Source organism: Manis javanica, chromosome 6, assembly GCF_040802235.1.
Source record: "Manis javanica isolate MJ-LG chromosome 6, MJ_LKY, whole genome shotgun sequence".
In the NCBI taxonomy this organism is placed as follows: Eukaryota; Metazoa; Chordata; class Mammalia; order Pholidota; family Manidae; genus Manis; species Manis javanica.
In genome coordinates, this window is record NC_133161.1 from 54,055,000 (window position 1) to 54,199,178 (window position 144,179).

At 36.2% G+C, this 144,179-nt stretch overlaps 1 protein-coding gene across 2 annotated transcripts; it reads right to left on the reverse strand.

The window, feature by feature from the left end:
- Positions 1-2,784: 2,784 nt before the first annotated feature.
- On the reverse strand, positions 2,785-95,953 carry ITGB8 (integrin subunit beta 8). 2 transcript variants are annotated; one of them, XM_017651114.3, is made up of 14 exons: positions 95,821-95,953; positions 60,120-60,205; positions 54,326-54,497; positions 45,472-45,718; positions 43,968-44,133; positions 43,215-43,373; positions 26,458-26,553; positions 24,335-24,424; positions 20,820-20,954; positions 17,590-17,992; positions 14,992-15,217; positions 13,569-13,675; positions 10,476-10,639; positions 2,786-10,379 (listed from the first exon to the last, which is right to left on the reverse strand). In XM_017651114.3, exons 1-14 carry the CDS (start codon positions 95,945-95,947, stop codon positions 10,257-10,259), a joined length of 2,301 nt encoding a protein of 766 aa, XP_017506603.3. In that variant the 5' UTR covers positions 95,948-95,953; the 3' UTR covers positions 2,786-10,256. The 2 variants fall into 2 exon arrangements, with proteins under 2 accessions (XP_073094821.1, XP_017506603.3); XM_073238720.1 differs by lacking the exon at positions 95,821-95,953 and having other exon boundaries at positions 2,785-10,379; positions 54,326-54,484.
- Between the last annotated feature and the right edge of the window lie 48,226 nt (positions 95,954-144,179).

Here is a 144,179-nt window from a genome sequence, read left to right on the forward strand (position 1 = left end):
AGAGATGCTGTGCCCATCTGTCCTTGGTGTGGCTGCCTTGTATTCCCTGAAGACAACCAACAGACCTGGACACTTGTGTCTCTGAACAGAGGGGCAGAGAGGTTGTATACTTGGTGGTGATGAGAGTGTGAATGTGAAGAGATTTAGTCTTCCACAGAGGGAACTCCACGGACCATATTAGGAATTTCCCTATTGATTAGGGCAGTACTAGAGATCCTCCACTGTTTCACGTACACAAACAATGCATTTAGCTTTGGGGAAGAACAGAGAAGGTTTCAGTGACAGAAAAAAATGAGAACTGGTTGTAGATAATAAAAATATTTAATATAGGCCTCTCATACACTGGAGATGTTAATTTTGTTATAAAACATAATTGAAGTCAACCTTATCTTTTTAAACAACTTGCAATTTTATTACTTTGACTTAACTGTAAAAAATGACAAGTTTTGTTCAGTGACATGTCTGAAGAGTCAGAGAAAAAACACTATTGATTGTCTCAACAATTATTTATTGAGTACCTGTACTGAGCATTGAGTATTAGGTACTAGCCAGTATGCATAACCTACAACTAGCTTATGGTCTTCTGATACTAGTTTTTAGTCTTTATGGAAATGCTCCTCAAACTTTGGCAGGCATCAGAATTGGAGAGCTTGTTAAACACTGGTCTCTTGGCCCTTTTCCTAGAGTTTCTGACTCATTTTCATAGGACACTGATGTGCTGCTAGTTTAGGGACTACTCCTTTGAGAACCATGGATGTATAGATTTCCTGAATTTAATAGGGAAAATATTTAAAAATTGTTGTTAATAGCAAATTAAGATTTTCTTAAGTGTATACAATCACCTCTCATTCCTTTAATGATGGCTGGAATGTATTGTAGTCATTAACAATGGAAAACAGCAGAATATGACAAAGCCCATTAAAGAAAGTGTTTTCTTCTCACCACTATAGTCGGAGAATTTTTTTTAGACCTTGCAGCAATGCACTGGAAGAAGTCTAAACAGCACCAGGCTCGAAGTGCTGAATATTGCACCAGTCCAAATAAGTGCTGAAGTATTGCCCAGTTGAAAGCCAAGATGCCATTTGTTTTTTTCGTGCAGCCTTCTACTGCTTCTGATTATTATCAAAATATGCATATATAAGTAACTAGATTAAAAGGAGGTACTGCTTATCTTGCAGTTAGGCTTATTTTGATAATATTGAAAGGATGATCATTTTATGGTTTACAGCTTTAGTTTTCCCTTCTTAAATATTTTGATGAAGTTAGAATTTAATCTAGAAGTTATGGATTGGCAAGAACCATGTTGTTTAGTAGACCAAGTTGGGAGTTTCATCCAATTTGGATAGCAGTACCTACTGACTTTCAGAGTTGTCATTATAATTCCTGTCGAATTATAGTTACCTTATCACCTGTACCTAGCCTGTCCCCAACTTCCCTCAAGTCATGCATGCAATAGCTCATTTCCTCCTTTTTGTCTAGATCTTTACTTCCTTATAAAAATCATCTAAGCTCTTGAGAGAAATCTTCTGCATTCGTGGATGTCTTGCTGCCCTTGTCTAGCCTGGATTAATACTTAGTCCATAGGCACACACCTGATCATCTGATCATCTACATTTGCCTTCTTACAGCACTAAACTATGTTTTCTACCTTTATCTTGCATCTACCTACCACTTCAGCATTTTATTAAAAATAAAAATAATAATAATAATAGGAGAAATGTGGGATCAACATATAAATCAAGTACAAAAATCAAACGAATATTCATATTTGACCTGATTGTTTATAGGTCATATTGCATGATCAAAACCGAAAGTTTCTGTGATGAATGCCCTTGTACTGTTCACCATGTAAGAATTTATTCACTATGTAAGAATTCGTTCACCATGTAAGAACTTGTTCGTTATGCTTCAGAAGATTGGAGACTGACGAGAATTAGGCTTGAGATGGATTAATGATTGTACATTGAGCGTTGACCCCCCTATACTGAATTTTATTGTTGTTAACAACCATTTGATCAATAAATATGAGAGATGCCCTCTCAAAAAAAAAAAAAAGTTCAATCTGAAATTCCTTACAAAAAGTTCCAGTAAAGCACATTTAAAAGAGCCCATGTAATCAATTGCTCTTCTTTCTGCACTTATGCAAATAATTAAGCCAAGTGTTAACTATTTTCTTGACCTGGTTGCTTCTAATAAAAATGAGGGTGATTTTAGAAAAAAAAAAAATCATCTAAGCTCATTTCACTGACTCCTCTTTGTCACATTTGAAATGCTCCCTTATCATACCTTACTTCAATCCAAGCCTTCCTAACATAAATATTTCTCTCTACATTGGCTTCTTCTCCCTTGCCTTTATAAATATATATCTCTTCCATGCAAATATAATTTATTTAACCAATCTCCTCTAGTTGAATTCTGAAGTTGTTACCAGTGTTTTATATATTGTATCATATCCTGCTCCTTCTTTGCTCAGTGAATCTAGGAGTTATGATTATGGCTCATGCAAAGATGGGATAATATCCATCTATTAAAACATTTATTTAAAGATTGACATGGAAAAATGTTTGAAATGTTTTTAAAGAAAAAAGTGGACTGTTTCTAACATATTTCTTTCTTGGTTATAAGCAAGTATAGGTTTTATATATATATATATATATATATGTATATATGTATATATGTATAGCAACTGTTGGTGGTTTGAGTGGAGTAGTATTTTTTTAAATGTTAATGTATACATATTTTTGGGTGTTTTACAATAAATATGCATTAACTGCCCAATAAAGGTTATAAAGTACATAGAAAAATAAGTTGAAAATATGCCTACATGTGAAACTGATTTCTATTAGGAAGTTGGATTTTGAGTTTTTTTCCTGCTTCTGTATAGTTCCAGCTATTTTACACTAGTACTAAATGGTATTTAAACTTAGTATAAATAGCATTTAACAGCATAAATTTTTAATAGTATTAAATAACATTTACATTTCATTTAAATTTGGGTGTAAATATTATTTTAAGAGGGCATAAAATTAATGTTTAATTAAAAAATTATATTTAGCTTATGCAACTATATGCCAAAATATGTATAATTCCAACAATACCACATTTCTGTGCAAAAACTTCAGGGCTTGCTTTTTCCTAGTAACTAAAGTTCAAACTTCTTAGCCTGGAAATCCAGTTGTCCATAACCTAGGACCTTTACTTTATTTCCTTTCATTATCCAATGGTGCATTTCAACAAGATTTCAATGTCCTTGGGTGGATCCCCACTCTTTCTGCTTCAACATTCCCCTAGCTGTTTCCCTGAGCTTGCCTTTCTGCATGTCCACACTCACCTTTCCTCCAAGGCCTAGGCCAAATGCTATCATTCATGGACTCTTATCTAACGACAGCATCTGAATACACTTAGCATTTTGTTTTTTAAGTCCTGTTCTCTTCTTCCTGGGTGGGTAGTATTTGTGTACATATATTAGCTTCCCAACTTTATTTTATTGTACATGTTTTCTGAAGCATGGGGAAATAGTTACACTAGTAAAATCTATCCTCAGAAAACATGTGATCAGTCATTTATGAGGAGAAAGAGATCCACCTTGGCCACTTAACTGGCTGCATGAGTTTATACAAGGTCCTTAACCTCTCTGTGCCTTTTTTTTCCCTATTTGAAAAACTTAGGCCAATTGTAGTTAGTATTGTTGAGAATTCAATGAGACAATTACATGAAGAATATATCATTAGTTCTAGAGTATAGAATGCAGTGATTTAGCTAAAATAATTGTTTTGCTACCAGCGATCAGTCTTGAGGTGAACAGTTGATGGCTGAAGAGGAAACACTGTCAATTTCAGAACAGGGCTTATTTCGCCAAGCTACTCCACTTGTCCCAAACGAGAGACAGAGGACATGAGATCTGGGAGTTGTATGTATTATTTCCTCTCCCGTCCCACTGGCCAACATTCAGTCCTATAACCACATTTAGCTGCAAAATAATCTGAATAGTAAAGTCTCAGCTGTGCGCACCAGCAAAACTCAGGGGGTGGATCCTATCGCTAGAGTGGGAAGGAAGGACTAGGGCCAAACAACACAGAAAAAGATCCTAAGCCTAAAAGACTGCAGCCCAAATCCAACTGGGATGAATTTTCAAAAATAAAGGCCTTGTGAGAACTCCTGATAGCTTCTATCTGATTTCTGCTGTGCAACACTTCTACCTATAGGTGTACTACACATATTTTTTCCTTCAAAATATTAAAATACCTTAAGGACAGGGAATTGGTCTACTTGTTAATATGTCCCCTCATCTTCTTTACTCTCTTTCCAAAGTTAAAGAAAGAAAAATCACAACTCAAGTGCATTCCATAAATTTCAGTTGTTTAAATATGTGCAGAGAAGTTTGAGAATATGTTACATTTGTATCTAATAAGTGTTGGTAGAAATTTTTGGCTGGTAGTAAAAGCCTGATTTATCTTTTAGATAGTTTTTCAACTCTTAATAATTAGGATCTTTCTTATGCTTCCACTGTTGGGCAGCTATCAAAAGAGAAATAGAGCAGTTATCATGTCTCCACATCTTTATCATTGGCTGTATGATTTTCTAGAAGTAGTAGCATTTTGGAATCCTGTAATGTCCTCTACCAATAACAATGTATGGGTATGGATGTTATTACATTTCCTCCTGTGACCATGTGCTATCATCTGGCAGCTCTTGGATCATATGTTATGTAGCACATAATGGTAAATAAAGAAGCATTCTGTGCATTCTTAGATCTTTACATTTTTATTTAAAACATAAAATTTCATACTGATTAACAACTACCTTTAAACAGAATGATGCATTAAGTAAATGCCTTGTCATAACTGTTATAAGCTCTGTTAGAAAAATAAACATCTCACAACAAACTACAGTGTCAGATCTTTAATAAATACATAAAACAGAAGTTAGTAGTCAATCAGAATTATATGAACAGGTTCATAGTATATTATGTGAAATTGCCACATTCCCCAATCTCCTGTCACTTAGGGAAATTTAACTTCATGTATAATTCAAAGCCAGAAATAATAAGAAACTTGTTTAATAAAAATTATTTCTTAGAGCTATTTTATATTCAAATATTTTAATTTAAAAATACACTCTGTATTAAATTTTTTTAAACAAAGTCAGGACTTGTTAAATGATACAAATAAGGTTATGTTACTGATAATTTAAAAACACTTCTAAAATTTTTTTTGCAGAGGTTTAAAAAACTTTAATGAGTAACTGGTAAATGGAAAATAGTTTTAAGGTTATGTTAAATATACACAAAATGAACTTCTATATTAATATGTGCAAATTTGTATTTTCTTATAATTTAGAATTAAAATATTTTATACTTCAATATTCTAAATAAAATCTATGTACCATACTTGTCATTGTGGGGATTTCTTATCAAAATCACATTTATCTATGGTACAGTGTAAAGTTAGTAAAGTTTCTTTATACAAATCACACATTTTCCATCTTTTATGACTGCAGTGTTTTTGTTTTTTGATATTGTCAGGTTAGAAAATTTCAACTAAAGTAGGTTGTAGAGGTTAGAAACCTGACTAATAGAGTTAGCTTACAAAGAGAAATTTTATGCAGGAAAGTATTCCAGGTAGATAAAAGAGTAGTGTTATTACTCTCAAGTATTTCATTAACAGCTGCCCAGATAGCTGAACAATTGTTTCATATATTTCAAATAATTTAAATATGCAGTTTTATGGCAGTCATTACATAGGACAAGTTTATCAGAGCCAAAGAAAAAAAATCAAATAAATGAACAGAAATATAAAGACAAACAAAGAAGTAGAAGGACTTGAAAGTTTTTTTCCAAAGCACGGATAGGATGTATCATAGTTTTCTCCTGTCATTGACATAAGACATACAAGATGCTGCAAAATCTAATTATAGTGGTTTCATGTAATATTTTCCAGTTAATTTTGTGTAAAAGTGAGATGATCATATGAAGTATTTTTTTAGAAAGGAATAGAAATAATAAAAATTTGTTAGCAAAACTGAGAGAAACCCACCCATTCCTGTCAGTTAAGTTAGATTTGCTGAAACATAGCCACTAGTATAATGTATACGCAAGAAGTTCAAAGAGGTTTTATAATCGAAAGGTCTACAGGATCTGAGCTCAGGCTCTATGTTGAGTTGTATGTGATTCAATTATACTGAAAATTATGTTGTCATAAATGGGTTTTCAAATACTTCCAAGAAAAGTAATGTCCCTATACCCATAAATATTTAAAGATGAATTAGTGTAATATTTATTCAAGTACAATTTTAAACCCTGGATCTATGATGCCAACAATTACAAGATACATCACAGTTTCAAAGATTTTAAATTGAAAAAGCAGATGTCTTAAAATCAGTGAAATATGAATATGTGTAATCAGTTACCCATAATAAATTTGCCATAGAGGAATTAGAAAAGGGCAATGATCTGAAAAAATGCTGGTGTATTTTTCTTTGAAAATATACCTCATTTTGCTTAGCATAAAATGGAGTTCTTAAAGTCTATATAAATAGGCTAGTTATGAATGTCAAAAGTAAATAATACAGAAAACAGTATATACATGACTGAACCCCCACATAGCTATATTTCACTTGGTACTTTTATTAAAATATATAGATCTAAAATCCTTTAGAACTGAATGAACAGTTGTGAAAATTTAAAATTCTTAGTTTTTAATGGCTCTGTCTTGGTTCAGGTACATAGATCCAAATAAGTTTTTAAAATCAGTAAGGACTACATTATGCCATTTTATGCAGTTATTTCTCACAATTACTTTTTGAGCTTGAGGTTTTATGGCAATATTTTAGGAAAAGTTAGTGGGAAAAATGAGTAAGGAAAGTAAAGAAAAGCTACTGAGTCTAATTTACTATACCAGGCACCTGGAGAAATATAATTCTATGGAGAAATATTTTCATAGTCAATTATAATCATATTTCAGTGTCTCATGGATGCCTGTTGTCATGCATAACAATATTTTCTATGAAGATTAGGTATATATTTTAAAAAATTTGTAATTTATTCTTTAGTTAAGTGTTGCATTTAATGCATCCACTAATTTGAATTTTGAGTGTTGAAAAATTTGCCTTCAGAGAAATCTATTCTGTTTAGAAAATATTAATCTTTATAAACCAAAGCAAAATTAAACATTTAAGACAGATTTTTAATGAGTCTTGCCGAGAATGTCTGTAACTTCATAAATATTAATAAATTTCCAAAAAAGATAACAAATGCTTAAATCCACGTACACTGCAGTGTAAAGATGTCCCCACAGAAATAAAATGTGTACAGTTGTAGTGTATGTATGACACACTTCTAACTCGTTACATACTGTAGCACACAGAAATGTGGTCGTACCAAAAGTGTTCAAGTTCTTAACTTTGTTAACCATTTAAAATTTCATTACTTGCTTACTACCATTGAATCTCAAAAGGCTCTTGTAGTCATATTAGTTGAAAATAGACTCTATTTACATAAATTAATCTAAGAATACCCTGTTTTCCCTTACCTTTTAATTCTATCTAGTCAGATATTATTTTCACATAAGCCATTTTACAGGAAAATATCAATTATTCAAGTAAAATATAAACTTTAAAATCTTAAAGAATTAGATCTTTAGTTTAAAAAAATGAAAGCATAAGCCATCACAAGCATAACTACAATCATCATTTAGTATTGAATTGCCTCTCAGGAAGGTTGTTCCTTCCTGTGTTAACAGCCTTGGTCCAATATAAATCAGTGCAAAACAGTGAAGTTTGAAAATATAAAACCTTGATTTTGAAGGGTTTCATTATATATGAACATCGTAATGTTCAGTTTTTAAATGGTCAGCATTTTAATGAATGGATTTTTTTGTGTTTTTTTCTCCTTTTGGGGGGCTGTCAGGTTTCCACTTGCTTTTAAAAAAGGCTGTTGTGTGTGACAGGCAGCTGCAAAATACAATGTTTACATTATTCTTAGTAATCAAAGGTATCTTATACAAGTAAGTCACAGTACTGAATTAGGTCAGTGTCCCCAGTCTCTCATTTGAGAAAGGAAATACAGTTCAACTTAGCGTCATAATTGCTTGGCTGTAAAGGACGGCTAATGGAGCTGCTGTGTTTGTTGTCTCCGGAACAACTTACTACAGTTGACCCTTGAACGACATGGGTTTGAACTGCAGGGGCCCACTTATACATAAGTTTTTTTCAATAAATATACTGGAAAATTTTTTGAGATTTGCAACAATTTGATAACACATTTTCTGTAGCTTATTTTATTCGAGAATACAATATATAACACATATAACATATAAAAGATGTGTTAATCAACTGTGTTGTCAGTAAGGTCAATAACAGGCCATTTGTAGTTTTGGGAGGGTCAAAAGTTATAATTTTGACTGCATAGGGGTTAGTGCCTCTAGCCTCTGTGTTGTTCAAAGATCAACTGTATATGTTCTTAAATCCTCTTTAGAGTAGAATATGGGGTAGTGGCTAGTATTCATTGAAATGCAGATACCTGGCATTTTTATTAAATCAAGTGCTGGAAGACAAAATCTGGAAGTTAATTTATAAGACATTTTAAATTAATTCCTCTGTTGTCATAGGCAAAACTATGTACTATATATAGGACCAGTGGTCTTGCAGCCAATAAAATCAGACTGAATAAGTCTGTAGGAATATGGTAATTGTGAAGAAGTTTCCACTGGAGGTGATGAAAGCTCATGGCCTCTGTATCAAGCTCTTGTGCCAAGCCCTGAACAACTCCAGGGGGTGCTATTCACAAAGGCTACATGTGAATGGATTTTCCTGCAGTTAGGCAGTGCTGTAGTTTCTTAGAAGCCAATCATGAACAGTGAGTTCAAATTACTGTTTTCTGCTTTGCTTTGAAATTCTCTTATGCCTGAATACTTGAGTTCAGTAAATCACATTTAAAAAAATACTTCCTAATTGAATATTTTAAAGATTTAAGAGGTAGCATGATATTGTGTGATGGACACTGGCCTGAGAAGAAGATACAAGTTCTTTTCAAATGCTGCCACTTAATCACTTGGGTGATTTTAAAGAAAGCATTTAAACTTTCTGAGCCTTGGTTCCCTGACTAACTAAAAATGTGAATTAGCTTATTTCCAAAATATTGTCTGTCCTCTTCTAATTGTATATTTTTAGAATTTTAGTGAGTGGGGTAGAGGTGATTCAGAGAAAGAATGTCCTTAGGCTGCATTGAAGGGCAAAAATAATATAGCTTAACATAGCTTTTAATTTGAACAGTGCTAACATCTACTTAGAGTAAATATCTGAGAAAACTGAAAAGTGTGACATTTTACTTAAGGCAGAGTTTCTAAATATCTTGTGAACTTCAACCTGATGGTTAGATGAAATAATGAAACAAATCCATCCAGTTTACCAGGCAAGAAGATATAAAACTCCAAAGAAGCCGTCCAGGTTTTGATTTTACTCTACAGTGTCCCTTATTAAGCATTCAGCTTTTGGACTAATTCTAATAAAGTGACATTGTATTATTAGGTTTTTATGGCAGTAGTAACTTAGCACTTATTTAATCCAGTCATCTGTGACATACATAAACTTATCCTGTAAGAAAGAAAACCAAAATATAAGGAAGGGCAAAGAGGAGAGAATGTTGGAATTAGTATCCATCTTGTAAAAAGAAGAAAACATAAAACACATGCATAAAAGTACAGTTTCAGAAGCAATATCCCTCAGTATTAAGATTTTGTCTGTTCACCTCTTGAATGAATGAAACACCAACCATTTATTTGTTTAGCTGTTCTTCCCTATTCATTGCCAGTTGTTGAAGTGTTTGGCAACATTAAACTGTCTTATTTTTTTCATCTGCATGTTCATAGGTGCAGGGCTTACTGTCCCCTTGTAGTGACACAATGCCAAAACGATGTCACAGCATTGTTTCTCTCTGGGAAGTATAGGAATGGCAGGTACCTGTAAAGTGTAATCAGTGCTCTTCAGATGATCTACATTCTATGCTGATCTAAATAAGTTATATATTACAGTAAAGTGCTACAATGACACTAGTCTCAAACAGTAGTAAGACACATTTTTCTCTGAAAATTTCAGCAGCAATATGAGTCACATTATGATGAGGATGCTTGTCAGTCTTTGAGGACAACCAGTAACTGGTGTGATTTAGAATAATTTGTCTCCTCCTGTGACTTCTAAAATTACAATTTTTAGGAGCAATTATTAAAAATCCAGTTTCCCATTCAGTACTTTTTATCTTTTTAGAAGTTGCACCTGAAAGTTTCATGAGCATTTAATTTGCTGATATCCATTTTTATTTCTTCAGGTTTCTCACGTCGATACGTTACTGCTCTTGTGCAAACACTTTGCAGAATCAACTTGTCCTTTATTGAAAAGAAATATTGTCATGAGTTAAGGGCCTAAATGTTGGAAGTAGACAATTAAGTACTGATAGTAATTCTTTTTTAGAATTCACTAACCTTTTTTGAGGCTGACACCCTGTAATCTGCAGAGGACTTAATTTTATTACTATTCCATTGTAGTATCACCTGTCTGATAATAAGGACTTTAAGCAACCCAATCAAGAATGTAACTATGAAGATGATGAAAAATATTCTCAAGTAGCTTGGGCTAGAGAAGCATTCTGTAATGAAGCAAACAAATAAATGGATTTAAAAACTGGAATGAGTAAGTCAAAGGATTCTAACAAGTAAACATCTCAATTAATAGAACTACAGATGCCATTACTGTTGATTCAAAAAGCAAACTAATTTTTATTACACATTTATTATTAAAATATTTTTAGCAGAAAGCTCTCTATTGGAGAATAGCCACAATTAAAGTAGTCAATAAGATCATTTCTTGGCAGCTTTAATTGTAGTAACTGGAGTACATCCAAATCCCTTAACCAAATAGAATTTTATCTATGACAGAGTAAGGGACAATTGTTGTGGTATGTACTGTTGATCACTAAGTGGAAAATGGGTTTAAAACATTATTTAACAACTCTGTGCATTAACGTATGTTTTTCTTTTTATGCTTGCTGTTCATTTGTTGCACACCAGTAATGGAAAATAAAGCAAACATCTGCAGAAGCTAAAATCAGTACTACTCTCATGGATGAATAAATATGTTCTTTTTTGAAATTGTTTCATTATATTTGAATAAGTTTCATTATTATTAAATGGCTTCTCCAGGGAATAGGAATGTCTAATTTGGGACAATATGCAAATATATTTCCTCATTTGTATTAATTTACTGTTTACTTGCTTGTTAAGCAAATCTCTCCTATTTTGCTTCTAAACATTCCATTGTGTATTTTTTCAAGAAGAAATAATTACTAGCTGGTAAAGGAAATGTATTAAGAGTATGGGCATACTAGGTCTCTGTTTTAGGATCAGACCTTTGGCAGAGATATTACCCTGATCAAAGAGGAGCATGGTTGCATAACATGGAAGTATTCCATAGAACTCACCAGCTTTCCAAGATTCACAAAATTACCTCCTGGCCTAAAGACGCATGTGCTTTCCTCCCCTTTTCCAGACTTTGGGGACTTCACCTAAATTGCTAAAGGTATCCCCGAGAGGTCTTTTAAGGAGGTGACCCACCACGGCTTAGAAGAGCTAGTAGTTCTAAGTCAGTTGTGTCTGAATTCCCAGGGATGACCAAGCATGCTCTTGTATAAGCGAAGAACTCAGTAACAAGGGAAAGGCTCCAAGTTGGAAGACTTACAGCCCAGTTTTCTTTTGGAAAATGATGAGGTTCCTTGAAAGAAAGGCCAAAGGGAGGCTAGAGGACTACTAATTGGAATAGAAACACCAAGTGCAAGTGCAAATTTCTCTTTGTTACAGGTCTCCCACACAGAATCCAAGATGCCGTATTCAAAGGCAGTGCCCTTGGAGTCTTCCACCGTGCCCTTCAGGTTGGTGACATGCATGCCTTTCATCCTGACAGACTGTTGTTTCCCTCGGCTAACTCAGAACTACTCAGTCAGCTAAGGCAGATCCTCTAAGGGGTCATGTGGCTTGATGCCACTTAGTGGCTTCTGGCCTCATAGGAGCTTAGCCAGAAAGACCAAGACACCACCCTTTAGGTGTGATTGAAGGGATAGATAATAGATGTGGTGAGCAAATGCCCTTTTCCTCTCCTTGCACAATAATTGTGAAGGAAAGGGGAGCCCCCTAGCTACATTTTACAGATATTTCATTTTGTAATGGATTAGGGTTGAGGATGTTTCCAAGGCTCAAATCTCCTGCATTTAAAAATGCCATTTTGGATAGACAAACATTTAGCCCTGGCAATGACTCCTTCCTTAGTTTAGGTCAAGTAAGGGCTTTTCCTAAGGAGCTTTAAGGGAATACTTTCTTGTAATCACATTTAGGTCAGAGTGGGTTTGTTTACTTAACATAATAAATGACATGTTGACAGTAAGGGCTCTATTTATTAGAAAAGGGACTTGCCTTTCTGGAGTGACTGCTGCAGACCCAGCTGGCAGCGCATGCACTCTTTTCAAAGCCAAATTCATTATTGGCTAAGATCAGTGTGGATATGAGGGAAGAAAGAAACAAAACAGTGGAGAGAGTTTATTCTCCTGTACAGTTTTGTTCTCCAAGAGCTGGAATTGTTCTTACAATTTGGAGGAGAGACTAGAAATAATAGTAGCAGTAGAATTGTTTTGAATGAAGACATAATTCCAAGCATAATTTCTAATTCATGCATACTTTAACACTTGTACCTGAGCAGGGTAGGGTCCTGGCTTTTGGTTTATAATGATCTTTTGTATAAAAGTTATCTTTAAACACAGCTTTCACATGTTTCTCCCATGCATGTGTCATCTTTTAATTTACATAATTTCTTTCATGTTGACTGGCTTATTTAATCTCACACAGCTCTTTGAGGTAAATATTATTTCCATTTACAGATGAGGAAACTGAGGCTTAGGGAAATTTTGTAAAAGGGCTGGCACTTTTTAGTTACTACTGTCAAGGTACATGCCTTAAGCCACAGTCTCCAGACTAAGAATTACACAGCTTTCCATTGTGCCATCTTTGTAATCATTTGTCCCTAAATTATGTTTATGTCAGAATTAAAAGTACGAGGAAGGAATGGCCCTTTTGAAGTAATGTATTTTGCAGAAGCAGATCATTGCTACTTACAAGTTTTTTGGCTTCACCTGAAACATGAAAGTAAATATTGGTTTGACATGAGGAAGATTATAAGTGGACGCAACTTTGGGCTATGAAGATCTGTTATGGCTGCATAGATCTTGTCTCTATGGGTAAAATGGACTCTATATAGGTAACTCCTATTCTTGACTCACTGAGACTTCTCTGAAATATCCATTTGGTGTAGTACTTCCATGGAGATATACAGCATAGGATTTTAGCTGGGTAGTTGAAATGGGGATCTAGCAGTTCAGCCAAACCATGGCCAGTATACTTAGCTGGTTGTATAGAGTACTGCCTCTGGAAGATTGAAAGCATTTCTGTAGGATGGCTGATTGTGGGCCTTTTTGGGAAATGTGATTCTCTACAGTTACTCCTTAGTGTTTTGATTATTAAGCTTTGGTTTACCTGATGTTTGGTCCAAATAATGCTGTTCCATGATAGCACATGAGGTTTTACACTGATCCAGTATAGCTTGAGACGTGTTGTGAGGGTGAAGGCATTGTATACAATTCCTGTAAAGGGAAACAGAAGTGAAAACATTTAATCTTTAAAAAGGCTGTAGCTCATAGTATTTTCTACAAGAAATAAAATAATAAAATAGAGTACTGTTTTAGGACAGCAGCCTTGTAAAACTGGGAAAGAAAGCTGACATTTATTTAAATCTGGGCTGAGTTTACTACCACAGCAAAGTTAAATTCTAACCATTTAAGATATTTCAATAATGTTTGAAATCAAAATGATGATTTTTTCTGTATTGAGAAGAAAATCTCTAGGAAATGAAGATATTCTCATTGTCTGCACCCCTCTTTCCCCCAACACACACATACTCCAACTAGCAAAAATGTTTTACAGGATGAATACTACATTGATAGGAAAGTCTAGCAATGAAATACACAATTCAAATTTTGGTTGGATTCATTAGAAATAAGTCAGTTATATGTTTGAGTACTACATTTCCAAGTAAGTTATATATATTACTATGTATAATTTCTAAAAATGTATGAGCTACCTGAGAAAGTGGATATCTTAAAAATTTTGAATATAACAAATTAGAAGGCACAGTAATGTTTAGAGTAGCTTTGAGCAGGACTCAAATTGTTATTGAAAAATAAATTATTGGCACAAAGCAATGCCACTTTCATTTGACATAATGCCTTTCATTTATCATCACTTATTTCTAGTGTGCTTCATAGCCACCATCATTCTTCATCTTTAACATATTAAAAATACAACTATAATAACAGCTAACATCTATTCTATGATTACTATTCACCAAGAACAAAGGTGTGGGTTTTTTTTAACATCGATCATCTAATTTAATTCTTTCACTGAACTATAGCAAGGTATTAGTTGTTATCCTCATTTTCAATATGAGGAAACTAAGGCACAGAGAATTTCAACAACTTGTTCTAAATCAAACAGTAATTAATAGAAAGCTGAGAAGCAGGCAGACCTCAGTCATCATGCTGTACATCTTAAACACAGGTTATATGTCAATTAAAGCTCAATAAACTTGGGGAAGAAGACCCTGGTGAACCCTTATGAACACTGAATATTATTCTTTAAAAAAAAACCTATTTAAGAAAAGCTAAGGCAGTGAATTGCCTAGGTAAATTCTGATGTTTCCAGCTGTGTAGAGGCCAAAGATTGGAATCCAAGTCTTCTAATTCCTAAATTCCCCCTTCAAGTCCTCTTTTAGCATGACAGTAACACTTTATCTGAAGACGATCCAACAACTTCTAAGATTAAGGAAGGCAAAATAAAAATGGATTAACATCGCTACAATGAAGGACCGCTTTATGTATGTTTGGAGTCAGAGAACACATACCAGTTTTCAGTGCAGGCTGTGTGACACGTGGGACAATGTTCACAGAAGCGGCCGATGCTCCTGGGATCTGTGCACTCACACCTGCCACATACACATGTGCCTCTTCCACTACACACTTGGCCCTTTGGATTGACACAGTGCTGGGCTGATGCTGATGGGCACTGGCACCGATCCCCTTCCCAGTCAGGGAAGCACTGGCACCTGCCTGCTTCGCACTCTCCATGCCCTGCAACAAAGACGCTCCAGGACTTAAGTTATGGGGACACCAACTCTGTGAAGAGTTTCCAAACATAAATTCCCCTCCCATATCCATGGAAACGCATTGACAACCAAGTGAATGGAAACAGCACCATTTTCTATTTGACATAAGCATGCCAGGATTTAGGAATGTCTATGTTCAAAGCTGTCCTCTTACAGATACTCTCCCGATGCTAATCTATTATGCCGACAATTGTAAAGTCTGCTCTGCTGCAATGGCTGCCCTGTGACTTAAAGGTCACTGCATATTCAGTTTTAAATTAAAAACACATGAACATAAAGAAGCTACAAAGGCTGAAGTAATGTTAATTGTTTGACTTGAAATCGAAAAAACAGGGGTACTTGATTAATAGCTTCCATAGTTTATTCTCTTAGTCTCTCACTATTGCTAATGGCCTGGGATAACTTTGAAGGTCCATGAGGCAAACTTTTCTAGTGCTTCAATTCTGAGAGTGCCATGTTTAAAGATAAGATCTCGAGGGAATTTGAACTAATCCTTTCACATCTTCAGGACGTTATTTAGCGGGTTACTGGGGCATGTCCTAAAGTATGCTGTGAGCTGTGGTAGAGGAAGAAAGCAAACTGGGGTGTGGGTGTTGGGGTTGGATGTTTGTGCAGACAAATAAGTTGAGGAAAAGCACTGATTATGTGTAGTAAAATGGGTTTTAGACTGCAGGAAGTATCCAAAGTATAATATGTTAATGTGAATTAAAAATCTTCAAGAAGCAGTACATTTTAGAGGATGATAAAGTATTTTTCAAGCTTTGGCTAAGGACGTTTGCTTCCCTCCCTTCATTCCTTCCCTCCCTTCATTCCTTCCCTCCTTCCCTTGCTTCCTGTCTTCTTCTCTCCCTCCTTTTATCGCTGGTGCCTCACAGGGTAGCTGTTCCATAGTCTACTGTTGGATCAGCTCAGTTTGCTAAGTATGGAACTACTGAGGTCCAGCCAAACAAATGCCTGCCAGACCCTGTTGCCCATATGTAGGCTGTGTACCTGATCCTAGCCAGCTGACCTGTGAACATGTGTCTTTATTCTCAAAGGAATCCAGTGAAGAAAGTCCATGTCAGCCTACAGTTTTTCACTTAAAACTTAGACACAAACAATTCAAAACATATTCTCAATTGCCTGTGGGTCAGTGGTAAAACAATAATATAGAAAGGCAAGTACTTTTTTTTTTATATTTTACTATAAACAGAGACTGGTATTCTCAGTGTATTTCAGACTTCTTTGGGAGATTGACAACTGTGGGAAATTATCTCAGAACTCTTCTCTTACCTGTCCCGAAAAAGGATTAGCTTTAAAAATTAGGAGACAATTGCTGGTTTCTCCTAAGGTCATCTATAATACATTCTACCCATGACACCAGGTACAGGTGAATAAAGGTTTGGAATGTAAAATATTATGTGTATATAATAGGATAAAAAAGGCAGTTTTCCATCACATGTTTATATGACACAGGGCCAAGTTTTAGTTTACATGAGAATAGAAAATTTATTTTATATAGATTTGTGATGTGAAATATTTCATTTCATCAATAGCTTAATTAATTTTTGCTTACGAAAATGCAAACATTAAAAAGGTGTTTTAACAATAAGTGTACTTGGCACACTGTCACAGAAAAATTAATATACTTAAAAACAATATTATGTATTAATTTTCAAATGTGTAGATTTTCTGAAATCTAGCCTCTAGGTGGCAGTAAACTGAATAAGTCAAAAAAGTATTTCTGATCTTTTTGTTTTAAATTATTTCATTTTAATATTTGGTCTGTGTGTGGCCTCTAGGCCTAATCTAGATTATTTAGGAAATCAGTATTTTCTTGAGGAATGCTGTCCTTTGACAATTCGTTTGCAGGCATTGTTCCAAAAATAAACTGGAGAGGCTTAAATTACTACAAATTTACAATACCATTTATAATAATGCATTAAGAATTTTCCAGGGAATGAAAAGTGTGTGTTTATAGCTCACTGTTCTCTGAGCAAGCTGAAGGGAGTGACCGCTTATGAGAATGAATCAGATCCTTTGGGAAGAGTACTCTAATTATAGAAAACTTGTCAGACATATCAGTAATTTCCTTTTCTGCTATTTATCTTTACAAGGTCAGGGCATAATTGAGAATAACAATTAATTTTTGGTTTTTATTTTTAAGTATCCTTGTACAAAATCATTTAAAATATAAATGTCAGAATTATATGCTATGCTCTAATTTCACAAATTTTGAAATTTGAATATTAGATTCAGATTTAAGATTGGTAATTATAATGTGATTTAAAGATACTTTAACATATATGCTAGTTTAACAGTGACTAGTAAAAACTGTGTGTATACGTTTATACTCACCAGCACACAGATTTCCATGGTGATATGGACAAGAAAAGTCATCCTTTTCACAGTATTTTCCATACACTTTTCCAAGCTTAATTTTGTGACATAAACATTTCCCACAAATACAGACTCCTCGACCACTGCAAACAGGCTGATCCTTATGTGACTTGCAGTTCTCAGAAGGAAACTGATCTTCATCAAAGTGGCATTTATTCTCATCACACTGGAAACAATTGGCATCTAGGAAAGTTTCATCTGCACACTTTCTGTTAGGTCCTCTGCTGCCATCACACTGACAGCTGCAGTTTTTGTATATGTGAATTTTAGTGGTTTCATTGAAACCAATCGGTTTGATTATTGCATAGCTTTTTCCTGTGATATCACATTTTTTCATTGTAACTGTTATATTGAAAAGAACCTAAATTTGGGGAGAAAGAAAATATGTGTCATGATTATCAATTAAAATATTTAATTTTTACTATAATATTATATCTATTAATAATATTTTGAATCAATAATGTAACATTTTATAGAAATAAATAATATTTATAAATTACACATGCACTCTTTCATATGTAGATGTAACATCCCTTTTAAATTTCATTTATTTCTTAATGAACTAGAGCATTAAAGGATTCAATGACTGCTACTTGTTCATGAATCGCCATTAAGTGGATATGGATTCAAGCCTATTCGAGCTGTCTACTCCACTTTTGATGATTAATTTATGTCTTCAATTGATTTCTTAGCAAACTTAAGAGAGAATAGACTATTTTCTGGGTTCAGTCCTTAAAATGTGAGTTATTAAATTTTTGGCAGTAGGGATAAATCAAATAAACTAAAGTAAAGGGTTTCTGCTCTACTGGTTTGAAATCCTAAGATGGAATGTTCAAAGGAACAATATTTTTTGTTCCTATTTTCTAGGGGCTCAAATGTAGGTTCAGAGTTAAATTTTAGTGTATACATGGTGTTAATGGAAGAAAACATGAGGTTTTCCCTGATGTTACTCAAGGGAAAAAGATTTAGGACTCTCAGGCCTCAAGATCTCAATACCGTGTTAGTCGATTTAGATTTTAGTCTGCAACTAAGAATCTGGGCTGGCAGGAACTGGTGTCCTTCATGAAACTAGAGAATTTCTCTTGCCAAATTTTTCCTTTTTGCCCAACATGATTGGTTAATATTTGTTAGCTGACCTTATGATCTCAGTACTTTGGCAAATAAGAAGACTATATGTTCTTTTTCCATGTTAGTCTGAGATCCATGATAGTTTAAAAATAATTTGTGCTTAGGCTTTTAGGTGGGATGGATCTATGTGTATATGAACAGATGTATATGATATATATGGATGTATTTATGTGTGTGTGTATATATATCCATCCCAACAAAAAGCCTAACACAAATACACACACATACACATATTCAGTGATCTAAAAAAATCTAAATTTAAGTTTATGTATTATATATATTCATTGGGAATTAGAATCAGTCTCATAATATTAAAATCAATACAATTAGTGTTGTAATGTTTTTTGTCTTTAATAATGTTAAGGATTAACAGATGTGTAGGGTAATGTGGTCACTGCCAGTATTAATAGTAGAGCATAACTTGTGGTTTATATAATTAATAGGTCATATGACTCTCCCCGAGAGTCAAACTGTTTATACTAGTTAGTTGAAAGTGAGGGGGGAGTAAGAGAATGTAGACCAAGAAAAAGAAAAAAAATGTAAGAAGTAAGGAAAACCATTTTTCCAAACCAATTTTGAAAGAAAGAACTATAGTTAACCCTTGAATGTGATTTTGAACTGTGCAGGTCCACTTATACAAATATTTTTTTTTCAATAAATATATTGGAACAATTTTTTTGAGATTTTCAGCAGGTAAACATTTTCTTCTCTCTAGCTTACTTTATTGTAAGAATACAGTATATAATACACATAACATACAAAATATGTGTTAATTAACTGTTGATGTTATTGGTAAGGTTCTTTTGTGGTCAACTAATGGGCTATTAGTAGTTAAGTAGTAGTTACATTTTTGAAGTCAAAAATTACATGATGATTTCCTACTGCGTGGAGTGGGAATATGTGTTTGCTCCCCTAACACCTGTGTTTTTTAAGTGACAACTGTATTTCTAAGAGGGTAATCCTTTCTCAGAAGGTAACGAAGCACTACCTTTTGCTAGCACCAAGTTTTCTCTGTATTTAATGGGAATCAACTATGTATTTTATAAACTGGTATGTGATGTCTTTTGAAAAAAATCCAAGAGAAGAGGCTATAGAATTAGAAACTAGTAATAACTAATTTCAAATATAGAGCTTGTTGAAGCAACTGTTCTACTTACAGATTCTAAACTTCCCAAGAGGGAAAAATGTATTATGACTAAAGAGAAAGGAAGATTCTTTTTTATTCAGTATTCGAAATCTTAAGATCTTTTATCTCTTTCAATAGCTCTTTTTCCTTTTCTCTTTCTCTATAGCATAACATTAATATAATTAATAACATCATAGAAATTTAGAGATGGAAGGAAGAAGGATTAGAAATCTTCTAGTCCAAGATATTCATTTAAAAATGAGGCAACTGATGCCTTAAGAGGTAAATGACTCACTGAAAATCACTTCATCTAATAAGAATTCCCTTTAAAAGCGTATTTCTAAGTGCTTACTCGCTACTGTGCCAATCCTATCTCCCCTGGTTCTATTTCCTGATGTTGCTATGATCTGGACCTCTCTTTTCCACATTTCATCCCTTTTTAGTTAAATGATAAGACTTTTTTTTTTAATGTTCTCAAAAAATTTTCCCAGATCATTATAAGTGTACTGGGACAATCGCAAAGTGAAAGATTTTGGAATTCTTAGTCTTTATCAACTGTTCCATCTATGGCTTATTACCTTCTATTTCATATTTCCTCTAAGAATTTTCAAATTTGAAAAAAAAATGTATTGTCATCATAAGTATAGACACTACTTGTTTGAGATGTGATTTCCTAATATATACTGTCTGTGGCATCTAATTTTAATATTATTATTATTACATTTTTAAGTATTTAATATATATTTATTTATTTTAACTTGAGAGTTTGAAAGAACAGTCAATGAAGTTAAAACAAGTAGGAACTCTGAGAAGGGACAATAAAAGTTACTTTGAAGTAAGTAAAGTTTTTTCACAATGGTGTGATTTTTCTGTGAGAAAGCATACCAAACAATTTGGTTTATTTTAAATGGGAAAAAAATGCACACCCACATACTTGGTCATTGCTTGTCACATTTCTGCATCCGTCTGTGCCTGGCTTTCTGGTCCCATCTGGACAAGTGGCAGTGATGTTAAAATAGACACCATTTACATGGTTTTCCACCTGAACTTTCACTTCTGAAATGAGTTTCTGCAGAGACATCATTTTTTAATTGTATACTAGTGGTTTCATGTAAGCAACTAAACATAGTCAAGCTTATTAAATCATTCTAGACTTAATTTTTAACTAAATCAAAGAGTCTGTCTCTATTAAAGGATTTATAAAAACAGTGTTTCCATATAATGGCCCAATTATATTTGAAATACTTAAGAAATACTGAATAATTAGACTATCTGCATTTTAATGGCTCTATTTTTTCCATATATGTCCATGACTATGCATTTTGATCACTTCAAAGATACTTCTCACTCAGACTGTTGCAAAATGAATCATTCTTTAATCCAATAATGTTTATATTTTGTGATAAAATTTAAAAAATACATTGAGAAAACATGTATCATAGAGAGTAAATGCTGACAGTTTAAGATCTGGAACATGTTTCTGATATTTACAACTGTTAAAAAAACATTTCCATTTTAAACACTAGTCTATCATGAAAGCTAAAATGGCTTATTGATACAGAATTGAAAGTTACATTTTTGGGAGGCAATTTCTATACTGTAGGCATTTAAGAATTACCTGTCAGTTTTGGTCCTGTACATTTCCAAAAATGGCCTAGGATTTTTGCCAAGTCTTGGAGCTTGCCCTTGTCAGTCAAATTTTTTCCAATCCTTAATACTGAAATAGGGCCCTTACTGGGTAGAATATCATTCACTCATTTACTTACTCATTTATACAATAATTTTTTGAAACATCTATGTAATTAATGCCTATCTTGCATCAAGCACACACTAATTTCTTCCATCACAATCTTTGAGCTCCAGAAGTTCTAGCAACATTAAATTTATACTGTAGATCTGTGTGTATTTCATCTCATAAAATTAAGAGTCTATTACATGCAGAAATCCTTAACTTATATTTGTAAACCAAAAGAAAGAGAAGAGATGAAGTAAACACCTAAGGAACAAGAGTAGCAAGACTTAAAGAAAAATAAATTCCAAAGGCATCTAATTCTTCACTTGAGTAATATTTCTTAGACTGTATAATTGATGAAAAGGTGTGTGTTTACTGATTAATAGTTGATCATGGAATTATGGCAGTAAATCTATAGAACAATATATTTCCTTAAATTAATAAATTTTATTGGATTAGGTAAGACTATGTCAGCCACATTTTTTTATCTTGCAGAGAGCTCATGCTTTCTAATCACTTAATTGAACAATTTCATCAAACCAAAACTTCCAGTAGTATGTAAATGGTATTGATATTTTGATGGTTTGACAGATCAGAAGGAAATCCCTATGAGTGTTTTCAGTTTGCTCTTCTGAAATTCTGCTTCTCAAAATCTTGAGCTAGTTACTCCAAGCAGGGTGTGAAGATAAATACCTAAAATTTTGCCCTGTTTTGGGATTTAGTTACAGACACAATCATAAGTTTCTCTTTTCATATCTCACAGGTATAGAGGCAGAATCTGTTTTTTCTGATGCGTAATTCTTTTTTTTAATTCAAATTATTTTTCTGCTGATGTAAAGAATAAAAAATAAAATTAATCACATTCACATGTACTCAATTTGTATATAGTTTTATAAAATCTTAAAAAGGAAATGCAAAATGTGAAAAGTTAGAATGAATATTTTCACTCATTTTTTTCTTCAATGAATTGTGAATTGCTTCTGCTGGTCTATGAAGATAATATCAAACTTCAGAGGAATTTAAAAATAATTACAGAATCCCAATTTAAGGAAATTAGTTAACTAGATTAAGTTCTTGTTGAATTTACTAGTACTTCCCCATTGTTTAAGGTTAACCAGAACTGCAGTTAGCTAAGGCATCACATAATAGTCCTAGACAAAAAAAGAACATGAAACCAATCTCTGCCGTTGCCCTTCCTGTTGGTACAGTCTGACACCCAGGCAAGTTTGTCAACTTATATTCCTTGTTTGGAGTAATAAATGGTCTCATGCTATAAAAACTAGGGTGATTTCTAACACTGTAAGGTCCTTCCCTATTTTTATTATTCTTGGGAACAAACTGTGGATGGGAATAAATTGTACACACGTACTTGGTTTTCCTTGCTCAGAAGCTCACCTAGCCCTAATGTTCCTTTGTAACAGAAAAAACATAATTAAAGATGATCTTCCTTATTTCATCCAAGGCAGTTTTCAGACAAAGAACAATTGCTTGGCCAAAAAGAGAAAAATATCTCACAAGATTTATTTTCCTTTTAAAAGAAGAAAGTTTAAACAAGTGCTTAATTTTCTTTCTGTTATGTATCTACTTCCTGCCTTTCCCTTTAATACCTGTATTGAAGGCAGAAGCTGCATGGAGACCATGAGAAGAAGCCTGAGGTTTCTTACAATGCTTGGGCTGCAGTTTATACTGTTCAACTGTTCTGTGTCAGGAAGGGAATCAGAGAGTTTTGGGAAGGGAGACTTTACCAATAACCCATAAATTCAGGGTAAAATAAAGCTTCTCTTTGAACATTGTAAAAAAAAATGGAAAAGAAAAATGGATGATATCACACAGTGGGAAGCACCTGGTGCCTGAAGGAAACCTGGATTCTGATTCTGTTCCAGTTGCTTATTAGCTGTTTGACTTTTGGTTAATTTGCCTAACTTTCCCAAGGTTTGAAAAATAGACAATGGGAGTCCTAACACCTGCCTTATACATTTGTTGTGCAGATTAAATGAGGTCAGGTATGGAAAGTAACTGGTTCTTAGTGGTGTTAAAGTAACAATCACTATTATTACAAGATTTTAACAGAGATTATTCTGTCCAGGAATGGCCTAGGTTCAGAAATCAGATGTTTCTTTAAATCTTTGCACTTGGCACTCACTCTTAATGACTTGGGGACAGCATACAGTTGTCAACTCAACAAAATAGTATATCTCTTAAGGTGATTGTTTGAATCCAATTGGCTTGATAAAACTGCTAAAATAACTGGTGGAACGATCAAGTGATTAACCGAGGAGACCCCTTTAGAGTTCTCTTAATCCCTGTATCTCAGATAGTTCTTTGTCCCTGACAGGTTGCTGCTTTAAGTAACAGTATGGATTTTTTACTTTATCTTCACAACATAGGAAATGATGAAATTTCTTAGTAATAAAGTATCTCTTACAGCCATGATTCAGTGGTTCACTGAACATTTGATTTGGAAGGAAATTGAGATAGCCTTTAGCCCAACCCGAATTTACTGTCAGGGAAATACAGTGACCCACAGAAAGCTGAAGTGACTTTCCCAAGGTTCCATGGCTGGTTAGTTGTAGAGCCAGGCCTAAACACAGGGTCCTAATTCCTAATTTAATTTTCTGTCCACTGCTCCTATCAAGATGACGGCACTAGTTTGTATGTTGCCACAAGAATTGGAATTAAAAGTTTATTTGAAAAAATTGTGTACAATATATACCTACCTGATAGGCTTCCACTACCAAATTATTGAGGTTTGCAGCCTTTGATTCTATTTCACCAGCAATGGTTCCAGGCAAGAGGGGTAGAAGGTCCTAGAAAACATATCAGTAACATTTACTTAATGATAATAGTATACAGTGACTTAGCAATCAACAAATAATAGAAGTTCTTACAGTTTTCAGTGGAAGGTGAGCTATTATGTGAATCCAAAATTATAAGACACAAGTAGAGAAGCCAAATGGTGTGATGCACACACCTGTATCATGTGTCATACATAAACCTGATGGTGGTTGTGTATGTGTGTGAATGTGTGTGCATGCACAAATTACATGCCAACCTATAAACCCAATCAAAGTACAGACCAGTACTTCCCAAAGTATCTTCCCTGGAACATTGTCTTGAGATATTTTAAACATGGAAAATGTTCTGAGGACAAACAAGTTTGGGAAGTTCTGCACACGGTTTCTTCCACTTACAGATTCAAAATGCACACTTGCAGATAAAGGTTCAGAGAAGTCTTGCAATTTGGAAATAAGTTAGCATTATTTAATGCAGCATTTCTCAACATCTCTTTAATTACTGAACTCATTTTCCATGTAACATACGTAAGTATTTTGCAGAAACTGTTCTATGGAATGAGCTTTAGGACATGTTGGCCTAGATTGGAGAAAAAAAAATCTTTACAAGTGGAAGCCTTACAGAGTGGGTACTTTAGATGGATGGTACTTAACAATTATGAAGAAAATGCTAAGTATTCCATGTGAAAATGGGAATTAGCAGGGCTTAAAGGTCTACCTGAGTTGCAGCTGAAGTAAGAACAGAAGAGAAACCAGCCTGACTGGAGTAAAGGATGCATATTTATAAGCAATCAGATTATGAAAAGGCTTGAAATCCATTCATACACACATTTTACTATTCACAAATATCACTAAGTTCCTGCTGTATGGCAGCCACTGCTTAGACACTAACAATTTAGTACCTCAGGTAATAAGGAAAGTGTATCACTTAGAGATTTTAAAAATCAATTTATCTAACCTTTATGGCACCTATTGTGTACCACTTTGGACATGGTAAATTGCTAGGCCACATAGTTACCATCCTTAAAATCTCACAGTTATATAAATGAAAATTTCAAAAAACAGTGTACACATGAAATAATAGAAATACTCACAGACCCTAGTGAGAGGGCTACCCAGCAAGCATCTGAGAGCTGGGGAAGGTTGTCAGGGACTGTTTACTGGAGGAGGTGACTCATGAGCTGTGTCTTAAAGGATGAGGGAGTTAGTCAAGCCTGAAATGGGTTCAAAGATTCAAATATTTCTTGTGGCTACAAGAAAGTAGTTTCTCTGAAGTATAAAAAAGTAAGTAAAGGGCATTGGGAGTAGAAGGAGGAAACAAAGACAACAAAGAAGAGGAAGACGATTCAGTGAACTGACATGCAATGACAGGTAGGCTATTACAGCATCATGGAAATGAGGAGAAGAGAGTTTCCTGGAAGAAAGAACCTAAAAGACTGTGAAAAGAAAGCTATAGCAGGGTCACAGAAGAGGAGCTCTATTTTGGGGTGGGGGGGTGCTGTTTCATGGCACTGCCAGAGTGACATGGCTGCCAACTCTCTGTTCTGCTTGTGGGTCTCACCTCGTCCAAAAGGTCTGGACAAAGCCAAGATTATCCTTCTGCAGGAAGGCTCTGACTGGGACTGCCGTGGCTCCTCTTGTTCCTTTATTGGATGACCTAGACAAAATCTAAGCGTGTTGGTGCTAAGGAAACTTAAGCTGATCTATTATAAAGATATGTTCATGGGCCAGAATATAAGCAGGACTGTGGACATGAAAGGTGTAGTTAGAATATGAACTACTTTTCACCTGATAAAAGTCTTCTCTGTTATTGTCAGAGTCAATACCACACTAAGTACCAGAGCCCATACTGGGTTCTAGATGTTACAAATAGATAGAATTTATACTTACATGCTGACTTAGACACTGCATACTATATATTAGTTAATACAGTATTAAATTTAGATCGTACAAAGTACAATAACTCCAGAATCCTTACCTGGGGTAACTATTCTAATTGCACTGCCAGTGCAAACATTTTAATTTTTATATTTTGGGAATTAACATACCTTATACCAATGAAACTGCTTTCCTTGAACTGCAAAGATGACATTAATATTGTTGTTAATTAGCTTTTCTGAAAGTTGGCCTAGTGAGGGATGTTCCTGTATGGATAATGATATTAAAAAGAGTGAAATTTAGTATCACAATCTCACACATATCCAAACATCTATTATGAGGAAAACCATGACTGACACAAAAATATACTGTGTTGGGAAGAATTAAGGTTTTGCTAGAGACATTTAAATTATTTTAAAAAATAAGATCAACGTCAACATATTAAGGATATTTTGTAGGCAAAAGCTCCATAAAAACCCATAACTCAGAAAAAGAAAGAGGCCTGAGTTCATTATAGTACAAAGAGTGTTCAACAGCATGTCTATAAATTAATTTAGGACTTAAACTAATATCATTGAATGATAATTTACTATTCAGAGCAGACAAACATTGGTGACAATCATTCTGATGTAAAATTCAGTAGCAAGTGTTGAAATGCAAATGTGTGCCTGTACACACACACACACACACACACACACACACACACACACACACACACAGTTGATATAAAATATGATATTATAAACTCTGTTGAAATGCAGAAAAGTCTGTACTCAAATCCCAGGTTGTCACTTTATGATAAAAATTCTATTTCAGATCTGTCCTCTGCAACATGTGAATGCTATCTACCTCCCATGATTGCTGGCATGACTAAAGAGAACAATAGTATGTGAACTATTTAGCGCAGTTTATAGGTACTTAAAACTAATAGAAATCATCGTGACTTTTATTTCCCACAGCTTATACAAGGTGTAGGTTACAGAATTTTCAACTTACTATCATTATACTAACCTTTTGTCATGAGATATATTAAAATTTGTTTACTCTGATAAACAAAATTTATGTGGAATCAAGTGTGACATTCTTTGTAGTAGTGAGAAAATGGAATGAGCAGGAGAAGGGGAATACAATTAATATGAGAAACCTTAACAACTACGGAAATCATTACATTTATATAGTTAGACATAGTACTTGATATTTTTTCTTTCTGTAAATGTGCTTCAAGAAATTAAAGCACTGATTTCAAATAAGTTTCATAACTAGACCCCTCCCAGAGAAAGGACATCAACTTTCACCAGCACAGTTGCTCACCAGTTTTTGTTCTTAGTTGTATTAGCTAAGGATCATGTGATTGAGTCTAATTAGTATTATGTAATTCAAGTTCAAATTAGTCTGTAGTTCTTGCTCCCTCTTTTCATCTCCAATGCTAATTGCGTTTTCTTTAAGGGAAAATTGTGCTAAACCATCTTGGTTAACATTTCTGTATTTTGGCAACTGTGTGAACTTAGTAAAACAGCTAATTTTACTAGTTTCACTTATAGCCTAAACTCTGTGACCAACATATTAAATTTATATACACAGACATAAGATATAACCTGTGCTTCAAAATACTAACATGAGTAAATACTATGATTCAAATATTTTTGTTCTCCTTCCCAAATTCATATGTTGAAATCCTGACACCCAAGGTGATGATATTAGGAGGTGGGCCTTTGGAAGACAATTAGTTCATGAAGGCAGAGCCCTCATGAATGGGATTAGTGCCCTTATGAAGACAGGACAGTGGTGAAAGCTCCCTTGCCCCTTCTGCCATGTGAGATTTACTGCTAGAAGGTGTCATTTATGAAACCAGGAAGTAGGCTCTCACCAGACCACTGATTCTCCAGGTTCTTGATCTTCACAAGCTCCAGAACTGTGAGGAGTAAGTTTCTGTTGTTTACAAGCCACTCAGTTCCCAGTGTTTTGTTACAGCAGCCTGAGTGAACTAACATAATAATCATAATGAATATCCTTTAATTTCTGTATAACCTGTAATTGCTGTGGTAGAAACAGATCAAATTTTCATGAAATGCATTTAAATGTGATATGAAGCCAATTTATGAAGAGGTTCGAAAAGTCTTACAACATGGATTTGAGTAAAAGTTCTGCCCAGAGCAGAGGAGAGAGGAAATGATGGTGGCCTGAGTAGGGTGCTGGAAATGTTCTCCCAAAACCATATGTATTTTGAAAGTACAGCAAATACAACTATTCCTAAAAGAGTGACCAGAAGATACAGTACACCAGCTGGGCTACATCCGCGAGAACCCAACATCTCACAGAAAAGGGTAAGATACGAAGCCATTACCTGGTGGGACTAGAGCACTCCCCCCACCCTAGCTCACCGGTGGGAGGAAAAGAATCAGAGTGGGGAGGGAGTGGAAGCACAGGACTGCTAAATAACAAGCCCTTGTAATCTGCCCTGGGAGCACAGACACACATTGCATGGTGTCTGGATATTAGAGGAGAGGAAAAGCAAAATCCGAGACTAAGACTGCAAACAGGTTCCCACAGGCACTTTAAAAGTCTTAAAGGGACAAGGGTTTAACAGGTGGACAAAATTGTCCTGGCACACTCAACCCAGCAGGCTGGGAACTTTAAGGAACTTCAGGTGCCCTAACCCCCTGGTTGGCGATGCAGCTCCAAGACCCCTAACTTCAATAAGCAGCCTGCCTTTCCTTCCTCCCCATGGGCACCTGCAAGCAAACCAGCTGTCCCCACCTTTGCTGCAGACCAGTTGGAGAGCAGCCCTGCCTACAGCAACCACACAGCTTAACACAGAGGTCTACTCCCTGTGTGCAGCTAAATGGCCCAGACCCAGAGGATGCTCCCTGCCCTGTGTGCGGTTGACTGGTACAGACAGTGGACACAGGTGAAGAGACCAGGAAGCACAAAGCAGCTTTGTTCTTGTGGCAGAACACATGCCATTTGCCTGCAACCTCTGCCAGTGCTCTAGACCATCTCAAGGGCCACCCACCCATGGCAACTCAGGGGATTAAACCAGAGGCTGCTCCCTCTACTGCAGTTGACTGGCACAGACAGTGGAGACGGGCATGGAGACTAGAAGGCACGAAGGGGCTCTGTTCTCCTGGCAGAACACGAGCTGCTGGCCTGCAACGCCGACCATCGCCCTAGGCCATATTGAAGGCCACCCTGCACACAGCAGCTATGGGGATTAACCCAGAGGCTGCTCCCTGAGCGTGGTTGACCATCATGGATGGAGGAGATGGGCTTAGAGACCGGCAGGCACAAAGGTGCCTCATACTTGCCCCAGAAACATGCACTGCTGGCCTGTGACCACTGCCACTGCCCTAGGCCATTCTGAGGGCTGCCCCACTCACAGCAGCCTAGGGGATTAACCCAGAGGCTGCTCCCTGTGTATGATTAACCAGCACACACAGCGGAAACAGGTAAGGTAACCAGCAAGCAGGAAGGAACTTTGTTCTCCCAGTTGACACATGTGCCACTTGCTGGCAACCACATTCATCGTGATGAAAAGACAGAACAACCTTGTTCAATCCAAAATCCCTCAAACACCAGAGAGAGGGCTTGGTGAGACTGAAATCACCAATCTTCCTGAAAAAGAATTCAAAATAAAAGTCATTAGCATGCTGATGGAGCTACAGAGAAATATGCAAGAGCTAAGCAATGAATTCAGGAGGGAGATAACAGAAATGAAACAAACAATAGAAGGACTTAAGAGCAGACTGGATGAGGTGGAAGAGACTGTTAATGGAATAGAAATCAGAGAACAGAAATACAGAGAAACAGAGGCAGAGAGAGACAAAAGGATCTCTAGGAATGAAAGAATATTAAGAGAACTGTGTGACCAATCCAAAGGAACAATATTTGCATTATAGAGGTACCAGAAGAAGAAGAAAGAGAAAAATGTATAGAAAGTGTCTTTGAAGAAATAATTACTGAAAACTTCCCCAAGCTAGGGAAGGATATAGTTTCTGAGGCCATGGAAGGCCACAGATCTCCCAACATAAGGGACCCAAGAAAGACAACACCAACACATATAATAATTAAAATGGCAAAGATCAAAGACAAGGACAGAGTATTAAAAGCAGCCAGAGAGAGAAAATAGATCATCTACAAAGGAAAACCCATCAGGCTGTCATCAGACTTCTCAGCAGAAACCTTACAGGCCAGAAGGGAATGGCATGATATATTCAATGCAATGAAACAGATCAAGGATACTGCATCAAATCAAGGATACTGCATCCAGCAAGATTATCATTTAAATTTGAAGGAGGGATTAAACAATTCCCACAGAAGCAAAAGTTGAGGGAATTTACCTCCCACAGACCATCTCTACATTGTACTTTAAAGGGACTGCTCTAGATGGCAGTATGCCTACGGCTAAATAGCTGTCACCAGAGAAAATAAAACCATAGCAAAGGAAGTAGACCAACTAAATATTAACTAAATGCAAAATAAAATCAGCTGTCCACAAAATCAGTCAAGGGAAACACAAAAGTACAGAATAAAACACCTAACATAAAGAGTGGAAGAGGAAGCAAGAAGAAGGGAGAAAAATAAAGAATCATCAGACTGTTTATAACAGCATAATAAGTGAGTTAAGTTAGACGGTTAGATAGTAAAGAAGCTGCCCTTGAACCTTCGTTAATCACAAATCCAAAGCCTGCAGTGGTAATAAGTACACATCCATTGATAATCACCCTAAAAGCAAATGGACTGAATGCACCAATCAAAGACACAGAGTGATAAAATGGATAAAAAATCAAGACCCATCTATATGCTGCCTACCAGAGACTCACTTCAAACCCAAAGACATACAAAGGCTAAAAGTGAAGGAATGGAAAAATATTTCATGCAAACAATAGGGAAAAAAAGCAGGTGTTGCAGTACTTGTATCAGGCAAAATAGACTTTAAAATGAAGAAAGTAACAAGAGACAAAGAAGGACATTAGATAATGATTAAGGGGTCAGTCTGACAAGAGGATATAACCATTATAAATATCTATGAACCCAACACAGAAGCACCTACATATGTGAAACAAATACTAACAGAATTAAAGGAGGAAACAGAATGCAATGCATTCATTTTAGGAGACTTCAACACACCATTCACTCCAAAGGACAGATCAACCAGACAGAAAATAAGTAAGGACACAGAGGCACTGAACAACACATTAGAACAGATGGACCTAACAGGCATCTATAGAACTCTACACCCAAAAGCAGCAGGTACATATTCTTCTCAAGTGCACATGGAACATTCTCCAGAATAGGCCACATCTAGGCCAGAAAAAGAGCCTCAGTAAATTCAAAAAGATTGAAATTGTACCAACCAACTTCTCAGATCACAAAGGCATAAAACTAGAAATAAATTGTACATAGAAAACAAAAAGGCTCACAAATACATGGAGGCTTAACAACATGCTCCTAAATAACCAATGGATCAATGACCAAATTAAAACAGAGGTCAAGCAATATATGGAGACAAATGGAAACAACAGCACAATGCCCCAGCTTCTGTAAGGCTCAGTGAAGGCAGCTCTAAGAGGAAAGTATATAGCAATCCAGGCCTATTCAAAGAAGGAAGAACAATTCCAAATGAATAGTCTAAATTCACAATTATTGAAACTGGAAAAAGAAGAACAAATGAGGCCTAAATTCAGCAGAAGGAAGGATATAATAAAATCAGAGAAGAAATAAATAAAACTAAGAAGAATAAAACAATAGAAAAAATCAATGAAACCAAGAACTGGTTCTTTCAGAAAATAAACAAAATAGATAAACCCCTAGCCATACTTATTAAGAAAAAAAGAATCTACACACATAAACAAAATCAGAAATGAGAAAGGAAAAATCACAACAGACACCACAGAAATACAAAGAATTATTAGGAATACTATGAAAATATATGCTAACAAACTGGATAACCTAGAAGAAATGGACAACTTTCTAGAAAAATATAACCTTCCAAGACTGACCCAGAAAGAAACAGAAAATCTAAACAGACCAATTACCAGCAATGAAACTGAACTGGTAATCAAAAAACTATCCAAGAACAAAACTCCCATACTCCAAGAACAAAACTCACTGCTGAATTTTATCAGATATTTAGAGAAGATATAATATAATGCCCATTCTCCTCAAAGTTTTCCAAAAAATGGAAGAGGAGGGAAAACTTCCAAGCTCATTCTATGAAGCCAGCATCACTCTAATACCAAAACCAGGCAAAGACCCCACCAAAAAAGAAAACTACAGACCAATATCCCTGATGAACATAGATGCAAAAACACTCAGCAAAATATTAGCAAATCAAATTAAAAAATACATCATAAAGATCATTCATCATGATCAAGTAGGATTTATTTCAGGGATGCAAGGATGGTACAACATTAGAAAATCCATCAACATCATCCACCACATCAACAAAAAGAAGGACAAAAACCACATGATCATCTCCATAGATGCTGAAAATGCATTTAACAAAATTCAACATCTGTTCATGGTAAAAACTCTCAATAAAATGGGTATAGAAGGCAAGTACCTCAACATAATAAGGGCCATATATGACAAACCCACAGTCATCATCATACTTAACAGCGAGAAGCTGAAACTTTTCGTCTAAGATCAGGAGTAAGACAGGATACCCACTCTTCCCACTTTTATTCAACATAGGTCTGGAGGTCCTAGCCATGGCAGACAACAGAAAGAATAAAAGGCATCCAGATTGGTAAGGAAGAAGTCAAACTGTCAGTGTTCGTGGATGACATGATATTGTATGTAGAAAACCCTAAAGAATCCACTCCAAAACTACTAGAACTAATATCTGAATTCAGCAAAGTTGCAGGACACAAAATTAATACACAGAAATCTATTGCATTCCTATACACTAATGATGAACTAGCAGAAAGTAACAAGAAAACAATTCCATTCACAATTGCATCAAAAAGAATAAAATACCTAGGAATAAACCTAACCATGGAAGTAAAAGACCTATACCCTGAAAACTACAAGACATTCTTAAGAGAAATTAAAGAGGACACAAATAAAAGGAAATTCATCCCATGCTCTTGGGTAGGAAGAATTAATATTGTCAAAATGGCTATTCTGCCTAAAGCAATCTACAGATTCAGTGCAGTACCTATCAAAATAGTGACAGCATTCTTCAACAAACTGGAAAAAACAGTTCTAAAGTTCATATGGAACCCACAAATAGCCAAAGCAATCCTGAGAAGGTAGAATAAAACATGGGCAATCTTGCTTCCCAACTTCAAGCTCTACTCCAAAGCCACAGTCATCAAGACAATTTGGTACTGGCATAAAAACAGACCCATACATCAGTGGAAAAGAATAGAGAGTCCAGATATTAACCCAAGCATATATGGTCAATTAATATATGGTAAAGGAACCATGAATATACAATGAGGAAATGACAACCTCTTAAACAGCTGGTGTTGGCAAAACTGGACAGCTACATGTAAGAGAATGATACTGGATTACTGTCTGATTCCATACACAAAAGCAAACTTGAAATGAATCAAAGACCTGAATGTAAGTCATGAAACCATAAAACTCTTAGAAGAAACATAGGCAAACTGTCTTGAATATAAACATGAGCAACTTCTTCATGAACATATCTCCCCGGACAAGGAAAACAAAAGCAGAAATGAACAAGTGGGACTATATCAAACTAAAAAACTTCTGTACAGCAAAGGGCACCATCAGTATAACAAAAAGGTATCCCACAGTATGGGAGAATATATTCATAATTGACATATCCAATAAGGGATTGACATCCAAAATATACAAAGAGTTCATGCACCTCAACAAACAAAAGGCAAATAATCCAGTTAAAATATGGGCAGAGGATCTGAAAAGACACTTCTCCATAGAAGAAATTCAGATGGCCAACAGGCACATGAAAAGATGCACCACATCGCTAATCATCAGAGAAATGCAAATTAAAACCACAATGAGATATCACCTCACACCAGTTAGGATGGCCACCATCCAAAAGACAAACAACAAATGTTGGCCAGGACGTGGAGAAAGGGGAACCCTCCTACATTCCTGGTGGGAATGTAAGTTAGTTCAACCATTGTGGAAAGCAGTATGGATGTTCCTCAAAATGCTCAAAATATAAATAAATACCATTTGACCCAGAAATTCCACTCCTAGGACTTTACCCTAAGAATGCAGTAACCCTGTTTGAAAAAGACATATGCACCCCTGTGTTTTCACAGCACTATTTACAATAGCCAATAAATGGAAGCAATCTAAGTGTCCATTAGTAGATGAAATGGATAAAGAAGAAGTGGTACATGTACACAATGGAATATTACTATTCAGCCATAAGAAGAAAACAAATCCTACCATTTGCAACAACATGGATGGAGCTAGAGGGTATTATGCTCAGTGAGATAAACCAGGTAGAGAAAGACAAGTGCCAAGTGATTTCACTCATATGTGGAGTATAAGAGCAAAGAAAAAACTGAAAGAACAAAACAGCAGCAGATTCACAGAATCCAAAAATGGACTAACAGTTACCAAAGGGAAAGGTACTGGGTAGGGTGGGTGGGAAGGTAGGGATAAGGGGAATAAGGGGCATTATGATTAGCACGCGTAATGCAGAAGGGGTGCACAGGGAAGGCAGTATAGCACAGAAAAGACAAGTAGTGATTCTATAGCATCTTACTATGCTGATGGACAGTGATTGTAATGGGGTATGTGGTGAGGACTTGATAATGGGAGGGAATCTCGTAACCACAATGTTGCTCATGAAATTATGTATTAATGATACTAAAATTTTTTAAAAACTAAAAGAAAAAAGGTTCTGCTCAGGGCAATCCTTAAGGATGTAATTTTATAGTTTAAGAAAAATAGTCCCCAAAGTATAAATTCTTCCAGATAAAATTCTTAGTTTCTAATAACATTTATACTTTCAAAATTGATTTATAACAGTTTGCATAATTCTACTAAATTAAACAGAACAAGTAAAGGAAGGGTAAATCTAGCTGTACTGGGAATCTATTTTTAATGGCAAAGCTACTTTTGAAATGTTTTTGCTTTGATAAAAAATAATCACAGTTTGCCACGCATTCCCCTTTCTGAATTTTAAAAACCATTCATATTTTAAGGGAAATTTAATCCATATGTTTTTAACTAGCTTATACTTAATTCACATAAAATCAATATTTAAAGAACAGTCCAAACTGTAAGAAGCTTTTGGTGCCTTCCTAATGTCTTTTCCCCTTTCAAAAACAGGAAGTCACAGTGACGAAAAGCACACAAAATTTAAATCCAGAAAGCTCTAGTTTGGCTAGAAACTCATTAAGAAGGTCAGTTGGATTTTAAGCTTAAAAGAACACATTTTTTTGAAATCCTATAAAGAAACCTGTTTTAAAAGAAAATTCCAAATACCTTGAGGCAGATTTGTTAAAATTACAAATGTTTAACAGATGTTTAAATAAACCACTGTTGACAGGAGAGCTCTGGATTAATGGCCATTGCTGAAGCCCCTTCTCCTTTCCTCCATGAAGCATATTTTTTTTTAAGTATTTTATCTTTCATGTCTTGTATTTCACTAGCAGGAACACTCCCTTTCAGCCAGCTGTCCTGGTGATGTTACTACTGCCCCTCATCTCTAACTCTCCCTCTGTCAAACTCATTACATATTGTTTCTTTAAACTCTGAAAATAATTAATAGAGATAACAGGCATTTCAGGGGCAAAAGGGAGAACGGAAAGCAGTGTGCCAAGACAGCTGCTCAGTAATTAAGGGCAAAAGGATACCTTTCACATTTTTCTTCTTCACCAACACCTTCAATGTGACTTGTGGGAAATAACATAAATGTCAGAGGAGAAGAGGAGGTAAGAAAGATTTACTGGTAGCAGTTTTAGTTAGAGATGACTGTAGAAGTATAGGTAGAATTTTTAATAATGTGCATTTGTAGTGGCCAAAAAAGAAGTGTTCAAGATTCTCTTCATAAAAGTGAGCTTCATAATAAAAATTTTTATAAGATAATATCAAATTTGTGACATTGAATATAAAAAAAACCCAAATGTCTTAGTACTTAATTATCTGGATTATATTTACAGGTTAAGTTTACTTTTTAGATGAAAGAGACAAGTAACATGAAAGCATTCTGACAGCCGAGATTTACTTAGAGATGAAAACTTTAAATTATGTGTTGTCAGTCCCCTTTCATTGCAGTAGCCTATTTTCTGTCTATACAGTTCCATAGTAATAATTGCATAGACCAAGTTTTCTCATCAATGGCGCTTATGACATTTTGGGCCAGGTGTTCTTTGTTGTGGGTGGGGGACTGTCCTATACATTATAGGGTATTTAGCAACATCCCTGGTCTCTTTCTGCTAGATGCCAGTATGTCCTGCTTCCCCCAGTTGTAACAACCAAAGTGTCTGTGGACAGTGCAATGTCCTCCTGGCAGGCAGCATTGCTGTAGTTGAGAACCATATCAACAGCAGAGGTTCTGAAAACAGACCATGGGGGCTTTGACTCAAAGCTCTTCAATTACTATGTAGCAGCTACTTGAACCTCTCTGTAGTACAGTTTCCATATGTAAAAAACAGGTATAAATCCTAGTATCTACCTCTCAGAGTTATGATGGAGATTAAATGAGTTAGTCTGTGTAAAGGCTTTCACTGACTATTCTGTAATTATTAACCTCACAGTGATGGTAAGTAGGGGCTCATATCCTGATGTCACACTGCTTGGCATTTATCAGAGGCACTACAATGTAGGCTGTATGACCACAGATAATTCCTGATCCTTTTAGTGCCTCCATTTTCTCATTTATAAAATGGAGGTAATAGCAATGTGTACGCTTCACTGGGATGTTGGTGATATTATATAAATGTAAAGGGATATCACCATAGGGCTGCTTAATAAAAGATAGTTTTCAATAAAAGACTGCTTAATAAATGGCATTTGGAGGCCAATACTAAAGATTAGATGTTGGGGTCTTGGAGTTGCTTTGACTTGCCTCATTTATTACCCTTTGTACCTGGCCCCAGGAGTGGTTGAGTTTGTGGTCCTGCCAAACACAGTATCAACTGTAACCATGACATCCTAGTTACTGAAGGAGTTACTGAAGGTGTAAAAGTTTCTGTCAGCTTTTCGCAGAGAGTGGTAATAAAAAGTTTTCTGCTTAAATATGGTTTAACTGAAACATATAATTTAATTGGAAAATTCTTTCAGAAATATTTTCATCAAATTTTCTTTTGTGGCACTTTTACAAACCATTATTTTTTCTCATTTTCAGAGCCATTATGAAAGCAGCGCCAGGCCACTCTGAGCCCGGCCTAGGTGATTCTGTGATAAACTTCTGCTTTCAACTTAACAGAAAAAAATGAACAAAATATTGTTTGCAGAGATCATTTCCTGATTATTTTTCTGCAAGCATGAGAAGCTTCCAAATTAGATCTAGTCTAAAGTTAAAACTGAAGTTATTATTGTTCTCATGGCATTTACAATTTAAAACATAGTTCAGAGAGCAGTAGGCTGAAATCAGGCATTTTGTTTGTTTTAAAGCTATAACAATGTTTTACAAAATCCAACTATACATGGACTTAAAACTTTCTAGACCTGGTTGAAGTTTCCTTTAATTTCCTGATTGTTCATGTTCATAAAACCCAAAGGTGCATATTCTGAGCTGATCTTATCTTAATTATTTCAAAATGTTTATACATTTTTATGCAGTGTTAAGCAGTGAAAAAGTAAGATCAAGAAATAAGGTGAAAATTTTTATTGATTGCTTTAGTTAAATCATGTTACAGTTACTGTTGCTATTATTATCATAATTAGAAGGCCGTAATTTCAATGAGACTAAATAAGCACTTATGATGTTTTGGTTTAGATGGCCTCTCCATTTGATTTTACATAGCTATTCTCTTAAGTCTCAGTCTATGACAAAAGGTAGCAGACTTGGGGGTTATTCTGGATCTTTTTTTTTCCCATTAGATATAGTTTTCAGTATTATCCAAAATTAGGAATATTGTATAAATTTAGGCTTAGGGAGTACATCTTTTTCAAGTGTTTAAAATATTTAGAATAATAATTATTTTGAGAAGACTAAACTGAATATGCATAAAGTGTCTTAGAAAAGTGAGTGCTATTACAGCTCCTTTTCAGTGTCATTAGAGTCACTTGCATTCACTGGTTTTCTGAAAGGCAGACAATACTGAGTCGGTGTGAAGGTTGTGGCATGGGGGGCAAGCTTGAGAACTGGGAGTCAAGTACCCCGAGCAGGATGTTTACCCTCTCTCTTCACTTCATCCATTATGGATGGAAGGCTGATGCCTACCCTGATGAGGGGATGTGGACATTTAATGAGCTGAGGTATGTGACCCAGCTCAGGGTGAGTGGTAATAAGTGGAGGCAGCAAGCACAGCATCAGGTTGAAGCCCATCAGTGGATCCTGGCATTAAATAGTTCAGGTGTGGATCTTGACTCGGTACTTGTAGTAGCTCTTTGACCTTGTATAAATTAATTTGATTTCTAAGTTTCAGTTTCTGCATCTATAGCATGAGTTGTGGTGAAGACTGAATGAGAAATATAAACAATATGCTCTGCACAGTGCCCAGCACAAAATAAATGCTCAGTGAATTGCATTTTTATTAGTATGTGTTTGAGACAAGCTGAGAAGCAGGGAAAGGAGACATTTAACACTTTGTGAAGTTGAAGTGTCTACTTCTTAGTTACAAAGCAGCAAAAATGATTAACAAGACTTTTTACTAAAGGATTACAATTATCTCTTCGCATGGAATGCTGTCTGATATCAGCATCAACTATAAATGAGTCTCTCAGATGTTGAAAATGTCAGAAATAGACCTTTCAGAAGAAAAAGACAAATAAATGTAATAACTTTATGAAAGTTTGTTACTTCAACAAAGCTGAGGATTAAATGAGTAAACTATCTTCTCCAGCTCCCTTTCTTTATCTGCAGTTCTGAAAAAAATGAATATAATTCCAGAAGAAAGCTTCCTAAATGGTTTACTATAAAAAGTAGCTTCCTAAATAGGTTACTGTAAGTCAAGGACATGTAAAAACAAAGTTTCACAAGAAGTCAGAGGCAGAATATTGACTGTTTTTACCCACAAAGTAGCAAAACACTTCAGTAATGCCTAATATGCTTTCCTGCAATACAGCTTCAGTCCTCTAAGGTGGTGATCAGTTCAGCAGCTAGTATATCCAGATGAGGCTATAGGAGAGGGCATGAACTATGAATCCAGCAGTAAGGGAATTCTGAGGAGTTTCATGATGGAGGGGTCAAGAATCACTGACCGTAATACAAGAAGAGGCAAAGAAAAGGCCAAGTAGACAAAGAAACATTAAACCTAAGCTACTAGATACAGTTAGGACTACATTAGGGTCTTGCCTGTTTGCATCTCTCCATTCAGGACTGGGAGTCATAGCAAAATTTGAAAATCACATTAATAAGGGGTCATTACATGAACTGTGTGGCTCTTCCAGAAAGTTGCTCCTTGGCCCCCTTTCATTATTCCTGGAGACCTTGGTGTTATTCTTGGCCTCCCCCAAGGGTGGGGTGAATGGTTGTGAGGAAGGCTCTGAGTGAGGTTGAGAATCATCCTGGAGGAGCTGGGTGGGGAGACAGGATGAAATTCCAGACCCTTAGTATTAATAACCTATCTTCTACACCATTAGCAATTTTTTTACTAACATCTACATTTTAGAAAGAATGCTGTGTTTAAACTTTTATTCCATTATAAATTAATTATTCCATTATTACTAGATAAATTATAAAACTACATTCCTACTCAAGTTTTCATTCTGGCACCTAGAGAAAAAGCGGTGGAAAATGTACTTTATTCAGTAGTATAACATAACATCATTTGCCAATGGCCGTACACAGTTATCTAGCAATGTGTAAACAGAAACTATTTTTAATTATATCTTATTTGTAACTTATGTAAGCCAAATTATCTGCTTAATTCTTTCATAAGTAAGATTGCAATGGAAAATTTGGAGTAGAAATTATACCAAGAAATTTATTGCTCTATTTCTTGTACTTTTCCCTTAAGATAGTGTGGCAAAATGGCTAAGAATACAGATTTTAATATAAGACTGAACTGGATTGAGCCCCAGCTCTGCTACTTTTTAGCTGTCTGTCCTCAGTCAACTTATTTAACTTCGTCTACCTTCAGTTTTTCAGTTTGTAAAAGAAGGATAATTACTACAACTAGAGTTGTAAAGATAAATTTGATGCTGTACACAGTGTTTATAGCAGTTTCAGTTAATAAACACTCATAACACGGTAGTTGTTATTATTCTGTAGTTCACATTGGCCATCATGAAATATCTATGTATCTAAGTGGTAGAATTCTGGGCCATGTAATTTAGACATATAAAAGGTCTTTTCTCAGTTATTTCCTTCTATAAATAAAAGAACCAGAGTCTTGGACCAAGAAGCTCAAATACCATTCAACATTACTTGTATTGTCTGCTGGAGATAAAGCCAGGATCCTAGCAGTGTGTTTGTTTGTCTTAACTTAAACCTTTTTAACTCATCTGTAATGGCCAAATAGGAGAAGATTAGGTTATTTTTAAATGAGCAGGTAAATATACGTAGAATCAGGTTCAGAGTAGCTTTGGATAGGGTCTTAGAGGAGCTGCACATCTTGTATGTATAAATGTAATATTCAAGGGGTCAGTTAACTTCTTTTGTTTTAGGGCATGGTTCCTGGAGATGAAGGGGATGAGAATTCTTAGGAAGAGGATCCCTTGAAAAGCAGGGCTGGGATAAATGAGATGAAGTGTTTTTCTAAGGTATTGACAAACACATTGCTCCTTAGTTTACTTAGTACACATCACTGACATGTGGAAGGTTTGTACATTTAAGTAGGTGGAACAATGTTCAAGAAGGCAAATGAAGTTTGTAATAGATTGCCCAAATTCCTGATGTCATAAGAACCCAGATACTCTGTAAAATTCCACCAGAATTATTTATTCTGTAAGGTTATATGGCATGATCTGTGTCTAAAATTATGAGAATATTTCTTTGTCTTAAGGAATCCTTCTTAGATGAGCAATAACACCCTCTAGAATACAATTATGGAAAGATGACTTCAGTGACTTGGCAACACCTCAAAAGAATAATACAGTGCAATTTGGGAATAATGTGATTATTATTTTTCCTTAAAAAAGAAAAAGCTTGTCTCACAATAGAATAGTTTCTCTTGTCTCCTTATCCACTCCCCAGTAAATAAATTAGAACTCTATTTCAGATTAAAAGAGGTTAAACAGAAGGAAGAAAAGATAAGAAATGACTAAAAGTGGGTGGGTCTGCTAAAGTGAAATGTGACTGAGAAGAGGAGAATTATCAAAAGGAAAGACACTATTGGAATAATTCCAAATCGTAGATTTTTAAATTCAAACCTTTTAGAGTCCATAATTTTTGAGGCTGCTTTCAAGAGACTAAACCAAGAAGGGATGAACTTATTTTGTGAAGTAATACAGTTGTTTCTCTAGACTTCCCATAAGTCTGGTATGGTGTTCTGATTAAATTTAAACTATTTAAATTTTAATCATGAGACCCACACACATTTAATCATAATTTATATGCTTCTAATACTGGAGTTCCCTAATATGCATGAGGTACCTTGAAGCACCACAGTACACTCACGAGGTTGCCTCAAAATACCTTAGATTTTCAAGGGAAACACAGTAGTATTCAGCACCTGTCAGGTACCCATGTACTACTAGCTGGAGGTAGTTCACAGTTTTAAGATTACATTTGGATCTGTTCCTTTAAATGACAGCATATCTTTGCAAAGCTCAGTAGCATAAAAACCAGTGTGGAATAGAAAACGAAGGGGGGTGGTCTCCAATCTGTTTCCAAAGGCTTGGGAAGTTCCATTAGTAGGTTATGTACTAAGAATGACACAGATACACACATATAACGTATTTTGTTATTCTTGTGTATTATTTTTTTAACTGACCACTATGTTTTTAGGACATAAAGAGTTAAGATATTTGGACCTAACTACTAATAAACAGAACTGTTTTATATATATGTGTGTGTGTGTGTGTGTGTGTGTGTGTGTGTGTGTGTGTATAATTATTTTTTCTTTTCCTAAGGGCACCAGGGAAAAAATTACTGAGACACTGTGGTAACAAGATCTGGGGTAGTTTGGAAGCTTCTGTCCTAACATTTGCATGAATGTATTAATAGGTGTCAATGTCACAAATAATTGATGCTCTATGCAGTTGATTTTCTACATGTAGTATATAGTTAATGCTGGGAAAGAGATGGTTCTAGGAGTTTGTACTTAAATACATGCTTCAGAGCTGAAGCCAACCCTTAGGAAGAAATTCGAATATCCACTGATTTAAAAATATATATAATAGATATATCTAAGTATAGATATATCTAAATATAGATAAACTTCAGAGAGAAGTGAGGTACAGAATATTGAAAGCTGGCCTTTTTCCCCCTAATTTCTGTGTAGATTCTATCTATTATACTGTGAGGATTATTCAGGCCAAATATACTTTGTTTATCAATCCTTTATGTTTTTATCTACCAACCCTGTAGAACTAGTTTATTTAAATAATGCAAAGTTATATGTATTTTCCATTTAAAGTTAAGTTGCATAAAATGTAAGCTCTTCTATCACTTTTCTGCTCATAAATCATACAGTGCTTTGTAGCACATCAGAGTCAGCTATTGGTATTGTCAGATATTTTAGCCTTATGTTTTATTGATCAGGATTTATAGACTGCATTGCTCCATAACTTTTCTTTCATGGCTTATCCTGACTCTGATCATGCTCCCTTAGGTAATTCCTTGGTACAAGAACAGCTGCCCATTCAAACTTACACTTTAACCCAGAGAGACATAACTACTAAGAGGCTACTGCTACGTTACCATGCTTGTTGATCTGATGTAGACATTGTTTTTCAGATGGCAATTTCCGTCATTTGGCACCACTATGCCTGCCAATTTGCTATCAAGAGCAAGATGCGATGTCTGATCTGTCATCACCAGCAGCAATCTTTTAGCTTCTTTTCGCCATCCAATATGACTCTTAAAATAAATATGTAATTAGACTTTGTATAATAACATTCATCTGGACTGTGGTCTTTATCTCAAGTAAATGTTAAGTTCAAGTTAACGAACATTAATTCAGTCTAGAATGATGTGCATAAACAGAATGCTCTTTCACAAGCAGCATTAACTTTTATTTGTATATCCTCTATTTTACCATATATAGTTTACCACACCAGCTCCTGGCTACAGATTTCTAGTGTCCCTTGAGGAAGAATAAGCCTGAGTTATGAAGTGCAGAGCACCCAGTGTGATGTGACTCAGACAGCAGGCTATGTTTGGTTCTTTCTTGGAAAGTGGGAGTGAAAAGAGCAGCCCTTTTGGGAAGAATATTTCAAGTACACAACTTATTATTTTCCTTTTATCTTTTCTTATTTATAACCCTCTCCCAATTTAGCCCCTCTGTCCTGAACACATACCAAAATGAATAACATTGTGACATATAAGAGATAGGAGAAGTATGTATTCTTCTATGCTCTGTTTTCACCCCATAAATCAGTGTGAAAATAAAAATCCTAAATTCTTGGAGAACTTTGCATCTGAGCAAACACTTAAGAATGTGAAACTTCCTACCTCACAGACAGCTGCCTGAAGCATGGCATCAAAACCTCCTTCAGGTGTATCTATGTTGCCAGAGATCTTCTGTCTATGAACTGCTTTTTCAAACTCAGTGATGTTCTCCGTCAAAGATAGCACATGGATGTATCCATGGGGAGGCATGCAGTCTAAATTATAGTCACTATATGGGAACAGAAGAAATGCAAATTCTATTTTGCTATGCTTCCTTCAAAGATCCAAAATACTTCTTATCGTAAAATTGTGTGTTTGGTGTGAGATGGGAATATATTTATTTTTGCCAAAGTAATTTTATTAGAGAAAATATGTGTTTTATAAAATCAGAGAAAATTCCAGTATCAGAGAATATTTCTTTTTAAATAGGGAATAAAATATAATAGTATGGTATTCAAAAAATAAAGATTAAACATGTTTCTTTAATATAGGACACCTGAGGGATTTTACTATGCTAATATTCAGTTAATTTTTAAGAGGAAGTAGGAATTTACAGTGATTTCTTTTCACATTTGACCATGAAATGTTTTTAGGAATTTAGTTAAAATATTGTACTACTGGTAGATATTTTAGAATATTATGCTTATTTTTTAAGTGATGCTTGGTGTGGAACTGTTGATGAACAATGAAAAATTTTTTAAGATATCAAAAATTTTTTGAGAATTCCATGATGTCCCAAAAAGTGAGACTCATTCCTCAGGTGCATGCAAATCCAGGGAGAAGGTACATGAAGCTCCCAGAAGAGGTGTATCAGTCCTGTTCTATAACAGATAGCAGAGTTGTTTTGGTAAATTAGAGTGTGTACTGTAAAGTGATCTAGGCAATTATGGAAGTAGAAAAGATGATGTTACAATGAAATGTTTTATTAAGGAAGGATTGAACATTTTTTTTGACAAGTCAACAGGCCAATTAGAATACTGTGTGAGAAACTTATATTTTTTAAATCTAGTTCTTGTTCCATAGTGGGGCATGTGCTATTTATAATCAGACTTTCAAAATGATAAGAAAAAGGCTCTTTCTAGCAAGTAAATGCTCATCTTTTGACCTACCCTTCACATGCTAACTTTTGAAGCAATATAATTATAAACATAGTCATAATACAGTAACGGAAAAATAGGACACAGTACTGACAACATAAATACTTTAAATTTGACAAACCTTAATTCTACAAAATTAGAGCAATCAAAAAGGAGAAATACAGAATTTTTTAAGATGTTTTTATGTACATGGTTAACTTGATTTTTGGAGGTTTGTCCAAAATTATTAATACTATGTTTTTTTGTGATTAAAACCTAGGTGAATGACATTTGAAGCAATATAAAAAGTCCAAGCTACAGATAATAACAGAAGTTTTCATATAGGAACATACCTCCTCTGCAAATATTTTCATTTCTCATTTAATAAAAATATAAAATTTATCAAGTTCTTTAAAAACAAAGGGAAATTTCATAAGAAAAAATTTCATTTAGCATTATGAAATCCCCATCAAACACATCAAAACAGATACCTGCATTGATTATGAATCCTTTCTGGGTGGATGCTAATGTATGGTGACACTGTTTTATCAACGTATGAGCCAAACCCAAGGCGGAAGTCATGGGAGAACAATGCCATTTTTCTAGATAAATCATTTCCAATGGAATTTAATTTTTCAATATTATTATGCATTGATGCAGAGACATCAACCAGATAATAAAGATCCACAGGATATTTCTTCAGAGGATGAATTTTCAGCATAAAATTAGCTTCAGCTCCTAGTTAAAAGAAAAACATCATGTATATTCATTTTAAACTGCTCAGGATAAGCTGTCAATACATCAGACATAGAAGATATATCTTCTATATATCTTAGATATAAAACAATTTTCATAAATTTGTATACCATGAATGAATTTAGGAATATTCTAGAATGAATTAAGACAATTTGAAAGCCATATCAATTTATTAGTCTCCAACTTCTACAATGTATTTATCACAATTCTATAGGGCAGCTAGAATAATAACAAATGGATCAGCTCAATACAAATATAATGGGAAATTTATCTGCTACAATATGAACCTGTTGCTTTCCTTAGTATCTAGAAAAGCACAGCACAATACAGCAAGCAGAGATCTATCTCAAAAAGAGTAGGTAGCTGTTGTGTTTTAAAGTGACTTTATGGTTTGAAAAAAACCAGAAAGGCATCTTAAGGAAAAGATTATCTCGTACTGGATGCAGGTGTAAATTCCTCCTTTTGGGTTAAGGCATATTTACATATGAGATATGAAAACTACAGTACCGAGTACTATGTTAAGCTATCCAAAATGATCAGTATACCTCATCATGCATTAGTTGATAAGATTCTTCGCAACAGTTTTGCATGGGAAAGAATGAGACAGTGGTCTAAAGAATGGTGCCCCAGTAGTGCCACAATGGGGACCTGGGCAGTGGAGGGGACAGCATTTGTCCAGTGCACACTGGGCACTTAAATGTATGTGGAAGAGGGATCACAAAGGCAAAGGAACCACACGGAGAAGTGTGGGAGCTTCCCAAGAACAACTATCTGCAATACAGTTTTATCTGGTTCTCTGTCCATTATCGTTTGATACAAGGACCTGTATTTTCTGATACAAGGTAACAGTACCCTACAGAGTTGGTAGCTCTATATTTAATTTTTTAAAGCTATGGTGAAAAGTCATCAATTTAAATACAGGCAATTTGTGAATTTTACTTTTTTAAACAATAAAGCAAATGCTTTGTTAAGTCATTATTTCTCAGCAGAGAATATTTGGAGTGGAAAAATAATTTTTAATAAGCACCAATTTGTTGTATATATAATTGGTAGCCTTATCTATTTATTAAAGGACTCATCTAGTTTATCAAATCATATTGTATGCCTTAATGTGCTTGAAGTAGCAGTATTTCCTTTAAAATTTTTACAGATCAGATGTTTTTCAGCCAGATTTTAAAATGTATTCAAAATAGGAAGGTTTTTCTGGTATGTAACAATAATTATGGAAAAAAGAGACTATTTACTCATTCCTACTTTGCTCTTATGTGTAGGAAACCCCCTTACTGTAACACTAATTGTTCAACTCAAGAGTTTGGGAGAAGCTGGGTGTGGGTAGGCCAGCCCAGCCCACTGTCTCGCTCCTTCCTTTAGGGGCTGGGCTGCCTCCAGGAAGCACATATTCAGGTCTGCTTCCTGCGTGTCTGGTGGAAAGGCCTATCTGTATGGAAGTGTCCTGCAATTTGGGTGGAGAAGTTCAATTTGGGAGAATGTTAGAATCTGGTAGACAGGGCCAGATGGAAAAAAAAATGGAAATGGAGCATAACAGGAGTGTGGTGCATGTGGAAGAGCTTGAACTTTATAGAGTGTGGGTCATCTTCTTTATAATTTTTTACAAATTGTATAATTGTTTTTAAACTGTTGACTCAGGCATATGGCAAAATGAGAAGCTGGTATTTTCGACTTGGTGTATCATTGCAGTTTTTATGGTAGCTCTGTCTAGATGTGAATGGCTGTTTTCAATAGAGTTATTGCAAAATTATTGATATATTCAGCATGTTGTGCAGATTGTAGTAATGTTGGGTGTATCTCAGGGAACAGAATGCAGGTTGTATCAGGAAACAGTTAAGAGTCTGTGTGTGTGTATCATCAGCAAAGCACAATCCTTCGAGGCTAAAATATTCAGGGAGCTCCAACCAAATGCTAGCCACACAGAGGTCCTCAGCACACACCAGCTGCTTTTAGCCTAGCAAGCAAATCCTGTTCTCACTGCCCCAGCAAAGTAGAGGGCTGTACAGAGGCCTTGCCCAATGGTCAGGGTTGGAGTGTGTAGGCTGCTGTAGTTTGATTTTGGGTTACACAGATGCTGTCCTTGGCACATGTACCTGGGTCACTTGGAGACCTAAGCATGGGCTGAAACCTCAGTAAGACAAGTTTCAATAAAGGGGAAAATAGACTCTTCACATACACAGATCATTTAGACATCATTTAAGTCATAATCGCTACTTTTAAACTTTAGGGCACTTGAGGTTCCTGTAAGGTTTTAGCATTAGGTATGTAGTTCAAGGTAGGCAGCTCTAAATAGGCTGTCCCCAAACCACACTCTGCTTATCAAGGAGGAAACTGAACAGGCCAACCTTGGCTTACCATGCTTGCCCATGAGCTTGAGCTACCTCCAAAATGTTTCAAGTTGGCCTTGGACTGGCTAATTTCATATGAAGGAGAAACCTTCTCTTAGAGGGGGTAGAAATACCTTTGCAAGGGAACATGGATACTGTGTCTCCAGATAAAATCCCTACTTGGTTCATACTGGGGTGCCACCAGCACAGGGCTCAAAGGGCGGATGACATTAAAGAGGTTTTGAATATATTGGAGAAAGAAACACATCAAGAAATAAGACTTAATGTCTGTGGCCCCCACTGTTGTGAGGTTATCAATGCAGGCAGCAATGTTGTAAATGCTCCACTGAGAGAGGAGCTATGCAAGGTGCTTTCTTTTACTGGCTAAGAGCTACTAAGATAATCCACATTATCTTACATATCATATATGTTATATATACATTATGTATGGTATTTATATATGTGTTTATATGATTATATAAATATGCTAGTAATTGTTACTATGATCACTATTACTAGATTCTAAAGCAATATTAGGGTAAGAATTCTTTATTAATCTCTGAAGGCTCTGTGTTTGGACCATGCATAGTCATTTACAAATGTTCTTTAAACTATATTCAAAACACATTTGATAGAGCATTTCAAAAAGCCCACATGTTTACCACAGGAAGAAGCTAAGATATGTGATTCTTTCTGGTAAAGTAGGGAGAGCTTAAATAGTTTCTTTAAGAAGAAAAGAGTATCATCTAGCCACAAAATGTTTATACCACTACTTATAATCTTCAGGAAAACTTTATCCTCATACTTTCTGAGATTCTAAAGGCTCGGATCCTTATTCCTTCAATTAACTTCAAAGGGAAGCAGTGAGTCTGTGACACAGAATAAGAAAAAGGACTTGGAGGAAAGTTGAGACCTACTTAGAGCTATTGCCAGTATTGGTTTTAATAGACCAAAGAATTCAAAATTGTTAGAGTGAGTTTCAAATCAGTCAAATAATGGTGTGAGCATCTCTGAAGAACTGGCTGCAATGAACATGACTAGACATTAAGAAAAGGTAACTATAAATGTTTTGCTTAAGATGAAATGGAAAAACCCTATGAATGTGCAAAACTGGAGCAGAAAGAAAGAACAGCCAATTTCTATTCATTATAGTTGGGCAGGGGAAAGAGAAGGCCCACAAATGAGACTAGTTTGAAACAACCAGGCACAACAGACTCCAGAATTTTTCCGAATTTCTGTGGGGATTAAACAGGGATATGTAATAGGGGAACAGGGGAAAAGGATGCATGATTTCTATTTTTATGTTTTTAAAACCTTTTTTCTGAGTTTAGAAAACTACCTGAAAATCTTACATTTTTCAATTAAGCTACATTGAATTAAAGGAATTATTTTTACAGTATAAATACAAATCAAGTTTGAAAAATTTTACTGAATCAGTGAGGTATACATTATTTAAACCTTATCATATACATTTGTATCACTTCTGAAGCAGAATTAGAGAATTCTCTTCTCTCTCCTAAAGATTTCATTTCATTGTTCTTAGGGAACATCAACTAGGATCAGTAGCCTATTGTTACTATTATTTTTCTATAAGATTGATATGCAAAAACAAGAAAAAAGGTATCATTTAAGAAGTGGTAAGTAGAAGAAAATTTACTTTTAAATTCATTTTAAATATTCAATTATTTATTATGTATATTTTTATACTATCCTCTAACATTCATTATGATAATCATACAAAAAAATTCAAATATTCTTAACAGATACTACATTGAATAACACAAAATTTTATCAGATAAGAATAAAATAATTATAAATGATTCAAATAAATCTAAACCAATATTGGGGATAAATGCATTTTATACTTACATATGCATTATATCAAGCTATTATATGTGTCATTCTGGACAGGACTTTTATATCATTAGGAGTGATGTTTCTGTATATCTGAAGTTGGTAAAATGTACCTTTATATATTATGCCTCACAGCTGGCATGTCTTCGGTGTTACAATGGATTTTTTAGATGAACTTATCATATCTAATGTAATAATTCTTGGCTATATATGGGATTACAAAATATAGTCTGTCATAACTATGTTGGAAAGATGACTTACACAAATTAGACAATTGTACTAATTTGCATTCAGAAATTCAAATGATAGCAGGAATAAAATCAAGCCCTGTAATTACTGACTTGGACATTAAGCATTTGTCTTTCCATGCTCTTACTCCCCATGATCATCCATACTGCCTTCACTTACCATTTCATATTGACATCTCCCACATCTCTTTAACCAACATGTATCTCTCATCTGAACTTCAGCATCAGGTAGATATGATGCCATATTTGAACTCAGTACCTCAATCCAAGAGGTCACATTTGAACTTGGTTTCACCTCTTCCACAGAGGGCATCCATCCCCACCTCACCTAGTTGCTTGAGCCAGAGCCCAGGTGTACCCCTGATCATCAGTCACCAACCCTTGGGGATGCTGCCTCCCCATTATCTCTCAAGGCTGTTCATTTTTGTCCTGCCTCATTATCATTACTATCATTGCTTACCTACAGCACTGAAACAATTTCCCAACTTTTAAACTTTTAATTTACAGTCTCAGGATTCAACCACTAGTACATCTACAAAAGGGAACAAGCTAAATTCATTTAAGAATATAAATTTAAATGAAACATACCAGTAGAAAAAACATGCACTTTGTAAAATTGCACATCTTCAAGTATTTAAAAAAGTAAGATATTTTTAAAGGATATAGTCATATTTGTTAGAGGCAAATAATATATGATAGGTTTCACATGTAAGCTGCTAAACATTAACATTCAACTAGAAAAACAGACAAGGTTTTATGGAGAGGTAAGTCACACACAAAAACTGAGAGAGAAAGATGGTTAATAAGCTTTGGAAGAATGTTGAAGCTTTCTAGTACTAGAAAAAGGCAAAAGAAAAGAACTGATGGACTGGTTACATTTACAAACATGATATTCAAAAGAATGAGAATAAGCAAGGTTGACTTATGAAAGCCTTCATTGGATATTCATTTTTCTTGTGAATAATCTGGAAATATAAATTAAAAACCAAAATATATTTACATACATTTGACCTAGTATATCATTTCTAGAAATGTATCCTAAATAAATATGCTGTTACATACAAATATGTATACATGATGAGTATCATTGAATATTTTTAAAAACACTGCACTCAGATTTGATTGAGATAGTCTTACATTTATTAATTCACTTGGATTTTGTTACATTTATAGAGTATATTAATAGAATCTGTCATTATAATACTGTCTTCCTATTCAGGAACATAAAATTCTTCTGCATTTATTTGTGTCTTCTTTTACATAGCACAATGGATCCTACACATTTTTTTCAAAAAACTTATACCTAGACCAGTTACAGTTTAGTTTGCTGCCAAGAATTAATCCTTTTTCATTGTATTTAATGTTATATAGGCAATCATTGATTTTTGGAGATTTTACAAAAAACAGCCTGCCAAGTAATTTTTTAATTTTTAATTTTAATAGTTTGAGTTGATTTGCTTAGATTTTCCAATTAGACATATAATGATAATTTTGCTGTAATTTTTCACAATGTTTATAACTTGTAATTGGTTTCCTTGTCTAATTGCTTTTATAAAAAACTTTCAGAAGGATTCTAATATATATTAAGGAAGTATTCTTCAATTTTGGTTTTGGTAGGAATGGACACTAAATTTTATTGTATGGTTTTTCAGCATCTGTTGAGATAACTGTATTTTTTTTTCCCTTTGGCAAACTGGGATGATAGAAATACATTAATTTTAAAATAATCAACTACCCTTGGTTTTATAGGTTAAATCTACTTGTATGGTGGTATTATTTTTAGTATCATATGCAGTTTAATTTGCTTTCCTAAAATGTTATTAAGGATTTGATACTGGGATTATGCTAACTTTATAAAAATTGGGTAGCTTCTAGGCTTTCTCTAATACTATGAAAAATTTATGTAGCATAGGGATAACATATTCCTTGAATGTTTGGGTTAACATGCAATCATTTCTTGCCATGACAACATTTAGGCCTACTGTCTTTAGGTGGTGTTTCTTCTTTCATTTTCCTTACTTCTTTTATCTTTATTAGGTTTCTTAGGGTTTTCCCTCTTCTTGAGTCAATCTTAGTCCTATATATTTTCCTATAAAATTATCTGTATTAAGATTTATACATTTTACCATAATTTTTTGTGTTTAATATTTTCTTAAAGTCTTTTTTTAAAATATTGGCTATAGTCCATATAATTAGATTATTTGTTTTTGTCCTCTTTTTCAAATTAGCTTTGCCAACAATTTATGTCTATTTTATTGGGCTTAATTTAGATATAAATTGTTGGCAAAGCTAAAAAATGATAAATTCATTTTACTTTTTTATTTCTCTTTCACATTTCATTATTTTTTTTTTCCCTTAACTTATGAATTTCTTCCTCTTATTTTCCTTATGGCTATTTTGTTTTTGTTTTTCTATATCTTTATTTGTATGTCTAGTTCATTTTTCTTCATTCTTCTTTAATAATAAAAGCATTTAAAGTTTTGAATTTTCTTGAGAGCAACTTTGGGCATATCCCATATATTTCGATGTGCGTGTTGTTATTAAATAGTCTATGACTAGGGCGTTGATTAGAATTTATTTAGGAGAAGCTTTTGTTAGTTTCTCTGTTTTTGTCTCTTGTATTGATTTCAAATTTTACTGCACAATGCCCACAGATGTTGGCTATAAAAGTTTCAATTTTTGGAAAATTCAGTTTTCTTGTCTAAACTATGATTAATATCTAAAAATATTCCACGCCCTTTAAAAATATTTTATATATCAAGTGTTATGGACTGAATTGTGTCCTCTCTACCCCAAATTTATATCATGAAGCCCTAATCTATAAGGTGATGGTGTTTGGGGATGGGGCCTTTAGGAGGTAATTAGGTTTCAGTGAGGTCATGAGGGTAGGTCCCTCCTGGTGGGATTATAAGAAAAGATACCAGAGAACTCTCTTCTCTCTTTCTCTCTCTCCCTGTTTCTATACCCCAGCTTCCCCTCTCTCTGTCACTTTCTCTTTCTCTCTAGGAACTGAATTGACCAGCACCTTAATTTCAAACTTCCTAATCTCCAGAACTCTGAGAACATAAATTTCTGTTGTTTAAGCCACCTAGTGTGTGAGATTTAGTTGTGGCAGCAATAGAAGGTGGCAAACACCATAATGTTACCAACTTAATCATTTTTCATTTTTGAGTATCCTTTTCTAACTGTTGTTCATATATGTCCATCCGGGGCTGTATAATTCTTTTATATGGTAAAGAGCCCAGTTTTAATTGGAAACTGGGAATGCGTGCAGGGCCAAAAAAAGAGAAATGGACTTTGTTTTCTGGTAATCCAAAAGGAGTCTGGAAGAAATAGCTTTGGAATAGGGAGGCCATGTGTCAACAGTGGTTATTTAAAACTTTAGTGACAGGACAAAACCACCCAGAATGAAATAATGAAGGCTTGAAGACAACTGAATATGGCTTAAAACTGAATGCCTCTAATTGAGTGATGCATATTTGTGCACCTGAACTTGCCATATGTCATTTGTATACTGGGGTTCTCTAGCACTGTAGGAAAATGAATAATCTCCAGTGTCTATTACATGTACCAAACTGTGGAATACAGAGTGATGGAAGGGCAAGTACAAAAAAAGCATAGAAGTGAAATTGTGTCTTAGTGAATTAGTGTTAGGGACCACCACAAAGCAGTTTAAGTTAATTATGATAATTATGAATTGTAGTTTGTGTTAAAAAGTTTACAAAGACTCTAGGCCCTAGCTTAATTCACATCTCTTACTAATTAATCAGCTAATGAATTTGAACAAATACTTATGGAGTGCCTACTATATGCGGCACTCTGCTAGACTTTGGAGGTATAGTGCACTAAAAAATGTTCTTTCTTCCAGAGCTGGCAGAGGAATAGGAACACAATTACACTACAGTGTAACCAAGTCTAGAAACATGTAATTATAGTATAGAGTGCTCAGGTTTTCAGAGACTGTCCAAGGCGACACAGCTAACTAGCCATAGGCACAAAAAGAGAGTAGAATTTTTGATTCCTTGTTTCTGAGCCCACTGTTATTTCTACTATGCAATACTGCCTGACACAAGATATTAAATATGAGCAAATAAAACTATATGAAATTCCAAGGTAAGAATCATCATAGATTTATTTGAAAATCACCAAACCTGGGCGCAGCTGGATCAGCACTTCTCCTGGTGTCACTTGGGTATTAATTTCATTTTCACTTGATATTACATGCACAGATGGGCATTCTATAGAATCAACTGAGCAGCCTTTGCTTATTAAATTGGAAACAGTGTCACAACGTTCACTCTTTGATCCACCTGAAATGAAATCCTGTTTAAAAGAAGGAAAATCACTGACATTTTTAGTGCATATCATTTCAATTACAACCAAAGAAAACCACATAACAAATATTGCAAAGAAGCCATCTTCCAATATTGCACAAATTATGCAACTATTCAAAATAGCTGCATGTTTCCAATAAAAGTACTAGCAAATTTGTTTTGAGTAAAGCTTTAATTTATAAATATTATTTAAAAAGAAAATAAATATTTAAGAGATTTCAACCAATATTTTAAATATTGTTAACCAATCACTATAAAATTATACCAACTTAATTCTTTATAAATATTTTACTTTAGAAAGATAGCTCCAAAAGAAAATTTAGCCAGCATAGACCATCCAGTGGTTCCACACATGTAAGCCTCAGTTCTCAAAGAACCCAACTGGTATGTTTATTATATATTACTATGTTTGGAATATCAGACCAAATCCTCAGAAGTCACATGCCTAATTAGGTACTGACAATTCATAAAAGAATGAACTGGAAATCCCCATTTGTTAGACTGTAAAATAGACTATAAAATCTCCTTATTATTTATACACACAAGAACTTGTAAATCATTCAGTAAACCAAGGAAGGTGCTTATATGAGGCTGAGAGATACAAGATTGCAGATTAGATTCTCCTGATTTTGCAACTGAACCTAGAACTTTCCTTACCATTCAGCATTGTTTAGTTGATGGTTTTCCAAAAGCCATGCAATATACTTGAATTCATAGAGCAAGCTTAAATTTTAATTTATTTTAACTGAGAAAAAAATTGATAATTATTTTTCATGTAACCATTAAGGTTTTTTCCTAAGAATAGGAACTGTACTAAAAAGTATAGAAATATGTTTTATTATATGTAATGTTGGACTGAATTATTTGTAAGATCAGCTTACACATTAGCTGGATATTTGCTCAGTGATCTTTCTGGAAGTGACTATTTTAATCTGGCTTTCAGTCATTCCTCCTGTAGTTCAGCTGATTCAGAGAATTGGGTTTCCAATCAATCATTCAATCAAAGAATGTTGATTGAATGCTTACTCAGGGACAGTATTGTTAGGTGCCAAGGATTAAGAATGGAGCAAGACAGAGTACCTCATATTAAAGAGTGAACAGACCATTGGTGAATTGAGCCAGAAGCAAGCAAATGTAATTATCCTGGGCATTAAATTTAGGGGAAACATGGAATGTCACAGGATTATGGGAAAAAGAGATCATCAAGTTTAATATTAGTTGAACATGAGATAACTAATAATGAACAGGGACATCTATGGCACTGATAGTTAGATGGGATGGTGTTAGGCAGTATAAAAACATATAAGAATTTTAGTTTAATTTATCTTTCAGTTTAGAACAAGGATTAGAAAACTAGGAACAGTGGGACAAATACAACCCATGGCCTGTTTTTATATTGCTTAGGTGCTAAAAAAATGCTTTTTTTACATTTTTTTAAATTCTGGAAAACAATAAAAAAATGTGCAACAGAGGTAGTATGTGGCCCACAAAACTTAAAATTTTACTATGTGGCCCATTACAGTACTGATTTGAATTAGAGTGTGGAGCATGCTTGCAATATAAATACAATTAAAACACAAAAGAGAGTATGTTCTTTTCAGTCAAGATTTCCAGGTGTCATTTCAGTCAAGATTTGGCAAATGACTTCATGGGAACAGAAGAATTAAATTTGCTTTGCTGTTGACCACACACCTAGATTTTAGCCTGAAGTTTAAAATGTTCAAAGACTTAATTTCTTGTATCCAAATTTATCTTATCTGTTGATAAAACTTAGAGGTACTAAATGTGAGATTTAGTAAACAATCTTGAGTTCCTTGGAGAAAGATGGCATATCATACTATTACATGTGTCACTTTCCTTCAGAAAGCCTCAGGTTAAATGGGCTTGTCTAAACCCACCTGTCCTAGAGCCTGGAGATTATTGAGGGGACAGAAGGTTTGGTACATCTATGCTTGCTCAGGCCTCATCTGATAGGCCACAGACCAAGGATCACATGTGTTTGTAGATGTGAAAACCCTAAGACTTCAAGTCAGGAAAGGAAATAAAGTACAAATAATTCTTCCTTTTCTTTCTAGCCAGGGATTTTGTTATTTGTGTACATAGAATGGAAAAGAAGGGAGTGTGTTCAATTTGCTGCAACTATATATCAAACTATGCCATTTGGCCTTTAAGTGTCAAATCGTTTTTGCTGAAATAGGCAAAATAGTCTCAATTATTTTTCAGTGTATGAATCAGCATGGGTGTTTTTACTCCACTGTAAAAACTAAGTTAGTAAAACACTGCCACTTTGACAATTAGGTTTGCAGAGGGAAGAAAAGACCATGGCATCAAAATAAAGAATGGAATGCTGCCCCTACCCACTGTGGCCTACTTTCCACTTTGTATGAAAGAAAAGAATTTGAAACCACACCCTTTTAATTTTTGGTGTTTTCTATCATTTTAATTTCTTCTAATTCTTGTGGTCTGTTTTTTTCTAAATGAAATACACAGACTTTTAAAATCATACTCTGTCTGCATCTAATACCTGTTTGAAAATGAAAATACCCAGGTTGAAGTTACCCTGGTTGGCTTTTCATCTGTTGTTACTTTCATCCCTTTAATATAATAATCTGGGGATATAAATAAGGAAAGTTTTTCCTCCTCCTCATGTCTGAGTCTTTCTGACTTCCAAACATGGAAATCTGCACAGAAATGAAAGAATTTATCATTTTTCTCTTGACAGTGAATGCCCTTCATATAGTATTTTGGTAAAGTTATTGTCCAAGGCTGCCTTCCAAACTTCCAGCAATGTAATCACAATCTGTATCTGACATATAAGGCAGGAGAGGGAGGGAATTCTTCAAAACTTGTCAAGTCTTTTATATGTGATAAAAAGGAACACAAGGCATTAAACTAGGTAATATTGATAAGGTCCTTTCTATCCTAATTGCTTCCCAATTACTTTTACGTAGCATGGAGAAAAAGCAAAAGCAAAATATATAGAATGGCAGATTAACATGTCACATGAGAACATGGGCCAATTGAGTGTACCCGAACTTCTCTAATGATCTTTAACTTCTGACCAGCTTTGAAAATTATACAAACAAAGCTTAATTTCTTACTGTTTGTCTGTTCTAATCACAAACAGAGAAAAACTGCCTTTTCCTTTCCCGCCCCTTCACCCTTGCTGGTTGAGAAATAAAAGACATCAGTTGCATATTTGCCTAAGTGGTGGGCAGTCTTTCAGAATTAACCATTACGTTCTTCTTCTTGATGATGTCAGGTCAGCCTCCGAGGAGTGGACAGCTCCTTGTGTTAATGATGTGACTAGTGTATGAGTCCTAATACCTGAGGTTGTCTTAACAGAGGCAATCCTGGTTTCCTAAGCCTGAATGAGTTGCTTTCAGGAGTACTTTGAGAGTGGAGTCTCACTCAAGTTCTTATAGTAACAGCTCCCAATTTCTTAAGCAATGCCTGTGTGCCAAATGATTTGCATACATTGTTTCATTTGATCTTCACAACGTGTGTCAATAGGGAAAATTACTACTGACATTTTGGAGCTGGGGAAAACTGAGGTTCAGAGTAGTTATGTGTCCAAGTTTAGACAGTTAGAAACAAAGGGAACTGAGATTTGAATCCAAGCTGACCTCACTTCAGAGCCCACATTTTCAAGACATAAATTAGAAGATCCTGAACTACACAAAAGAATATTTTGGGACATGAACAGCCGTGTGATTTCTGCATGTTTCCCTAGATCCTGTTCTGATGAATTTGACTAGCAGATACAGGTTTGTCTTCTCTGCTCTGGCAGCCACCCAACCTGTCCCCCTTGACTTAACTCTTTCCATTTGACCATCCATTCCTCTGAATATTCAGAATCTCTTCCTATGGCAAGACTGACATTGCTACTCCCATAACCGTGACTCTTCATGCGAACAGTAGTATGAGAAGGAGGAGGGGTCTTTCTGGAACTTGACATTCTATAAGGCTGGCATGTTACAACTGGGTTTTTTAACCATGTTTGGAAAGTTCCTCTGAACTGCATTCACAGGACGTTCTCAGCAGCTGACATCAAGTTGGCACAAACTTCACAGCTCTAATAATCTTCCTTAGTGATGCATTAAAATCTAAAATGGAGTACCAGCTTAGGGTGAGGAATATCAAGTTATGAGACATAAAAGTAATATCCAAACTCAGGGTTAGAGAGATGAGGAAAGGAAGGCTCAGAGGACAGAGTGAAGTCTGTTTGAGCATTTGTCTGATAGGAAGTGACAGGATTGGTCCCAGAAACTCTGGAATTGTCCTCTCTATGGCATTGCCTGGTTCCCTGGGTTCTGATAAAGCACTGCCTAATTCTGAGTGACATCCAACTTTCTCACTGGCAAAGCCTGAAGTATATCCAGTAAGCCTCTGATTTGTCAGTAGGAGGGGAGCTTGCTTTCAGACATGACTACTGTTTCATGCACCCCTCTCCTGCCTCTTTCCTGACTGGTTTCATAGGGGAAAGTACTGTCTATCATTCTTTGCTACTTTTCAGCTTTCGTTTTCCTTCTGGGTTATACACAAGTGCAAGCAGAAGCAGGAAAAATTGGAAAGATGATGGTAGGTGCAGTTTTTGAGCTAAATTAGAGGAGGCAAAAGCTAGAGATTTCTCTTCATGTCAAGCAAAAGGCCATTAAAGATCCATTTGTTCCAATTTCCAGGAGCTCCATAAACAAATGTAAAAGTACCTAGGCAATCTCATTAAAAATTAGCCAAATTAGCATATGGCTTCTTTACTGCAACTTATCACATAAGGTAGTTTTGACAAAAGATTGCCAAAAAAAGAAAAAACTCACAAAACAAACTCACAAAACAACTTTAGAGCCAAGAAGGAAGGAGTGCATTATAATTGTTTTACTAAGATGTTTGTTATTAGGATATGTTTCTATTGTTACAATATAAAAACACTAATTTGAACAATAAATATTATTTGAATTATTCTCCATTCCACAGAATTTAGATGTACACAATACTACTTGAGCAGGGTCAGATGTCAAAAGAAAAGCATCCTATTTTCCATAAGTAACCACCAAACTGATATACTATGTTATGAAAAGGAGTAAGTCACTTATCTCCAAGTATGTAGAATAAAAACAATGAAATAGACAAATGATTTAGCTTGCTTTTTTTAAAAAAAAGCAAGTGCAAGACAATGATCCAACTTAGATATACAACCTAATGCCCCAAGCTGCAGCAAAATTTTACACAAAGCCTACTGACCTATCAAAAGTTACTTCTGTGTTTGCCAATTCTCTGTAGAACAGATGGAAAACATAAACTGATTTGCACTTCATTTCAAAAATACCATGATTTTCCTAACAAAAAAGTTACACTTTATTTTATATGCAGCCAGATATACTGTTTCCAAGCATAAAACCAAATAAAATTTTCCTAATGCTCAGCAGTATCTTTCTTTTTCCTGATGCACCTTTAAGGCACAGAATATTAGGGCAGTGAAAGGATGCTAGAGAGGAGGTAAACTGTGAGGACAAGAGAAAAGAGCAAATAAGGAAATACAGGAAGGATGGGAGGGAGGGAAGGGAGGGGAGAGGAGGAGGAATGAGGGAAAGAGGGAAAGAAAAAGGCACACCTCTTGAGCACACCATCCGCATTCTGGACCCAGCGCAAGACACTTGGTGCAGGACGCTGCGTTTGAAGATGCACATCTATTGGCTTCTGTAATAGAAGATAAAAAGGTGTTACGGTTTCCTCTCATTTTAGGAAGTATATACAGTTCTAGACAAAAATGTATTTTGAAAACTGAAATGAACTGACCAATAGTTTTAAGTACATGACATTAAAATATATATAATTTCTTTGAGAAGAGTTAATCTACTCACTGAAATTAATAGATGCATCATTTTCTGGGCTGTTGTCATTTAGTTTTATAAGGTTGGGAGAAAGGAGGGTGATGAAAATGTGAGGATTTGGCTCAAATTCTGCAATAGTAGAGGACCCTCCAAATAAGTTTCATATTATCTGTATTTCATATCTGAACCAATGAGACATTTTTGGATCTAGAATTTTTCCTGCAAAAACAATCTTATAGAACTAAATCTCAACATATAAATCAATGTTGAGTCATAGTGAATGGACTTTCTGAGAAATGATTTTGATGGACATATAAAGAAATTAACTTGATAATTCTGATTGTTTTAATATTGATTATTTTGGCTTGATGGATATCAGAACCAGATGTAATGGCATGATTTGGCATTTTAGACATAAAGTGGTTAAAATGATTGAGTTGTTTTAGTTAACATAACTTAATTTCTCTGACTACATCATTTTGAGATCATGACCAATTCATTTTTCCATAGATCCCACACTTGGCTGAGTAACATAGTTGTGCCTGTAAATTATTTGCCTTTATCCCTCTAGCCAGTAACACTACTTAGATCATTAAAAATAGTCTCATCATTATAGACTTAAACACATAAAATATAATGAAGAATGAGTCATAAACCTGTGTGAGATTTTATCATGAACAATCACCTACTTCCTATAGTCTGTACTTTACTCTGCAATGTCCCTAGGACACTGGCAAGCACAGAAGTCTATCCATCTCACTCACAGGCACACAGAAAATAACGTAGACTTTCTGGCTGTAAGTCATTCACAGTTCAGGTGAAAAGAGAACTATGTAACTAAACAATATAACACAGTGTAATAGGCACAAGAGAGACCTCCATGGCACTGTAGGAACACAGTGAGGGGCTTCTCTGCTTTAGAAGGAAGAGCAGGGGTAGGCAAAGAGGGCATGTTTAAGGATGGCTTCCCAGAGGCAGTGTTATCTGGTATGTCTCCTTGCCAACTCATTTTGTTTCTTCTAATCTGTGTTTATCTCTTTTTAAAAATGTAATAGGTATGAAAGAGGATTATGTGGGTTTGGTGTGCATGTTGTGTTCAAAATCATACATAGTATAGTAATTTGAAAGGGGACAGAACCCACAAAATCTCTAGCTGCCCCCACCCAATTGGCTTCTTTTTCTCCTCTTGCCCCAACATCCTAGAATACAGGATTAAAACAGGTCTGACCTGGAGGTGGTATGGGTGGACTTTTGCCAGTGGGAAGAGAGAAAGAGGAACTTGAGGGGTGTAAACACAGAGAGGTGCTAACTCGGGTATTAGTGAACACCCTGTCTGTATTTCTCTAGACACCCAACAAGTTAAGCTGAAAGCATCCTTCCTTAACACTACTTTTCCATTGCCTCCTTTCTGGTCCCCTTGCACACTTTGTCCTTGGCTTTATGTCAACTATTAATACACCTTATCTACAACTCCTTCACTGATCTGTCTAGATCTGGCCAGAATTTGAAAGACTAAAAATAGCTGATATTTTAGGCTGTTTTTCCTACCAGGCCACCTATGAAGACTCCAGAACCTAAAATCCTTCCATCACCTTTTCCAAACTATAAAACTTGCTTATTCCTAAAGTATTCAGAGGAAAGAGTGACCTTTTAAATTTTACTCTCAGAAAGAAATCAAGCACATTTGCAGATCTAACTTGACCTTTAACAGCTCTTAAACTTGACCCAACTGGAACACGAAATCAAGTCTATTTCAGTTCAGACTTGACCAAACCTTTCACTCGTTGGTAGGACTTCGGCACTGGCATTTAGACTGCAGTCTTCTGGAAGAAAGCTGCAGATTCTATGACTCTGGTTTTTGTTTCTAATTGTTGTCTGATTCTGTCCTAAGTTAATCCAAGATTCAAGTTCTGGTCTGGCTCCTAGTTCCAAAACATGTGTAATAAACAATGAATTTATAAACAAAAATCTGTTGGTTTTTTTTTGTAGTCTGCATTATGACTATTTTCTGTAAAAAGTTGCAGTGCCAACCTCTGTACTCTAACTTCACACACTTAACAGTGATGATCAGGAAGGATAGGAACTTTGGCCTGTTAACTTCTCAGGTTCCAGGGCTGACATTTCTCAGTGTCTACAAAACTTCAGGAAAAATGATCCCATAAATGGATATGGAGGAGATAGTCCTTCCAGTTCTGCAGAACTGAAGGAAGACCAAAGATTGAACTCCATGGAAATACTGTCAAATGTTATTGCTGCCAAGTGTCATAGAAGACAAACCAGATATACTCTGATCAGCATAATTTCAAGGATTTTTTTAAATTTAAAAATATGCAATTAGGTTATTATGTAACAACCAAAGATCACACCAATTCTAGCAATTCTTTACACTGAATGGTCATACCATGTGGTTATTAGTATGTGCTAAAACTGTATTAGTCTGTGCTAAACACACACACACATACACACCACACATACCCTTGCCCTTCTGTGCAAATAGAAATCGTTACACTGCACACATATCCATTTGTAAGCACTGTGTCCAGACACTACAGTTTGTCATCAGCCTCTAGGTCTACTCAGTCCCATCCCTTATGTCCCAGGAGTCTGCCTTCCAGTGGTGGTTTCCTAGCAGCCCTCAGCATGGCTCCCTGATTAGCAGGTGTGCCCCAGTGGTTCTTCCTCCCACTCTTTAGAGCGGTAGCTGCTTATTCCGCTATTTGTCCAGTGATGTAACATTAAGCACCTTATTCTTTATGTTCTAGCACTGTGTTTTAATTAAGGACCATTTTTTTATATATCTTAATGGGAATTCTTAAGCCAGTGGAAACAGAATGATGGTATTTTAAATCATATATCCTCAGAACCCTTTTTCGTGCTCATTTATTTTAGTCCCGAGTGCCTCATAAACCCCATGTCATTAAAATGTGCTGCCATGACATACATTAGTAAAGGATTTAGCATTATATTATCACTAAATGTGTTCATCTTCATAATTTTATTCCTTGATCCATGAGCATGGGCTGAGGGTCTTTTTCTTATTACATTGCAACTGCTGGTGACAGATGTAATGAGTTGGTATTGCTAAATGGTTACTGGGAACCAAGTGCCAAATTTCCACAGCATTGCCTCTTAGTAGCACTGTGCCCTTAGGCTAGTTACTTGAATTCCCTGAGGCTCCATTTCCTCTGCTGTAACACAGAACTAACTATACTTGTATCAAAATACTGATATGAGATGAAATGAGCAAGCTAGGCATGCCAAATGTAGTTCTTAGGGTATAGTAGACAGTAAAGGGACTATTATAATTTTGTTATGATTAATATTAGAGTAATGTTTTACATATAAATAGTATATATGTATACATGTATGTGATTTAGTTCTACCTTCAAAAAAAAAGGAAGGTGTTATGTCTTTAAATTTGTTGTAAATATAATTAGTTGTCTTTAAAATGAAAGTCCCTTGGGTCATAAAAATGCAGCTTTAAAAATACAGCTAATATGTAAAAATGACTAGTAAGTAAAAAGTTAGTGCTTTTATTTTAATTATTTAAAAATGATTCTTAAAAGCCAATTCACACATATCAGTCTAATCTATAACAAATATAATTTTGGCATGACTATAATTGGGTTACTGAAAATCTCTTAGAACACCCTCATTTTGTTCACATTTTTCAAAATGAACATTGACTTAATTTGAATATTTTTCTACTTACAGAATTAAATGTTTCTGATGCATGTGAAATGACCTCTATGATAGTTTGTCATGAAGTATGATAACTATCTATCATCAACAGGATAGTGTACATAAAAATCAGGAAACTATATATTCGTGATACTCAGGTATTCTTTGTTTTAGTTAATGCAGTTATCTTATTTTGAGAATGTGTAATTTATAGAAGTGAGAGGAGGAAGAAAATGGACAAAAAAATAAAAAATACAATTGAAAGTTCAGTGTTTAGATTGGGATCTTTCCATAAGTCAAGTGATCAGATCAAGGTAAAGTTTTAGGAAGCATTTCTAATGTTTTTCTACTCTAAACTTTACACCACAAAATTTCAACAAAATTTAAAGGATGCCCATATTTTATTTGGAAGAGGGAACAACCAAAACTACTAAAGACTGCCATTTGTGATATTCAGAATCAATCATTCTAGATTCTCCTGTGACTCCTATACAGAATGATTCGTGAAAAATGAAGAAACGCATTTTTTTCCAGGCCATATCCTTTTTCTAATTGCACTGACTGTACAAATGAAATTAAACTTGAATAATTATATAAACCTACTTCCTTTAAAAAAATAACAAAGTAAACATTGTTATCATGAGTGCATATGCTACTTTGATAACAGTCAAAGCAGGCAAACTGAGCACACAGTGAACAAAGTTTGGAGTATGACTTTGGGATTTCCTTGTTCTAGACGTATGTCATGGTCATGTGAATGGTACAGACATCTTCAAAATACATTACCTGATTATTGAAAGCTCTCAACACAGAAATTTAATATGTAATATAATTTGATATAAAAATCAAAACAAAGAAATAAATTAATGTTCTAATCATTTGCCATTACCTATTATTCCAAATTTTGATGGAGGAACTGTTTGAGGAACAAAAATAAAGGGCAGGAAGAGATGGTCAGGGATATTCTTTGACAATCAGGCATAGGAAACAAAACCAAAGGCAGTTAAATTTTAACAGGGATTAAAGAAAGAGGCCTGGGAGAAAAGGTGGAAGCATGGGAAGCTCTTTAGAAAGGTAGATCTGAACAGGGAAGCTCTGAAGAGCCAGAGGTGTAAGCTAATGCCTCACAACAGTACCCGAAAGCAGTGAGCAAGGAAATACAGAACTGCTTGTACTTCTCTTTTCTCCTAGTTTTTTTTCTTGGACTTCCTATAAACAAAATACAAAACCACATTCTTTATTAGCATTTTCATTTGTTCTTTTACTTAATACTTAGAGTATATGAAACAATTTTATTGTTGAAACAGATAGGAAGAAGATACAAGTAAAAGAATTAATACGTCTGTAGCAAAGCTTACAAAAATAATTTTTATGCAAGAAATGCATACTTCAACTGTGCTCATATAGAATTAGTTGAAAAATTCACTTTACTGTTTGTAATCGGCTACTAAATTATACATTCAGAAAATAACACTCTGTAGCAGCAACATTCCGCTTCTCTGCCTTTACCATATTGTTTCCAACTTGTAGCAAATAAGCATTTAGCCCCTGAAAATGAACATGAGTAAATGAATCAATAATTTTGCCTTTACTTGCACTTGAAAAAAGTATACACCTATATTTATGTTTAGTGAAAAGCAGATTGGATTCCCTACATTTTTATCTTTTGTTAGCTGCTTCAGTGATTAGGTTTGATAGTCTAAAGGTGCATTGGGGAAAAAAAAGCGGTTGTGTGATAATGTTTAATTCTTATATAGTGGTTCAGGAGAAAGGGTGAGGGAATGAACACATTATAAGAAAAAGTAATTGTTTTAGCTCTCCACAGGAAGAAACTGAGATAAAGATTCTTGGTAAGTGGTTTATTGAGAAGGGTAGTGAGGTAAGGAGGTCAGGACAGAGCAAGGCGCTAAGCAAAGATGTCATGTTAGAGTCTGATCACAGCCTGATCCCACCCAGAAGTCAGGGCACAAATGACACAACAGAGTTGTCCGCTTAGAGGTAAGAGGGGTCTGGCTTTTATACCCTCCAGTCAGTCATTGGCTGAGGGCAGCCTGGAGGGGATTAGAGGGTAAGGGTGGGTTAACTTCCAGACATCTCTGAGCCATGTGGCTCTCTTTGGTGGAGGCCAATTCTTCTGAAGTGGCAGCTGTGAGCCATTAACAGCCAGAACTCAGAGCATCTGGGGATGGTACACCAGCCCTGTAAATGAATGTTTGGCCAGCAGCAGCCATCTTCTGGACTGAGGGAACCTTTCTCATGGAAGTCAGTGCTAAAGATCGAAACGTAAAGAGGGTCCAGGTCACAGTACCATGGAGTTGCTCTCCTGTAATGGGTTGTCTCTCAGAACCTTTCAATGTAAGAGGAAAATTTACCTGAGTTTTGAAAGATAAATTAATAAAGGAAAGACTTGAGTGGGATGAATGTAAATGCTTTTTTAGAAATGTTAAGCATAACATTACTTTGTCTTTAACTATCCACTCTGAAGAGATGTGTTTTTTCATGTTGTGTTTTTCCTTAGAAAAGTAGGATTACTAGCCTGTTAATTCCTGGAGGACCGGTGCTTACCCATATCTTTCTCTCTATCCCCAGTATCTGAGCCTAGCATCTAGTATACAATAAATGTGTGATGAATAAATGATGTCCTAAATTGAGGTTGATTTGTCAGTTTAATTTCTTAGGTTTTTGTAGCTCTTGATTACTTACATTGAAAAAAAATCTTCATTTCCAAAAGCCTATTTATTGTAAAAGGCAGTATAACATGTTTATTAATGATCCATATCTGGATGAATTCATCTTGGTGTTTCCAAGTGTGGAAACATACCTATAGTAACAAATCTTTACGTTTGGTCCTCTGATATTGTACAGTTATGCTGATATAGTTCAAAGGAAGACTAGTTTCCTTCTGAAGAAATCTGAATATAAGATAAAATAATACTGAATTGAAATAGCTCTCTTTAATACTAGCATTATCAGATGCATAAGTGACCAAATTCACTTTTTTTTCCCCTTGTTGCTCAGATCTAAATCAAATTTCAATTCAGTAAAATTCTTTGCCCCCATCAGGTTGAGTAATTTCTTACTGATCATAACTTACTTATGGTATCTATGATAGAAATAGCATTTTTTCTTTTCTTCTCATTAACCAGGTTTATTAGGCTTTTATTAGCTGTAATATTTATGCTTCAGGGACAAGTTTCAACCTCCCTTGTTAAACAGCAAAAAATTCATGTCAGTTCAATAGGATTTTATGCTAGCGTAAAGATTTTTGGAGAACAAAAGGGGAAATAAAGGCCACTTTCAATGTTGGGCAGGTTAAGAAATGTTAGGGCAATACTACACATTCCATTTGTCTGCCCTGCCCTGTTTGGGGCAATCCCAGCATGAGTCAGAACTTAAAGTGGGCTGGGATGGCATAAATCAAAACTCTAGTTCTTGATGGAATTTATAAGGACCATTTTGAAGCCACTGACCACACTCATTTGTGTTGAAACAGGTCATCACAGGAAGGCTAGCCTGGTAGGTTCATATCACAACCTTTAGTTGTGATTCCTTTACATACATACATTTTAATTAACTTTGATTTGAAAAAGTTCTAGTTGCAGCATACATTGAACAATCATATAATGTAAATTCTGTACCAGAACACATTTAAACTTGAAAGGAGACACTATTAATTACATTGGTGCAACAGGTGTAAATTGGAATGTCTCAGGCAAGCTGAGGTCACCCTAAGTGCCCAGTAGTTCCATAGTATAGAACAAAAAAATAAAAACAATGAGCAAAGGAGTCCACACTGAGGTGATGGAAAATGTGGAAGGAGAAAGAGAATGCCATGAGTCAGTATGAAGGAATCTCTTCATGTAAGGAGGCCCTGACAGGTTTTGAAGGATAGCACCAAGGCAGAGCTCTGATGGAAATGTGTGTCAGATTGTTTTTAGATTATATGCTGCTAAATCTTGACATATATCCTTTGGTGTGGGAAAGAGATTAAGAAGTATAAAGAATATTTTCCATTTGCATTTGAAAATGGCTTTGCAGTTCTTAACGGTTTCCTAGACAATGAAGTTTCTCCTGGTGGGCAAAGCAGGTTTTCACCATAAGAGGATCAAATTCGGATTTGTAGTTGTACCTTTACCTGAGCACATCTGTTTGTCTTTTCACACTCACTCACCTGGGGGGAATTTGTGAGAAAGTGAGAGAAACTCAGGAAGAAAGATGGGGGTCAAAATGCTGCATCTCTCAGTAGAGCTTTCAGACTTGGAACTTCAAAAAGGACCAAAATCTCAAGATTCAGGGAGGGATCCAGAGGTCCCTCTGAGGCAAATTCTGCTTAAAGCTGCATTTGTCTAACTTGGAAAAGCAATATTAGTCATGTGCTTTGTGTTTTGTTTTAACTGGAACTTTTCCATACATTCCAACTGTCCTGTTTATGAGGCACACTCCCTTTTTAAAAGCCAAAGTATTCACCGGTTTCCCACTCTATTCCTCTAAATAATGTTTTAATCTAACACACTAGAGTTCCAGGGCCTTTTCCTATTTTCCTCTCCAGCTCTTGGCAGGTATGAATTTCCTTTCCCTTCTCCCACTTAAAAAAAAAAAAATCACACTGCTATTCATGTCAAAACATCAAATGTCATAGTTAAGGAGGTAGAAGAAATACCTTCCAGGATAGTAGGAATGCATTTTCTACATAGTTTTAAAACGGGCCACATTGCAGATGTGCACCTGATTAGAGCAGCAAAGAAACACTCTATGCTAAAAGAATTTTGTTCTAAGTGAAAAAATAAAATCCAAAATGAATTTTAGTTTAGTATTTGGTTTTCCTGTGATTACATTTTCAAAGACCAAGGAGATATTTATGTTTGACTCTGCCACTTGAAAAATCAAATCCATACATAAATTGGATAAAAGTAAGGAAAATAAAAAATATTAGATATTTGTTAAAACTCTGTTTTGGGTCCTGTACCAAGCACTTTATATGTATTATCTCATTGAAACTTTATAAAAATCCTATGAGGAAAGCATTACTATGCCCATTTTACAGATGGGGAACTAAAATTTTGTCAAAGTCTCATTCCAAAGTCACACAGCTAATAAACAGAGGCCAAGATTGAACACAGTTCTGACTACAGGTCCTTTTCTCTTGAACATTATCCTATGTGGAATACAGAATAATGTAATGGCAGACAGTTTTATCAAAGTATGATTTAAAACCCTTACTAATTTTATTATTATTAGTTCTTAAGTGGTGATGATTCAATCATAATTCCTGTTAGCTCAACATAATTCTTTCATACAGGTAGTATGTCATTACTTTTACTATCATTAGTCCCAATCTAGGGAGGAGGATGTTAGATTCTCCTCAGTAGGACTGTTGTCTAGTTTTGGTACCAAAGGCCTCCCTAAATGCTTCAGTGCTCTTTTCAAAATTAATTTTATTTCCATGCACAAGGAAACTTTGAATTTTAACCCAAAGCCCCAACCTGACCATCCCACCAAGTGCTTGAATCAAACTGGTTGGCACTTTTCCAGTACAGGGGAGAGCTTCTCCTTTTACAACCATGTTTCCCCCCAATCTTTTGCCAGAAGATGGTTCTGGGATGCATACTAATTAGGCAGAAGCACTTGAAATCGTGTTTGCAGTTGCTATTTCCATTTGTGAATCTCCAGTTCTGCTCTGGAAGCCAAATCTGGAAGAGGGAAGTAAGTAGGCAACTTGCTCTTGTCCTAATTCTGCCTATTCATTCTCTGACCTCGGCTTCATAAACTAACTTTGCTGAGGTTTTGCTTCCTTGGTGATGAGGTAGGGAAAATTGTCCTCTATGTTTTGTATTCATCCACTGAGCTGTAAAAACACTTTAAAAGGTAGAGTATGAGTTAAAATCACATGACTGGTGGAGAACATTTGCTTTACATTTATAGCATGTACAATTCTGTTAATTTTTCAGAATATTTGGAGATATGCAATTTATGATAATGAAAGATTTATTTTAAAGGTCACACCAAGCCCTGTATATCAGTTGCCCATCAGTTGTCCAGTAATGCAGAATCGTTCACTGTTTTATGTTTTAACATTGTCAGCAAGGAAGTACAAGCAAACTTTTTGGGGGGGTGGAAATGTTCTCTTTGCTGACTGTAGTGGTAGTTTCACAGGCCTACACATCTGTCAAAACTCATTGATTGATACTTTAGATAAATGCGGTTTATTGATATAAATCATATAATGAATTTAATTTAAAATTATCATTATAATTTAACTTAGATGGTGAATTATTTGTTGGCTGAAGGACAATCATTGCACAGTGAGGCAATATATTCCTTTCTTTTTTTTTTCATTTTTAAAAAAATTATTATTTTGGTATAATTAATCTACAATTACCGAAAGAACATTATGTTTACTAGGTACCCCCTTCACCAAGTCCACCCCACATACCCCTTCACAGTCACTGTCCATCTGTGTAGTAAGATGCTGTAAAATCACTACTTGACTTCTCTGTGTTGCACAGCCCTCCCCGTGCCCCTCATGCACTATACAGGCTAATTGTAATGCCCTCTTTCTTTTTCCCCACCCTTATCCCTCCCTTCCCACCCATCGTCACCAGTTCCTTTCCCTTTGGTAACTATTAGTCCATTATTGGGTTCTGTGCTTCTGCTGCTGTTTTGTTCCTTCAGTTTTCTTTTGCTGTTATACTCCACATATGAGTGAAATCATTTGGTACTTGTCTTTCTCCACCTGGCTTATTTCACTGAGCATAATACCCTCTAGCTCCATCCATGTTGTTGCAAATGGTAGGATCTTTCTTTTTCTTATGGCTGCATAATATTCCATTGTATATATTCCTTTCTTGATAGTATATACAAAAATATTAAATTACTTTATAAGGTTTTTGAAAAAGTAAGCCAGTGGAGACCCCACCCACAGCAGTTTAGGGGATTAACCGGAGGCTGCTCCAGGAGTGCGGGTAAATGACACAGGTAGTGGAAAGGGCAAGGTGACCAGCAAGCAGGAAAGGACTTTGTTCTATGAGCTGACACACACGCTACCTACCTACAGCTAGCTCTATCACCATGGAAAGGCAGAAGAATTTAGTCCAGTCCAAAATAGTCCAGACAATGCCTGAGAGAGGGCCTGAGAGAGATCTAACCAATCTCCCTGAAAAAGAATTCAAAATAAAGGTCATAACCATGCTGATGGATCTTCAGAGAAATAAGTAAGAGATAAAGGAACAAGTACAGAGGGAGACTACAGAAATAAAACAATCTCTGGAAGGACTTAAGAGCAGACTGGATGAGGTGCAAGAGGCCATTAATGGAATAGAAATCAGAGAACAGGAATGCAGAGAAGCTGATGCAGAGAGAGAAAAAAAGATCTCCAGGAATGAAAGAATATTAAGAGAACTGTGTGACCAATCCAAACAGAACAATATTTGCATTATAGGGGTACCAGAAGAAGAAGAGAGAAAAAGGGATAGAAAGTGTCTTTGAAGAAATAATTGCTGAAAACTTCCCCAAACTCAGTGGGTGGGTGGGGGGGGAATAGTCTCTCAGACCGGGGAAGTACACAGAACTCTCTATAGAAGGGACCCAAAGAGGACAACACCAAGATATATAATAATTAAAATGGCAAAGATCAAGGACAAGGACAGAGTATTAAAGGCAGCTAGAGAGAGAAAAAAGATTACCTACAAAGGAAAACCCATCAAGCTATCATCAGACTTCTCAACAGAAACTTACAGGCCAGAAGAGAATGGCATGATATACTTAATGCAATGAAACAGAAGGGCCTTGAACCAAGAATACTGTATCCAGCATGATTATCATTTAAATATGAAAGAGGGATTAAACAATTCCCAGACAAACAAAAGTTGAGGGAATTTGCCTCTGACAAACCATCTCTACAGGGTATTTTAGAGGGACTGCTCTAGATGGGAGCACTCCTAAGACTAGATGTCACCAGAGAAAATAAAATAATAGCAAAGAAAGCAGACCAACCAAACACTAACTAAAGGCAAAAAATAAAATCAACTACCCACAAAAGCAGTCAAAGGAAATACAAAGGAGCACAGATCAGAACACGCAACATATGAAGAATGGAGGAGGAGGAATAAGAAGGGAGAGAAATAAAGAATCTCCAGACAGTGTTTATAATAGCTCATTAAGCGAGATAAGTTAGACAGTAAGATACTAAAGAAGCTAACCTTGAACCTTTGGTAACCATAAATCTAAAGCCTGCAATGGCAATAAGTACATATCTCTCAATAATCACCCTAAATGTAAACGGACTGTATGCACCAATGAAAAGACACAGAGTAATAGAATGGATAAAAAAGCAAGACCCATCTATATGCTGCTTACAAGAGACTCACCTCAAACTCAAAGACATGCACAGACTAAAAGTCAAGGGATGGAAAAGGATATTTCGTGCAAACAATAGGGAGAAAAAAGCAGGTGTTGCAGTACTAGTATCAGACAAAATAGACTTTAAAAGTAAGAAAGTAATGAGATAAAGAAGGACATTATATAATGATAAAGGGGTCAGTCCAACAAGAGGATATATATAAATATATATGCACCCAATACAGGAGCACCAGCATATGTGAAACAAATACTAAGAGAATTAAAGGAGGAAATAGAATGCAATGCATTCATTTTAGGAGACTTCAACACACCAGTCACTCCAATGAATAGATCCACCAGACAGAAAATAAGTAAGGACATAGAGGCACTGAACAACACACTAGAACAGATGGACCTAATAGACATATATAGAATTCTACATCCAAAAGCAACAGGATAAACTTTCTTCTCAAGTGCTCATGGAACATTCTCCAGAATAGAGCACACACTAGGCCACAAAAAGAGCCTCAGTAAATTCAAAAAGATTGAAATCCTACCAACCAACTTTTCAGACCACAAAGGTGTAAAACTAGAAATTAATTGTACAAAGAAAGCAAAAAGGCTCACAAACACATGGAGGCTTAACAACATGTTCCTAAATAATCAATGGATCAATGACCAAATTAAAATAGAGATCAAGCAATATATGGAAACAAATGACAACAACAACACAAAGCCCCAACTTCTGTGGGATGCAGCGAAAGCAGTCTTAAGAGGAAAGTGTATAGCTATCCAGGCATATTTAAAGAAGGAAGAACAATCCCAAAAGAAGTTTAACATCACAATTATTGAAATTGGAAAAAGAAGAACAAATGAGGCCTAAAGTCAGCAGAAGGAGGGATATAATAAAGATCAGAGAAGAAATAAACAAAATTGAGAAGAATAAAACAATAGAAAAAATATCAATGAAACCCAGAGCTGGTTCTTTGAGAAAGTAAACAAAATAGCTAAGCCTCTAGCCAGACTTATTAAGAAAAAAAGAGAATCAACACACATCAACAGAATCAGAAATGAGAAAGGAAAAATCACGATGGACCCCATATAAATACAAAGAATTATTAGAGACTACTATGAAAACCTATATGTTAAGAAGCTGGAAAAGCTAGAAGAAATGGACAACTTCCTAGAAAAATACAACCTTCCAAGATTGACCAAGGAAGAAACAGAAAACCTAAACAGACCAATTACCAGCAATGAAATTGAAGTGGTAATCATAAACTTACCCAAGAACAAAAACCCTGGGCCAGATGGATGTACCTCAGAATTTTATCAACATATAGAGAAGACATAATACCCATTCTCCTTAAAAGTTTTCCAAAAATAGAAGAGGAGGGAATACTCCCAAACTCATTCTATGAAGCCAACATCACCCTAATACCAAAACCAGGCAAAGACAGCACAAAAAAAGAAAACTACAGACCAATATCCCTGATGAACGTAGATGCAAAAATACTCAACAAAATATTAGCAAACTGAATTCAAAAATACATCAAAAGAATCATACACCATGGCCAAGTGGCATTCATCCCATGGTACAACATTCGAAAGTCCATCAACATCATCCACCACATCAACAAAAAGAAGGACAAAAACCACATGATCATCTCCATAGATGCTGAAAAAGCATTCGACAAAATTCAACATCCATTCATGATAAAAACTCTCAACAAAATGCGCATAGAGGGCAAGTACCTCAATATAATAAAGGCCATATATGATAAACCCACAGCCAACATCATACTGAACAGCTAGAAACTGAAAGCTTTTCCTGAGATCAGGAACAAGACAGGGATGCCCACTCTCCCCACTGTTATTCAACATAGTACTGGAAGTCCTAGCTATGGCAATTAGACAAAACAAAGAAATACAAGGAATCCAGATTGGTAAAGAAGTTAAACTGTCACTATTTGCAGATGACATGATATTGTACATAAAAAACCCTAAAGACTCCACTCCAAAACTACTAGAACTAATAACAGGATTCAGCAAAGTTGCAGGATACAAAATTAACACACAGAAATCTGTGGCTTTCCTATATACTAACAATGAACTAATAGAAAGAGAAATTAGGAAAACAATTCCATTCACAATAGCATCAAAAAGAATAAAATACCTAGGAATAAACCTAACCAAGGAAGTGAAAGACCTATACCCTGAAAACTTTAAGACACTCTTAAGAGAAATTAAAGAGGACACTATCAAATGGAAACTCATCCCATGCTCCTGGCTAGGAAGAATTAATATTGTCAAAATGGCCATTCTGCCCAAAGCAATATACAGATTCGATGCAATCCCTATCAAATTACCAACAGCATTCTTCAATGAACTGGAACAAATAGTTAAAAAATTCATATGGAACCACCAAAGACCCCGAATAGCCAAAGGAATCCCGAGAAGGAAGAATAAAGTAGGGGGGATCTCGCTCCCCAACTTCAAGCTCTACTACAAAGCCACAGCAATCAAGATAATTTGGTACTGGCACAAGAACAGAGCCATAGACAAGTGGAACAGAATAGAGGCTCCAAACATTAACACAAACATATATGGTAATTAATATATGATAAAGGAGCCATGGACATACAATGGGGAAATGACGGTCTCTTCAACAGATAGTGCTGCAAAACTGGACAGCTACATGTAAGAGAATGAAACTGGACCACTGTCTAACCCCATACACAAAAGTAAATTCGAAATGGATCAAAGACCTGGATGTAAGTCATGAAACCATAAAACTCTTAGAAAAAAACATAGGCAAAAATCTTTCAGACATAAACATGAGCGACTTCTTCATGAATGTTTCTCCTCAGGCAAGGGAAACAAAAGCAAAAATGAACAAGTGGGACTATATCAAGCTAAAGAGCTTCTGTACAGCAAAGGACACCATCAATAGAACAAAAAGTTATCCTACAGTATGGGAGAATATATTCAGAAATGACAGATCTGATAAAGGGTTGACATCCAAAATATATAAAGAGCTCACACACCTCAACAAACAAAAAGCAAATAATCCAATTAAAAAATGGGCAGAGGAGCTGAATAGACAGTTCTCTAAAGAAGAAATTCAGATGGCCATCAGACACATGAAAAGATGCTCCACATCGCTAATCATCAGCGAAATGCAAATTCAAACCACAATGAGATATCACCTCACACCAGTAAGGATGGCCACCATCCAAAAGATAAACAACATCAAATGTTAGTGAGGTTGTGGAGAAAGGGGAACCTTCCTACAGCTGCTGGTGGGAATGTAAATTAGTTCAACTATTGTGGAAAGCAGTATGGAGGTTCCTCAAAATGCTCAAAATAGAAATACCATTTGACCCAGGAATTCCACTTCTAGGAATTTACCCTAAGAATGCAGCAGCCCAGTTTGAAAAAGACAGATGTACCACTATGTTTTTTGCAGCACTATTTACAATAGCCAAGAAATGGAAGCAACCTAAGTGTCCATCAGTAGATGAATGAATAAAGAAGATGTGGTACATATACACAATGGAATGTTATTCAGCCATAAGAAGAAAACAAATCCTACCATTTGCAGCAACATGGATGGAGCTAGAGGGTATTATGCTCAGTGAAATAAGCCAGGCAGAGAAAGGCAAGTACCAAATGATTTCACTCATCTGTGGAGTATAAGAACAAAGAAAAACTGAAGGAACAAAACAGCAGCAGAATCACAGAACCCATGAATGGACTAACAGTTACCAAAGGGAAAGGGACTGGGGAGGATGGGTGGGAAGGGAGGGGTAAGGGGGGGGGGGAAGAAAGGGAGCATTAGGATTAGCATGTATAATGTGTGTGTGGGGGGCACGGGGAGGGTGTTACAACACAGAGAAGACAAGTAGTGATTTTACAGCATCTTACTACGCTGATGGACAGTGACTGTAATGGAATATTTGGGGGGGACTTGGTGAAGGGGGACGCCTAGTAAACATAATGTTCTTCATGTAATTGTAGATTAATGATAACAAAAAAAAATTACTCTGGAATCAGTGTGCAAAGATCATGGATCAACATGGAACAATAGCCAGTGAAATAATGCACCATTACAATTTGAAAAAAAAAGTAAGCCAGCGACACATTATATAAATCTTTTGACTTACAGATACATACAGATCGTTTTGTGGTTAGCTATTTATCCCTACCTTATATTTGCTATTCTGATCAAGGGGTCAGTTATTTTAATGTTCCTTCAAATAGATCAAACTGAGTTGTAGGATAATAAATTTTTTTCAAATTAAAAATTATTTTTTATTAGAATTCTACTACAAACTTCTTGAAAGCCCTCAGCAGCATGAAGAACTGAAAGGAATAGGTAGTAATACCAAGATAAATTAAGTATCTAAGTAAATAGTAAGTGATAATTAGATTATCACTAATACTAATATATACTAGTATAATTTGATGTACACATTAACAATATATTTTACATTCTATTCTCTGCAGCAAAATCTCTTCTATTTTCAGTGCCAAGATTATCCTAAATACTTCATCTTTTATAAAATCTAACTTACCTTTGGGCTGAGGGAGAGGAAATTCTGAATTGTAATTAAAAGTTTTTCACCTATCTTATAGGATAGAAATTTAACCTTCTATAATACTTTAATTATATTAAACTGTTTCATAATTTTCCAGTTTAATTACATTGGCTGGAATCTGCCTAGGTACTTCTATATACATAAAAGTATATATATATTAGTTATCAGTGCTTAACCTCATGGTCTTCAGTGTGTACTTCCTAAGAATATGGATATTCTCTTACAAAACCACCACTGAGTTGGTGATTTGGTACATTTAATGTTAATACTATATAATGAACTAATTTATAGCCTGTATTGTCCTATGAAATTCTTGTTCCATATTCTCTATATTTCTCAAGATGGTGCAATTACTACTTACCCTTCATCAAAATTCAGCTTTATCAGAATTCATCATTTTTTGAGTCAATCTTCAACCAATGTTTTAATCTCCCTGTACTCACTGGCTGCTTCTAGGGTTGTCCCCTTTCCCTACCTCCCCACCTCCCAACAGTATCAACCTTTATTCTTTCAAAGTTCACAGCTCTTATTTAATATGCCCTGCTCTACCTTTGTGACCATCACCAGACTCTCTTCTAAATTTTAGTGTATTCATTGCCTTGCTTACGGGATTTGGCCTCACCCAGTTACATGTAACCATCCAAACAACCCTCACATCTCAGTCCTCCACCTTGGGCCGAGTCATGGGGAATGCCTGGGGCCAGGGACTATGGCAGGAAATTCTCATGAGCCATATGGGTCCCCGGAGGAGCCAGGGGGTGGGAGAGAAGTTGGGCTCCTGAACCAAGAGTTCTAAACTAGGAGTTGAAAATAAACAGAAGTAGTTGAGACACAGACAGAGCAATACTCCTCAGCAATAGCTTCAACATTAGCATCAGAAACTGCCTTTGTGGGTGCTGTCATGGGCCTACTAAGGACTGGGTATCTTGCAAATTCCTTTCACCTCAACTAGCTCCCAGGACTTGCTTTTTCATTTCTTGATGTTCCATCATAGTTTCTAACATTCACTATTCCAATTCTTTCTCCTCAATTCCCCAAGTACTTTTGCCACGTCCTCATACTTAACCTCATATGACCTTAGCCTTACTTTTATATTACCTAGAAAATCTAAGTAACTTTACTTTTTGAAAAAACTCAAAATTGTCTTTGTTCTCTTTTTGGAGGAAGAAGAGTTTTCCTCCTTGCCAATTAATTTCCTCTATCCATCTAGTAAATTGCTCACTCAAAGGCAACCAATAATTTCCTAATTATATTTAACAACTAGCATTTAATAATGTTTAAATGCCCTCTGTCTTTTAACAATGAGTGGGCACGCTTCCACTTCTCCCATTCTCACAGCTAGTTATCTTTTTATCTTTTTGTCTATTTTTACATTTCTAAACTCTATACCTTGATGGTTTCATAAACTAACAAGACTTTATGTCTCACCCCCTTGCACATGACCACCAAATCAGTATCTGCAGTTCCAAATGCTCACCAAAGTTTGTCTTGAATTTTTAACAATCTTCTGTATATCATACTTAGATTCCTGCTGGAACTTCAAAATCGACAAGTGTCAAATGAAAAAAACTTCCAGCCCACCAATAGATCTTCCTGACTTGACTGATCTATTTCTGTTAAGTATATCATTTTCTTAGTCATTTGCTTTAAATCTTTGTGGTCAACCTTGCCTCTTCCTTCTGCCATGATCCCAACAACCTGTCAATTACCAAGGCTTCTTGCTTCTGCTTCCGTATCCTTAATAGTCATTTCTCCCTTAGTGGACTTCACCCTAGGTTAGGTGCTCATTATTCATCATTTGCTTTATTGTAACAAATTTCTCAGTCTTTTACCTTGGGTATCTACCACTAAAATCCATTAAAAAGTCACTCCCAGATCTGCTTTCTGATACAGTGTCTTTAATGTATTGTATTACTACCCTTCTAAACAATCAAATAAAAAGCCTTCAGTGATTTTTTGCCTCTTGAGTAGTAAAGTTCAAACAAATCTACCTATAATCTAATTCTACAACTCTCTTTTTTCACTTATCTCCTGAGGCCTTAACTTACCGGCAATATTGTATGCTTCTTTTCCACCAGTGGAGTCATTCTGGGCATTTCCCTTAGTTACAAACAATCCTGCCAGTTCTTCAACATCGAGTTTAGACACTTATCTCACTTACACACTATCTCCACCCTTAATTTCTGCCTACTCTCTTCAGGTGTGGCTGACTTTTAACTTTTGAATCTTTATAAAATTTGCATTGTGTTACTTACATTCTGCATTGAATTAGTTATTTCTATGTATGTTATTTAGTTATTTGTATTTTGTTTTAGTTAGTTGCATATTATGCAGGTTTGTGTATAATTTACACATTACACATATATAAATATATTTAGTCAGAAGCAAATTCCTCCAGGGAGGAGAGGCTATTAGGCAGTTTGAAAAGTCTTTGTGTAACCTTTTCACTTGCAAAGCATTGTCGGTTCGCATCTCTCTTTCCAGCATTCCTTACTCCTTATTTGAGCTTTTTTCTTCTATAAAGACACCTACTGGCATGCTATATACCTTCTATTTATTTTGTCTGTGGTCTGCCTTGTCCCATTAGAATGTAAACTCCATGAGGGCAGAAACTTCTGTTTGATTTGTTCACTGCTGTATCCCTGAGCACTCTGGCACATTATAGAGACTTGGTACATTTTTGTTGAATGAGAGGATGAATGCATGTCTCCTTGGCATTGGCCTATGTGTTTCTCTCTCTCTCTCTCTCTCTCTCTCTCTCTCTTTGATTTGATATGCTTACTTCTGTGTTATTTAGGCAACTTTCTCCCAATTGTGCTCCCTTCTGTCAGTCAACTCCAGAACTCAGCTCAGAATGCCTCCTGTTGGTGAAGATTTGTCCATTACTGGGCCGTTCTGTACTTCTTTCCAGTGCTCACACATAACACTTTTTATTTTCTGAACTGTTGTTTCTGAATCTTGCCACTTTGATATTTCTATCATTTGATAAATTAGTCCCACTTTTTCCTGTCTTTACATACTTCATTTTAGCAGTTTCTGCTTATATCTAAGAACAATGCAAACAGTCATGTGTACCATTATGGGGAAGGATACATAACCTGAATTTTGTTTATGCTGATGCATTTTATGACAGTCTCTAGGAGTATTCTGTGCCAAAAAAGGTGAACCATATTTATAGTAAAATTTAAATAGTTAATCAAAGCTGTATACTTTAATTATCTGCTAAAGTGTATGGAAGCATGCTGAAGTGTAGGAAAAATTAAAGCTGAGTATTAGTATTTAGAAGAGACTTTCAGGTTCTGTTTTGGCATCAGGACACATCTGACCTATATCCTATCCTGTCTGACTTTGAAAATCTAAAGAGCTGCAGCACTAATGAACCAGACTACTCACTTCAGCCCACATAACTGTCTTGCTTTCTGGGCACACAGATCCCAGGTTCAGCTGTCATGTGTGCATGATATCTTATTTCTCCTCTGTCCCCATGGCAACTAAGACACTGTCAAATGCCCAAGTAGTACTTAAACAATACTTTTGGATTTATTAATTGAATGATAACTGTGAGGCTCCCCTCAAAATCTGTATAATGTATTTACTAAGACAGGAAATTTTATAAACACATATTTGAAAAATTTTCAAAAGGAGTCAAAACATGAATGACCATGAATTTAATTACTTAAAACACCACATTTCACATATACTCTAGGTAACCAGGGTTTTACTATAACTATAATGAGTATTCACATTCTTTCACATTCCTGGCAACACTGCTAGTATTATTAAAAGGTTCCTTGATTAGAAGGAAGAGAATGGGCAAAGGTTTGGTCAAAAAGGCAAGGAAATTATCATCTGGGGATAGAAAGCAGAAAATTTCACCTAAGGAGTTTTGAAGTTATAATGATTCAGGTGGTATTCATCCATCCATCAACTATTTGGCAATTATTTAATACTGCTCTATACCATGGAATTTCACAGAATCTTAAGATTAGGGTACCTGCCTAGACGATAACTCCCCAGCCCTCCATTGGCCCCACAGTCGGGAACTCTTGGGACGCCCAGATGTTCCATCCCCCTCACTGGTAGCCCTGAGCTGCCACCCTGCGTGCACTGCCAGTAAGCCAACTCACTCGACCCAGCATCATTATCAGACATTGCTGCCTGGTAGGCAGAGACAACTCTCCCAGCTTTCTAGGCACCATTTCAGCCCAATCAGGGAGGTGCCTGCAGGAGCCAGCCCCAAGAGGGCCTTTCTCCATGTGGGTATCCAAGCCCAGTGCTGTGCATCCTGCACTGCCCCAGAGCCACACAACAACCCTATCCACCCCATTAACCCTGCAGCCCACATTGCTGCAGGGCAGGCAGAGGGCAGGCCCACACACAGTGATCTAAGTAGATGCTTCTTCTCACATCACAAAGGCTACTGAGGCAAACTGCCAGTGCTGAACACTCAGACCACTAGCAATAGACAGACAGACAAAGGTGGCTTTATCCACTGCACATCAACAACAGCTGGGGCTTCTGCAAAGTAGAACCAGACACTGGAGAGTAAAGAGTCTTGAGCTTATGGGCACCATAGGATGCCTCCTTCATAAAGCTATTACTCTATAGATCAGGAAGCATAGCAGCACCATCTAATACAAAGTAAGAAATACAAAACCCTGACAAAATGAGGCAGAGCAATATATTCCAAACACAACTACAGGACAAGACACCAGAAATGAAATGGAGATCACCAATATTTTTGACAAAGACCTCAAAGTAAAAGTCATAAATATTCTTACAGATTTACAGAAAAATATTTAAGATCTCAGGGAAGACTTCAACAAAGAGATAGAAGACCTGAGAAAGAGCTACTCAGGGCTGAAGAATACAGTACTGAAATGAAACATACAGTGGAGGGATTAGATAATGTAGAGGAGATGGTAAATGAAATGGGAGTTAGAGAATGGGAAAACAAAGAAGCTGAGGAACACAGAGAAAAAAGATTCTCTAGGAAGCTGTGTGACCAATCCCAACAAAACACTATTCACAGAATAGGGTATAAGAAGAAGAGAGAGAAAATGGGTAGAAAGGCTCTTTGAGGAAATAATTGTTGAAAACTTCCCCAATCTGGAAAGACACTCAGGTCATGGAAGCACAGAAAGCCCCTAAATAAAGGAACCCCAAGAAGACAAGACAAAGACACATAATAAATAAAATGTCAAAGATCAAGGGTAGGGAGAGAGTACTGAAAGCAGCCAGTGAGAGAAAAAAAATTAATTATAGGGGAAACCCCATCAGGCTATCATCAGACTTCTCAGCAGAAACTAAAGGCCAGAAGGGAGTGCCATGATATATTTAGTGTAATAAAACAAAAGGCCTCCAACTAAGAATCCTCTACCCAGAAATATTATCAATTAAATTTGAATCAGTGATTAAACAATATCCAGACAAACAGAAGTTGAAGGAATTAACCACCACTAAGCCAGCCTTACAGGATATGTTAAAGGAACTGCTGTAGATGGAAATGTTCCTAAGTTAAATAGCTTTCACCAGTGAAAATAAACCCACAATATAGGTAGTAGACCAACTAGTTACCAAGCAAGTATGAAATTAAAACAAAATAAAAGAAGCAAAATCAACTATACAGAAAATCAGTCAAGGGATATACAAAAAGCACAGAGTATGATATTTAGTACATAAAATGAGGAGGAAGAAGAAAAAAAATTAGTACCTTTAGACTGTGTTTGAAATAGAGTAATCAGCAACTTAAGATATAATGTTATATAGTAAAGAAGGTATCCATGAACCTTTGGTAACCACAAAACTAAAGCCCACAATAAAAAAAATTTAAAAAGAAAATCCAATCACAACACTAAAGAAAACCATCAAATAACAAGAGAAGAGTGTAAGAAAGGAAGAAAGGAACAGAGAGGAGCTATAAAAATAACAGAAAACAATCAATAAAATGGAAATTAGTATATATCTATCAATAATTTTATCTTAAATGTAAATGGACTGAATGAACCAGTAAAAAGACAGAGTGGCAGAAAACATAAAGAAACAAGATCCATCTATATGCTGCCTTCAGGAGACCCATTTCAGATTCAAAGACATACAGACTAAAAGTGAAAGGATGGAAAAAGGTATTTGATGCAAATAATAGGGAGAAAAAAGCAGGAGTATCAGACAAAATCAACTTCAAAACAAAGAGGATAACAAGAGACAAAGAGGACATTACATAATTAGAAAGAGGTCAGTCCAACAAGAGGATATAACTGTATATAAATATTTATGCACCCAACATAGGCACACCTAAATATGTAAAACAAATACTAACAGAATTAAAGGAGGAAATAGATTGCAACACATTCACTTTAGGTGAATTTAACACACCACTCACATCAGTAGACAGATAAACCAGACAGAATATAAATAAGGAAATCGAGGTACTGAACAATACATTAGATCAAATGGACTTAACAGATATCTACAGAATATTCCACCCCAAAACAACAGGATACACATTTTTCTCAAGTGTACATGGAATAGTCTCCAGAATAGATCACATATAAAGATGCAAAAAGAGCCTCAGTAAATTCAAAAAGATTGAAATTGTATCAAGCAGCTTCTCAGACTACAATGATATGAAACTAGAAATGAATCATACAGAGAAAGCGAAAACCTACAAACATATGGAGGTTTAACAATATGCTTCTAAATAGTCACTGAATCAATGAACAAATTAAAACAATGAAATAATAAACAAAGCAGTACATAGAGATAAATGAAAACAAAAATTCAACAGTTCAAAGTTTGTGGGACACCACAAAAGCAGTTCTAAGAGGGAAGTACATAGCACTATCGTCCTACCTCAAGAAATAAGAACAATCCCAAATAAAAAGTCTAAACTCACAATTAAAGAAACTAGAAAAAGAAGAATGAGTGAAATCCAAAGTTAGTAGAGGAAAAGGCATAAGAAGGATCAGAGTAGAAATCAATAAAATAGAGAAGAGTAAAACAATAGAAAAAAGTCAGTGAAATCAGGAGCTGGTTCTTTTTGAAAATAAATGAAGTAGATAAACCCTTAGCCAGACTTATCAAGAAAAAAGGAGTACAGAAATAAATGAAATCAGAAACAGAAGGAATAGTCACAATGAATACCACAGAAACACACAGATATATTACAGAATACTATGAAAAAGTATATGCTATTAAATTGGACAACCTAGAAAAAATGGACATTCTAGAAGATATGGAATAAATACAACCTTCCAAGATTGACTCAGGAAGAAACAGAAAATCTGAACAGACCAATTAACAGCAATGGAATTGAACTGGTAATCAAAAGACTCCAAAAAAACCAAAGTCCAGATCCAGATGGCTTCACAGCTGAATTCTACCAATATTTAAGGAAGAGTTAATACCCATCCCTTTTAAAGTGTTCCAAAAAGCAGAAGAGGAGAGAATACTTCCAAATTCATCCTGTGAGGCCAACAATACTCTAGTACCAAAACCAGACAAAAACACCACAAAAAAAAAATTACGGACCACTATCCCTGATGAATATAAATGCAGAAATCCTCAACAAAACATTACTAAACTGAATCCAAAAATAAATCAAAAAGATCATCCATCATGACCAAGTGAGGTTTATTCCAGGGATCCAAGAATGGTATAATATTTCTAAATCAGTATCATAAAGCACATTAACAAAAAAGGATAAAAAAACCACATGACCATCTCAAGAGATGGTGAAAAGCACTGACAGAATTCAACATCCATTCGTGATAAAAACTCTCAACAATATCAGTATAGAGGATACATACCTCAACATAATAAAGGCCATATACAACAAACCCATAGCCAACACCATACTTAACAGTGAAAAGCTGAAAGCTTTTCTACTAAGATCAGGAACAAGATAAGGATGCCCACTTTCATGACTTATTCAACAAAGAACCAGAGTCCTAGCCATGGTAATTAGAAAATGCAAAGAGTTAAAAGGCATCCAGATTGGTAAGGAAGAAGTTAAACTGTCACTATTTACAGATGACATATTATACATAGAAAACCCTAAAGACTCCACCAAAAAACTGTTAGAACTAATAACTGAATTTAGCAAAGTTGCAGGACACAAAACAAATACACAAAAATCTGTTGCATTCCTATATACTAAAAATGAATTAGCAGGAGGAGAAATCAGGAAATCAATGCCATTTACAATTATATCAAAAATAGTAAGATACCTAGGAATAAACCTAATCAAGGAGGTGAAAGACCTATACTCTGAAAACTATGAGACACTCAGGTGAGAAATTAAAGAAGACACCATTAAATGGAAATATATCCTGTGCTCATGGATAGGAAGAATTAATATTGCCAAAATGGCCATCCTGCCCAAAGCAATTTACAGATTCAATACAATGTTATCAAGATCTTATCAAAACCAACAGCATTTTTCAGTGAACTAGAACAAATAGTTCTAAAATTCATATGGAACAAAAAAGACCCTGAATAGCCAAAGCAATCCTAAGAAAAAAGAACAAAGCTGGAGGGATTAAGCTCCCTAACTTCAAGCTCTACTACAAAGCCACAGTAATCAAAACAATTTGGTACTGGCACAAGAATAGACCCATAGATCAATGGAACAGAATAAAGAACCCAGAAATAAACCCACACATATATGGTCAATTAATATATGATAAAGGAACCAAGAATATACAATAGGGAAAACACAGCCTTTTCAACAACTGGTGTTGGCAAAACTGGACATCTACCTATAAGTAGAAGAAACTAAATTATTGTCTAACTCCAAACACAAAAGCAAACTTGAAATGGATCAAAGACCTGAATATAAGTCATGAAAATATAAAACTCTTAGAAGAAAACAAGGGCAAAAATCTCTTGAACGTTAAGTATGAGTATTTTCTTTCCAGGACACATCACCTCAAGCAAGGAAACAAAATAAAAATCAACAAGTGGGATTGCATCAAACTGAAAAGCTTTTGTACAGCAAGAACACCATCTTCAGAGCAAAAAGACATCCTACAGTATCAGAGAATATATTCATCATCTGATAATGGGTTAACATTCAAAATAAATAAAGAACTCACAGACCTCAACACCCAAAAAACCAAATAACCCAATTAAAAAATGGGTAGAGGACCTGAACAGACATTTCACAAAAGAAGAAATACAGTTGGCCAACAGGCACATGAAAAGATGCTCCATATCACTAATCATCAGGGAAATGCAAATTAAAACCACAATGAGATATTACCTCACACCAGTTTGAATGGCCACTATCCAAAAGACAAGAAATAGCAAATGTTGGCAAGTATGTGGAGAAATGATAACCCTCCTACACTGTTGGGAATGTAAATTTTTGTAACTGCTATGGAAAGCAGTATGTGGTTTCCTCAAAATACTAAAAAGGGAAATACCACTCAATCCATTAATTCTACTTCTATGAGTTTACCCAAAGAAAATAAAATCCCTGACTCAAAAAGATGCATGTGTCTCTATGTTTATCACCACACTATTTACAGTAACCAAGAAATGGAAGCAACCTAAGTGTCCATCAGTAGATAAATGGATAAAGAAGATGTGGTACATATACACAGTGGAATATTATTCAGCCATTAAAAGAAGAGAAATCTGCCATTTCCAACAATATTGATGGATCTAGAAGGTATTGTGCTCAGTGAAATAAGTGAGGTGGAGAAAGACAAATACCAAATGTCACTTACTTGTGGAATATGAAACAAAGCACAACAGAAGGAACAAAACAGCAGTAGACTTACAGACACTGAGAAGTGACTAGTAGTTACCAAGGGCTACATGTTGGGTCAGGTGGTGGGGAAAGGTGAGGGGGGTAAAGGGGCACAATAATTTGCAATCACAATATCAGTTGTTCACGGGAATGGTAATGCAACATGGAAAATATAGTCTGATTCTGTAACATGTTTCTACATTGATAGGTAGTAACCACAAGAGGAGGTAAGAATATAGTAAATCTGGATAACTGTTGAAGCACTGTGTTGTACATCTGAAACCAATGTAAAATTGTATATCGATATTAAAAAAATGCCTTTTGAAGTTTACAGTGTAACAGCAAAAACTCACTTATGACAGAACCTTAAGTGTGCTTTGGAAAGGAACAGGCAGGGTGCTGTGGCAGCAGATGACAGGATGATGTCACCTAAAGGGGAAACAGGGAAGGTCAGAGAAAACTTCCCTGAGGAATTTGCCAGGTTCTTTTATTACATGATTGCATCTCTGCTCTGTCTGGCTCCCAAATATGTTTGTTAAAAATCACATAGTATTGTTAGGTTGCTGTTGAGAGTCAGACCATTCAGCTGGGTCAGCAAAAGCTGGTGAAACAGCACCAATCTATTCAGAGAATTTGAGAATTGAAATAATCACATAACATCCAATATCCATGTCTAATACTTTGACATGCCAACCCCTCTTTTTTCTACTTAGCTTCCTCTTGGACTTGAGATCTCTTCTGTTTTCAAACACTTAATCCCTTTCAGGTTCAAACCCTACACTGTTCTAAAGACCTCACAAGCTGACTTTCTAAATACATGATCAAGTATGATTATATTTGTATAGATAAATAGGAGCTACCTCTTCACCATGACTGAGGCTACAGAGTTTCTTCCTCCTGTCAGACCCGTATTGCAGATCCACTGAGTGTGCAGAAATAGCTCAGTTTGCCTGCCCCTTCTGGCCTGGAAGACTCTGCTCTATTCCCAAACAAATGACAGCCAGACTCCAAATTCTGTTTCTGAGCTTCTGTGCTCTCATATGCAGCACGAACACTTGTGGGCATTGCTTCCTTGCTCCCGGACAACCCCGAAACACCCAGACTTCTACCACACTTCACCTTTGCATGCCAATGGTTGGGAAAAGGGATGAAAGAAAGACCCTTTTCCAAATATGCCATGGATATATATGTTATTGATAATGCTTCTCAGATTCTCAAAATCTCTGACTGTCTCCCAATGTTCATGTAGTATCTCTGTGATCTTTTGGATGGAAGGGTTCAACAGCCTGCCTTGTATAACCAACTCATTTGGACCATCTTGGGCAACTTACTGCATAGCATCCTCAAAACCCTAGAAAGGTGAGTTTGTGCTATTAAGGGTAAAGTTCCTGGGAACCCAAATTCTTCATAGGAAATCATATATAGGAATGCCAATATTCTAGAGAGGTGTGCTTCCAAAAGTTTAGGTAATTCCATATTTCTTGAGATTTTCTGTTTAGTTCCATGCTTGTCAATAAAGACCCCTAACAAAGATCCTAAAGTGGGTTGATCAGTTAATAAGTCCTATGACTCCATGGTAGGCCTATAGAACCTGAAGGCCCAATTCTGGTGTACACTGGAGCCTCAAGTTTGTAACATAGTGTTAGAAACATATTATTTCTTGGCCAGAGGGTCAAGAAAACCTTGGTTCTATACATGGGCTTTTTATTTAAAGAAATTAAACCTAAAGTTAATGAGAAGTGCCCTGTGTAGGTTAAAAAAAAACATGCTATCTGGGTGGCTTATGAGAAGTCTATCCTATGAGGAAGAAGGATATAACTTCCAGTGATAGTTCTAACTGACCAAAAATTTCTACACTGACAAATAATTCAGTCAGAAGCAGCACTTACCTTTTTTTAAACCTCAACATCAAATGCATCTCTGGGAGGCCAAAAAGTCCTGATAATCTGACTCTTTATAATGCTCATAAGTCAATTTCTGTTACAACAAGTGCATCACCAGAAAATCTGGTCTGCAGCCCTGGCATCACAGAGCAGAGAACTATGGCGTCAAGGCTGTGCTGACCCCCAGGTAGCCAAGGGTCAGTCTGGACATGTATATCAACAGCATAGGCACCCTAACAGGAAGCACTGGCCCTTATTTCTCCAGTGTGCTATGCTGCCTTTGGCAAGGCACAGGTAACATGCTTAGGAACCTCCTCCTCTTCTCCCACTCTGTCATCATCCCATCAGATGCCACTGGGCATCATGTGGCCTTGGATTCTTAAAGGGGCATCAAACATGCTATGTCCTCTAGTAATAATATTTAGTCCTCTTGTTTCCATTACCCACCTCAGAGGTCAGGCACTGTGATTATATACACTGGCCCTTACCTTAGGACCCTGCACCTGATGATTGTGATTGAAACACTCATCAAAAGGGACCTTCTTAACCAAAATTCAGAATGTCTGGAATTGACTCTCTTCTTAAATGTCTTTTTTCAGTGTTACTGTCTTCCAGATGAATTCCCTCAGAACCTGAGCCCCATCTATCATTTCTAGAGGACTTTCTTTTGCAAACTGTGGTCCACTCGTCTTCAATTCATCATAAAAATCCAAACCAAATGTACAAAAAGGACAATTGAGGCATACCTTGGGAGATACGCCTTGCACTAAGAAAGAGACCAGCTAGATCTGTTTTCTGCCAATAATACAATCTGCTACAATGCATTCTTTGTTTCAAACTAGAATAGCCAGTTCTACAGCAATTCCTTCTTACCCCAAAACTTTCTTGTATTCCTTGTTCTACTGCAGTTAATTAATACCTTATACCACTAAGCATAGTCCACCTGGCCTCCTAGCCCTACTTGAGCTGGTTATCAGGAAATACATTGCCTATTTTGGCACTCCTTATGGTACTTCCTGTAATGTAATCTTGTAGAATTTTGAATTTTTCTTTTAATTATTTTCTTCAATCTCATAATATTCTACAGCTTCTTTGGAGCATAGTGGCAATTATTCATTCCATAGGGTGAAGCTTTCTATCCAGCTCCTTTCTCTACACAGTATCTGTAACAATTACTAGAGAATTACACTAAATATATGGCCCCCAGTGAAAAAAGGAAAAAATGCTTGTACCTGGGGAAATATCTGTGATTGAAAATCAAGAACAGGATCCTGGTGTCCTATGTATATGTAGAACACAGAGTACCTCAACTGTGGCTGCATTTTACCATTGGCCTATCTTGAAATACCAATTCTTTATATCTGAAGCCATGCAAAACATCCCTGGCCAAAAGCCACTGCACATTTCACATCATCTGGTAATATCATACCTAGTGTATCACCTAGTAATACATACTTGATACAGTTCTTCAGAGATGACATATTTCTTGTCTTCCATCCACCTGTCCTCATTACCAGCCTTTCCTTCCAATTCCAAACTTGGTCTTTCTCATGGACTCTGGCTTGAACTAGCTGTTGGCAGCTGTGTTCCTTACTCTCTGCTACCTAGGGACTGTGATTTTTTTCTGCAATTCTCAAGAAATCAGACTGCAGCAATACTGATCTGGAATGGCAACAGACTTTTTGAGAAATTGTAACAGTATATGTTGATTAAAACAAAATAAGGCAAAACAACAAAAACACTTGGGAAAGAGATCTAACACATCTCCAAAACCACTACAGCTATAATGGTTGGCTCAATGATAACTTAGCATGAGAGGCCACTTTTTTAAGACATTATATGTTGTTTTAAAATGTGAACTTTTAGTACTTTGATAACAGCACTCAAAATAAAAGATCTTTTGAAGTCATCGTAAGAGTATATATCCATTAAGACCACTACACTTTAACATTGCAGTTTAATTTAATGAGCTTATTTCCTAATGTAATTTTAGTTGGGAACTTTAAAAAAATAACTTAGGGAAGATAAATTTAATATATGTTTTTCCCTACAAAGAATCAATCCAGCACTTTGCTTGAAAGGTAGTAGTTTTAGTTAAATAGTAAAATCCCAATGAACATTACTTTGACTTTCATTACATTTTTCCTTAAAATGTAAATTATACTAATACACTTACTGTGAAATAGAAAGGAGGTCACATTAAAATTGATTTTTAAATTGCAAAGTAATCCTTTTAGTCCATGAAGGCAGTATGGAAATATTTTTTCTACATATTCATTCACTAATAGATGTTAAATATATGCTAGCTGAATAATTCAACCAAATTTGGCTAATTTGTGTCAATAAAATGTTCTGTGACATGTTTTAATAGAGGGAATTAAGAAGTAAACCAAATTAAAAATATGTATATGCTAGACCCTTACTCTAGCATTATTTGCAAGAAAGGATTCAGGGTAATATGTATACATCTTTGAGTTTACCAAAAGGCATTTAGTTACTAATATGTAAAAGCACCTTGACATGAGTTAGTTCTTGTTACGCAGTGATCTCGGTTGCTTTCATTGCTACCCTTGCCTCAATAATATTTAAATTACTTGATAAGTCTGCCCTTAACATTTTTAGGGTTAAATACAAGAGTACAAATGGTGGAGGGTACACATAACAAGACTAAATATTTAACAGTTATAACCCAGACTAAGAAACCAAGTGAAATAAGTTCTATTTTCCCACCTTGATAAATATACATCTATAATACACTAGAAGGCTAGGTCTGAATTTAGAATTTCAGACTCTTTAGATTTCTGGTTGGGATCTTGGCAGTGTGTAAAGTGTTACCCCTCCAGCCCTTGATTTGCCCCTCTCCTCTTTAACTTGTAGCTTTATTCTGCTTTGCAAGTGGCCTATCGCTTACCTGGGTGGACACCCTAGCCTGCATGTCCAAGCTCTGTTTACTTCCCTCCTCCTAGGATTTGGCATATGGGTGGCACAGTCTACCCACAGTGTAGCCCTAAAAGTAGTTTGGGGCTGTTGGGCAGAAAATTCTGGAGATGATATAGAAGGAGATTGAAGACTCTGGATAGGCATGTCCTATGGCTTCCTTGCCCATGGAGAGAGCCATGCAGGTTCCTGCAAGGCCCAGGGTAGGGCCTCTTCTCACCCTTGGGAGATAAACTGTAGTGGTGATTGAGAGTGCAGAGCCATACTCACCCAAGTCTGAACTCTGATCCCATTGATTATTACCTAGGAGATCTTGAAGAAGTTACTCAAGGTCTCTTTAATTAGTTTGCTTACCTATAAAATAGGAATTATCAAATTACCTACATCAGAAAGTTGTGGGCATTGAAAGATACAATATATTTTCATACCACGTGTACAGGAAGGTGCCTGGAATACAGGAAATACTTCAGAAACGTTCACTCTTGTTAGTCTTTTAACTCTAGCACCCAGAGCAGTGCCTGACACAAAGCTTTAAGTGCTTTAAGAAAGTCGACATGAACAATGATTAAGTGGATTGAGTTTGTCTTTTCATTGTGTTTTTTAGTATTTGATTAAAATGACTATAAATTCCAGTTTGTATAATTTGAATAGAAATCAATTTTAAAATACTAATTGAGGGTAAAGGATCAGAGTTACTTTTCATAGAATTATCAATAATGAAAAGAATAAGCACAGAAGTTTGAAAGCAAAACTAATTTGTAAAAAATGGTAAGTTTCTGTTTTTATCTTTGCTGAAGATTTGCTGGTAAAGTTAAAAGCGACTTTTTTTTTAAGTGGACTGGAAAAGCAGAAATAAGTCTCTTTTATGCAGTTCAATTTAGAACTCATTTTTAAAAGGAAACTATATCAAAGTCAAATTCTAGTGAAGATTAGCATGAATAGGGCTTATTTGCTTAGTTGTCCTATTTTAAACTGATCACTATTGTCTTCACCTTATTTTTGAGCCATTTATTTCATATATTTTATTAGGCCTACTATGAGCTAGGCTTTGGCGACACAGAACCAACAGATAGTTTCTTCCCTTAAGGAGTCATGCATGGGTATGAAACAGACATAAAGAGCTGGAGAGTTCCATATGGAATGTCCTGGAAGGGATTTGTCTGCCATATGGAAGAGCCTGAAGACAATGGGAACCATGGAAAATCCTGAGTAGGGAGGTAAAATATGGACAAAGGTATGAAATGATTAGGTTAGACTGGTTAGGAAGATGATTAGGTTAGACTGGTTAGGAAGCTCACAGGATGAAGGATATTTCAGGTTTTGTCTATCCTAGTGGCATTATATTAAAAGGAGGGGGCAGATCTAAGAAACCTCAAAGAGTTCATGGACAAAGAGTTGATGTTAAGAAACAAAATTATCCATTTTCCATTAATCATCTTACCTAGTACTAGGCAAAGGAGCTTTTTGGAGTCAGGAATTTTTCTGGCATTTTTCAAATCATATCAAGCTACTCTGCTTTCATATACAGCACAAACTTTTTCTTACCAGAAAGTGTCTCAGTTGCTTTAAGACAGAATTAGTTTTGGATGCTTATTGTACACATAAATTTGAAAGACTGGAGTTTTAAACTGAAGGCTTGGTTCTCATAAATATCCTCTCACTTTACATAAGCATAAAGAAACCTGAGATCATTTTTGCTATGAAGTATGTTCTGAGGTAAGATAACACTAGAGTTACAAAACAGTGTAATCCAGTTGATTATTATTTAAAAGAATAAATAGCTGATAATGCACAAAAGGTAAAATTTCATTGCAATAATAGTTCCCACTTTTTTTTAAAGAAATGGTCAACTTCAAAAATTTGTCACTCTGTATTGCACTTGATATATTACATGAAAATGTAAGTAAAAAAATATTTTTAATTAGCAAATGAAGAAACAACAGTGTTGTTACATTAACTCTTCAAATGTTAACCACTAGGTATTCTTTAGTGTTTTCCAGTTACTCATTAAACATTTTATAGTGTTATTGTTTCTCTCATTGTCGGTAATTTCCACCAGGGAAAGTTGAAAAACAAACTCCAGTAACTTTTTTCTGGATCAGGAAAATGTTCAGAATTTATTAATAACATCCTCCTTGCTCACTATTTATTCATTAGTAAAGTCCACTATGTACTGGGATCTATGTTTCTATTTCAAAAATTAAACCCGAAGTTATATTGTTGTGCGTTTTATGGTTTCTTTTTGTATGACTTTATTGCCCTCAACATTTCCTTGGTGTAAACTACTGAGCAAGGAAACCAGATTCCTTTTGTAACTGATACCTAAATTTCTATTCTGCTTTAACCATCTAATTTTCACTGTGAAGACATACAATTTGAGACTTGTAGCTATATCTTGAAAGTACAAGTTTATGCTGATCTCTAATTTTCTGAGTTGTACTGGCTATAATTTAAATTTTTTGCATGTTTTTAACTGCAGTGCAAACCAGTATACATCAGAAACCCTTGTATATTGACAGAGACTGGGAAAAGGATGCCTTGTTCTGATTTCAGATAAACATTCCCTTTTCACAACTGCAGGTGCACGGGAGCCCATTCATAATACTTGCTTCAAATCAGTTATAGTCACTGGATTGAAATACAATGCTATTACATGATTTTACAAACATAATGGATATTTTAAAATTATTAAATTTTTAGAAAATTCTAGAGGCAAGTAGGAGTTTTTCTTTTGCCTATGTATTGGTGACAGTATATACTCTGTTGACACATGTTTTGGTCATTTTATGCATGTGTGTATGTATGTGTTTACTAAATCTAGAAAAATGCTTTTGTTATTAACACAGGATGAAATTATGCTTGGTGGAAAACCTGCAACAAATGCATATTCTACTTAAAAGAGAATGGATAATGAATGTTACTTTGTCCTTTCCTTAAGTTTCACTTATTTTGAAATCAACATATAAGCCAAAAAAATAACTACACGATAAAAGTTTACACTAACTGCTCTCAATTCACATAACTGAGTAATTCTCCTTTTGAAACAAATACTAGACACCTATATATGCAACAGAAAGTGAAGCTAGCTGGATATTTCCATTATAAATACTTATTAAGGTTAAGACTTGACTGTTTTAATTAGGTTCAGACAGCAACCTGGCACATCAATTTAAAGCATAGGAGACTATTTTAATGTACAAAACAATTACAACTCCCCTTCAACAGGACAGGTCAGGGAAAATCTCTGAAATAATTTAAGGGCTCAATAACCAAACAGATAAAGTAAAAAAAAAAAAAAATTAAGCATGCAATAATCACTGTATTTGTGAAAATAAATGGCCTATGTTTAAAATAGTAAGAACCCATCTTAAATTGATGATTATTAGTATTACTTACTATATGTTTTACTGTTTGCTAACAGTACAGTACTGCCACCTTACATTTGCATATACTTCAGAAGTGCCAAAATACCTTTTCCTGTACTGTTTGACTAGAGTTCTTCTTTGTGAATTAGGGAGTTCAGGTATTACTATCTCACTGGTAAAATGAGGATGATACACTTTATAAAAAAATGTTCTCTCAAAAAAATCAAGGTAATTCTGACAGAAGTGGCTTGCCATGATTGAAAACTGTCAGTCTTTGTCCAGGGTTCTGTCTTGGTGTCTCAGTCTCTGCCTTCGAGCTCACTGAGGGATCAGTTTGCTAAGAATTCTTTAAAAGCAGAAAAAATGGTGACTTGAAGAATATTTCTTAAGTGTGACTAATTCATTCATTCTTCTATCAACTGTGATATAAGAAACTTGTATGCTGTCATCTTTTTCTTTCATGGATTCAAAAACAGAAGACTCACTCCCATTATACCAATTAATCCCCAGCCTTGAATCAAATGCAAGCTAGTAGTTAATGGATACACATGTTGGAAAGATGGGGGAGCATCTTCAAGGATGCCTTCAAGGAGGGTGCCTTCAAGGATGGAGCAGAACCCCTAAATTGGTTTCTGTAAATATTACCCTCACTTTCCCAAACTTCCATTCTATTATTGCTTCCCCAACACCAGGGAGCAACACAGTGTTTCCTCTTATAGTTATTGCTGTCACTGGGCGCGGAAATGCTTGACACCTGGCCTCCCTCAGACAGCCTGTATAGAGGATGCTGCCACATACCAGCCCTTCAGAAGTTCTCAGGGCAGATGTAGGCTGACACTGGGCCACTTACCTGGCCAGAGTGCTCTTTGTGACGGCCCAAGACCTTTTGGGAAGAGAAGAAAACAACAGAAAGCAAAACAACTTACCACTTTGGACCAGTCCAACGACAACTGAAAACATCCAGGCCGCCCGGAGGAATGGGACAGGACCTGGCCGGCAGTTTTGCAGACAGAAAAATGCGGCAGTAAAAAAAGCCAGGGCCGAGCAGCTCATAATGCAAAGCAGCCCACAGCGCGCCCGCCGAGTGGCTGCTATCCGGATGCGCCCTCGCGCCTCCCGGGCGCACCTCTGGGGCCCACGGGCCAAGTGTCGCTAGGACGTTTCCCGCAGGCACGGCAGGCGAGCACTGTGGCTCCGAGCAAGCGGTGCAGGTACGCTGGCCCCGGCACCGCTTTTCATCTCAGGGCCCCCACGGCCCTCCCAGCGCAGCACGGCCGGTCCTGCAATCTCCGCGAGAAGCACCTCCTTCGACGGCCAATGGCCCAAGGCGGCGACGCCAGCAAAGGCTTCGCAACTAGCACTGGGACAAAGAAAAGAGCTTTTGTTTCTCTCTAGCTGATGGGGCTTCTGCTGCATAAATCAGCTTAGCGAGAAGCCAAACAAAATCAAACCCAAACAAAGCCTGAAGCCAGGGGGAAAAACCAGCCTAATGCTACATTCAGTGGGTGATGCTGCATCTGTGGGAGGGGACGCCGGCGAGGCCGAAAGGGGGAAAAGTCGATGGCGCACCAGCCACCGCGAGGTTCTTCCACAGGTGGGCAGGGAGGCCAACTCCACTTGTTTGCAGCTTTGCAGCCTCTTCAGCTGAGCAGCGGTCAAAGTCGAAGCGGCAGCGTCCTGGCTGGCGAAGGAGGAAGCTTGGGGTGCCAGCAGCGAGGGGAGGAGGCTCTGGGAGCGCCCTAGAAGCCCCCGCCGACGCCCGCGGACTCGGAGCGAGGCATCGCAGCTCCCTGCCTGGCCGGGAGTAGAACGCACCGCCGCGAGCGCAGAAGGGGAGGTTCCTCGGGGTGCAGGAGCCCGGCCTTGCGGGGCGGGAGCTTCGTGCCCTCGTCCTTTTGGCCCCAGTATTCGGCTCAGGCTTCCCACCGTCCAGAGCCCAGGCAGCTGGGGTGCACCCGGCGAGGATGCGAGAGAGGCGAGGCTGGCGAGAGGCGGGGAGCAGTGTTCCTGCCCTGGCTCCCGGGGTTGGGCGGGGGGGGACTCCCAGTATGTGGATAACTGGGCGCTCTCGGGGCCGCGAGTTGCTAGGAAACCGCCCCACGCTACCCCGCGTGTAGCCCGGCCGCCTGCAGGCTCTGCAGCGGCTCCGGCGGCCGCAGCAACAGCTCGGAGCAGCGTGGGCGGGACATTGGTGAGGCATGAAGTCACCGCGGCCCACACTCGCTCTTTGTTTTGCTCACTCCAGCTCTTTCTCTCCCCCTCGGCTCTGATCGTTGCCATTCCCGTCGTTCACAGGAGCTCCTGAAGCGTGGCCACGCCACAGGAATCGCACGCCCTGTTCCCTTTCCCTCTCCTCCCCGGTCCCTGCTCCCCAGGGCTCTCCTAAGGGATGTGGAGGAAGGAATGGCAGTCGCGCGCAACCAGCCTCTCACCCCGGCGCTGTGCGCTCCTTTGTTCGGAGACACTCACTGGCCGGCAGCTGCAGCATAGAAAGTGGAGTCCACGGGCCTCTCCCCGCCCCCAACACCCTCTGTTCCGCCGGTGCGCACTGCCCACTCTGACTGCAAAACTGATCGCGGCTCCTCCACTCGGAGCCTCAGCCCTGCTCCTTCCCAGTGGCTCTGGGCTTTTCCTAATTTACAATGGGTCTTTTGACCTTAAGAGTCGCCTTCCTAATAACGGAACAAAGAAGTTACAAAGGGCAACAAAACAAGAGAGAGAAGTTAAAGAAAAGAGGTAGGAGGGCATTTTTGCCTGCTTGCAAGTTAGAAATTTAGGTGTAAGCCGGGAGCTGAGCAACTCTCGGGAAAGCCGCGCGCCTCCTTATGTCCTGTCACTAGCGCGCTAGACCGAGGGAGGCAACCCCGTCCTCCAGATCGAAAACAAGGCACTGTTTCCAATCGGAGAGACAGGGTGATGGCTTTCTTTTTCCTCTAGGGGCAGGAGTGGTTGCCCGTAGTGAAGTCTGACCTCTCATTTTTCCACTCGCAACCTGGCCAAACTCACAGAGCTTCCGCCTCTTAGAGGCATCAGACCAGTCCAGCCAGGTTAAGGTGAAATATGCGGGAGTTTCCTTCCTTATTTAATAGTTTCCATCTCCATATTTGAAGTAAAAAAAAAAAAATAAGTAGGAGGTGCTCGCTCGCTCTCTCTCTCTCTCTCTCTCTCTCTCTCTCTCTCTCTCTCTCTTATTTCTGTTTTCTAATTGTTAATTGAGTGAACGGAAAGTACCTGGTTAATAAACCACAACGTTGAAAACTCCCCCTTTTCAGGTGTGGACTGCACACTGGGGCCCACGGAGTTAGGTAAGCCAACTGGGAACTCAATTGGAAAATTACAAGTGCCTCAGAGACACAAATCATGTCCTTTTCTCAGAGACCAAATGAATGATCCAAACCTGAAAAATTCATCCTGGTAAAAACAACTCCACTGTAGGCCATGTACTCTAAATAGAATGAAATCCAGTTCAGCTTCATTATTTTTATTTCCTTAGTTCTACTTTTGAACAGCTATAGTTTTTGCTTTTGGTAGTCTTATAGGAAGGGCCTGAAAAGTGATGAGGATGGGGAAGAGGACTTGAAATTTAAAAAAAAAAGGAACATATTCACGCTTTATTTAGTGACTCTTCAATGGGTCAGCATGTGTATTTTCCAGAAATTATATAACAGTCCTAAGGCTTTTTGCCACCCTTGAGACAGTGCAGTGCTATGGTAAAGAAAAAAAGACAATTGCTGATTCCTATAAGAATGTGTGTGTAAGTGCACTCTGCATTGTAAAGTGACTGTTATATCAGTTTTATGACATTTTAAAATCTAACTCTTGATATTGGAAACATACATGAAAGTTATAGTATTAAAATTTAAATTTATGTAAATAGTATTAGATATGGTTTTGTGAAATTGATGAGGTAGGCACTAACTTTTTAACTCTATACAGATCTTCCTCAATTTACAACGGGGTTACATTGTAAGGTAAAATAAATCTTGTTGAAAATGGATTTAGTATACCTAACCTGCGGCACACCATAGTTTTAACCTAGCTTACCTTGTAAGTCTTGCTCAGTACACTTAGCCTACAGTTGGGAAGAATCATCTAACACAAAGCCTGTTTTGTAATAAAGTACCAAATAGCCCATGTAATTTATTGACTGTTGTACTGAAGGTGAAAAATAGAATGGTTGCATGAGTATAGAATGACAGTGGGTATATCAGTTGTTTACCCTCATGATGCCCAGCATCACAAGAGTATTGTACCTCATAGTGCTAGACAGAAAAGTTCAAAATTTGGAGTACAGTTTATATTGAATGAGTATCACTTTTGCACCACCTATATACTAAGTCAAAACAATTGCATAGCAAGAGGAATAAAGCAAAGGTGGTAAATCTGTTACAGGAAATTTTGAAGTATTTCAAAAAGAAAGACTTCCATGTTTTGTTATATGAAGCCCATACAAATACATGTCAGGATGCCAGTTTTATGGAGTTGAGGAATAAGCACAGTGCTGTTCATCACCACTTCCCTGTTGTAAAGAGGTTATAATTCTGGTTATCAAAATAAAATAAAACAATATGCTAGCCTGAGACTGTGATCCTTGCAAGTGAAACAAGTTATCGGTACATTTTGAGCTATAAAGAGAGAAGTGAATTCTCCTGAGCCTTGCAAGCCATTTGTAGGGTTTTCTTATAGTAAATATAACTAGTAACCCAGGAACAAAAGATTTGCTTATTCTTAATAAATGCCATTGGTCATCACAACTCACCTTTTTCCTGTTAAAAATGTACAGGATGTTGTGAGGAAATGCAATATTGTTATCTTCATCTTATTACCTGAAGAATTCAAACAGAGAAAAAGATGTTCCAGAAGATGATGACTTGATTAATTTCTGTTTCTATCATGTTCTGTTGTCCTTTGAAAATTCTGACAGTTAATTTTTCATCATTTGTGATTATAAGAGCAAATGAAATTCACAGATAGGCAAAAAATAACTTTAGCTATTCATTCCAACCTTCCTATCATCAGATTCTTTTAGTTGTTAGTAAGTCATAAAATTAGATTAATTAAATTAAGTTTTTTTCCTACTCCTGTAACCCTGATTTCTACTAACTCAGTTTATGGTGAGGAATGAATAAGCTATACATGGCTATCAGGAATGAGAGAGACATCTGAGAGATTGCCCCTTTTAGTATGTATTCAGCCTTAACTAAATTTTGTCCAAACTATTGACCTCATACTTACAGCTGAAGACATATTCACATTCTATTATTTTCTTTTTGAAGTTGGGATCAGAGATATTCAGTAGGTTTTAAGTAGGCACTCACAACTTGTCTATGAGCTTGCTTCATTTGCAACTCTTTGGAGATAATGAATGGTCCAGCCAGTGGGATGTAGCATTGTGACTGACTTCCAGCTTCTTCCAATGATAAAGAACATAAACCACTGGAAGGTATTTTTCACTGAAATATAAGGTAGTATTCCTCATACTGTGGACTGAAGACTGCCTATAACATCATCACCTGGAGAGTGATTTCTTAGTTCCATCTTGGAAGATTCTGAATTCATAGATCTTGTGTTGTGTGCAGCAATATGCACTATCACAAACACCCCAAATCATTCTTTATGCCCTGAGGTTTAAGAGCCCCTACCATAATGGATTAACACAGAAACTCCTCAAAGGCCTCATGTATGTGCTTATTGACAAACTCCAGGTGCCAAGTCAAAGAAAAATGAACTCTTGGAGCCACTGTCTCTTCCCAAGGTATTCTGTGGATGATTAATATTTTCAGAAACACTTTCCATAATTAAGTTTGGGAAATGCTGGGTTAAAATTAAATTAAATCCTTCACTGGAGGATTTTCCAGAAATTTAAATAGGCCAAGATGCGATTGGATTCTCCATAGGAAGAATCCTTTATTCAGGGAACATCTCACAGGCTAATTTTCCACAGTATACTGCTGAACTAACCCTATTTTACAAATGTGGAAACTAAGAACCAGATTGGTGAGGAGTCTGCCCTCACTTCTTCCAGAGAATGAATTACTGAGTAGGCATGAATCAGAGCTCTGAATCTTCTCTAACACCGTATCAGTGATGACTTTTGATTTCAAATAACTGAGTCAGAAAGTGGCTTCCATAAGTATAAAGGGAAATTATTGGAAGGAAATTGAGAGCTCACAAAATCAGCAGGAGTCTGGGGGGACTAGGATTGAGTAAGGTCAGAAGCCAGAGGAAGCACAAGCATTAGCAGTAAGTATCTGGCAAACAACAGTGCTTTCCAATCAGCCCTTCGTCTTTGGGCACCTTGCTCAAGATTCACTCCTGGTTGGGAAGCTCAGATTTTCAGAATTGGGTCATATACCAGTCCCCCTGGCTTTCTGGGGGTGGAGGGAGGGGAAGATAAGCTCTTGCCTCTGGCTTCCTTAGTGGAAGATAGAATACTGTTTCCCAACAAGATGATACAAAATTGTCCTAAATTAATGAAGGGAGCTCTGTAAAGTGACAAATGCCTATTACTCACATATCCTGACTTCCACAGTCTACCACTTTGCACTACGGTTGGATGTGGGGTAATGATGCAGCTTTATCTGAGATACCCTGTCTACTAACTGATGCTTTGGTTGGCAGTATTAGTTATCTTCATGGTACTTTTGAATGAAAAATTTTATCTTCACATTGTCTAATCCTAGCTTTCCATTATCCTACAGAACACAGCAAATGAATGCTTAACCTTTAACTCAGAATTATTATAGAGATGTGATGATATTTGAATTAATTTTTTAACTGTGTAAAATTTAACTTCATTGGCCAAGCTCTTAGCAGACAGTATGTTGACCTTCCTGTGTCCCTACAGGCACACCTACATGGTAAAGAGTGCTGGAGAATGACAATCCTGAACAATGTCCTGCCTAAGGACTGAGCTGATGGAAAGTGAGGTACCCATGCCCCAGCTCCCTTGATCCTTATATGGAATTGCTTTTGGCCTTGTGTTCTACACTAGTGCTTCTCAATCTGATTTTAGACCAGTTTTTTTTATTTCAATCCATCATGGATTGGTACTGTAAAAAAAATGAATTATTAGAAAAATGGATATCACAAGAATGTCAAATCACTAAGAAAAATTCTAAATGCTAACCTTTACTTTTTATCCATTCTTTATCCTGGACCAGTCTGAAACAGTTCAAGGACTAGTACTATCACATAACACATTTCGAGTAATATTGAGCACCGTTTCCCGATTTCCCTGTAGGAGTAAGCTGCAGTTGCCCACAGTGATAACTGTATCCAAACACATTCTTCATTGGCTGCCTTTCCCTCCCTTATTTCTCCACTGCACCCGGTATTTCCTTGTCTCAGAGTCCTCTTCTGGAAGACTATAAACTGAAACAAGTAATAAATGAACCAGAAACTACTCTCTGGTGTCCTCCAAAGGTAGATTTCAATTTTTTATCTCTTGTGTAGCTATAAGGCAACCCACAGACTAAAAAGCACAAGGGCTTTGGAGTCTGAAAACACTAAATTTGATTCTGCAACTTAGTAGCTGTTGATACACAGGGAAGTTATTTAACTTCCCTGAGCCTCAGTGTATACATTTATGCAATGATGATATTAAAACAGCTGCTCAAATTGCAGATTAAAACAAGATACCATTACATTTTCATTAAAATGGCCAAAATCCAAAATACTGACAACACCAAATGCTGGTGAGGATGTGGAACAGGAACCCTTGTGAGAATGCAAAATGGCACAAAAACTTTGAAAGAGTTTGCTGGTTTCTTATAAAATGAAATACTCTTACCATATAATCCAGCAATTGTGTTGCTTGGTAGTTACTCAAAGTAGTTGAAAACCTAGTCCACACATAAATGGGCACATGAATGCCTATAGCAGCTTTATTCATAATTGCCAAAACTTGGAAGCAACCAAGATGTCTTTCCATAGGTGAATGGATAAATAAGTTGATAATAGAATATTACTCAGTGCTAAAAAGAAGTCACCAAGTAATGGGGGGACATGAAGGAACCTTAGATGCATATGGCTAATTTAAGCCAATGTCAAAAGATTATATATTGTGTGATGTTGAATATAAGACATTGTGTAAAGGTAAAAATATGGAGATAGTAAAAAGGTGGTTGCCAGGGTAATGGGGGAGGGAAGGATAAATTGGTGGAATACAGGAGATTTTTAGGGCAGTGCAAATACTTCATATAATACTACAATGGTAGACAACATGTTATTGTACATGTCAAAACCCATAGAAAATACATCACCAAGAGTTAACTCTAATGTGAACTATGGACTTTGGGTGGTAATCATATGTTAATGTGGGTTCATTTGCTGTTACATGTGTGCACTGTGGTATGGGATGTTGGCAGGGAGAGAGACTGTGTATGCATGGGGAGGCTCTTCAGGATGCATTGGGAACTCTGTACTTCACACTTAATTTTGCTGTGAGCCTAGAACTACTCTAAAAAATAAGGTCTATATAACACACACACACACAAAACTACCAAATAAGATTATTATAAGAATCGAAGACTAAATCATGAGTGAAACATGCTAGAAGTCACCATATATTATCACAAGGATTTTTGCAATGGTAATTTAATTATTTTAATTGCACAATATAAACAACATTGAAAATGTATAAATTCTTGCAACTGTCAAAGAAATAACATCAAATATCTTTGATTTTGCTGAATACATAACTTTCCTTTTCTGGTAGCTATACAATTCTTTATTTACATTAATAGATTTACATTACATGTCTTTATACAGAAGCCTGTAATCCTACCATTCTTAATGACAGTCTAGTTTAATGTCTCCTCAAACAAAATTGTTCCACAGTCTTTTTAGCCTGAAGTCATCCTTGTACAGTTTGACATAAAACTACATGAAAGCTTCACATATTTGTATATGAGAAGGACACATACTTAATACGGCCTTTTATATAAAACCTAATGTGTTTAAATTTATATGTAGTCAGGACGGTAAATGAATATGCAGTAACTTTTAAATGCTATTGCTTTATTGCTCTGTACTCTAAATGTATAGCCATGTTAAGGGCTCACAGCTGGCTTTCCCACATAAAGGTATCAGCAGACATTATAAAGACAACATTTCACCATTGACATAGTTCATCTGTTGAGCCACATTGGTATGTGGACTGATTTGCACATCATTGCACAGTTAAAGGCCTTTCTAAACTTCAATAACTCAGAGTGAACACACAACTAAAATTCTCCCTCTCAGCATTTTCTCATGATCACATTGCCTCTGGAGAATGAAGTCACTATGAAATTTAAATTATTCTAATTAAATTCACATGGCGTTTTTATCCTTGGAATGTTTCCATTCTCAGCACCCTTCTCCAATTTCAAAATTACTTCATGTTTCACCTTGAAGAATGTGACCTTTTAACATAGTGAGGAAATCTTTGTATTTTAGGCACAGGATATTCAATTTAAACATTCATTTAATAAATATGTTAAGTATTTATTGAACATTTACTATGTGTAAAGTGATAGGTCCTATGGAAAATACAAGCATCAGTAAAACCCAATCCTTTTCTCAAAGATATAATCTGGTTTGGAAATAATATGCAATAATTGAAAAATATGACTGAATTGATATATAGAGTAGCTCAGAAGTAGACTCCAATATCAGTAATAATATAACAAAATATGCTTTGAAAATCAATGTGGATGGAATACATAATTTGATAAATGGTGCTGGGACAATTGTTAGCTATTTGGAGAAAAAGCAACACTAATTTAGAAATTCACTTTATACTAAAATGCATTCATGATGGATTAAAGGGCTTAGTGTAAAACTACAAGACTATATATATCATTTTTTTCTGGTATCGGTAATAAAAATTCTTTCTAAATGTAAAAATAATTTATCCAATTTCAAAAGAACAAATCAACAAATTTGATATCTTTAAAATTTAGTGTTTATAAATATTTTAGGGAAGCGTTAAAAATACATACCATAGAATATGTTCATACAAATGGATAGAAAAACATTTAGCCTACAGTAGAAAAGTGAGCAAAAGCATCAGCATATGACTCAAGGATTGGGAATACAAATGCTTAACAACATATGGGAAAGTGCAACTTCCTCAATTATCAATAAAATACAAATTAAAAAGTTGAGATGCCATTTTTTCCCATTAAATGTTCAAAAACTTTTTAAAATGACAATACTGCTAGAATTAAAGGGTTGAAATCGGAATATTTTATGGTAGAATTATAAATCGGCTCAAACTTTCTTGCAAACAGTTGACAACATGTAATAAACTCTTTAAAATATTTGAAACACTAATGTCATGTCTGTGAAGTTAGTCCTTTAAAGACTCAGAGATATAATTGTTTATAAAAATGCACATATCAGTATGATATACAATCACAACATAAAATGCAAATTATATTTTTGATCGTTGGAACCCTTTTCAAGTTAAAGGAGCAGAGAAGATTACCCATTTTTTAAGTATGCCCTAGGAATTGTTCTTTCTTAGAGATTTATGCTGCACATCCCCTGTCTTTCATGTATATAGTTAACCAGTTCTATTAATCCCACCTTAGTGAATTGTCTGCAGTCTTCCTTCCTGTGGAATGCCATTACTGCTGCCAAATTTTATTTGCTCTTTTCTCATCCTTCTCTTGAACTCCCATCCATCTCATTCCCGCAGTGCTGTTAGAGTTTTCCTTCTGAAACACAAATTTAAACCTGTTGTCCTTTTCTTAAACTCTTCTATAATTCATTTTATACTATTCCCCAATTTCTCTATAGGCCATGAAAAAGACTCTTAACATCAACTATGAAACCTTGAATATTCAGGCCCCAAATCGCATTCCCAGAACCATTTTCTATGATATTTCCCTGCCTGCATCCCCACTCTATCTACCTCATGCTCAAAACAGAATCCTGCCTTTTTCCAAGCCCTTTCACTTGCCTTTTCATAGGCTTTTTTCTCAGCTGGGCATGTTCTTTTCCCCTTTCTTTCTCATTTATCTCACTTGATTATCAAGAACGGTTTGTAATATTGCTTATACAAAGATTTTCTGGACTCCTCTTGACATAAGCTGCAGCGTCTTTTACTTTTAAGTAATTTTTAAAAATATTTATTAAAAGTAATATGTTTTTATTACAGAAAATTTGAAGACTACATGCATTTTCAGGGTGAATTTGCTTTTTTAATATAGTTTTGTTCATATTGATGTATCATTTTTGTTGTTAGTATACATCCTTCATGAATATCCATGTTATGTAGTATTCCTTAGTGAGTTTATTGTCCAGTTCAGTTTACTTAAATATGCTCATTGATTCCACCAGATTCTTGGCAGTGAAACAGATAGCTCACACAAACTGGGTAACTTGAGGAGAATTTGTTAATAAAGGGACTATTTATAAACGTGGGGAGAGGGTGTCAGCAATAGTGCAGTATCCTTGAATTAGAAACTGTGGGGAGATGCATTGCTAACCCTAGGCTACAAAGGGCAAAAGAAGGGTACATTACTGAACCCCAGAGATATTGAATGTGTAGAATCACATGATAAGCTCTGTCATCTTTATTCACAGACAGCCTGAGATCATGTGCAGAGAAGGGACAGGAAGCATAACTATCTCTACTTCATTCTTTTCCCTTTACTTTCCTGTCAAGACACCCCACTGGCAAAGCCCGTCCCTAAGCGAGAGGGTAGTGGAGCCATAGCCAATGTCCAGAAAGGTTAGCCCTCAGAGCAGAGAGCAAAGTGGAGTGGAAACTGGCGGGGCAAACAAAAGAAAACCTGGCACACCCCTAGGTAGGAATATAGAATTCCATATTCCTAGGGTGGAATACAGGTTGTTAATAGTTTTTGTCCATTGTAATAATAGACATATTTGCATAAATCGGTACTCAAATTCTTGAATATTTAAGACTCCTCAGAAAAGTTAGTAGGTCAAAGGTTAAATAATTCTCAAGGTTCCTGATACTTCCTGTCAAATAGCCTTCCTTTTCCAAAAAACCCAGAAAAATAGGAATTCAAAGACTTGATGAGAAGCATTGCCCAGTTAAGATCCCAACCATGGGGAAATGATTGTGTTCTTGTAAATGGCGCCTTAAGGAAGGCTCCCAGCTGTAGATGGAAAGCAGAGTTAAGCTAGGTAATTGAAGCCTATAGGGCAGGTTTTATGGGAGGGTACAAGTGACAATATGGTCCGCTGGGGTTTAGGAGCATTGAACATCCTGAGCTTGAAGGATCAAGAAGAGGCAGTGTTTCAAGGAATACACACACAAAGGACCTGGGGCAGCTGTGTAAATAAGGTCTCCGGATAGAAAGAAGGGAGCCAGTCAGTGAACCAGGAGGGAAAAAGCAGGACAAATAAATGCCCTGATGTCAATTTCTTTCTACTCTTCAAACTCCTGCCAGTGCTCCAGATGGGCCAAACTCAATGGAAACCAGAGATAAAGTAATTCTTTAATGCAATCGCGCTGGCCACTGGTATACACAAGAGTAGGGAAGGAAAATGGATGGGTGAATGGAAATATCCAACACATTTAGCTTTAAAGGAGATCAAATGGCTAAGGAAAGTAGACTGGCTTTATTAAGATAGCCATTATCTTGGCAAGATTAGTAAAAAAAACATGAAAATTTCTCCTTAGTCTAAATTTTATATCTTTGCCTGATTATTAAATATTTGTGTTGCTGCTAGCTAAGGTCCCTTTCCTCTCAAATGTCTCAAACATACCCCTAATTATTTGCTTAGATTTCCTGGATCTTTTTGGCTGTGAAATACAAATTTCAGAATCAAATGCAAACAGTCATTTTATTTGACTGTAGAGAGGTTTAAACACTTGTTGATTTTTTTGCCAAGTGTTTTAAAATCAGTTTTCATAAAATCCTATTTTCAGTTACTCTTGAATGGTCAGAATATTAGACACAACTGGCCTACATTTCTGCAAGGCAGTGAGCTGCATATCTGCTGCCACTTAAGAAATCCAGGCTCTTCAGTTTGCCACAGCCTTCACCATTCCCTATTGTCCATTTGAGAGTTAGTTATCATTTTTCAGTGCAATCATGTTACTGCTTTTCATATACCTAGTCTGCTCATATATGTTACATGTCTGAGTCCTGTAGATATTTAAGTTTGTGATCCCTGTACTAACTAGTTGCTCATTAACAAAGTGGGCAGTGCGTAGCCTCTGATTCTTTTATTTTCTTAGAATCAACTGAACATTTAATACCAGCACAGCAGGAACTGCAGTGTATGTAGGTCAATGGGATGTGGCATAAGTAAAATGACTGACATTTTTCACAATTCTTTTACCAAATAGTGATGACCTGTTACCTGTTCTGTGTCCTGCCCCTCACCACTTTCCATTGTGCCTCTTCTCTCTGAGTTTGATTTGGCCTGCAGGAAGAGGTATAGAATTATAACAGCTTCTCTCCCACTAAAACAGCTTCTCTCCCATTAAAACATTTACTTCTATGAAACTAGACCCTGCTTGGCTCTAAATAATAATACAGCTTTTTGTCATGAACACTGAAGACAGTATTAGAGAGACACTCAAGCAAAGATACAGATGCAACTGGGCATCCTCAGGTCTTGTTATTTACATGGAGTGCTCAGGAAGACATTAACTTAGCACCTTTAGGAACCTATTTATAAAAATACTTTAGAGTATTAGAAAGGTTAAATGATAACAAGAGTTTGAAGAACTTACAGGTTCATTTTAAATATTTTACACAGATAGCAAACAATATGTCTCTAGGAAGAAAGAGAAATAACAACTGGAGGCATAATGGCCACATGACCTTCCTTTAGGAAACCTGAGCTTGAAAATCATTCACAACCCTTACTGTGTGTCTTGCTTTTCTCTGATCTATTTTAGATCCCAGCACAGGAGATTCAATCAAGAACATATTAGAATACACAAGAATTTATGTTTTGAAGAAGATGAAAAATAATTTTTACTAACTGGGAATCAGATTCTTAAAACTAAGCAGGATTCAAAGAGATAAAATTCTTGGTAGGACATAGTAGATTAGTGATTAAAGCTTTCTAAGCATAACAGAAATAGTTCTCTCAAGACTTGTTCATCCTGAGGCCTGAAAGCACTTGGAGTAGCTGAATAAACAGGGTCAGGAAGATTAGGAGTGGTGCTAGAGTGGGAGTGAGATGGATGTGGGGGCCAAAGTCCAGGTGTAAGTGAAAAGTTTAAAGATGGAAATTAAGTTTTACTAAGATGAATAAGGTCTGAAGATCTAATGTAAAACATGGTGACTTTATATAGTTGATAGCACTATATTATATAATTGAAGTTTGCTAAGAGAGTAGAACTTACATGTTGTCATAAGATAACTGTATGAGCTGTTGGATGTGTTAATTAACTAGAGGTGGGGAATCCTTTCACAATGTATCAGATCACCATGATGTATACTCTAAATATCTTAAAATTTTATGTATCAGTTATACCTCGATAAAGCAAGAGTAAATTAAGTGTTTTAACTATATGAAATTTTTATCTTAGGCCTTTATACTAATGCATTTTAAACTGAGAAAGTCATCAGTGAACAAATTTATATCCTTATTCTATTAATTCAAGAAACATTTGTTGAGCTCTAGTGTGTATACCCATCTTTCTCCTAGGTGCTAGGATACAGTAATGAATAAGACACAGTCTTTGTGTTCTAAGACTTTATGGTATACTGAGGAAGACAGTCATTAAAAAAAAAACTATGATACAGGATAACATGAGTGAAAACAGCAATATTTTTAAAACATGTGGGGCAGTGTAGAGAAGGGAGACATTTACTCCATCTGGGAATCAGGAAAGATTTTACATGAGAGAAGCCTGGGCGGGGTGTTGAAGAATGCGTATGGAGAAGATAGTGGGGTAATGACGAGAAGAGAACAGACTGTGCAGTGGCCCAGAGGCATTATGTTTTGTAGTGGTTCCAGTTTGCTGTGGAAGGAAGTAGCCAATGTTGAGGCTGAAGAGGTGTATAGAAATAGCACATGAAGGACCCTATGTGCTGACCGAGGAGCTTAGACTTTTTCCTGCAGATTATGAGGCATCATTGAGCAGTTCTCAGCAGGCAGATCATTTGGTTAGATTGGTGTTTTGGACACATTACTCTGGTGTTAGTGTGGAGAATGAATTTGAGAGGATGGAATTGGGGCAAGTTTAGATGATAGATGGAAGGACCTGGGCCAAGAAAAGGATATTTGATCATGGAGAGGAAGTAATAGATTCAAGAGATATTGAGGAGGTAAAAAGAGATATTTGGGATATATTTAGTGATTAGTCAAGAAAAATAAGAGGAAAGCTAATATATGCTGGGGAAGATAATTTAGAAATGGCCTGCAGGAATTTCATATGGAGATGTCCAGAAAGCAATTGAATTTATAGGATTGAGACTGAAAAGAGAAGAATGAACTGTTACAGACCTGGGAGTAAAAAATATGCCAGATGTTACATAAAATAATGGGCATCTCATGGAAGAATATATAGAAGGATTACAGAAATCAGCCAAGAAGAGCAATCTAGAAACAGAGAAACTGAAGGCTGCTACAGAATGGTCAGGAAGGAAAGAGAACATGATAGCAGAGACTCACTAATAGACCAAAAGAGCTGAAGCATTTCTAAAAGGAGGGAGTGATTAGAAGGTCAAATGCTACAGAAAAGTCAATTGTCACAAGGGCTTCAAATTCCCTACTAGACTGGCACCCAGGAGGTCACTGTTGTTATTAGGGAGAGCACCCTGCCTGAAGGGTACATCAGAAGCCAGCCGGCAGTACACACACAAGTCAAGGTACCTTTTGAGATGCTGAGATGAAAGAGGATGAAAAAGATCAGAGTAACCTGAGAAAGTACGTCTTCTCCATTTCTCAAAGAATCTTTCTGTATGCTGCCATATTTAATATTTTTATAATATCAGTATGGAAACTTTTGTTTGTTATCACAACATAAGCTGTATCTCTAGGACAGCTGACCTGTTGTAGGAAGGGAAGGGAAAGCATTTCAGATTTCAGACTAAGAGGGAATAAGTAACATGTATAGCACTTGACAAGGAAATTCTAACATCCCAGTGTTTCAAAACATGCTTGATACTATAGGAAATTAAATCCATATAAATTGACTGTACTACATTGGTTAAAATAACAGACAAAGCTTACATTGTATTCACATAGATTGGACGGACACTCTGGTATGGGAAAACAGGTCCTGATGTGCTTCAGAGATCAGAGTCATAGAAATTCAGAGCTAAGGGAACCTACTACAATGGATAATTGTTTAATTGAATTTTAGAAATTAAGGCTTCTGCAATACAAATGAAATGCTGAATACTAGAGAGGTAAGATCACTTACTCAGAGTTGGTCAACTAATTAGGGACAGAGCCAGTATTAGTTAGATTTGACAATTAGATTTGATGCTCATTCATTAAATACATCTTATGTGCCAGGGGCTATGCTAAGCACTTTCTATTCATTTTATCTTTTAATATTCAAAGACAATTATGGCCTCAGTACTATTGTTAATACCTTTTTGCAGAAGAGGAAACTGAGTCACAAGAGATAAGATAACATGCTTAGGATCACTTTGTAAATGGTGGAGTTAGTATTTGAACCAAGGCAATGTGACTCAGGAGCTTTGCTTTTAAAAAATGACTTTCCTCAGTTAACACTCAAAATTATTAGAGACATTCAGCTCTCTTTTTTATGGATAGGGAGCTAGAGTATAATGTTAAAGTTTCTTTCTGATTTTGGTTTTAATGGGAAAGAGTTAAAAATAGAAAAGTTACAACTACATAATTATTGGGACATTTATTAAATTAGCATTTTCCTCCAACAAATACATTTTGAAAAGAAAAACATGGTTTTGTTTTTTCTTTTTACCACAAATGTAATATAATAATAACATGTTCCGAAAAGCTTATTGTCATGATGAAATAGCACATTTTTGCCAAAGTAATTATTATAATAATGGGCTATTTCACATTTTTCCTTTCTCCACCCAAGCCGTTTTTTTAATGAGCAGACTTTCATTAGCTTAGCATCTGAGGCAGATGGCAATGCATTTGCCTAACTGGTGTTTTTTTTGTGGTGGGGGGTCAAGGTAAGTCCTATTTAGGACATGAACCTCAGCTAGATAACATTCTGTCAACATCCTTAGTCATCATCTTGATGACTAAATTGTGTGAATTATTTGATTTACTCTAGCAGTAAATCAAATTTTATTTGACACTCCAGCAATATAATTCTAAGAATATAGACTGATGTTTTTATATCCATTTTAGGCAATTAATGGAAAATCTAGTAGACAGAGCTGATTTCATTGGTGGAGAGGTGCATAGCAGCCTGAGCCCATTTTGCCTGAATTGGCTGTTCAGCATTTACTAAGTGGTGCTGCTTACTGGCTTAACAGAAATTAACTAAGCCATAGGGTTTTCTTCCATCACAGGTAAGTGCAGAAGAACCAAGTGAGAGTTTGGTACAGGTCCTTCTGCCAGAACATGGTAAGCTCAGTGCAGAGGAGCACATAGGCCAAAGGTTCTCAATGAAGAAAGTGGGAGGAAGGTGCCAACAGAATCACTGTTGGGATTTTGCAGTTTGACTCTCTAGACTCCACCAACACTTCTTTCCAAGTTAGGACCCAAAACAAAAACCTCCAGGTGAAGGGGCCAGTATCTCTGGTTCTCATGCCTAAATGTACCTTAGAATCACCTAATGTACTCTTAAAAATTACTACTATCCAAAATTTTTTAATTAGAATCTTTGGACTTGGGGATTGAGCTGGTATTTAAATAGAGTGGGTGTTTCCAATGAAAAAAAATGGAAGTTAGACAAATTATTCTAATTTGTAGCCAGAGTTGAGCATGAGACTCACTTGTGTGGTTTGAAAATCCTCACAAATAAATCTGATATTATAACTCTCTCACCATGTCCCTCCCCCTCAACACACACATTATTTCTTCAACTCCCAGTTGAAAATTCCAGATGATACAATGATGAAGAGAATCATGGGAAAGAATGGAGTACTTCACTGCTGGACCCAATCGAGGTCTGAGTTTTTTAACCTCTGCACCATTTAGGCCTTGATAATTCTTTGTGGTTAGGGATGGGGCGGTTCTGTATATTGTAGAATGTCTACCAGATCCCTAGCTTCTGCCCAGTAGATGCCAATTGCATTTTTTCCTCAGTTGTGACAGCCATTAAATATCTTCAGACATTGTCACTGTGGGTACAAAATCACTCCTGGTTGAGAATCACAGATCTAGGCAAGAAATTAAATCAGGACCTAGGAAATAGGTCTGAGGGTAGATCTGGCTGGATGGAATTAGAAATCCTTAATGCAAACTGGAATGCATGAAGGTTTATCTGGGGCTCCATTTTCCATCTGAAGAAGCCACAGAAGTATTTGGAATGTGTTATGGTTATCTATTGCTATGTAAAAAACCACTGTAAAACTTCATGGATTAGAACAGTGACAACGTTAATTTTATTCAGAAATCTGAAATTTGGTCATGACTAGGAGAGAGAGATTGTTACTATTATACTAGGATGGCCTAAAAGCTGGGAGCTAGAAAATCTAAAAGCCCATTCACATGTCTGGTGGTTGATAGCTAGCTGTCAGTGGGGGCTTCAGCAGAAGCTGTGGCTGAAAGACCTAAACATGGCCTTTCCGTGATGCTGCTGGCTTTCTCATAGCATGGTGGCTGGATTCCAAGGACAAGTGTACCAACAGAATAAGGTGGAAGCTATATTACATTTTATGAATTGGTCTTGGCCTAAATCACATAACATCATTTCTGCTCTAGTCGAAAGACAGCCCAGATTCAAGGAGAGGGAACATAAACCCCATTTTTTGGTGGAGAAATGTCAATGTCACCTTATAGGAAGAGCATATAGGATATCTATTGGTACAGTCATCTTTGGAAAATAAAGTTGAAAAGTCAGATCATTTAGGATTTCTTACCTGGAGTCTATGACAGTACTATGTAAAGATTTTTCTAAGGACTACGTAGGTCAATAAGCTGGGGAATACTTTTTACAAATGCCAATTTCTGGACCTCTCTCTCAAGGATTCTCATTTGGCAAGTCAGCATTAGGATTCTGGTATCTGGTTTCTTCAAAGTCCTCAAAATAATTCTTATGTATGTTAAGAATGTTGTGTTTATGCAGATGCTTTAATCATCTACACATTTCCTTTTACACATTTACACATTTTCTTCCATGAAAGAAGGTGGTGATATAGAGAGAGCTTTGACGAATGTAGCTATTTGGAAGAGCTGTGTCAAACGTGCCTTTGAATTTTTAATATGCACATGTTACTTGTCAAAAGACACTTTGAAAGTAGTGTTGCTGATCGGGATACTGTGGACATTCGATATGTTTTAGTTTCTATGCATGTCAAAAGGAAAATAGGAAAGAGATAAGATTATGATTCAAATCAAGAAATTTGGGAATTTTTAAAGTCTAGTTTTATGGTCAAATTTTATATTACATTTGAAAACTATACCTTAGGCATCAAACAAAAACCCAACATTTATAATGATGTAATTGAGGTTATGATATAAGGAAGGATCTTTTGTAGAAACTTAAAATGATACTGTATATGATAATATGAATTCTATTTTCAAGGTACATCATGAAAAATGTGGGAAATAAAATGCTAGCATATGGACAGTTCCCTGATTTGAATTTTGCCAATCAAGCAACACCAGTGACCTAAAATATGCTTGAGAAAATAACATGTAAAAAAGGCCTCTAGGCAATCAAAATAGGGTACAAAAATTCATATTTTACTTGGTGTCTACATACTATTGACTTGAATAAAAGTCTGATAACAGGTTCCCAGATTACAGAAAAAGAGAAGCATCATGTGAACAGGCCAGAGGTGGGTGGCTACGGTCCAATACCATGAGGACTAGGAGCAACCGAGAAAATGATAACACAATTTTAAACATTCCAAACCAGAGTAGTTTTCAGTTCTTTAGAGTAGGGAGAGCCCATTTTTGTACCTCACTGTTTTTAGGGGTGCCACTACATTACAGAGGTACAGCCACTATTTTTCATCATGGTGAGCCTGAGTTTTTAAAAGGTTCAACTTATTTTAAATCTATTCTGTTTAAGTGATCAGGGAAATATTTAACAAATTTACAAAAAATTCCTTCTAAGTAGTTAAAAGTAAATGAGCTTTGGTGCTTTTAGTAGACAAACTTCCTATAATAATCTATAAAATTATTTTTTATAGATTGCCTCATTTGCAAAAGATGCTACATAATAAAAGTTTCTTTATTGACATACAAATAGGTCATTATATTAAGTTATTTTCCTGCCACTTTTTACTAACTTGAAAGTTTAGGTGTGACATAAAATCTAATACAGAAATCTAAATCTCATATGGAAAACTATATCAGCATTTCTAAGTTATATTCATATCAGCAAATGCTAATAAGGTAGGAAGAAACCTCAGAATTTAGCCATCATCTGACCTACTGCCAGTTCTCCAAAATTCATCTCAAATGTGTTCCCTTCCTTTTGCCTCCACTGCCACTACCCTTGTTTCTGTGACCATCATCTCTCCCATCTGTATTTCTGTAACAGACTTCTGTCTTCGTCTTTTGGCTACCTCCAGTTCCTTCTCCATGCAGCCATCAGATCAAATTACTTCCTTCTCTAATCTGCTACTCTGGCTTTCCATTCTGTTTCAGATAAACCCCAAAGTCCTTCACCTGGTTTCAAGGCCCTGCATGACTGAGTTCATTTTACTTCTCCAGTCCCACACCACAAAACTCCCCTTTGCTAACTCTGCCCTCCATCTCACAGCCGTCCCTTAGTATTTTGGCTTTTGCATACACAATTCCCTCTGCCTGTTTCTCTGTATTTTTGGCAGAGCTGACTCCTTATTCTTCAGGTCTCAGTTTAAATATTGCCTCCTCTAAGAGGCCTTTTTTGATTATCCTACCTTATGTAATAGGTTTGTCTCTCCTCAACATTATTCTCTGTCTCAGTACAGTATGGTGAAGTTCCTTTGTAGTTTGCATCATAATGTGTTTTGTTTATTTATTTATTTTCTCACAAGCCCCATGAGGGCAAAGACTAAAATAATCTGTTTAATTGAACAATGACAGTGGTGAATGACTGACACCAAGTTGGTACCTAAGAAATATCTTTTGAATAGTGGCCTATAAATAAATCAAAGGGTAAATACATGGAATCTATATTGGCAAGTACAGGTACTAATAAAATCTGTTAGATGCTTAAGAATAATTTGGGTGATTATTGATGTTCTATCCTTATGGATTTTGAAATGAGAAGCTTGTAGAGTTCATAACTATATCATAGATTACACAGATTCCATTCCCGAAACATGGCTTTGTCAGAATTCAAGTAGGGGGTTGGAAATATTATCTTGATTCAATCAAGTATTTCTTAAGAAGAGAATAAAGGGAGTGAGAACAGAGTATGGAGCAAGGATTATTACCCTCAGTATATCCCATTTACCCTCAAGCATAATCAAGAAATTACACCTGTTAGTAATGTTCTTTATGGAGTTTGAAGAGTTTAGCATAAGTATATATTCAGCAATGGTTCAATAAACATGAGTTTAATTGAAATTACCTTGGAAAGTTAGAAATGAGAAACATGTCTCTTTGTTTAAACTTCTCTTAGATTTACTCTGTGGCATCCAATTAATGATCATTCTAATACTGAATATGACAAAAGAGTAGTTTTTTTTAATAACATTGCATGTTTCTTGAAGCCAGAGACTATGACTTATATATTTTTCTATTTCCAACTTGGGCCTAAGAGTGGAGGTGGTACATAATAAGGACACACTATTCCTTTAATGGATGGAAAATTTTCAGGTCACTTAGAGGACCTGGTTTAAATTGTTTTGTGTACTGAATAGACTGAGATGTGGATATAATTATTTAGGTTGTTAATGCGAATGTACAAAAGTGAGAAAAACATTGAAATAAGTCTCTTCACCTTATATTTATGTAGAAATGTGATAATGCAGGCAACAATTTTATTATAAAAGAAATGCACAGTAGGTCTTACATAAAATAAAACAAGAAAGAAACCTTTAGGTGGCGGCCAAGAGCTATGATTATGAATTCCTTAGTCTGCTTTTATGAGAATTTATGACCTTGTTAAAGGACTATTTAAGCCACAGTAATTTCATACAAAGAAAATACAAGAAACAAAATTAGACATGAAAAGAAATGGTTTTGAATGTTAGTATCATCAAGTGATCAATCAAATCTTAATTTTGATTTAACAGTGGGTATTCTGATTATGAATATGAGTTAGGAAACCAGATCTGTGAAGATAATTGTATTGGTGTCGAGTCATGGGATTAATTCTCTTGGCAGCTAAATAATTGCTTTAATCTTGAAAAGAAATCATTAAAAAAATGGTAGCATTTTAAGATCTCAGAGTGTAATAAAGATGTCAAAACTGTCCAGATGCTCATTGTACAATTGGGAACTCCTCTCAAAATTAACACCAGGCCCCAGAAAAAAAGGGCAATGATCTAACTCGTTCTTGCAACATCTGCCAGAAATTATGGCTTCTGTGAGTATGAATGTGTTCTTTTTCTTTTCTTTCATTGCTCTCTCAATGAAAGTTTATGATCAAATCTGTCATGTGTCTCAGTTCTAGAAAAAAAAAGGGAAAGATTAAGTATTTTTTAAAAACATATGATTTTGAGGTGGTATGCCTAGTTTTTTCTCCCTGTTTGTTCTTTTCATCAGTATGCATGAGTCTACTGGAAGAAGATAGTTTTATGCATCACTATTAGATATTTCTTTATAGTCATTTTCATTTAAGAGATTTTTCATTAATGATTAATTTTGTTAGCATTTAGATTCATGATTATACACTTTTGACAAGCTTTTGGCAACATAGACTAAATTTGGATATTTGCTCCAATTAATCAGGACTTTGTGATAAAGTGTCTCTAGTTCAATTCTTGTCCTTAAATGGCACACAGTTAGTATCTACTGTATGTACATCCAGGATTACAGAGGAGAGAAAACAAAAACTGAGTTTACATGGAGTCGACAAATTTTCTAGATGCATCAAGAGAACAGAAACAAATTAAAATACTATCCCAAATACTGCAGATCATTACTGAACAATCGAAGATAATGAAAAAGTGTGGTTGATATTAATGAAGATAAACTCCATAGTGGAAATAATCTAGGAAATTGGTGGTTTCCTAGCACATTATTGGGAAAGTAAACATTTTTAATTCCTAAGAAACTCTGTTTCAATTAATTAATGTTAGTATCCAAAAATTATGCTATAGTAATATAGATATAACAGTAGCATTATGTGGTTCCTTATCTAAATATTTTCTACTGCATTAATCAATAAAGATGGTGACATCCCTTTTCAAAAACCATTTAGTATGTTTCTGGGTTACATAGCAAGCTGCACAGAGAGAATTACTCAGAAATTATTTTAGTCCACTAGCAGTTTGCAATGTAAAATTGTCTAGGGGTAAAGTTAGCATAAAAGTCTAGAAAGTTGTACCTATAGGGTTTATGTGATACAAATACAATATTTTCTTTGTCACCATGAATATCTTCAAAATGACCTTCCTGAGGCTAGGATTCGAGAGAGCTGCCATGAGCATTGGCTCTGATGTGGTCTCTGGAAGCATCTTTCTTCTCTGTAACCTGAAAGAAGAGAGAACCAGATGATCTCTAAGTTTCCTCTGAACTCTAAAATGTTACATTTCATGATTTTCAGAGAACAAAAATCAAACATAATTCAACATTATCAAAGCAGAACATTTTGTCCATCTGGTAAGTACAGGTATGATAGAGCTTCAGTGAGAATTGTAAGGTAAATCCAGCCGTATGCAGGACCCCACACATAGGTCAGGAACGATATCCTAGCACTCAATTTGCATGACTGTATGTGTTGGCTTTATAATTACATCAATAAAAAGAAGAGAAGGTATGGGAAATTCCTCTGTATTAAGAATCTTATTTAATACTGGTTTTATTTCCAAGTCATTGTCTTTTTTTCAAAACTTGGGGTCTTTAAGCATGATAAAAACTATTAAATGCAAAAGCAGTAAGTGGAGCAAAACAGAAAGGGCAGATATCAATATGGTGGGTGAGAATGACTGACCAAGACTTTGAGTGCTATAAAACCAGTAGATACTATGGGGCATCAATATTTTCTCATGAATTTAAAGACTGAAAATTTATCAGTGGATTAATGTGATTTTAGGTGCTTAATAAATGTAATCTACATTAAAATTTAATTTCAAGCATGCCAAAACATAAAGAATCTGCCACTGTGTTAATGGATTTAGTTAAAACTATATATATATATATATATATATATATATATATATATATATATAACTATATAATATGTATAAATATATATATTATAAAATCTAATCTATATAACTGGTTATGAATAATTAAGCTATAAGATATATTTCATATGTTCAAAGCAATGCATTTAAACATTAATGGACCATTTATGTTTATGTGAAGTTCACTATCGCATACTTTTAGAAATTAGATGGAAGTCTGTAAAAGAAAGATGAACATATTCATTTCCCAAAATTAAAATCAACTCAAAGTATATGCCCATTTGATGATAGGGGACCAGAAAAAAACTTCTGTATTTAATTTTTATTATTCTATTTTCCATATGCAATAAGCAGTATAAAATGATGGAAGTGCCCTCACTCCCAGCAGTGTATGAAAATGAGTAGGATAGAAACCTTTATGTCCTGTTTCCTTGTAACTATTGCTTCAGAAGCTGCAATTAATTCTAGGCTACATCTTTATTCTGTTGCTTGTCAGTTGGCCACATAATGTTCAAAAGTTATTTTATCTTGAGTGTCAGAAACTCAGCATGCTGGAGTTTCTGATTTCAGAGTCCTGCTTTTCACTATTGATTAGAGTAAATAATGCCTAGACATTATTTACAAATCTAGACAAATATAGAGGATGACAAATCTCACTGATTCTATTCATTGTGAATGTATGGGGGTGCAGACAAAGAGACTGGTTAAAAAAAGGCAGTCTACTGTTTAAGATGTTATTTTCTAAGGGTAATTTCTCTTCTTACTTTTATTATATTAGAGAAATACTTTAAATCGCTCCAATCATAATCTTTTGCACAAGGTCAGTGGGACTGGGGTTCAAACAGTTAGGAAAAAATAATACATGGAGGGAGAGAGAAAAAGAATATATCCAGAAACAATACATAATAATATAATAATAAAAAGAGCAAAATATACAAACCTCTAGGGGAAGAGGGGATGCAAAGAGAAAGAAAAGATGGTAGGAATGAAAATAAACTAAAGGCAGAGAAGGAGGCTGAAAATAAGTCTGATACCAAAAAAGCAGAAGGTTGAAGAGGGAAGAGTAAGAAACCAGAGAAAAGCCAGAAAAAAGTGATGAACATGTAGAGTAGGAGCAGCAGAACAGAATGGGAAAGAAGAGGTCGAGGTCTAAGGGCGAGAAAAGCAAGCAGAAGTCTGGAGAGCAGCAGACAGAGATGGGGTACACATGGGGAGGGAGCGGTGGCTGGATCATACACCGAGGGAAGGAGCAGGCAAGCCGGCGGTGCAGAGCGCGGAGCCGCTGAATCCAGTGACTTTGCTTTTACAAGCTGAGTTTATGCTACTTGAATGGAGCTTGCAAAGGGGTGTGAATTACTTTACTGGTATCATTCAAAGTGCCACTGTAATAGTGTTAGGAATTTGGCTTAGTAGTGTGAATCTTAACCACAGCTACCAGCTTCCCTTCACATTTAGGTAAACCAGCCGAATTTCCATCCACTTGCAATTTTCAAGCTCTATTCAAATGGCATAAAGTGCCACTGACTGGCTGATGAACTCACAGGAATAGGTAGTATCCCCAGTGAGAGGCAGGTTTTTCACTACCACTACAAGGGTCTTTGCCCCTGTAGCAGAGTTTGATAATAATCCTTGCTACAAGAAAAAAAAAACCCCACAAATGGCATTAACTGGCAATAGGTAAGCTAGGAAAATTCTGGACAGTACAAGAAGGTAGAAAAAGGAAAATAATCTGTTTTTATTAAAAAATAACCTAGTGCTTATTTGCTCAGACTCATTGTGTTAGTGTATATGTTTTTTTTAATCAATTATGACTTTAAGCAGTTCCATGGAAATTCAAAAAATTCTTGAAATGTATATAAATACAAATTGCCAAGATGAGAACCAAATTGCTGAAAAAAAAACAAACCATCAAATCACCATTAAAGAAGGCCCTTTGTCTATGTAGTGAATTTTAAAACTGCTATTGGGGAAAAAGCAGTTTAAGGTTGTTATTAAGGACACCAAGAATGATTTGTTACTCAGCAGGTCAAAATAAATCAGAAATAGTTTCTTAGCTTTGCGTGGGAACTTGAAACCTAGATTATTTTCTGCTTTTCTGTTTTATCACTTTGCTCTTGAATGGCCTCTGAGCAAACTACCCATTGAGTGAAGTTTTATATCTTCAAGTTCAGCTCTGTTTAGGTGTTCATTTTTGTTTCTCCATGGGAACAAACATGTTGCCATGGAAACTGGAAATGTAGATAGAAAGCTTTATAGAAAGAATCAAGCTCATAATGCAAAGTTAACTACTGAATGCAAGTATGAGCTAGACTCTCTAACACCTAACATATTATGGCACCTTAAAAACAATAACTTGATCCTGTAGATTATCAAATTTTGGAACAATAAAACAAAAGGGAACTATACTGTTTTCTCATTAGAAAAAAATGTAAAGCCAGGGCAGATTCTCGTGGGTGGGCAAGGCCGCTGTTAAACCAGTGGTGGTTTAGTTTGGGACACCGGTTGCAGCCCCAGGAGTGGAAGATATCTGTAAGGACAGGCATTCTTTTTCAGGATTGCAAAGATAGATGTCTATTTTTTTTTTTTGGTATGATTAATCTACAATTACATGAGGAACATTATGTTTACTAGACTCCCCCCATCACCAAGTCCCCCCAACATACCGCCTTACATAGTATCCATCAGCTTAGTAAGATGCAGGACAGGCATTCTTACAATGTACTTTGGGCAACAGAATTGTTGGGTGGGAGAGTGGCTGCAGGTCGCTGGGAACATGAATGCATAGGACACTACACAGGCACTGTGGATTCTCGGGCCAGGAAGACATGGTTAATTCCAGGCTCCATTTAATGATGTGGGTAGAGCTCTTAATATAGGTTACCTGGTTGCATCAGGGTTGATTCAGAGACTGGGTGGGGCAGAGACAGAAATAACAAGAGTTTTAGGCAACTGGGTGGTGCTAACACGGGTAGCAATTGAAAAGAAGAAAGAGACTTGTGCCAAAAATAAATCCACAGTAAGAATTCTACATTTATTGTTGAATGCTATGACAATTGAAAACAGGGAGAAGAATTTGCAATTCATTGGCAAAAGAGGGACACACACTCATACAGGCCCCACATTTAGTTTCCATTTCAGTAGTACGCTATCTTAGCAAGTACAGCATATTTTCTTTAAGTAAGAAAAATGTCCGTGACACCAACCCTTTAATAAAAATAACAAAAAATAAACTTCAGTAAGAGAGTCCACATTATAAAAAAAGTGCCTAGGTGCCATCTCCTTACCTTTTGTGCTTTGGAGTTCTGCAGTGCCTGTTTGGCAGAAGTTCACAGCTACTGCAGGGAACCAATTCTGGCTGCACTGTGGCTCTTGAAGTCTGAGATCAATGGACTGGCAACTTTTCAGCTTTCCAAAGTAATGTGGTCGTGGTGCATGTGTCTCATTGCACTCTGGGGTTATGGTTCACTTAATTTCATGGAATAAAATAGACCTTGATGTGAAGTGACATATTCACATATAACTTGGAAACAAATAAAACAAGACTAGTATTGAAGTAAAAATCCAGTGTCTCCCATAACCTGCATGTAAATTCCCTACGCTATAGTTATAGAAATGCTCTTACTAATATAAAACAGAAGATATGAAAAGTAATAGACAATGGCTTTTTTTTTAAAAGGAAGTGGAGATCCAAAAGAGGAAGATGTGAGATTAAAGGAAACACTGGAATTAAAATGATATTGACCAAACTAAGAAAGAAAATGATCTGATATTTTTAAATTCTTTTTAAACTATAAAATTTAATGCAGTGTTGATGTCCCTCTTATGACTTATAAGTTGAGACAAAAACTAAAGCAATGTTTTAGATCCTTTTCACATGATCGTGTTCACAACAGATAACTTAGTTATGCCTTTGTATGTGTGCAGTTATTTAAACTAAGAGATTGCCCTCAAGAAGATACTACCTCAGTGGTGGGTGGATGTGACAAATTATGATTTCATACATAGTGCACATACAGCACAAAAATCTATCTGACAAAATATTGTTTAAGTACTTTATTAACCTGTGAATTAAAAAGTACTTAGGCATTCCTGATATGGGAAACACTGTAACAGGTACTTGGAGGACCAAAAATAAGCACAGCATAGCAAGTAATAGGGATGGTTCAATAATTGCAATGTAGTAAATCAGAAGCAGATATGAAGTACTGTCAAAGATAAACAAGGCAGACACTAGTTACAGTGGTAAAGATAGATTTAAATCAGTATTAGCTAATACAAGAGGGAAAAGAGTCCTGCATGAACTGAACTCTGATTTGTGCAGAGGTCACTGGGCGTTTAAAGGGCGAGTGAGGGAGTAGGGAAGGCAGTTAGCCAGGACAAGATAGCATTTTTCAAGGAAGTAAAAAAAGTTAAAGAAAAAAACAGGAAGGGAGGTTTAGTGTACGTGGAATCCATCCGTGTTTGCTGACTGGTGCTGTCAAAGTTAGGCTCCCACCCTCCCAGAGAGACTGGGAGGCAGGGGCCCTACCTTCAGGAGCCTCTGGGACAGAGAGTGCATACCCGTGACAGCCTCGGGCTTTCTCAGGTAGGTACTTTCAGGGCTCTGGGCTATCACAGCAGTCTGGAGCTTTTAGGAACCATATTCGGGTTTATTCCAGTCTCTATGGGCCTTTGTTGAAGCCTAGTGGAGAAGAGGACCCAGAAGAACAGGGCTAGAGTATGGTCAGGGAAGTATCTTTGTAAGTGCAAAGGAAAAATCTGCCTGGAAGGTCCCTCCCTACTTATATCTGAAACCCTTTGAGGCAAACAAGAGTTTTCCCAGCAGACACCATGCGGAAATTAATGGGGCCAAATACAGTCAGGGCATATGCTTTGTGAGGTGGCAGGAAATGAGGTTAAAAGTTATTTGGAAGTAAGGTCCTACCGGCCACTCAGTTTGGATTTTGTTTCATAGTCTAGTGCCTCCTGAAGTGTGAGACTCGTCGCCAGGTGACAGTTTGATGGTACAGGATGGTACAAGGATCATTAAGTCATAATTTAGTCACACAATGAAAAAATACTTTTTAATTATCTTTTAATACCTCTAATTAATTTAAGGAGAAATGCGTAGGTTGATACTAAATTGTGAGCCAAATAGTATTTGCTAATCAGCTCTTGTAATGAAGAGGGAGTGGATTTTTGCTAAAATTTAATGACATTGCTTTACTTTCATTGACTTTTTAAAAAATATGTTTCTCTTACAGTAACCAATAGTGGTTTTCCATTTTAATTAATAATATAATGATACATACTTAGATTTATTTTAAATACATTTATTGAAGATAAAAAAATGCTGAGTCTACTTAAGACCGTCACTAAGTACAGTAGCAGAAGGAAGAGTCAAGATAACTTCCCCATTGCTTTGGATTTGCTCAGAGAGGGCCATGATGCTGTCATTAACTGAGACAGGTGCTTGCCATGGCAAAGGAAAGGAAAACAAGAACCAAGAATAATGGACAACTTCCTAGAAAAATACGACCTTCCAAGACTGACCAAGGAAGAAACAGAAAATCTAAACAGACCAATTACCAGCAATGAAATTGACTCGGTAATCAAAAAACTACCCAAGAACAAAACCCCCAGGGCCAGATGGATTCACTGCTGAATTATATCAGACACACAAAGGAGACATAATACCCATTCTCCTTAAAGCTTTGCAAAAAATAGAAGAGGAGGGAATACTTCCAAACCCATTCTATGAAGCCAGCATCACTCTAATACCAAAACCAGGCAAAAACCCCATGAAAAAAGAAAATTACAGACCAATATCCCAGATGAACATAGAGGCAAAAATACTCAACAAAATACTGGCAAACCAAATTCAAAAATACATCAAGGGGATCATATGCCATGATCAAGTGAGATTCATCCCAGGGATGCAAGGATGGTACAACATTTGAAAATCCTTCAACATCATCTACCACATCAACAAAAAGAAGGACAAAAACCACCTTATCACCTCCATAGACCCTAAAAAAGCATTCAACAAAATTCAACATCCATTCTTGATAAAAACTCTCAACAAAATGGGTATAGAGGGCAAGTACCTCAACATAATAAAGGCCATATGTGTCAAACCTACAAGCCAACATCATACTTAACAGTGAGAAGCTGAAAGCTTTTCACCTAAAATTGGGAACAAGACAGGGATGCCCACTCTCCCCACTGTTATTCAACATAGTACTGGAGGTCCTAGCCATGGCAATCAGACAAAACAAAGAAATACAAGGCATTCAGATTGGTATAGAAGAAGTCAAACTGTCGCTATTTGCAGATGACATGATATTGTACATAAAAAACCCTAAGACTCCACTCCAAAACTACTAGAAGTAATATCTGAATTCAGCAAAGTTACAGGATATGAAATTAACACAGAGAAATCTGTTGCTTTCCTATACACTAATAATGAACTAGCAGAAAGAGAAATCAGGAAAATAATTCCATTCACAATTGCATCAAGAAAAATAAAATACCTAGGAATAAACCTAACCAATGAAGTGAAAGACCTATACCCTGAAAACTACAAGACACTCTTAAGAGTTAAAGAGGACACTAACACATGAAACTCATCCCATGCTCTTGGCTAGGAAGAATTAATATTGTTAAAATGGCCATCCTGCCCAAAGCAATCTACAGATTCAAAGCAATCCCTATCAAAATACCAGCAGCATTGTTCAAGGAACTGGAACAAATAGTTTTAAAATTCATATGGAACTACAAAAGACCAAGAATAGCCAAAGCAATCCTGAGAAGGAAGAATAAAGCAGGGGGCATCTCACTCCCCAACTTCAAGCTCTACTACAAAGCCGCAGTAATTAAGACAATTTGGTACTGGCACAAGAACAGATCCACAGACCAATGGAACAGAAAAGAGACTCCAGACATTAACCCAAACATATATGGTCAATTAATATATGATAAAGGAACCATGGATATAAAATGGGGAAATGACAGCCTCTTCAATAGCTGGTGTTGACAAAACTGGACAGCTACATGTAAGAGAGTGAAACTGGATCATTGTCTAACCTCATACACAAAAGTAAATTCAAAATGGATCAAAGACCTGAATGTAAGTCATGAAACCTTAATACTCTTAGAACAAAACATAGGCAGAAATCTCTTAGACATAAACATGAGCAACTTCTTCATGAAAGCTTCCCAGGCAAGGGAAACAAAAGCAAAAATGAACAAGTGGGACTATATGAAGCTGAAAAGCTTCTGTACAGCAAAGGACACCACCAATAGAACAGAAAGGCATCCTACAGTATGGGAGAATATATTCATAAATGACAGAGCCGATAAAGGCTTGACATCCAAAATATATAAAGAGCTCACGCACCTCAACAAACAAAAGCAAATAATCCAATTAGAAAATGGTCAGAGGAGCTGAACAGACAGGTCTCCAAAGAAGAAATTCAGATGGCCCACAGACACATGAAAAGATGCTCCACATCACTAGTCATCAGAGAAATGCAAATTAAAACCACAATGAGATATTACCTCACACCAAAAAGTATCACCATCATTCAAAAGACAAACAACAATAAATGTTGGTGAGGTTGTGGTGCTAGGGGAACCATACTACACTGCTGGTGGGAATGTTCAACAATTGTGGAAAGCAGTATGGAGGTTCCTCAAAAAACTCAAAATAGAAATACCATTTGACCCAGGAATTCCACTTCTAGGAATTTACCCCAAGAATGCAGCAGCCCAGTTTGAAAAAGACATATGCACTCCTATGTTTATCGCAGCACTATCTACAATAGCCAAGAAATGGAAGCAACCTAAGTGTCCATCAGTAGATGAATCGATCAAGATGTGGTACATATACACAATGGAATATTATTCAGCCATAAGAAGAAAACAAATCCTACCATTTGCAACAACATGGATGGACCTAGAGGATATTATGGTCAGTGAAATAAGCCAGGCAGAGAAAGACAAGTACCAAATGATTTCACTCATCTGTGGAGTATAAGAACAAAAAAAAAAAAACTGAAGGAGCAAAATAGCAGCAGACTCACAAAACCGAAGAGGGGACTGGGGAGGATGGGTGGGTAGAGAGGAATAAGGGGGTGGAAAAAAGAAAGGGGGCATTATGATTAGCATGTATAATGTGGTAGGGGGCACGGGGAGGGCTGTACAACACAGAGAAGACAAGTAGTGGTTCTACAGCATCTTGCTACATTGATGGAGAGTAACTGTGATGGGGTATGTGGTGGGGGCTTGGTGATGGGGTGGGTCTAGTAAACATAATGTTCATCATGTAATTGTAGATTAATGATACCAAAAAAAAAATGTTAAACCACTTCCAAGTTAACCAAAAAAAAAAAAAAAAAGAACAAAAAATAAATGCCTTGTCTATTATTATTACCTGTTCAGTAAATTTTATTTAGACCTATTGTCTTCCAAGGCCCCATTACTTTAAGGTCATACCCAACACACCTTCGTGTTCTCTATTAGAGAGACAGTAAAAGCAAGCCACAAAAAAGCGTTATTTGTAAAACCAAAACCTGCCTTCTAACTGCTTTGCTTTACCTACAAAGTGCTCAGGTTACTTTTCGTTCTGCCAGGCATTAACTCTGAGTTATGTCCTTGGCCTTGTGTACTTGGGTCTTGATGTTAAACTTCAGGTTTTCCTTTGGTCCTTATTTCACTGCTTCTACTTCTGGAATACTATATAGAGCCTAGTTTTGGACCTTTGTTTCTCAGATCCTGGCACCAGCACCCTTCCAGTAAAAGCTGCCTTGTACATGTACCTCTTCTCTCACAGGATAATCCTGCCCTCTGCTTGGTGGCTTAGTAATGGGACTTTGTAATGTATGACTTTTTGTGTATTAAGCATCAAGGTGTTCAAGGTCAAGAATGCCAAAGCTTTCTTCATCTTTGGATATTAGTCAACCATTTTCTCTTTATAGAGTAGTTTAAAACAAAATCTCTCTTTTGGAGCAAGATCTAACCTTTGTTTTTTCCATTTGAAATAAGTGTATTAATTTACAGATATAATTAAACCCAAGAATAGGTGTTCTTTCTACTGATAATCTGATTTTCATTTATGGGCTTACTTTTACTAAACCTTTGACAGAGGTACCCAAGGATTAAAGGCCTAAAAATGGGTTAGGCTTGTAAAAACACAAGTATATACTTCCTAAAACATTTTTAGAGGTATATTTTTGTCTTGGCATATTTTACGTTAACTTTAACACTTCCAGTTTTTAAAAAGATGAGTCATTTCCTCTGTCTGGAGATGACTGTGAGTGCTAAAAGTCTGGGTGAATATGTAAGGTCACAGACATTTGTTACAGTACAGGGTCCCAGTTCAGTTTCAAATTTTGGCTGGACTTTAACATAAGGAGATTGTGTTATTAAGATAAATCAACCAATTTAGTAGGTAAAAACAAATCTTTTCTCTTTTACTATCTCTAGTAGAAAGCAGGTGATATCCCAAACCTTGGGTTTCTGAAAACCTCCTGCATGGGTCTGTAATGAGCCTAAATTCTTAGTAAGGCACATCTTCCTTGCTTAATTTTTGGAGTTTGCCATACAGGAACAACAATTTAGGTTGAAGAATGACGTCATAGCTATAGCAAAAAGGATAGTAAAGAAAACATATAGTTATTCTAATAGTTACTTCAGCATTTTAGCAAATGTGGACTTCACCTATGCCACTTAATAACTGTGGTAACCTTGAGAAAGTTACTCAGTCTCTTATAGCCTCAGGATTCTCATCTGAACAAAGAGAGATTATAATACCCCTTTTATTTATTTGTTGTGAAGACTCAATTAAAAAGTTTATTGAAAGTAGTAATATTTGTAAGACACCTCGCTTGTCACCGAGCATATAGTTTTGTCTTGTTTTTCTAAATTCCCCATCTCACCCCCTTTCCTTCCGTGAAAGAGAGAATAAATATTTTTCTCTGGAATGTCATCCATTTCTTGATGGAAGACTATGTGTTTAAAATCTGTGAAGATGAATAGTAGGTAATGATAGATAATGACATATAATGGCAAATACCAAGCAGATTATGATCTGGGTAAAATATCGACCTGTTTAGGCAAGATTGTCTTCTGCATAGACATTTACACATGTGATGAGATAGAGAAAATTTTATTTGCTTAGTAGATGAAGAGCACAATTTATTTGGAAAGTTCTTGATAAGTTCTTAGATAAGTTCTACTGGTATGGTATTGGCCTCACGAGGGACTCAGACATTGTGTGATGAAGAGATATGGTTGTTTGTATACAAAGGAGCAGAGGAAGACAGAATTAAGGGATGAGAACAGGAACAAAGCAGAGACAATAGGCAATGGAAGAAAGCTGTTCTGTGTATAGCAGTACTTTCCCCATGAACATTGAAATTATTAGATTCACAGAATGCTTGTTGTGGGTTTTTGTGGATACCAGAAAAGCGACATGTCCAGATTCATGCTGGGCCAATAGGATGCATGGATTTAGGAATGGAAGCAATGGGAACCTAAAAAAGTAAACCCTAAGAAGTTTACAGGTACAGTAATCATCCTCAAAGGGAGTTTTTGGAGCATCAAGTTCAAGCTGATGGTTTGAATGAGACTCATTTGGGTCTCTGTATGTGAGGGTCTTGAGTGGTGTTTGTCTTATATGTGACCATGTGACATTTCGGTCATCAATGTATAGAGTGTTATGGTTTATATTACTGCATGTTTGATACCCTATGATATATCATTGCTAGAATTCCTTTGAAATGGAAATGTTAAGTTCTTAAGTGTTTTTAGTAAAAATCCTTTCCATGTATAAAGCAAAATCTTCTAATAGAGTTCTGAGTTATACTATAGTCAAATTATATTCTCCTACCATGACGATAAGCATAGCTAGATATGCTTGGATCCCTCCCCTTATTTCTAGTTACCAACATTTTAACAATCTTTATTCTTCACTGTATTCATGAAAAGTCCATTCTATACACTGACAAAGGATTTTTCAAGATTTTTATATATACCTGTAAAGACAAAGATACTCAAATGAGCAACCAGGCTATCAAATGGAAAGAAAAATATGATAGTAGACTGAGAAAAAGCAGTTACAGATGGTGACCTTTGGAAGAAAACAAAGAAATGGTTTACTTTCAATGCCATGGCTGATGGTAATTGATTTGTTTTGTATATGTCATTAAACATCCTCGACTAATATTTAAAGGAATGAGCGTTTTCATATATTTAAATCAATCAAAAGAACTTGAGAAGCATTGGATTCTTACTCTGAATCTTAACAGACCTGCATGACAAAGGCATAATTTTTATACTTCAAGATGTTATAGGAGTTGGCACATGTCCTCTGTTCACTGCCAGTGCCCCAGCTCAGGTGAGGAGCTTCTGGGTTTCCATGAGTCTCCTTGTGACCCCTCTCCTCTCATCTCCCTCTCCTGCAGGGTGTTCTCCATGGCTCTCTGAGTAATGCATGTGAAGCCGTATGCGCCATTGATATCAGGACTGGACCAAGCTCTTCACAAGGCTGGCTCGTCAGTCTCCTTTGCCTGTCCGTATTTGCTGTCCGTCACCTGTGTGCGATGGATGCTGTCTCATTCTAGGGCTTTTGTGTAAGCTGCCTGGACCTTTCTTCTCTGTCTTCCTACCTCTTGTCTCTTCACTGTTTTCTTTTTCAGTCCCAGTTTTCAATTTCCTTCCCTCAGAAAACTTCCCCCAAGCCTTGAAGAGACTTAATAATACTTACCTGTTATTGAGCATTACAGAAAGATTGGATGTGTCTTCCTTGATGAGGTTCCATCTGACCTGAGTCTTGAAGGACTGAGGGTCGGGCTGCTGAGGAACAGAAGGAGTTTTCAGGCAGGAGAAATGATCTACAGGATGTTGGGGCAGGGAATAGGGGAAGTAATTAAGAATCGGGAATATCAGATTGTGACAGGTATAGAGAGGTTTAAGGCCCAAACAAAAAGTTTAAACTTACCAAATAGACCATAGATATTCATTGATAGAAATTTTAAACTGCATAATGGAGCAAAATGATTTTAGCAGTATTTAGTGCTATTTTAGAAAGATTGTTCTGACAGAAATGGGGGGTGTGTTAAACAAAGAGACTGAGAATGGTATCTGGAGATGAATTTTTGAGTAGGTACAAATGAATGAATTGGCACAGTTAGAGACAAGGAGAGAGAAATAAGTCTTAAAAAAGTGAAACAATCCTTGGTAGTATAGAAAATAATTATATTAAAATACAGGTAATAAATACTCATAGGATTTCAAGAATCATTTTTTTTCTTTAAACTTTGAGAGGAATTTATTGAAGGGGGTTATTAAATGATGACAGCATGTTGGTTGTGGTCATGGCTGAAAACAAAATTCATCTCTAGTGATTCAAATGAAGAGATGCAGATAAAATGGTTCTTAACCTTGGCCATACATTGGAAACACTTGGGGAGCTCTAAAAACTACTGATGCTTGTATCCTGCCGCCAAAGGTTCTGCTTTAGTTGGCCTGGGATTTTTAAAAGCTTCCCAGAATATTCTACTTTGCAGTCTAAGTTGAGAACCACTGCTTTACTGAAAAGGACTGCTTTTAGAAGTGTGGGCAATGTTAAGAAATAAAGAATGGTAAGACACCAAAGGCTAGTAATGGGGGAAGATATTACCACCTTATGACCAAGGAACAATGGAGACAATAGACTGACCCAGTGAGAGCTGGACCAGTGGAGAAGGGGTCATTTTGCCAGAGCTGTAGTTTTGGAGGGATGCAACTATTTCCAGAAAGTCAGTGCTGAACAGGGTGTATTTCTCAGGGTTCTCCAGAGAAACAGAACCAATAAGATTATCTGTCAATCTATACACACATACATATTTCTCTCTTGCTCTGTGTGTACGTGTATATATATATATATATACAGAAAGATCTTTATTTTAAGGAATTGTTCATGTGATTATAAAGGCCGTGAAGTCCAAAAACTGCAGGCTGAAGACTCAGGAAGAACCTATGTTGTAGTTCAAGCCTTCAGGCTCTCTGCAGGCAGAATTTCCTTTTATTTGGGGAAAGTCAATCTTTTGTTTTATTTAGGCCTTCAGTTGATTGGATAAGGCCTACCTGCATTATGGTGGATAATCTGCTTTACTTAAAGCTCACCAATTTAAGAGTTCATGTCACCTAAAAATCCTGTCACAGAAACATCCAAGATAGTGTGAGATCACTTATTGGGCACTGTGGCCCAGCCAAATTAACACATAAAATTAACCATCACATGGAGAGGAATTGGAGAAACAGTACAAATTCTTTCTCTTCCCTCTCTGCTTACTTTGGCCAGACAGACTTTCAGGACAGAACAGAATGGAGAAGTATGGATAAGGAACCTGACGGGCAAATGGAGATGTGCACCAAACCATTAACTTACTTGTCACAGACTTGACCATTATTTTGTCAATTCTTTTCTATTGTTAGAATTCTGGTTTGGTTAGATTGAGCAATATTATGGCCTTCTTGAATTTATTTTAAAAATGTGTTAAAGATTTAGTGGTTTCTAAAATGATTTTTAAATGACCTTTGCTGAGATGGTTTCTCTTTAGAATAGAATAACTTAAAGAAGCTTGTGTCAAAAGTACAAATGTGGTATTTATTAACCAGTAAGAGCAGCACTAAAATTTATTGTCCGTTTAAAAAGAAGTGCTGTACTCTTAAATTTTATATTATGTAATATAAGTATTTGTTCCCAGATTTTGAAAAAGTTTTGTTTTATGTTATGTATTTTGAATATTGAGAAGTGAAAGAGGTGTGGGAATATAAGGGTATAAAAAGACAATATTTGGTATACAACCTGGATGGTATTACAATAATTCAGCTGAGAAATGATTCGTGTCTAAGTAAGCAGCTGTGCAAATGGAAGAGAGCTTTGAATCCTCTGATATTTAGTCCAGCAACTCCACCTGCTTCTCACTTGTGTGGTGTAATATATACTACATAAAAGTGGAGAAAGAGCATGTTGATATTCAGATATCTGTAGTCCTTTGAAGTGGAGGTGTTTGAGGAGCAAAAAGAAAAATATCTTGTTTTAGACTAGAAAGAGTGTTGGGTTGATGTGTATAGAATGAGCAGTCATTGTATACCAATGTTGGGTGAAGTGATGGCAGGAAGTAAAGATAGTGAGGACTGATAATTCTTTTAAGAAACATTGCTATAAAAGAGAAGGAAATGGAACGTCAGCTAGAGGGGCTGAACAGAATTTTCTTTCTTCCCTCCCTTTCCTCATCCACTCTCCCTCCCTCCCTCCCTTTTATTTTCCTTGCTCCCCTTCCTTACACCCTCCCTCTGTTCTCTGGTCCTCCCTCCCTCCCTCCTTCCCTCCCTCCCTCCCTTCGTTCTTCCTTCCTTCCTTCCTTCCTTCCTTCCTTCCTTCCTTCCTTCCTTCCTTCCTTCCTTCCTTCCTTCCTTTCTTTCCTCTTTTCCTTTTGTTTCTTAACAGGACAAAAGCAATAGGATAGTGCTAAGTTTAAGAATCTGGATGTGAGTTAATTCCAGATGTTGACTAGACCCAGGGTATGATTTTGGAATTACACTGTGGAAATTGAATGGAGGCAAAGATCTTTGGAATAGAGGTCGGCTCAGTAGTTTGGGTGTACAGTAAAATGTTGAATAGATACGGATGAAGACTGTGGGTCAGATGACAGTGCTTTCATTAAATGTCAGGGAATTGTCTGAAGATTAGAAAAATGAGAGCAGCAGGTTCAGGTAGATGAATATAAAGCCAGATAGCATAAGCTTACAAGAAGAAGAGGCTTCTTGAATGAAAATGAATGTACAATAAACAGGAAATGGCAGTAAGAAGCCAGGAGCAAGCCAGCACTGCCTCAGGGGCTGAGGTGTTTGTGTTGACTTACAGGAGAATGTGTAGCCCCTACTGGAGAAGTCAACATGAGAAGAACTGATCTCCTGTCAAAGTTAGGTTTCCATTAAAAAAGGGGCATACAGAACATGCCCTGGGAGAGGTTATGGGTTTAAGGATGTAGAGAATTTGGGTTTGCTTGTTTGTTTTTTAGAAGGGAGATTCCAAAGACCTGTGGACGGATTTAGATGAGAGCAGAAGTGGAAGCATTCAGAGGGATGGGACACTAGGACTCATGACCTTAATCTATGGTGTCTAAAATGGATGGGGGGTAGGAAGTTGTCGGTTAGCAAGGAGTGACATAGATGGGATTCCATGTAATTAATGGGGATTTGATTTTAAAAAATTTTGATTATGGCATGGGCCCAAGTTTCCGGGTATCTGATTTCATAGGTCTCCTATTTCCTACCGGTGCTAGGCTGATCGACCCTGCCAGGAAACCATGGGGACCATTAAGGCCGCCTGTTGGTTCTTACTCTCTAATAAGTCCAGGTTTCAGGAGGAATGAAAAATTACAGTTGGTGACAGTCAGGATAGTTAGGATGACTAACTGTGGTGATTCCATTTTGCCCACTAGTCCCTTAGTGGAACCTATGGGAATCTGAAAGATGCTTATGAGAAGCTTGTGGTTGTCAGTGGGATTATTGAGGATTGCTTGTTTCCATCTCTTTCCCCATAGGAGTTAGCTCAAATTCCCCAGTAGCCTCATAACACAGAGTTAGCCCCTTTCAGTTCTAAGAGGGAAGAAGTAGGGATTTTCCAGGGGAAAGGAGAATCCCCTGTCTCAGTCACACCACTGTTCATAATCATAAGAAAAGGGACAAATTCCTCAGTTTCAGAGCACGTATTTTCATGCCTCACTCTTGAACTTTATAGTACATGTATTTCCATACTTCATACCCTGCCACCTTAGAAACTACATCTGGGTCTTTGTGTCTTATTGCTGTTATGTACATTGATTTTATTCTTACCTAACAGATTATGATTCTCTTAAAAGGTTATATGGACATATTTTTTTCTTATATGACTCAGATGGTATTTGCTTTTTGCTTTTTCCTTCTTGCTCTTCCCTAATATCTAAGTTGGGACTGTGAAAGCAAATACTGTGAATAGAACCGGCAATATTGCCAGGCAAGGAAAATTATTTCTGTCAATAGGCAGTTATGGAACCTACAGAGGAAGCACACTCCTATTGTATTTAAAAAGGAGACTTACTGAGAAATAATGTGAAAATGAAAATTATTGAAAATCCCCAGTATCAATTTTCCATCATATCTATTAGAATATATTTTGGAACCATTGAAAAAAAGACCAAAAATTGTACCAATATGTAGAGAAAACAGTAAGACAATGTCTTAGCCTCATATTTCATCTTTAATTTAGAAAGTATTTTACGAAGATAATATTCTCATTCCAATGAGTTGTTGTATTCCTTGCAAGTGCAGCAAGCTATTGCTGACCCTTAAAAAGGCTTATCTGGGCATGAGAAAAGTCTGGAAAGATGATGCAGTAGGAAGCACCAGGAAATCCATCTTCCTACCCAGACAACAGTTACACTGGCAAAATTTGTCTCAAATAGCTATTTTGGAACTCTATTGAACACTAGCTGCTTTCAGGAAAGGGCTTGGACATGATGGTTCAGTCAGTCTCAGCCCTTAAAAGTTACCCATTCCCCCACTCCTCAGCCCAACGGCAGGCAGCTGTGTATATGTTCTTGAAGCAGCTTGCACACAGCTTTCAGGAGCCAGTCATGAAGGCACCTAAGTAAGGATCTGTGTCCTGATTGCTGATGGCAGCTTCTGACATGGAGGTGTGACACAGAGGTGGGCAGCTGTTACTGCTGTGCCTCCTCTTACTGTTGGAAGCCCTCTTTGTCCAGCTGAATTGATTTCCAGGAGATCTAAAGGGCTGGCCTCATTTTTCCCCCTACTTAATTTTTCTTTCTTTCCTATTTGGGAGCCAGACATTAAATAGTAAGGTATCTAAAAACAACTATATATTTAGGGAAAATTAGAAAGCTACTATGCATGCCCAGAGAAATGTGCAGGCTCAGGAAAGACCTGGCAAGATGTTTAGTTCACACCTCACACTGATCCTTGGCACATAGACAGCCTATATGAACCAAAACGAAACAAAACACACCAGCAAACCTTGGGGAAGAGGGAGAATATAATTTCCAGAATTACCACATTATTAGAATCAAATGTCCAATTTTCAAAATAAAATCACAATGCATACAAATAAACAGGAAAGTATGTCCCATTCAAATGAAAATAGTAACCAGCAGAAACTTTCTCTGAGAACAACCTGGTAAGAGATCTACGAGAAAAAGACTTTAAAACAACTGTCTTAAAAATGTTCAAAGAACTAAAGGACGATGTGGAGAAAAATCATGGAAATGATCTATGAAACAAAATCGAAATATAAATAGATAGAAAATCTAAAAAGAAGTCAAAGATAAATTCTGGAGTTTAAAGTATAAAAACAGAAATGAAAATTTCACTAGAGGGATTCAGGGCCGATTTGAGCAAGCAGAAGAATCAGTGAGTTTGAAGATAGAACAATTAAATTATTGAGTCTGAGAAGCAGAAAGAAAAAGAGATTGAGGAAAAGTGGACAGAGCTTAAGAGACCTGTGAGACACCATCAAGTGGACATCATCACTGCGGGAATCTAGAGGGAAAAGACAGAGAGAAAGGGGTAGAGAGAATGTTTGTAGAAATAATGACCAAAATTTCCCAAATTTGGTGAAAGATATGAATATAAACATTCAAGAGGCTCAACAAGTAGGATAAACTAAAAGACACTCACTCTGAGATACATTATAATCAAACTGTTGAAAGCCAGACAATGAGAATCTTAAAAGCAGAGAGAGAGAATTAACTCCTCACATACAAAGGATCCTCAATAAGGTAATGGGCAGATTTCTCATTAGAAAATTTGGAGGCCGGAAGGCCTTGGGTTGATATATTTAAATAGCTAAAAGAAAAACTGTCAACCAGGAACCCTGTATCAGATAAAACTCTCCTTGAAAAGTGAGGGGAAAAGTAAGGCATTCCTAGATAAACCAAAGCTGGGGAAGTTTGTTACCTCTAAATCTGCCCTTTGTAAAATGCTAAAGGGAACCCTGCAGGTTGATATGAAAATATACTAAACATTAACCCAAAGTTATATGAAGAAATAAAGATGATATGAAAGGTAAATACATGAGTGATCATGAAAGCTAGTATTATTGTAACTGAGGGGAAAACACACTCCTGTGTGTTTACTTTGCGCTCACATTACTACCACATTTACAACTCTTTTGACACCAGATATGTGGGTTTTCCACACATCAAGCCATTCTCTGTAACACCAGATGGGTGTCCTACAGTTTAACTCAGTTCTGACACTGTCTACCTGGAGACAGTACCAGATTCCTCAGGTTAAGTACTCAGACCCACAAGATTGCCCCACCCCCATGCTAATCATAAGTCCCAGGTTTTCTTCTGTACTTCTGACTGACTGGCTATACATCAGGGTTCCCACAACTCCCTCCTTAGATTTAATAATTTATTAGAATGTCTCACAGAACCCAGATAAACACTTATGTTTACTGGTTTATAATAAAAGGATATAATAAAGGATACAGATAAACATCCAGACAGAAGAGATGTATAGGGAAATATATGAGGGAAGGGACTCAGAGCTTCCATGCCCTCACCAGGCATGTCACCCTCCTAGTACCTCCATGTGTTCAGCAATCCTGCAGTTCTTAGAACCCTCTACTATTAGGATTTTTATGAAGGCTTCATCACATAGGCATGATGGATTACTTCCATTTCCAACCTGTCTCCCCTTTCTTGAGGATATGGGGTGGGGTGGAAAGTTTCACACTTCTAATCATAGTTTGGTCTTTCTGGTGACCAGCTCCTATATAGGAGTCTACCTGGAGCCACCACATTGAAACAAAACACACTTGTATCAATCAAGAAATTCCAAGGGACTTAGGAGTTTGATGTCAGATGCACCTTGCACTCAGGATCTTAAAACAGTCTTTGGAACTGTTGATCTGGTGTCAACTTCTAACCAACCTACCACCCCTGTTTACCATGGTTTTAGGAGGTTTGTGTTAGGAATTGGGGTCAAATATATACATATAATAGTTACTGTTCATAGTAACTTTGGTTTCTAACTCCACATTTTGGTTTTGATATAATTTAAGAGACTAATGCATTAAAAAGAATTATTAGTTTAAGGTTTTGTAAACACAATGCATAAAGCTATAATTCTGTGGTGTCAGTAACTGAAAGAGTTGGGGATGGAACAGTAGAGAAGTAGAGTTTTTATATGATTTTGAAGTTAAGATGGTATAAATTCAAATTAAAGTGTTATAACTTTGTTGAATGAATCTCCACGGTAACCTCAAAGTCAGTAGCTATAGATTACAACAAAGGGAATTAAAACATTTTACTGCAAAAAATTAACTAAACACAAAAGAAGACAGTAATGAAGGAAATAAGGGATAAAAAAGCTATAAAGCATATAGAAAATAAACAGCAAAATGAGAGAAGTCCCTTCTTATCAGTAATTACTTCAAATGTAAGTGGGTTAAACTCTCTAATAACAAGGCAGAGATCAGCAGGATGTAAGAAAAAAACAGGCAACATACAACTATAGGATGTCTACAAGAGACTTACTTTAGATCCAAAGACACAAATAGATTGAAAACTAAAGGATGGAAAAAGATATTCCATGCAAATAGTAACCAAAAGAGAGCAGGTGTGCCTATACTAATATCAGTACAAAATGTTATCAAGAGACAAACATACTATATGTTTATAAAAGATTCAATGCAGTGAAAAGATAATAATTACAAACATTTATATACATAGTAACAGACCATCAAAATATATGAAGCAAAAATTGATAAACAGTTCTAAGTAATTGTTGGAGACTTCAATACTCTGCTCTCAATAATAGATAGAACAACCAGATGTATGATAAGTAAGGAAATAAGCATCTCAAAACAAATAATAAACCAAGTAGATCTAGCAGATATATAAAGAACACACTACTCAACAGCAAAAGAATGCACACTATTCTCCAGTACATGGAACATTTTCCAGGACAGATCATATATTAGGTCACAAATTAAGTCTCAATAGATTTAAGAAGATAGGAATCATCCAAAGTATCTTTCCAGCCACAACAGAATGAAGTTAGAAATTAATAACAAAATAAGAAAATTAACATTTCTGCACATTAAACAACATACTCTTCAACAAACAATAGATCAAAGAAAGAAATCACAAGGAAAGTTAGAAAGTCTTAGAGTTGAATGAAAATGAAAGGATAATATACCAAAACTTAGGAAACACACTGGAAGAGTGCTAAGGGGGAAATTATAGGTGTAAAATGTTTTTATTAAAAAAATGAGAAAGATCTCAAATCTGTCTTTACAACTTAAGGAGCTAGAAAAAGAAGAACAAACTATACCTAAAGCTAGAGGAAGGAAGGAAATAATAAAGATTAGAGAGGTTGAACCTTTCCCTACCATGATATACAAAAATTAACTCAAAAATCTATCAGAGACCTAAGTATAAGACCTAAAACTATACAACTCTTAGAAGAAAACATAGGGCAAAAGATTCATGGCATTAATTTGGCAATTTTGGGATATGATACCAAGGGGAGAGTCAACAAAAGAAAAAATAGACAAATGGATTTCATGAAAATTAAAAATATTTGTGCATCAAAAAACACTATCAACAGAATAAAAGTCAGTCCACAGAATAGGACAAAATACAAATCATATAATCTGATAGGAGATTAATATTCATAACATATAGAAAACTTCTAAAACTCAAAAAAATGAACATACAATCTGATTCAAAAATGGGCAAAGTACTTGAACAGAAGATGGATAAAATAACCAGTGAACACGTGAAAAGGTGTTCAACATCACTAATTGTTAGGGAAATGCATATCAAAACTGCAATAAAATACCACTTCACACCCATTAGGATGACTATTCTTTAAAGAAACAAAAAAAAACAGAAAATAAGTATTTTCCAGAATGTGGAGAAATTTGAACACTTGGGCACTGTTGATGGAAATATGAAATGATGCAGGCACTTTGGAAAACATATGGTGGTTCCTCAAACAGTGAAACAGAATTCCCTTATGATACAGCAATTCCTATTCTGGATATGTATCCAAAAGAATTGAAAGCAGGGTCTCGAAGAGATATTTATACACCTATGTTCACAGCAGCATTATTCATGGAACCAACCCGAGAGTCCACTGATAGATGAATGGGTAAGCAAAATGTGTCATATACATGCAATGGAACATTTTCAACCTTTAAAAGGAAGGAAATTCTGGCCTATTCACCAACATGGAAGAACTTTGAGGACATTATGCTAAGTGAAATAAGCCAAATCACGAAACAACAAAGATGGCATGATTCTACTTATATGACTTACTTAGAGTAATCAAAAATCAAAGAGAAAAAAAGTTGAAAGATAGTTACCCAGCTGGGATAAGGCTGAAATGGAGAGTTATTTCTTAATGGATATAGAGTTCCAGTTTTGTAAGATGAAAATAATTCTGGAGATGGATGGTGGTGATGGTTGCATTAACAATATGAATGTACTTAATAATACTGAACTGTATGTTGAAAAATGGTTAGTTCTGGATTAGGCATGTAGTGTTTTGGAATCATTGCATAGATGATAGTTGAAGCCATAAATTTGAATTGTGTCATTTGGAGAGAGGAGGCAGAGTGAGAGACCAGAGCAGGACTTAAGGTTTTCACAAGCCAGTTGAAGAAGGAAGCTCATGCAAATGTTTAAGAAAGAATTGCCAGAAAGAAAGGAAGAAAACTCCTGGGCAGTAGCAGTAGGCAAGCCTAGAGGAAAAGGATTAGTAAGCTTTAATCTAGTAAACTGAGTAAAAACATTCTATGACAGAATGAAGTTCTGGCTAAACATTACCCTTTTTCAATATGTGCTTAGTTTGTTCCTACAAACTAAATTTCAGTAGACTCCATATTATAGAAATCCCACAGGATATATCTTTATCTATATTAGTACACATAGATATAGGTTAGGATATAGTTATATCTATATTAATATCTGCATTTATATCTATATTTAAAATATATGTTGTATATTTACATGTACCCATCTTTTAAAAACTCTAGGCAATGTATTTTTCAAAAGGAATGATGGCAGGCACACTCGCAGGGGGGCCATCAGGTGAGAAATTGGGGATCAACAGAGGTGAGGCTTAGAACCTCATCCCCCCCTGTTTTGAGAGAAATCTTCTGCATCCGTGGATGTTTTGTTGCCCTTGTCTAGCCTGGATTAATACTTAGTCTATAGACACACACCTGATCATCTGCATTTGCCCTCTTACAGCACTAAACTATGTATTCTACTTTTATCTTGCATCTACCTACCACTTCAGCATTTTATTTAAAAAAAATAAGGGAGAAATGTGAGATTCACATATAAATCAAGTATAAAAATCAAATGAATAAAAAAAAAAAGGAATGATGATCCCCTCCACACCCAAATAAACAAAAAGACCTTCAAGAAGTGTATATTTTAAATATTATTAGTGTTGTACAAGCTAAGTAAGATGGAAACTGAAAATTGATTGTAGGGATGGTTGTAAGAAGATGACTTTTAGAAGGATGGTGACAAGGAAAATCCAGTGGATTGAGGAATGAATGAACCTAAGGAGTGGTGAATATAAATTATGTAACACTATCAAGGAAGTTAGTGGTAAAGACAAGGAGGGGAACTGGCAATAGTTTGTATAGTTTGTAGGATGAAGGATTTTCTTTTTTTGAATAAACAGACTTAAAGCATATTTGTAGCATGAAGGAAAGCAGATTCTGGAGAGAGGGAAATTGAAAGAGATTAGGATAAATTGCTAGGCAAACATCTCCAAGGAGATAAGAAGAACTAGATTCAGAGCATATTAGCGATAAAGAGCATTCTTTCCTCCAAAATAGATTGCAAGACCATGAGAATGGGTGTCACTACTGGAAGATTAGCAATGTGGAGGGAAAACTTGAAGGAGTTCGTGTTTGAAGGACTGCAGTTGTCTAAGAAGCTGGAAGCAGAGGTATTTGTGAAAGATAAGAATAAGAGTCATGATCCCAAGACAGTGCTAGAGATTTGTAACAGTTCCTTAGCGAATGTGAACGGGAGTATACCCAGGAGCAAGATAACTGAAAATGAAAGGACTAATGACCAAAACCTTGTATATCAAAATTACAATCTTTTAAAAACTAACTTGAAAATGCAAACGCTTCAGCCATACTAATGAAACTCACTGGATCTGGAATGTGAAAAATTCTTTTTAGTAGCAATGCAATAAGAGTTTTTATTTAAGTCACATTGGTGTTTCTGTCCACAACTCTGACCCACATATGTAAAAAGTCATTGGTGTATTTGCTCACCAAGAAAAAATCATGTCAGAAATGGAAAACATCAGAGTAATGCTGTATTGAGAAATTCCTATCATCTTAAAAATAAATTTAATTGAGTTAAATAATTTAAGAACAAGCTCTACATTGAGATAGACTGGATTTGAATTAAGGCTTCATTACTCGGTAGACAAACTATATTTCATTTGTCTTGCTCTTCCTTTTATTTGTCAGATCAAACTACAAATATTGCCATCTTCAATGGGGTTTTCTGAGTACTGTAAAATAATGCAAAATACTTATTTTTTAGAACAAAACTTGACATGTTAAACATTGGATAAATTTTAGCTATTTAAAAAATTATTCCTAATACCGATTCTAAGGAAAAGTGAGGACAGAAATTTTTGTCTTCTAGTGAGAGGTTCATACAAAATAATAATTCTGTCATTCTTGCTGTGCTCCTAAATGAGGACTTTTGTTAGATTACAGAAAAACTTATCTTCCTCAGCAACACCAACTATGGCAAACAACAAAAAGCAGTATTTCTTTTTGGGCTAGATGAAAAGGCCAGTTCTAGGGAGGGAGAAAGAGGGAAAAAGACTTCCTACTCTACATCATTGAAGATAAATTGCAGTACTTGCCTAGATTTCAATGGAAAATGGGGGCTAATGTGAGCCCATAGTTTTATTCCACTAGAAATCAGTAGATCCATGAGTAAAGCTTTGCCACTGTACAAGAGTAGGAAAACTGAGAGCAGAAGTCATTTTTCTAACGTCTCCAGTTAGAAGTGAACATGAAAGCCCATAATGAGTTGGAAGGCACAAAGGTGGGTTTTGCACACTGAGAAGAGATGCATACAAGATAACATGACCTGAGCAACACTTGGAAAATTCATTAAGAAATATCTTCTCTCTCTGGTCTGATACCCTAGAAGATAGCCTTGACTATGTTTCTTATGCCTCCAGTTTCTTTGAAATTTTTTCTAAATCATAAACATCATCATCTAATTATTGTTTTTCATTTTCTACATTTATACACTGAGTTAGTGGTACATTCATGTAAATAGGGTTCTGCAGTTGGCATCTATTGAGCTGTATTAGGAGAGAAGGTCTAATTCAAGACTGTTTTTGGATGATCATAGAACTCCCTCCCAATTATGGTATAGAGCAATTTATATAATCAATGTATATACTATTTCCTCCAAGCAGTGTGGTAAACCAGAAGGTATATTAGATATAGAGTTAGATGACTTGATTAGACTCAACTGTGTGACCACTCAGAAGTCACCTTGTCTCTCAAATCTTTACTTTTCTCACAGTTAAAAGAGAAAAAAAATGCCGACTCCTGGGATTGTGAGGTTCAAATGGAATAATGTGCTTATGAAAGTACTTCATATCTGAAATATATAAAATATGAAGTAGTATTATAATAATATTTATTAATATCTAGCTTTAATATAATTCAATTTTAAGAAAAACATTTCCTGTAGTAGCAATATTAACATCAAACTTAAACTTTCAAGGACACATAGGACATAATTTCAGTGACTTTTCTAACAAAACACCTGAAAATGTTTACTAAGTCCATTCTGGTAATTGTAGCCTAAATTTTATGAATATAAGTTTTCAAAAAT

What these genes read in the sequence shown, in the direction of transcription:
- ITGB8 (XM_017651114.3), bottom strand. Translation starts at nt 95,947, where the DNA reads ATGAGCTGCTCGGCCCTGGCTTTTTTTACTGCCGCATTTTTCTGTCTG. An exon ending in GCTGATCCAGCTGCGCCCAG is followed by an intron (nt 45,719 to 54,325) that starts GTTTGGTGATTT and finishes TCTTTTAACTAG; the next exon opens with GAGCTGAAGCTAATTTTATG. An exon ending in ACAGCCTGCACTGAAAACTG is followed by an intron (nt 13,676 to 14,991) that starts GTATGTGTTCTC and finishes TTCCCTTTACAG; the next exon opens with GAATTGTATACAATGCCTTC.